General features: G+C 38.8%; 8 protein-coding genes across 13 annotated transcripts in view; 3 read left to right on the top strand and 5 right to left on the bottom strand.

Annotated features, from left to right (window-relative positions):
- The window catches only part of rhag (Rh associated glycoprotein), an 11,406-nt gene extending 3,843 nt beyond the window's left edge, over positions 1-7,563 (top strand). The window contains exons 2-11 of the mRNA XM_067481539.1: positions 254-437; positions 711-861; positions 991-1,138; positions 1,379-1,545; positions 1,658-1,795; positions 2,306-2,427; positions 2,531-2,604; positions 2,725-2,798; positions 3,024-7,008; positions 7,496-7,563. Of these exons, the coding sequence (XP_067337640.1) occupies positions 254-437; positions 711-861; positions 991-1,138; positions 1,379-1,545; positions 1,658-1,795; positions 2,306-2,427; positions 2,531-2,604; positions 2,725-2,798; positions 3,024-3,098 (1,133 nt within the window). The 3' untranslated portion in view covers positions 3,099-7,008; positions 7,496-7,563. The remainder of the gene's footprint in view (positions 1-253; positions 438-710; positions 862-990; positions 1,139-1,378; positions 1,546-1,657; positions 1,796-2,305; positions 2,428-2,530; positions 2,605-2,724; positions 2,799-3,023; positions 7,009-7,495) is intronic.
- A 3,105-nt stretch (positions 7,564-10,668) lies between these two features.
- On the bottom strand, positions 10,669-15,170 carry rd3 (retinal degeneration 3, GUCY2D regulator). 2 transcript variants are annotated; one of them, XM_067481541.1, is made up of 3 exons: positions 14,933-15,170; positions 13,001-13,314; positions 10,669-11,421 (listed from the first exon to the last, which is right to left on the bottom strand). In XM_067481541.1, the coding sequence occupies exons 2-3, from the start codon at positions 13,288-13,290 to the stop codon at positions 11,055-11,057; spliced, it is 657 nt and encodes a 218-aa protein (XP_067337642.1). In that variant the 5' UTR covers positions 13,291-13,314; positions 14,933-15,170; the 3' UTR covers positions 10,669-11,054. The 2 variants fall into 2 exon arrangements, with proteins under 2 accessions (XP_067337642.1, XP_067337641.1); XM_067481540.1 differs by lacking the exon at positions 14,933-15,170 and adding an exon at positions 13,643-14,898.
- A 13,983-nt stretch (positions 15,171-29,153) lies between these two features.
- slc30a1a (solute carrier family 30 member 1a) lies at positions 29,154-34,098 on the bottom strand. The gene is made up of 2 exons (XM_067482424.1): positions 33,149-34,098; positions 29,154-31,673 (listed from the first exon to the last, which is right to left on the bottom strand). The coding sequence occupies exons 1-2, from the start codon at positions 33,720-33,722 to the stop codon at positions 30,769-30,771; spliced, it is 1,479 nt and encodes a 492-aa protein (XP_067338525.1). The 5' UTR covers positions 33,723-34,098; the 3' UTR covers positions 29,154-30,768.
- An 842-nt stretch (positions 34,099-34,940) lies between these two features.
- On the bottom strand, positions 34,941-39,368 carry nek2 (NIMA-related kinase 2). The gene is made up of 9 exons (XM_067483020.1): positions 39,041-39,368; positions 38,134-38,351; positions 37,740-37,980; positions 37,203-37,285; positions 36,994-37,120; positions 36,643-36,877; positions 36,153-36,207; positions 35,957-36,033; positions 34,941-35,672 (listed from the first exon to the last, which is right to left on the bottom strand). The coding sequence occupies exons 1-9, from the start codon at positions 39,134-39,136 to the stop codon at positions 35,467-35,469; spliced, it is 1,338 nt and encodes a 445-aa protein (XP_067339121.1). The 5' UTR covers positions 39,137-39,368; the 3' UTR covers positions 34,941-35,466.
- Positions 39,369-48,142: 8,774 nt separating this feature from the next.
- lpgat1 (lysophosphatidylglycerol acyltransferase 1) lies at positions 48,143-88,205 on the bottom strand. 3 transcript variants are annotated; one of them, XM_067482130.1, is made up of 8 exons: positions 87,594-88,204; positions 86,696-86,948; positions 75,681-75,799; positions 73,219-73,314; positions 69,932-70,211; positions 63,959-64,085; positions 51,451-51,557; positions 48,143-50,872 (listed from the first exon to the last, which is right to left on the bottom strand). In XM_067482130.1, the coding sequence occupies exons 1-8, from the start codon at positions 87,606-87,608 to the stop codon at positions 50,721-50,723; spliced, it is 1,149 nt and encodes a 382-aa protein (XP_067338231.1). In that variant the 5' UTR covers positions 87,609-88,204; the 3' UTR covers positions 48,143-50,720. The 3 variants fall into 3 exon arrangements, with proteins under 3 accessions (XP_067338231.1, XP_067338232.1, XP_067338233.1); XM_067482131.1 differs by lacking the exon at positions 87,594-88,204 and adding an exon at positions 87,023-87,373; XM_067482132.1 differs by lacking the exons at positions 48,143-50,872; positions 51,451-51,557 and adding an exon at positions 58,088-59,232 and having other exon boundaries at positions 87,594-88,205.
- Positions 88,206-90,620: 2,415 nt separating this feature from the next.
- Positions 90,621-98,883, bottom strand: ints7 (integrator complex subunit 7). Its single transcript, XM_067481430.1, has 20 exons — positions 98,555-98,883; positions 98,284-98,413; positions 97,746-97,892; positions 97,460-97,597; positions 97,323-97,369; positions 96,636-96,835; positions 96,411-96,533; positions 96,209-96,326; positions 95,969-96,103; positions 95,745-95,842; positions 95,108-95,347; positions 94,838-94,975; positions 94,339-94,545; positions 93,892-94,086; positions 93,473-93,576; positions 93,283-93,351; positions 92,784-92,916; positions 92,491-92,589; positions 91,345-91,530; positions 90,621-91,178 (listed from the first exon to the last, which is right to left on the bottom strand). Exons 1-20 carry the CDS (start codon positions 98,646-98,648, stop codon positions 90,897-90,899), a joined length of 2,883 nt encoding a protein of 960 aa, XP_067337531.1. The 5' UTR covers positions 98,649-98,883; the 3' UTR covers positions 90,621-90,896.
- A 165-nt stretch (positions 98,884-99,048) lies between these two features.
- Positions 99,049-105,595, top strand: dtl (denticleless E3 ubiquitin protein ligase homolog (Drosophila)). Its single transcript, XM_067481431.1, has 15 exons — positions 99,049-99,259; positions 100,120-100,257; positions 100,362-100,454; positions 100,530-100,591; positions 100,749-100,869; positions 101,210-101,275; positions 101,353-101,468; positions 101,551-101,624; positions 101,734-101,840; positions 101,934-102,038; positions 102,382-102,494; positions 102,604-102,693; positions 102,872-102,995; positions 103,265-103,911; positions 104,411-105,595. Exons 1-15 carry the CDS (start codon positions 99,208-99,210, stop codon positions 104,474-104,476), a joined length of 1,974 nt encoding a protein of 657 aa, XP_067337532.1. The 5' UTR covers positions 99,049-99,207; the 3' UTR covers positions 104,477-105,595.
- A 2,024-nt stretch (positions 105,596-107,619) lies between these two features.
- ppp2r5a (protein phosphatase 2, regulatory subunit B', alpha isoform) lies at positions 107,620-141,427 on the top strand. Of its 3 annotated transcripts, none has more exons than XM_067481433.1 (14): positions 107,620-107,817; positions 108,490-108,682; positions 123,307-123,503; positions 129,563-129,664; positions 129,791-129,883; positions 134,156-134,286; positions 135,348-135,407; positions 136,158-136,266; positions 136,646-136,699; positions 136,879-136,929; positions 137,030-137,149; positions 138,050-138,177; positions 138,696-138,797; positions 139,226-141,427. In XM_067481433.1, exons 2-14 carry the CDS (start codon positions 108,535-108,537, stop codon positions 139,467-139,469), a joined length of 1,539 nt encoding a protein of 512 aa, XP_067337534.1. In that variant the 5' UTR covers positions 107,620-107,817; positions 108,490-108,534; the 3' UTR covers positions 139,470-141,427. The 3 variants fall into 3 exon arrangements, with proteins under 3 accessions (XP_067337534.1, XP_067337535.1, XP_067337533.1); XM_067481434.1 differs by having other exon boundaries at positions 107,620-108,451; positions 108,563-108,682; XM_067481432.1 differs by having other exon boundaries at positions 107,620-108,682.
- The last annotated feature ends 2,752 nt before the right edge of the window (positions 141,428-144,179 follow it).

Genomic DNA, 144,179 nt, shown 5'->3' with positions numbered 1-144,179 from the left:
TCTCTTGTCTAACGACTGTGTATAAAATAATGGTTTGACAGATGTCCCTTTCCCGAGTTTTCATAAGTTTGAAGTTATCAAGACCATCTGAACTTAAACGCAACTTTTCAGAGTGTGATTGAATTGCTTTTACAGCTAAGCAATCAAGGCAGACAGTACAGTTCCATGATTGGCTAATGAGGATTTCTCATTTCATGGCAGAGCCCCGTCTCTGAAACATCAGCATAACTAACCTCCTTCCTCATTTCTGCAGTGTTCCAGGATGTCCACGTCATGATCTTCATTGGCTTTGGGTTCTTGATGACCTTCCTCAAGAGATACGGGTTCAGCAGCGTGGGCATCAACTTACTCCTGGCGGCTTTTGGCCTGCAGTGGGGTCTCCTCATGCAGGGCATCTGGCATTTGGATGATGGAAAGATCAAAATCAACATCTTCAAGTAAAATTAAGTCTTCTTTGCATGTGCTAGTTTTGAGTAACATCTGCAATAGCGTTAATTCAGTTTATTATGTATTAACACTTATATGTAGTAGCTGCTATGACAATGACTTGTCCTGGTGGCTGCTGAATCTCTCTGAAAAGCACTTTAGGAAACGTGTACAGTATGTTGAACTCCGCTAATCTGGAGAGTTTTTGTTTTCTACTTCTGCTCATTATCCCAAAAGTGATTTTTTCTTTTTCTTAAACATATGTTTTCTCCCCTTTGCTGCAGAATAATTAATGCAGATTTCAGCACAGCTACAGTCCTGATCTCCTTTGGAGCTGTTCTGGGTAAAACCAGTCCTGTGCAGCTTCTCATTATGACCATACTGGAGATTAGCATCTTCTCTATCAATGAACATCTGGTAGCTAATGTACTGGAAGTGAGTACACAATGGCACATGTTGATAAAACACCCCACAAATTCCTGTATTACATTCACTATGTGAATTGAATTTTACAAAACACAATGTGGCATCATTATATTATTATGGACCACTTTTCCCTTACAGGCTAATGATGTTGGAGCGTCCATGATCATTCATGCTTTTGGTGCCTACTTTGGCCTGGCGGTGGCCCGAGTTCTTTACCGACCGGGTTTAAAAAATGGACATGAAAATGATGGATCTGTTTATCACTCTGATATGTTTGCTATGATTGGTAAGAGCCAGTTACACTGTAAAAAACTGTAATTAGATATCTTAATAACATGTTTTATGTAGCTGTGATCCCCTCTCCCTGGTTCATTACTTGCTTCTTGGACGTGTATTATTTATGCCACCTAGTGGACACAAATAAATATGAAGCATGTTCAATGATGATGTGAGCAAGTATCAAACTTCCAGAGTGAGCTGAATGAGCCTGATACAAATTCGCTTTGTTTGCCACCCTTTTCTACAGGGACGGTCTTCCTTTGGATGTTCTGGCCCAGTTTTAACTCCGCCATTGCTGAGACGGGCTTTGTCCAGCTCACTGCAGTGATCAATACCTACCTCTCCCTGGCTGCCTGTGTGCTCTCTGCTTATGCCCTTTCCAGCCTCGTGGAGCACAAAGGAAAACTGGACATGGTCAAATAATTCTTCTCTTATATACACAGCTATTAAAACCTACTATAATACAATAATACAACAATAACTTAAAAGTGATTCACTTTTTCAATTTTATTTTATACTGTTATAGGTGCACATTCAGAACGCCACCTTGGCTGGTGGTGTTGCTGTAGGAACTTGCGCTGACATGAACATCCAGCCATTCGGAGCCATGTTGATTGGATTAGTAGCTGGCATCATCTCTACCCTTGGCTTCAAGTTCCTAACTGTGAGTTTCCAGTAAAAGCTGTAAAATTAATATGCATAAGTTGTGATTTTTAATTTTAGTTTATGTCGATGATTAATTGTAACTTTCTCAAGTACAATTTCTTTTTTGACAAATTATAGTGTAGTGTAAAATCCTTTAGAAGAACCTCTGCAGAAACTACTTTTTAAACAGGTGTTTAAGTAATTTCTAAGAAGCAATTAAAAACACTGCTCTTTAAATGTGATGATTTTCTTGTAATATTGAATGTTATATTTTCAGTCCCTCATGGAAAATACAATGTTTTACAACCTTTTTCTTTTTCATGAAAATACAAAAATCCAATATTTTACACTGCAGCGATCACAAAAAAGTTCACGAAATCCTAATAAGACCGTATTTTCTACTATGATATTAAATGTAATATATTTGAGCTCTGGGAGGTTATGATGACAATTTTTTAAACAATTTCTTATTTTATAGATTAATTCACTATTGAAAAAGACACTCAAGGCTTTTCTCAATCCTCTGTAGCCCATCCTGGCATCCAGTCTGGGCATCCAGGATACTTGTGGTGTCCACAATCTGCATGGCATGCCTGGCATCCTGGGCGGGTTGGCTGGTATTGTGGCTGTTGCTTTGGGCAAGACAACAAAGTAAGGGCCATATTACCCACTACAGGTGTTACACCGTATGGGAGTCTAATAGAGTAAACACTATTTACATATCATGTACACTCACGCAGCTGTTTCTCTTTAGAGGTACTCCTGCCATGCAAGCTGCTGCCTTGGCTTCATCCCTTGGGTTTGCTTTGGTTGGAGGTCTTCTTACAGGTGGGTTAAGATTAAAAAGAGATCATAAATGTAACACCGAACAGTTAAATATCTCTGGTTCCAGTAATTGCTCCAAAGGGCAACATATGAGTGATCGAACAATACATTTTATCCTTCAAGGTTTTATAATGAAGTTGCCGATCTGGGGACAACCTCCAGACCAGAACTGCTACGATGACTCTATTTACTGGGAGGTAAGGAATCCCATTGCTCATTAATACTCAACTTTCTGACCGTCAAACATTAAAAGTCACAGTGGCTTGATGTGTTTTCCAGTAGAAGACAGGATCCCAAAAAACACATTCATAAATATTTCAACATTCTGGATTTAGTGCATATAAGGCAGCTGTCTATATACCATTAACACTTATATAATCTTCATGTTACTGACAAATAATTTTGGCTGCATTTGTTTCCAGGTCCCTGCAGAGGAAGAGGAGCATGAGGAGAGCTTGGCTCATGGTGATCATTCAAAGAACAAAGCAGAGGCTTAATCATCTGCTCGGAGTTTACAAAACTCAAACTTAAGAAGTAAAGAAGCCTTAATTAGCAACATAATGACCCCTTATATTAATGTGATTTAAAAAGGGGGGTGATTGGATGAGGAGAATTGAAGTTACTCACCAACTTTAGTGAATTTTGTAAAATTTCGAAAAGTAAGGAAAGAAAACTTTATGTAGGATATATTTTTTAATTATTTTAATTTCAAAAAAGGGTAGTAATAGGATACACTATACAGATTTTTAAAATTAAAAAAGTTATGTTATTCTGACAGTTCATAATGAAGTTACATTCTGCTTAAATAGTTTTAATATGCAAAAGTTTAATAACCAATTTTAAATCTTAAAGGACAACTTCACTAATTTTCAACTTGCCTTTTATGGCTTTAGTTAGGGCTGTAAATGTTAATGCTTTACTTTCCTCTGACTTCATTATACTATAATTTTTCAGCTTCAAGCTGAAAAACTCCTCCAGATGAAATCATCCAGAGAAGGTTTTCATCCTTAGGAGTTTAGATAATCTCATCTGGGTGAGTCCTGGAAAAGTAGGTTGACCAAGATTACCAAAGGCTCCTACCAAAGTGATGTGATCTGGAGACATTTATTCAGTAGAAGTAGGAAGATGTTTTAATGTAGCGAAGTCAGAGGGAAGTTTAATGGCATTTTTCTACAGGTACTACCCAAACTAGAACCAAAAGAAGCAAGTTAAAAATCAGTGAAGGCCTTTATGGGTTTGATATTTTTTAAGTATCAAAGAAAAACATCTATGAGCCAGCACAGAAATGCAGCATAGTTTCACTGATGATACACAGATACTTGTATAAGCTTTTCTTTATGTCAATATACATTATAAAAAGCATGTTTTAAGATATTAGTATATTGTGTATTTTTTTTTCATAAATCCTTTTATATTAACATACACCTCATAAATAATTTTGCTGAGGCGTGGGTCAAAGAAGGAAGTAGAGCTTTATTTTAATCATCTTCCTCACGTTACCTCGGTGGAGCACAGTCAAGGAGTCAGACTGTGGGAAACTAGCAGACTGTCTCTGACACGCACAGGGATAGTCATACAATATTCTTGTAATAATTGTACTTGCTAATACTTCCAAGCGTTTCCTGGGCAGCTGTACTGCTGCTTTAAGGTCCCATTCACACAGTCATAATCATGATCAGAGCTGTGCATTTAACATTAGACTTAGAGGTTTGTTTTTCTGTTTAAGTCAAATGTGTTCCTACAATACATGTACCGACAGTTTAGTTCTTAGATAGTTTGACAAGTTCAGTTTCATCAGGGCCCTGCAATGTCAAAACACCAACTGGTACTGAGCATTTCCGATATCTTCAAAGAAATGCAGCATGAACTCGCACATTGTCCAAAGGGTCTGCATTTCATTTTAATTCAACTTTATTTATACACCCACCTGCCACTTTATTAGGTACAAATTGTTGGTAATGGGTTGGTAATTATAGATTCTAGTCCATATTGACATGATACAATCATGGAGTTGCTGCAGAGAGTTATCCTGCTGGATGTAGCCATCAGTAGATGGCTACACTGTGGTCAAAGGGGGATGGACGTGGTTAGCACCAATACTCAGGTACAGTAGGCTCTGGCATTTAAAAGATGCTGACTTGATTCTAAAGGGTTCAAAGTGTGCCAAGAAAATATTCCCCACTCATTGCACCACCACCACATCCACCAGCTTGAACCATTACATATACAAGAAACAAGTAAGAATGGATCCATGCTTCCTGATGTTTTCACAAGCTCTGAATCTACCATCCAAATGCTGAAGCAGAAATCAAGATTCATCAGACCAAGCAACCTTTTTCCAATCTTCCATTGTCTATTTTTGGTGAGCCCTTGCAAATTGTAGCCTCACAGTTGCTCCCCTGCACACCTCAGTTATAACGAGTGGTTAGTTGGAATACTGTTCCCTTTCTATCAGCTCAAACCAGCCTGGCCATTCTCCTCTGATCTCTGATATCAACAAGGTATTTTTTGCACAAAGAACTGCAGCTGTTTTTTAGATCCTTCTCCGTAAACATTATGGTTGTGCTTGACAATTTTGTTACATCAATAGTTTCTGAAAAACTTGAACCCCCCTGTCTCCCACTAGCGGCCATGCCACATTTAAATTCATATAAATCACCATCATTCTGATGCTCAGTTGGAACTTCAGTACGTCGCCTTCACAATGTCTACATCTGTAAATCCATTGAATTGCTGCAATGTGATTGGATGATTAGATACAGTATTTGTAAGCAGTTGAACAGGGGTACTTAATAAAGTGGCCAGCGAGTGTATTGGACCAATTCACAACAAAATCGTCTCAAGGCACATTACAAAACAAGTCAAGACTCTGCAGGTTTATTGACAAAAGCCAACAAAATTAATTTGTGCATGCGGAGGAAAAACAAATCCCTTTACTGGAAGAAACCTCTGACATAACAAGGTTCTGTCAGAGATACAGATCAGTTGCAGACTTGATAAGGAAAACCTAAGTTTTACCCATGTATTATTATGCATTCATTGGTCTATTTTCAGTTGCTTTGTTTTTCTGTAATAGAGTTATTGTTTGGTTTTTGCTATTGTGGTGGGTCAACTGCAACGAACTCTCATGTGTACATGCGGATCAGCACGCCCGTTTCTGTCTCAAAAAAGTTAGGGACATTAAACAGTAGGACTGCAGGGTTACATAAAACTGAATACTTTTAGAGTTATCAATATTTTGTTTTTTCAAATGACTTATGATGCCCAACACTAAAACACAAAGATGTAGAATTTTTGTTTACAGTGTTCACTGGGTATATGGTCTGATTTGTATACTAATACTGTCATAATAAATGTTTTTGTACAATAGTTAGTTTTTTATGTGTTTTTTTTTTTGTGTGTGTGGAAGTATCTGAATTGCCATTTCCCACTACGCACGCAGTGATTTCAGATATAGAAGAAGAAGAAAAATTAGCCTAACACGCACTCAGACTAAGACAGTACGAGCATGGGGAGAAATTCCACACAGATAGGAGTTTGTCAATCTGGGTCGATCAGAACTGAGAATCGTGGGTGGTTCTAGAAAATCCAGGGCTCTGTGCTGTCACATTGATCTAACATAACATTAAGTTATCATGTTTTGTATATGTATAAAACATGTTAGCCCAAAACCTACGCATCTGTGACCGTCGCCACATTATTTTTATTATTAGGTTAACTGTTTTTCCACTTATAGCCTGGCACCACCATGCTCACCAAATCTTGCTGTAATCATTGCTCTTGTTGGTGCAGACTAAGTAAAGATTTATTATGGGGCACTTTTAACAAAGGTGAGAGGGGCGAACATCCACAATTTCTGTTTTGAGTCACTAACAACTAATATTTTCAGGAAGAAAGGAGGCAATGAACCCCACTTCTACAGTTTAACTAGAGGAGCAATAGTGTCTTAATTTGGTCTAGAGCCTTAGCTCACCTGATGAACACGTGATCCTACAAACAGCAGCACCTCCACACTATTTGGACGATAGATCCCAAAGCTTGTGAGTGAATAGGGGCAGTTGGTAAAACCTACAAGTTCAGGGTTACCATCATGAAATACGCATCGTTACTGTTAGGGTTGAATGTTAAATTAACATTAAGGCAACGGCAAATATATCAGTGGGAAAACAGACCTCATTTTAGCCCGAATGTCTTGCCAAGTTTTGGCATCTAACACTAATCGTCGTTGCTCTCATAGTTTTTGATCAAGCCAGACAGGCAGCGTTGCATTATGGGATACAAAATGTCTACCATGAAGGCTAGCTAATGCTAGTTTACGTCAGATACTTGCATGCAAATGTTGCTGTTTTTGGTGGTTGTAATGTCAGTATATAATTAATATATTAATTGTTTTCTGCAGTCACAATGGTGAGTATATGGCTGCCTATTTCACTCGCATCGGTATTTTTATTCAGTCTGCTAAAGCTTTTTACCTTTAGCAGTTACTTAGCTAGCATCATAGAAAGGAAATAGTTTTCTAGCAAACCATAGCTTTAGGTACCGAAGTGCATGTTTTACCTGGTTATATGTGTCTTAAGTGGGAATTATCTTTTGTCAAGTTAATTTTAATATAGCTAGGCTATATAGCCCAGCATCACCAATGTGCCGCAAGTGACCTTTACAATATGTACATTCGACAATACGAAACCGTCTGTCCGTAAACCCCTGATATCAATAACAGCTCAATGGAGAGAAACTGAAGAGGGACCTCGCTTCCAGGAAGAAAAGCATACACGTTTGTCGTTATCTTGTACCAGGAGCACACGTCGATTTTTCAATGTAAAACCGGCTGTGTGTCATATCACAGACTGGACATTTTATATATCTCACTTTAACATGTCCTTTATGTTGCCAGTCAACGAGAGAAGAGTGCAAAGTCTCCAGCTCCAGAACAGATGAAAGGAGGAGATCACAGAGCAGAGGTACAGTAAACACACTCACATACAGTCTGCAGTCCTTTTCTTGTTTCTAAATGTATACAGAGTACTGCTTGTATGCCCATGGAGGATGAATATATTTGTATACATGAAACATGAACAAAAATATTATCCATCCATTATTTTTAGCCACTGTGTGGGTCGCAGGAGCCAATCCCAGTTACCATTAGGCGAGAGGAGGGTTACACCCAGGATGGGTCACCGCTCTATCTCAGGGCCAGAGAGAGGCATACACAGACAGACACCCATTCTCACACCTAAGAACAATTAACCAGTTAACCAAACATGCATATGTATATACGGAGTACCCATGGAAGCACGGGGAAAACATGCAAACTCCACCCAGAAAGGCCACGGTCAGCTGGGGCTCGAACCCCCCACGTTGTAGCTGTGAGGCGGCAGTGCTAACCACACCACCACTGCTCCCAAAAAATCAGCCATTGTATAATTATCTTTGTATTTTGGTTTATATGTCCACTACTTTTTTGTTGTTTGTTTCTTCAGGACAAGAAAAAAGGACACGGAAACGCAGCCGTAGTAGATCTTCCTCATCATCTTCCTCCAGTTCGTCATCTTCATCTTCTTCCTCAGACTCATCATCCTCTTCTTCATCAGGTTCATCACACTCCTCCAGCCGCAGTGGGAGTAGCTCCAGTAGTAGCGGTAAGAGACAAGTGTCTTTGGCTGGCAAATATTGTTTTGCTTTTAACTTCAATAGAACGTTTTTCTCCATAGTCTAATAGTATTTATAAATGAGGCTCTTGTGGCAGTTTTTTCTAAATGTGTGCATTTTTATCATCATAACTGTAATAATATCTATAATTTCATTCAGTTTATTGTTTTTAATTTTTTTTAGACGACCGCAGTAAATATAGAAAGCCATCTAAGAAAAGGAAAAAGGAGAAACAACACAAGAAAGTAATCGTGTGTATTCTATTTAACATATTTAAAGTTTTGACCTATTGATTTCATAGGCCTCCTACTAAATCCTAAATATTTTGTTTTAAGAAGCAGAAAGTGAAGAAAGAGAAAAGGCCTAAACGTAAAAAGGACAAGAAAACCAAAGGAGGAGAAGAAAATTCTGGACCTGTACAAATCTCCAAGGTATCTGCCCATTAAGTTCCAATTAGGAAAAATAGTTATTCTAATGAGTACAGTATATAAAAACGCTATTTCCTGTCAATCTTTATAAAAATGTGACCATGAATTTCCAGTCATCCCTCACATCCCACAAAACATTCAGGTCCACAAGAGAATATGTGAAGTTACATGCCATTCCAGGTTAGGTGTGCACTCAGCCTGCTCCAGTGGCTACAATGGGATATCTGCGTTCCTTTCTGATTGGCTAAAAAGTTCCTTAGACTCTGCTTACTCCACTCACCAACAGAAAGACAGGGGGACCCTCACAAAAAATTGAACTCTTGGCAACTTCACATTTACCATGTTATTATACCTACACCACAGTAGCTATAGTAGCAGTAACAAGATAGAGGGTAGATATACATTTATTAGTCAGCAACTTCCTTTGCTATTTTCCACTGCCAGTGCAAGCTGTTTTTACTCCGCTCCTCTTCATAGTGTTTCACACATGTAACACACAACGGGAGATCTCCCAAGTGTCCTCACATGGGACATTTCACCTTATTACGGTGTTCGAACAGGAGGCACAGGAAAACAGTATTTTATTTACGTCCCCTCAGGAGAATGTCAGCATTCGAGCACATGCGTAAAAGAGGCTTTTCTCTAGCTTTCACAGGTTGACTGTGCAGTTTTGGTTTGTATTCTTGCCCCCTTAAACTGTGCTTTCCTCTGTCAGTACTTGAAGGAGAGAAAAAGGGGCAAATACAGCATGATTTCAGGGAAGAAGATCAAGATGAAAGTAAAGAAGTCAAAGAAAGACAAACAGGTAATTTCACCATTTTGTTGTGACTAGGTGTGGTTTTGTATTTTTTGAATTAATTATTTGACTTTGCTTACATCTGCCTTTCTCTTTTTCATTCCAGCGGGATAAAAATCGAGCAGAACTTCTTGACTTCTTAAACTCTACCCTGTAATGACTCTGTGCTCAGGCTCAAACATGTCAGCAGAACTCAGGAATTAACACCTCAGCTTTGCGAGAGAACACAACAAATGAGCTTTGAGGAACAGATGATGAATAGCACACAGGAACTGCATGAAGCTGGATAGTGAAATAGCCACAGCAAAGAAAAATGTGTTAGATTATATAAAGTTAATCTAATCTAACACATTTAGCGTTTAGACCACCAACATTTGTACTGTGTCTAATGGTCCGATAGCCAGTTCTTCATTTTAGTCTGATGGTGTAAATAAGCTGTGTCATCTGAAAGAACTCTATTAAATAGTTTCTCAAATGTGCTTATAAGTAAAACAGGTTTCTCTGATAATATTGATGAACAAAATTGATAGAATGGAGCCAGAGATATTTTCCAAGACAAGGTACCTGTCAACTACAATGCAACTAAACCACCAACAGTTTAGCCAGGTTAGAAATGTTTGTACCTGCTGACTGTGTCAGTCATTCATTTAGGATTACCATTACATATATTCTAGGTTTGTTTTTTGTTTCTTTTGCGTTAAGTTTTTTGGTTGGCTAGAACACCAGGTGTTATGTTTCTACAGTAAAACCCTTCTGTGGGAACCAGTGTTATCAGTGTGTACTGATATTAAAGTTTTTCTATTGTATGTTTTATTAATAACATTCATTCCCATAAATTCTGTTGCTTGTGTCATGAATCATGTTTCCACAGTCAATCAGTCATCCTACTAAATTGTAACCTAAAGCTCCTTTATCACTTTTAATACCCTTATAGCAGTTCTTCATGATGGAGTAAACCCATTGTGTAGTGTTGAATTTTGCTGTGTAAAAACAGTAAAACAGCAATAAATTGCTGGAAAGACTTTACTTTGAAATGTTTTACTCAATAAAATTCAGTAACATTAATCATTTCTTTTTTAAGGCCCTCTTGCAAAGGAGAAACACAGAAGGAATGCTTTCAGTTTGCAGAGCTGGGACTGTAAATCATTGTGCAGAGTAGAGTGACCATGATTCACTCATTGAATGACGTTAATGTGAACATTGATTATAGCTTTTTATTTTTTTTGGACTGTGAGTAACATCTGTACAGAAATGTCACACAAAACATTCAGCCTTAAATAATCGTTCCCACAAAGGCCATTTGTGTGGTCTAACAACCACTCTCTCCGGCAACATTAAAGGCTTACACAGTATAAATATCTCTATTTAGCTAGAATAAACAGTGCCTAAGACTTGGATGACACATCTCTATAAAATATAGGGGTGGTAATCTCATAGAAACTTGAAACTGCTGCAAGTGTTATGCAGGAGAAGGATGATGATGGGATGCATCCTCACTCGCCTTGTGCAAAGAGGATGTACTGTATTTGAGCCCTAGACCTCAGCATCTGTCCCACTATCACGCCTCATTAGCGCCCGTCTCAGACAACCTTGCTGCTGTTTGTCCCTTTGTATCTGAAGTCAGGCGTGCTCCACACCCTCTGTGACCTCTCTTCGCTCTCCATCCCTCTCTCCACATCCTCTGACACAGTTTTGAGGTCGCTCAGCCCCGCCTCGTTGGCCACAGAGGAGGTCCGGCCCACCGTGCTTCCAAAAGGTTTGATCTTGATCCGGGACCTGAAGTTCACGAGGGACATGCTCATGGCACGTTTGTTGTTCCACTGACGGGTGAGACGTTGCACCTCCTGCTCCTCCTTTAAATGGTCCAGAGCATCCAGGAGGACGGAACGGAACAAGCCGTACACCTCCTGAACCTCAGGCTCATTGGCCTGCATGACCTCTCTGAACCTGTGCAAAGCAAAGACAAACACAGGTGAGTCGGTCAAAGAGGAAGGATACAGAAACAACGTGGTCGCAACATCAATTATTTTCATCCATATTATTATTATTATTATTAACTGTATTAAAAATGATCTAAAGGTAAAGTGCTTTATTTGTCATTATACATATAAGGTGTTCAACATAATTGTGTCAGATGATCAGATGAAGAGTGAGACACTGAGCGCCCCGACACTATGGGCCAGCCTGACCTGGTCCCTAACGTGTTTTTAGGGGAAGGGGAACCCGATACAAGCACAGGGAAATCATGAAAACTCCACACAGAACGGCCCATCTGGTCCGGGAATTGAAGCGTCTTGCTGTGAGGCAAGTTTAAACGACACCTTCTCTGATTTTAAACGTGCTGCTTCTGGTTCTAGTTTGGGTCGTTCATGTTCATAAATGCCTTTAAATTTGACTATATCAAAATATCTCTCTACTTCTAGCTGAAAAATGCCTCCATATGACATCACTTGGAGGAACCTTCAGTTCAGATCATGTTACATCCTTGCTCATACCATGAAGTTTGTAATCATGGTCAACCTGCTTTTTCAGGGCCCCTGCAGATGACATCTTGAGGAGTTTTTCAGCTACAAGCAGAGAAATATTTTAAAATTTTAAGTCAGATGGAAGATTTATAACATGAATATACATTTGCTTCCTAAACTAAAGCCATAGAAAATAAGTTTTAAGTAGGAGCAAACCTTTACCAAAGTCATAATTTATTTTACTTTAATAATTCATTACACAGTGTATAATATTGGGTGGAAAGAAGTTTAACTGTCACTTTGTGGAAATTAATTGGATTAATGAAGAAGGGTGCATTTGAGAAACCCCCAGAATTATCTTCCCCTTATTCTGCTTCACTGCTGACTATTAATTCAGGACCCCTTTTTCATGCAGCTAATTAAAATCCTCCAAACACGCACAGCTTAGTCCCTGTTTGTGTGTGTGTGTGTGTGTGTGTGTGTGTGAGAGAGAGAGAGAGAGAGAGAGAGGGAGAGAGAGGGAGACATTCTGTTTAGTGCCTCACTTCTCCCCTTTAACACCTCCCAAAAAGCTGTCAAACTGAAATGAGACACTTGAGACACCAGCAGCCTTCTGTGAACAGATGCTCGAACAAGCTCAGGTCATCTCTGCAGGTTAAGAGATATAAAAGACTAAAGTGTTTGTGTGTGGTTAAGTTTTGACAGCTGAACAGTTTCCTGATTAAATCTCCTTTTGTGTGTGAGGAATAAATTTTAAATTTGTGAAGCTAAAAACATGTAACATGATTGCCCGAAAAAAACAACTGGATGTTGAGTCACGTCAACTGGACTTGATTATTTTTCTTTGTAGCTGGAAACATTTCATTGTGGTATTCAAATGGTTACGTAGTAAAAAGAACTGCGGCTGCAACAGGAGTTTTTCAGTCTTCTTGAGTACAAATAAATAGTAACCGTTGAATAGATGGAGCAGAAATATAAAAGTAGAAGTACTGTAAATGAGTACTGTGAAGATAACATATACAGTCTGTGATCTTTTTTGTGGCAGCTCACTGTCTCCTTACTTGAGAATAACCAGCCCACAGCACGATGGCGGCACCTTGGAGCAGAGGTCCTCCAGGCCGAGTCTCTCCCCGGTGCTGATGTTGTAGGAGGAGCGAGGCGTGCTGGCCAGCCAGCTGTAGTCCACTCCAGTCTTGAGACGCCGGTACTCATTTTCTCTCTCTTTTTGCTGCTTCTCCGCCTCTTTCAGCTGCCAGCTGAACTCCAGCATCAGGGTGTCGGTGACCACGTCAGCCGGGTCCCTCCGGGGGCTTCGGTAATAAGGCTCATTCCAGCTGAACCAGGAGGCCATGGCCCTGCTGTCTTCCACAGCCCCCTGATATGGGAGGGACAATGAGAGCGTGTCACTGGATTGAAACAATTAAATGTGACCTTGAATTAAACTACAGCACAAAATATAACTACCAAGCAACTGAATTATTTCTTTAAGGCTGCGAATGGCTGGAGAGTAAAAGGAGAATGCATACTGCCTTAACATTTATGACTTTTCAAATTTGGCAGGCGTACCGCTGCTAGTTTTTTCCCTTCAAGACTCTCTGTAAACAGCTGTGCAGAAAACACTATGTTCTTTTAGGTTTTGGCACTTTGTAAAGCAACATAGACAACACGTACATGTTTCCATCACTGGCATCTGTGTTTCTTACACTAAATCCGCTCAGCATCTGGACACATTCCCAAAACAGACGGCCCACCGGTCTATCCATCTGAGGGCTCTTTGTTCCACTCTCTGTTCCATGCGGCTCAGTTAAATTGAGCCGTCTCTGTTTGGCTTGCTTTTCTTTTTGTGATGACATTAAAAACAGAACAGAAAAAGCCACTGATGGAGGTATGAAAAGACAAAGTTATTGTTGTCACCTCCTGTAACTGTTAAGATTAGAGTTGAGATCAGTAAATAATTAGATAAAGAACATCCAGCAGCAATTCAGATGTTTCTGAATCTCTACAGTATCTTTAAGCATAATTATCTCACATTCTCTGGTTCCAGCTTTTAAAGTGTGAATATTTTCTTTTGCGGTCTGTAATCACAAACTGAATTACAGCTGAAATTGAAAAAGCTTCAAAAGCACAGCTTTTTAAAACATTACATTTCCTTATTTTATTTTATTTTCTCTGGGTTATTTAATTTATATGCTGATGTTGCCTCAGCTGTTGTACATGTTTCACTCCGCCCTGTTCTGTACTCTTAATGATTACCAACGTGTGCCGAGAACAGCTAGGATAACAAAGTGACAGAGTAAGATTAGTCGCCGACCTGCTTTCACCCCGCACCCAACAGTTAAACTCTGAGCCTTCAAAATGGAGTCAGACACAGGCTGCCAATACAATGTTCCATAAATTCACAGTGCTCACACCAGTAGCCTTTTATTGCATCTATTAAACATGAACTTGAATGTTTGGCATAAAATGTATGGGGACTTTAACAGATGTAATAAAATGTAGAATAATGTAATAGTTAAGTATGTGGTTGCAACAAATGATGATTTTCTTTTGTGATTATTCTGCAAAGTATTTTGAGGTATTACACTAATTAGGCTTTACAGAAGTGAGTTGTAGCATCTGACCAACAGTCAAAACCCTCAATGTGTATTCAATTTGCTATAAGATAGAAAGGAAAGAAAAGGCCAAGATAAGCAACAAATTCCCACATTGGAGAAGCAGTTAACATTAAATGTGTGATATTTTTGCTTTTAAAATAACAAAATGGTTTATTTTTAATTTTCTGCCAATTTATTCATCCCTGCAGTTTTAAAAAGAAGACCTTGTCCATGTTGCCCAGCTTCTTGGGGACTAATCCAAACTATTTTTCATGGATAGCCAATAATTATTTGCTGGAAGAAAAACTTCTGACAAACACAAATACAGCTTTGACTATTTTTAAACTCACCGCTCATAAGCACTTGCTCTGTTCACTTTAAAAAGAAGACTTTTCTTACCTGTTCTTCTGCTTCTTTTTCTTAAGTTTGTCTACACAACATACAAAATCACTGGAAAGCCTAATTGGAAAAGGCCTCAGAAAGCAGATCAGTAGTTGGATACTAAAGAGATAAGACAGGCTGAATGAGAAGCAGAGAGGAAAGGGAAATGGTCTCTCTCTCGCTCTTTCTGCTCTTACATCCTCTCACAGTCCCACAGTATTATCTCCACCTCCCTCTCCATCTCTCCCCTCCTCCTGGGAGCCTCTCCGGGCTGCTATTACTTGTTGCAGGAGGCTGGGGGCACCATCTCCAAAGGGAGCCATTGGATCACGGCCCTTGATGAAGTGCCTATGTAGCTTTTTACGATTCGCTGTTGCCATAGTGATGCTCCTAAGCCTATTTGTCCACAATAAGCTCCATCAGCTGAAAGGGAGCTAGAGGGAGATGAAGAGGCAGATAAAAAGGACGGAGTGGGTTGAACAGTGAGATAGAAAGAGAGACATAAATCAAAGGATGTTGTTTTGAGGACAGAGCTAGTGTGGTGTGCGTTCGCCGTGCTTTGACGACCGCGTAGTTAGGTGGTGAGTGGCACAACATCTGCAAGAAGTCAGCCTGTGTAAATTACCTACCACAGATAATGAGTCTCTCTGACCCAGAACAGTCAGGCACAAATTATAGGAGGGTTGGAAAAGTGTTAATTGAAGGAGGAAATGTTTGTTTATGTGTGTGTGAGTGGATGATGGAGAAGAAGTGGCAGAAATAGTCCATTTTGAATGTTCAGTCATTGTGTAGGTGGATTTCAAGGTTTGTTGGTTTGTTCTGTGTGTAGGTGTGAGCAGCTAACCTCACACGTTTTTTTTCCCTCAGCACATATTCACAGCAACCTTAAAATCCGCGTCACATCTCCAGCACTGCACCCACCTGCTCCACCGCCTCCTCCTCCGCCTGAGTGCTACTGCTGTTAAATAGAATGCTAGGTGAACTATGAACTCCATTTAGTCACTGCTGAAACGCCTGCATCCATCAGTATGATTTTATCTTTGCAGAATAAAAGAATAACACAAAAAGGATTAAGTCATTTATATAAACTGAACCACATTTTCATAACAGAAAAGCAAAACCTCATGTTGTCGTACAGAATAAATGTTGGGGTTTTGATGCATCACTGGGCCCAAAACAGTGAGTCTGGTTCTTCCCTCATAAATGTGTAGGAACCCATGACAGGTAACATCACTCTCTCTCTCTAACCCATTATAATTTGACCAGAGCTATTAACCCAGGCAAAGGTGACTATTTGATGGCTTGATGGTCTATATGTTGTGTGTTTGTGTGTGTGTGTAGGCTCAGCTACTCAGACCAGCCCCTCAGTTTGATAGGCAGTTTTGTCTGAAGGCTGAACTCACTAGTCCAGTCATTTTGCCTATTTATCCAGCTCCACTGGTCCTTTTAGCAGTTTCCAGTCATGTGTGACACGGAGCATGTGCTGCTCAACTGATCAAACGGCCACGTAGTCATCCTCAGCTGCTTCATCTTAGCTGCTAACCAGCCAGCCACGTTTTTCACCTCCTGCTTTAAGCGGGACTCGTCATAGCTCAGTTACCAGTGAAAAACATTTGTCTGCCAACAAAACCACTACGGCCAAGCTCCACTGGGCAGACCTGTGGTTTCCAACCGCTTTTCCTCCCACAGCCCAGTTCATCCCATGCACTGTCGACCCCATGGAATACACTTAAAGTACTGCTGGCCTGCTCAACGCTGCCTGTTACCAGAATGTTTCACCCTCATGAACAAGCTAAATCCCATCCCATCTACTTACTCTGACACACAGAAGCAATGAAGGGTTAAGAGCAGATATCTAAACTGTGTGATGAAGATGTTTAAAAAAGGGTGGGGGTACTTTCTAATCTATTCTGTAATGTGTCCTGAAGTTATAGTGTGCTGCGCTGTGATATGATGCAATATCTTTTTATCCAGCCTCTTTGCTTCACCATTAGAACTTTTAACTTTTTTTTCAAGGTGCTTCTTTATGTGTGGGAGGCTTTGTTCATTCGTTGCACTTTACACAGCTTAAAACCAGTTGCACTTTACTATCTCATCTATTTGTTCTTGTTGTGTACATTTCTGCAGTAAGGAAATTAAAAGTCTATCATTTGCACCTTGTTTGACCATTTCCTTCTGTAATATATATTTTTAAGGGGTAATCAAGCTATCAGTTACGACATTCCTGACCTTCTCTCTCTCTGATCCAATTCCGTACTACATGCAATGCTTATATACAGTTCACAAAGTGAGTGAGTCAAAATGCAAAATGAACACAAGCACAAATCTGCTCCTGATCAGGGACAAAGTGTCATGTTTTTAATCTGTCTGAATGAATAACCATCCACACAGTGAGACTGAGTTCTCCTCCATGTTAAGGCAGTGTGTCTACCTTGGGCATGAAGGGGACAGATGGGCAGGTAAGCTCTTGCTGTAATCCAAACGGATGACAGTGCTAATCCTCTAAAGTGATTCCCTCCCTCAGATGCATATTCGCCTCACTCAGTGAGCAGCCACAGGGCTTTGTCAGTGTGTCACTGGGCAATGATGTCGTTTGAGAGATGGCAAAGAGACACTTGTGTGTTTTGATGCAGGACAAGAGCTTTTACATTTCCACCTCACATCAGCTAAAGTGTCATATACATATGGAGTCCTGGGCATAGAGAATAGTGGCCATACAGTGGGGTCATTGTATGTTTGTGTGTTTGGAATGGGGTAGAGTTACTGCATTTGGTGACATAATCCACACATTTTATCCTGAGCCCACATAAAATAGCAGGTTTGCGGCAGGAAAAAAAAACATGTCAAATCAACGTGCGGAACACGTTCCTCTGTGGAGACCCCTGAAGGGACAAGCCGAAGGCTGGTGATCCACCTTGATTGCTGGACATGCAGGATGCAAATCATTATTTTCTGTTGTAAAAGTATATAATCTAAGTACTTAACACCCCATTAATATTTGACACGTTTGCATTTTGACCAAAAGAATTTGAAAATTAAACAGTACTGAAGCTCTTCATGTTTCATACAGATATATATAGAGATAAAGATATGATTCAGATGTAATTTAGAAATATATATAGCTACATGCAGATTTGTGGGGCAGAAAAAAAGGCTTCTTGGACACATCTGTCATATTGTATGAACCAAGTAATTTTAAAGTAGTTTCACCCTGAGCAGCTACAACAGTACAATGTTAAATGTTTGTCTCAGCATCAGTGTCAACAGTCAGATAAGACCATGTATGAACATTTATCAGTAAAAGGAAATATTTTCTATAGAATGATGACTTAAAGTTTCCTACTTCCTAATTTTATTCAAGTAGGATTTAAATGCTAGAATCAGACTCTGCTCTACCTGGTCCTCCCTCAGCGTACGCCGCTCAGGCCCCCTGAGAGAATACATAAGAAATTGTCCAAAACTTTATATTCAAACAGAAATTATTGGAATTCTGTGATCTGTGGTCAGAATGGCGAGTCTCACTCACCTTAAGAAACCAATATTCAGTGAATGTCAGGATTCCCTGCTTTTCTGTTTATGCACACAAGCTGATCCTGATAAATAACCCTTATAATCTGTTTTAATGTTGTTTGAATGCATTCAAAATAAGTATATTTGCATGGCCTTTTCACATTCATATTATCTCTGTATATACAACATATATTTAGTAAAACCAAAACAAACTAAACTAAATAAAAAACATAATTAATGATTTTATATATATAAAACATGCTGTATTTATGAAGTTAATGTCAGCAATTAAATTCACCACTAGAGGGTAGATTTTCACCATTTTAGCTGCTGAGCGGCTTCGTAGGAGCTGACACTATTTTTTATCTCTGCTGGAACATCTCTGTGTGTGTGTGTGTGTGTGTGTGTGTGTGTGTGTGTGTGTGTGTGTGTGTGTGTGTGTCTGTGTGTGTGTGTGTGTGTGTGTGTGTGTGTGTGTGTGTGTGTGTCTGTGTGTGTGTGTGTGTGTGTGTGTGTGTGTGTGTGTGTGTGTGTGTGTGTGTGTGTGTGTCTGTGTGTGTGTGTGTGTGTGTGGTGGTCGTCACAGGTGGTTAAACTGGTTTGGGGTGGCAAAAAGGATCCTGGGTGTGGAAGGGGGAATCATCTTGTTTGATTTGGGAGCTGACATTTCACATCAAAAGCCTAAAATGCCTTATTTAGAAAGAAAAGCGCCGCAGGGGCTTCTGACAAATTGTTTTTTAGTCAAGTTGATGAAGTTTTACAGTGTAGTGTAAACTGAATTAACACTATATTTAAACCCACATAAACATTCACAGCCTGTTGTTCAGAACACTAACAGACAGTCGAGTCTTTTTACTCCTCCAAGAATGAAACAAGCAGTGATGTGTTGTGGACAGACACTAACTGAGATGAATGTGAGCTTTGTTTGATTGTCAGGCTGCCTCACATAGAGACTCTGTGCACATGTGTCAGACTCTGTGCACTCCACTCTGAAGGGCGATAAGATGCAGTCATATGATGGGCTGAGAGCCACTTCGTGAAAACATGTTTTTCTATATTTTTGCATGTTTTCTGTTTGTCTTTGTCTTGTGGAAACTAATACAAATCAAGATCAAAATACATTGTTCAATATGGCAAAAATGTGAATTTATGACCCTTCATGATGTTTGATGTAATGTGCAATTTAGTCAGTACTGTAATATCTAATGTATTGTTGTGACAGTGTTAGGTACTAGTTGGACTCGGGCATCTCTTTGTTTAAGAGTCAAAGAAATGAAATTCTGCAATATTTCACAAGAAACTAAACTAGAAAAAGACAGAACATTCGTTCTTTCCCATTAGTATCTTTAGCCCCTCTAGATTAAATTTGTGACACTTTTCAGGAACATGATTCAAGTATAGTAAAAGACTGTAAGTAGTTAAAACTAGTTTCAAACTTAAATTAGAACTTTAACATTAACTTTAACAACTGGGTTGCAAGGTCGCTGTATATTGATATATCAGTCACAAGCCTAGTTCTCCTGCAAGACAAGTACTTTGACCGATACATTTTGCTGATATTAATAACAATAATAATGACCTTTACTTTATGTACTTACCTCAACTTGCCATTACTTGTGACTGAGCACTGATGCTTTTCGACAGTATTCATATATTGTTGTATTGGTGCTTTTAGTGCTTCTTCCAGGTTTTTGTATTTGATTTTTAATTAGCTTGTAATACTTCTGGACTTTTTGAGTTCTTTTGATGTGTTGTACATTTGTTGTACATGTGAACAGTTGCATACGTAATGTTCCTGGAAACAACAAATGAAAAGAGAAAAATTACGATTTCAAAATCATATATAGAAATTCATATAGATATATCATATATTTGGTACAATTCTACAACTTATTCTTCTAATTCTACAAAGTACCCAGCTTCCTCCTTATCTGTCCCAATGAGCAGCCGGCATTGCTCAAACTTCATTATGTAATCCCCAACACACATGTTCTATAACGCCTAACTGGAACTGAAGTTGCCTCAGGTGCAAAGAGCTAAGCTGCCCTCTTGTGTGACTGTAAGCAAGGAAGTTCAGGAGGATCACATGAGGGCAGTGACCAAACTTTGCTGACATCCCCTTTTTCATTGGCCCTTGTTCAGCGTCCTGTTTCAATAGATAAAGCCCCTGTGGACTGTGGACTAGGATCAGTGAACCGGGTGGTGAATAGTCTCATAGCTCATCATGGTCTGAAGCATAAAGAATGAAACTCAATAACACCACATAAAGGCCTGAACGTGTAGCTTCCAAAGTCATTTTCTACCATGTATAACTGTTTACGTGAGGTTTTTTTAACGGCACTTATGCCACATTTATGGATTAAAAGATGGATGCTAGAGATCAATACCACTCTCATGTCTGCTGCTGTAATGGTGAAGCAGGAGCTGGGATTTCATCATGTTACTCCTCTTTAAGGAACAACAGTTTTTTTCTGTTTGACCGGCTCTGTCTACACCTCAGAGTGAAACCAAAGATGTGTCATTTTCATTTCGTAGAGTTTCTGCACAGTATTTAATTTTTTTAAGATGTGTGAGATACTTAGAAATGCTGTTTTTTTTCTTCTTTCTTTATGCCAAGCTATTGTAAATGGTGCCCTATATTCACCTGTCACTAACCATGTGTGTCTTTTGGGAGGTAACATAAAACTGACTTTTAACCGCTGCCTGATGCTGGAAGCTGGAAAAGCTGGAAGCTGGAAAAGATGCTGGTGAAACCACTAATAAACCACTGAAGTTGCATTCATGAAATCAAAACATGAACAGGAAAAACTTCATGTTTAAAGCGAATGATGACATACTTTACATATACATATGTATATATACATATATGTGTGTATATATATATATATATATATATATATATATATATATATATATATATATATATATATATATATATATATATATATATATATATATATATATATATATATATATATATACACACACAGTTTCTCCTGCTCACCCATCTGAGAAGAGATCAGCGTGTTAGCTCGCACTCCGCGTGGCAGAGACAGCCCGAGGCCTGATTCTCGGCCTGCCATGCAGCCGTATTGCATTGCCAGATGGCTGGAGATTGAATGAAGTTAAAGAGTAAGTTCCTCCGCAGAGTTCACTTTCTGGGCAGAATGTTGTCTCTTAAGCCTGGGAATTGCGAAATTATTGACTCATTTATTTATTCTTAGAAAACAATACAAACATCGTCAGTTTGACCTATCTGCCGTGCGAGTCAGTGCTGGCTGTGCAGTTGGGTGAGGATCACTGCTCTGTTCCACAAACACTGAGATAATATGATGACCTCCTGACGTGTTGGCTCTTTCTTATAAATCAGGGAGGAATAAACAGGACCCAAAGTCCTAAACACAACATATTTTAAAATATTTTGCACAAAAGGTGAACATCATTTATTGTTAAGTGATTCATCCTCAGGCAAAGCTCAATACTTTTATTTCTTTTAGACTGTTCTGAAGTTTTCTACAGTATCTTCTGGTAAATTCAACCACACTTCCTTCAGCACTTCTCAGAGTTCTACTTTAAATGCAGGTACTTTTATGTCTGTCTCTGTCCAGGTGATCCCACACAACCTCTGCGGTTTTCAAGTTTGGACTCTTTGGAGGCCTGTCCATGACTGTTTGTGTGTTACAGGTACTTTTTTCTTTCACAGGATTAACAGTGTGATTAGTATCTTGGAAAAATAAAACTGTTGATATATTCTCAACAATTGGAACTGAAAATGTAAAACCTCAGTTTATCAGTCCATAATACTCCATCACTCCATCGCTTCAATAGTCCTGAGTTTTCAGCTTTTTCACCCTGTTCCCCTTCTTAAAAACGGGTTTCTTGGCTGCTATCTTCCCACAGTGGCCATTCTTGATATAGCTTGTTTGGACTGTTGCAGGATCAACTTACTGTCCAGATAAAGCTGCCAGATCCTGAGCCAGGTCCTTGCTGGACTACTTCTGGCCTCTAAAACAAGAACCTCTGAGAAATGTCTCATCATCAGATTTTGACAGTCTTCTTGGTCTTCCACTGCAAGAGGGGGTCACACTAAGTACTTGCAGCCAGTTGTAGCTGTTTACTTTCTAACATTTCTGTCTTTTTTCTTATATTTTGATAGCATTGAATTTTGCACCAAACCTCATATGAAATAGAGATTGAACTAATGATTAATTTTAATACTAAAAAATCATTTTTTTCAATTAATCAGTGTTTGCCCTTCATCATGTCAGAAAACAGCTGCCTCCTTTTCAGACTTTAAATAGTAAACAGACAAAATGAAAAAAATATATATTCATCAGGGGAGATGTTTTTTTTTCTGTGTGATATTTGATGGAGTTTACCAGAGTTTCAAACATTTCCAACACATGAAAGTCAAAAAAGGTGTGAAGTGAATGTAAATCTACCACATGTGCACTCTGACAGACACCTTGTCTCCCACCCAATGCATGCTGGGACAGCAGCTGCAGAAACCAGAGCAAGTGAATTTAAAATATGCTTTGAAAATGAGCGGAATAACAATAAAATAAAATAAAATAAAAGACAATGTTCATGTTGCCTTTAAGCTCCACACCTTAAATACAGAAGTGTGCAAACATGTTGGAAAAATACGGAGACAGTGTTTCCAGTCTGTGCATGAATGTTAAAATAAACCCATTGCTGACATCCAGCTGGTAAACTCCCAGGTGCTGTGGGGATTTTGTCCAGAGAGACGCCGCCTTTTATGAAAACAACGGACTCCCCAAACTAAGTAGAAGATTTTCATCCTGACATTGACTCGGACTTCACCCTATTAATATGAGTTAACATTAACAAACAAAAACAAGTTGTCCTGATGTTCTAGATAAATATCTTTATTTTTTTAGGTTTAGAGTCTGAAGATTGCTGAGCGTTTATTGATAATCCATGTGCTCAGAATGACTGAATAAACACAGAAGTGACCATAAGCACATTTGGGTATTTCCATTTTCTGTTACTTCGTACTTCGACTTCACTACACTTCATATTTGTAAAGGCTGATTATAGTTACTAATTACGTTTTAGAATTTTGATTAATAGTACAAATACAATTTAATTGATTCCTAATGTGAAATGTATACGATTCAAAACATATAATCATCATAATTGTGTAGATGTTCAATAAAGTAAATTTCATTATGCATCATGAACACAGTAATCTGTTAATAATCAAGTCAGTCGTTCAGTGTAAATTGTATATATATCTCTTATTTAAATAAGTTTTGGGTTTTAAGAAACATTTTGAATGCAGGACGTTTACCTGTAACAGAGTATTCAACACTGAGGTATTGCTGTTTTTACTTACGTAAATGATATGAGTAACTTTATCCACTACTGCCCATTACAGCCCCTTCAGTGGATGACATGAACGTGTGTAGCAAATTTCATGTGTGTGTGTTTAGTACATCTGTGTAGCAGAGCACAATATCCCCACCCCCACACCCCCATCGTCAGCTATCACACACATCCTCGTGATAATGTGTGTGAGTAATGAGTGTGCGTGTTGGGGGGGGGGCAGATAAGGGAAGCAGAGTTTGACTGTGTGTTAGTTTCCAAAGACAAATCTGAGCCTGAAAAAGGTTCGAGCTGGAGAAGCAGCAAATACATAACCGGAGTCAATGATCTTTCATTAAATGAAGCAATAACCCTTTTTCTTTATAGTATACCATAATTAGTGATACCTCATGACGAAACATTTTAAGAAATAAAACAAATTTGATAAATACTATAAATTTGAATTATTGATGAACTTGTATAGGAGATAAACAAATAGAGTTGTTAATTAAGCTTCACATACTGTATAACTGACTCTATTGTACTTTTATTTCTCCGACTTCTCTTCTGTATGTGTGTAAAAAAACAAAACTATATTTTTTCAATCCTGAAATGTTGTGCAAGATTTTTCATAATAGAATTTTTTTCATACTAAAAGAAATTCCTCTATTCTTTTTCATCAAGAAAACAATAAAGTACATTGAAATACATACTTAGTGTGACAATAGTGTTAAGGCACTTTACTTGCGTGTGGTCATTTTATGCTACTTCATCACTTTGGGACGGGATACACTGGAATTTATTTGCCAGTTGCTAAATGTTGCTGTATTACTATTATTGTGGATTAATCACGTGGCAGCGCATAGTCACAATGAGCTCCAGCTTTACCGGCAACATTATTGATGTTTACAAATGCAGCGATACTTATAATTCCAAAATTATCAATTCTGCATATCGAGCATTTTTACTTCTTGTACTTTATATATTTTAGAATGTTTAAATGCTAAAACATTTGTTCTTACAACAGTAACGTTTTAAGTGCTGAGCCTCTATTACACTGTGCTAATGATGATTCTACTTAAGGAGAAGAACTGATTACATTGAACTCTGTCCTTGCATCATTTGTGATGTGATGAGTTGCTGCTGTGCTCACACTGTAACAGTAGTTAAAAGGTGACGTTTATCTTTACTATATGCAGATTGCATATAGTTGTATAAGAGGAGAGAGCAGGAGAGAGTTTGGAGATGTTGGTTCTTCTGCTGGTTGTTAGTACTCACTTTATCACTGAGGAATTACTTTTTGCTGGTTGAACTCACTCAACTCTGCTGATCAAAGTCTGAGAGTCGGGTGTGTGATAAGGTACAGTATGATCAATCAGTGAAACATTAACCAAAAGTCTTTTCCCTCACACCTCACAGTTCCTTTGTCACCTGATTTTTATCATGTCACAAGAATTCAAAACACCGGGACAAATTGTGCACTCAGAGCACAAAGTCACCTCCTCCCCTTTTTAGCCAGATTCTTATAAGAAATAAGAATCTTTGTCATCATCAGCAGTAAACTTTGAGCTGCTCGTACTTTAGCTAAATATTCAGTAATTGAAGAATTCATTTTCCATGCTCCATTCATTTCTAGTTCATCAGCTGTAGCTTCGTCTTTAATAGTCTACTGTCCATTAAACACGATGTACGGTCATAAAAATCCAAAGGAAGTTTGTCTGGAAAGTTAAAGTTAGGTGTGTCCACCACTGCAGGCAGCAGACCAAACTAATGTAAGGAAAGGTAAAAGCAAATGACTAAATAATAATGTCCTACACACACACAATAAATAGATAGATACACAACTACACACTGAAAAAGGGCTGAAAGAGAAGAACTCCAGGACGTGTCCACAATTCATTCTCAAATCTAACAAATCATGTGGCCATTTTGTTGTTTTAGGGATGAGAGGAAATGACCTTGACAATGCAGAGGTGAGCTGTAAGATGCAGGAAGCCTTTCTTGCTGAGAATTACAGTAGATGAGAGGATGATTAAACTTTTTTTTTTTTCAAATGCTTTCATCGTTTGTAGAGGGGAAGTAATCGTTCACATGATGGAAATCCCCCACACGGGGGATTCATGTTTCTCATACTGTGTAGAAGCAACAGCTAATTTGACTTATTATTTTCAGTTTTGATATTTGAGCACATTTTGACACTATGACTAGAGTAGCCGGTGGATAGTCAGTGGATTTCCTCCACTCCTCTTCATCGGGATCATCATCATCATCATCATGATCAACATAGGCCTGGTAAACATTCCTGCCCTCCTAACCCCCCTCTAAGGTGGACAGCTCTGTTTTAGGGTACAGATTAAACGTTTCTGTAGTAAAATCCAGAGCTTATTAAGTGATTGTCTCTATTTTCAGTCTCTGAGTTGAACATTTACACCTTCCTCTTCACATTATCAGCTGCTTTAGTCATTGTCTCCTTTAAGAAGTGAGGCTGAGGCTGATGGAAATGTCAGAAGCTTCATCACAGTATTGGATGAATCACATTTTTTAAACAGATGGTCCACTTTGTCAGTAGGTTTCATCTTTTTACTGCAGCTTTAATCCATTCAGTAGTAGCTGGGATATTACTGCTGTGATGGATAGAGATGTCTGTGGATGGTTAGAGCCAATAAAACAACGAATTAGTAAGAAAACTATAAATAAAAGGAATTTTAAACAGGTACTGTGCAGCTGTAAAGGCATAAAGACGATAAAGAAAATGAAAGTGTATTTGAGAAAGTGCAGAACAGAGGAAATGAAACAACCTTAAATCCATCAACATCTGAGTAATCAGTTCTGCTCCGCAGTCTACGCGCTGACTGACGTACACAAAACTAAGCTCTTCAGTTGCATTTTAATGACATTAAGATAAACGTTCTGCTTTTTGGTAACATCAAGGTTTCACTTCAGTATTTCTGTATTTGTTTAGCTCATAGAAAGTCGGAAACTGGGCAGCCAGCGTTTCACCAAACTCACTGTCACATGTTCATCTTACTGATGGAAAAAATGTATTTAATTGTATTCCACAAACAATTAAGCAAATATGGCACATGAAACAAGCTCTCTCTCTCTCTCTATATATATATATATATATATATATATATAAAAAATATGTTTGAGTTGCTCAGGTATATAAAGCAAAATTCTACTTCTTCAACTAAAAATGTATAATTACTAAACCTGGAAATAAAGTAGAAATCACGTCATTAAAATAAATGTCCCTCTGTGTGATGTGATGGATGGTAATACTTCATGTATATTAGCATATTAGTTATAGCGATGTACTTTGTATTGTGGCTGATGTCTTTAAAGCAATCACTGGAGGCTCCGTTGTTCTCTTGATAAAAGAAAGGTGAGCTGATTGATACAGACGACACAGGAAGCCTGGCTCTGTCCACAGGGAACAAAAAATCTGCCTGGCAGCACTTCTGCATCTCACTAGAGAAAACGTTATACCTCACAACCTTGTTTCAACGATCACTGAGTAACACACACGATACACACACACACACACACACACACCATATATCACCCAACATCGTCAGTTATATTAGTTTTATACCATTGTGGAGGAAAATCTGTTAAATCGTCAGAGCAAATGGAAGGCAACACTTCTTACCTTTGTACTTTAAATATGAAGCTTTAATAGGCAGCCAGAAGAAGCTGCTGCAGGGATGACGGTCAGTGATTCTCCCATCAGTCCGACCTCACAGTGAAAACGGTAAACAGCTTCCTGCTTGGAGTTTGTTCCAACATTAAACATGACTTTGTTAATACTTTAGTTGCTATAAGAGGATACTAGAAGTTTAAATATTTTGGAGAAAACCAAATGAAATACGATATCAGTGAATACTTTATGTACCATTGTACACGTGTACTACATGTACCACATTGTATGTACCAATATGTTAATGTTTCTTCTTTCCGATCATGCAGCATATTAGAGCTACAAACTGTGAGATATCCCAATGCACTCTGACCCATTTTGCTGTTGCATACACTGAGCTGAAGGAAAGGTGCAAAAAAATAAAAAAACACCTGACGTTCACAAAGAGCACAAACACAGAGCTGCTTTATGCATGAGTGTTTCTCTGTCCACATGAAAAGGGGACAGAGAGCAGCACTGAGGAATGCTGGGTAGAACTCCCGTGCTGTTTGCCTTTGGAATTCCCCCCCGGGGCCTCTTACACAAGTCCCAATGGGCTGACAGCTGCTCCATCAGCCGCACCAGTCCTCTAGGGAAACTCAGCCACTGTCTGCTTCTTCACACCACAGAAACGGGTTGTAAATAACTGCAATTATGGGCTTATGTTGCAGCAGCACAACGCTCCACAACTTACTAGCATTTAGATTTACTTCCCACCATTATTACTGTTTATATGAGTCTGCGGTTTTGTGCCAGGACAGAAGATGTGAGCTGCAAAATCCTGTTGGTTTTAAAGATTAGGCCAACATGACCGTCGAGATTTTCAAATCTCTGCCTAAAACTCACATTCCTCTTTTAAGTATGGTTCCTACCAGCATTACAAGCTGGTGGAACATTTATCAGATTTCTATTGCACTTTTTGAATGTGAAATGACTATTGTTGAAACCTGCCATAGGTTTATTTCTCAAAGAAGAGCACAACAGGTCTTTTGCAAAGCTGATGTGTGCTGTCGCAGAGAAAGCCACACATCTTTATTCCACCTGGAGTGAAAACTAAATATGACAAAGTTATGCCGACCTGTGCACAACCCCTGCTTCTTCAAACCTAAAGCTCCTTTAATCTCCTTCACACTTCTGTGGTTCAAGTGGATTTAATAGGCAAAAGTCAAAAACAGATCAAAGTCAGGACTGACGCTGATCATACCTGGTTTTAAGTCATTTAGGACTACAGATAAGCTATGCTGTCTGAATTTCCCACCATCGGTTACTTGGCATTGTTAGGGATTGACCCAAAAAAAATAAATAAAATAAATTAAACTCTACTCGACATACAGGGCATTATTTGTACATTAGAAACCTCATATACAGTTTTAAAAAAAAAAAGCTAAAGATACATTTGTTTTGACTAACATTTAAAAAGCCCTGCTGTTTATAATAGATAATCCATGATTGTGTATCCAGTTTAATAAAAAGACCAAATAAACTACTTATTATGTAGCTGATACTACAAATACCCTAGGTGTGGACCACCCACCCCACCCTACCCTTAAATAGGAACTGAGTCATGTTTGTGATCAATCAATGTAAATCTCTTGATTTCTATTGTGAAAATTGCTTCATAAAAATTGTTTTCTTGGTTGCTAAGTACTCCACATGAATGATTTTTTTTAAATATTCAAGTTACAAATGTTTCAACAAATAATGAATAAGTCAAAACAACAATTTTGGGTTGATCAGCTGTACCAAACACCCATTTCTTTTATCCATTTCACAAGGACACACTGGACAGGTACTATTTGCATGTATATAGATATATATCAAAAACACATCAACTGACATGTCATATTTAAAAAAAAAAAAAAAACACAACACTTCTGTTTTCTATTTGCACACAGAGTTCAAATCTCAGGAGACTACAAGTGAGCAAAAGGAACATGTCAAAATACATTTCCCAGCACACATTTCTATATTGCATACACATTTAATTGGGAGTGGAGATATGAAAAGTACTGATGGCTCACCTTTACATGATTTCTGTGGTAATAAGGGAAAATTCTGAGAATTTCAAAGGCCACCATATGGACTTTAATTCAGCAAAAACAGCCTGCTCACCTGCACAAAGCAGAGGACAGACAAGGTATGTAGTGAGTCATTCCCTACCCAGCTATGTTGGAGGATACCAGCTGGTACAGGTAAGCAGCAACCGGAGATCTTAATGGAGCTCAAACTTTCGAACACCAGGTCTTGGTTTGGTTATGCAAACTTAGCAAAATGTCCAGGAAATATAGAAACTTCCTCCGCGTGGATTGTGACAAGGTGCCGAACACATTCATAAAAACTTTAAGCAAATTTGTCAGAAAGCTTTCCAGTTCAGATTCACACAAGAGGATAATATTTCACCAGTGGCATACAGTGCTTACTTCTTCACAAAAGACCTAACCCTATTTGATGTTAAGGCATCCAAAATTATGACTTAACATTTAAAAAGGAGGTGACTGGGCCATTGAATTTCACTTAAAACTGTATACTATACCTAGTGCTATATCACAGCAGGTTTGAACTTAAAAACCAAAGTGAGACAGAAGTTCAGGCTGAAAATAAGATTATAAAACATCACATTTGTTAATTAACTACAGTCGGTCAAATAAAAAAAATATTATTACAGAAACTTACAAGTCTATCATCCATTTGACATATTTAGTATAGTTCAAACAGCACCTACAGAGAGCAATAGATCATTTCTAATAACTTAAATACTTAAATTATTATGTGATAAAATACTCTTCTGTTTGGAACCTAAAAGTAAGGAAATGTCAAAAATAAAAGGCAGACTCAATGACAACATGTCCATAGGCTAAACAAAATAACCTAATGATGTGTGCTCTGACTTTCAAGTTGTGTGCATGACCTTTTGGAGGAGATGGCGTCTCTCCGATCCCTTCAGTCCTGCTGGGAGAAGCTTTGGCACAGAAATACAGGGCAAAATGACGCATTACAACACAGTGCTAATGAGGGACACTCATGCAGGCCTCGCTCCAGTCCTGGAGGAGATTAGGTCAGTGAACCCCAACATGCATCGCCACCATACTGCCAGGGCAACGGACAATATAGACGGCAAAATGGCCGAGAAAATGCTGGGAGGGACAGGACAGATTGAAAGAGAGTAGGAATGATTGAAGGATTTTTCAGCCATAAAAAAAGGTGGCAACAAAAGAATAAAAGGCTAAGGCAAATTCATGAAGGGGTCAAAAACATAAGTGTCCAGCAAATGACAAAGATGATTTTGCCTGAAGTGGTAGTTTTCCAGCTTTTCCTCTGGGTTTCTCTGCTCCCTGCATCACAGAGACGACTCCACTTCTGTAGTGATGGCAACCTCAGGTTCTGACCGAGGGCCAACCTGAACAACTGCAGCCTGCTCTGAATTCTCACTGATCACCTCCAGAACTGAAGCACCGGCAGCCCTGCAGTCACTGCTCGCCTTCTTGTCAGAACCCGCGTTCTGTTTGTCCGCCGAACCACAGCACAGCTTGGGAGCACACTGAGTCCGACAGGAGAGCTCGCAGAGGGAGTCTCGTGACTCTGAGGTGAACGTAACAAACTCAGGCTGGATGGTGGTGGCGTGGATGCCCTCATTGTGGAAGAAGTCCTTAATGCGTTTGGCCACGTCCATGTAAGATGTGGGGTCATGGCACTTGATGTGAGCTGTGGCGATTATGCGGCTGCCGGCCAGCTGCCAGATATGCAGCTCATGGATGGCCAGCACACCATCCAGACTTAACAGCCGCTCATTGAGACGGTGCATGTTGATCTGCTTGGGCACGGTCTGCAGCAGAATGAGGGCTGACTCTTTAAGCAGCGGGTAGGTAGTATACAGCAGGATTCCCACCATGATGATGCAGAGAGTTGGATCCAGGTAGAGGACCCAGCAGGGACCAGCAAACGAGATAGCTGGCACAGTTGGATCCTCGAGGTTTACTAGCGTGTGATTTGAATGATGATGGTCCGTGCTATGGCTGTTAATACAGGGGTTCAAGCAAATCTCATCAGCTTTGCAGGGCTGCCACACAAAGGTAAAGATGACAGCAGTAAGAACCACGATGACGGAGCCCAGGGCATCACCCAACACGTGCAGGAAAACCCCGCGCATGTTGAGCTGGGACGCCGAGTCGTGGTCATGGTCCATGTCCTCAAAGTAGGTGTTGCCATTCATCTGCACCTCTGTGCTGTCTTTACAGCTGATTTCTGAAGATAAAATTAGGGAGATCGGTTTAATTTACTGGACCATGAAGTAAGTGTAAAATAATCAAATGGACTTTGACACAGAGATACTTATGTAATTTTTAAAACAGAAGCATAGGTGGCACCTTGACTGTAACTACAACTGAAATGCACGGAGAAAAAAAATACAACAGCCACAGGTCAACTGTTGTGTGAAACCAATGCTCTCAAATAAATAAATATTTTTAAAAAAAAATCATTCCAGAGGATGGATAATGCTATCAGTAGCAGTCCTGTAAGGTTATCAGCTCTAATTTGAACTGAGTGTCTTTATTCAAAGTGAAGAGACTATTATGTTTACATATTTTTGATTCTTTCTTTGGAACAATATTGTAGCTTTGCAGTGGAAAACTGCAACTCATACTTGTGACTGGGTTGTACAATTACATAACTGCTTGAGGCTGCAAAGTGAGGAAACACATCAGACCATTCTGGTGGATTATATGAGCAAAAAGTCATAGCATGCCAATCAACACCTTTCGCCTCGTCCCTTCAGGAGTCGCCACAGTAGTTTTAATGGCGCATGCCCTTCGTGCCACAACCCTCCTATTTTATCAGGGCTCCAGACCAGCACCAAGGTGGCCCTTGATGGCTGGCCGGGGCCACGCCTGGTGGGTCGGGATTCAAACCCACGGCCTTCTGCTTCCCAACCCAATTATCGACCAATGATCTACCAGGTCCCAGAAAAGTAATTCCATGTGAAAAAAACACTAAACACAACTACTCAAAAATAATTTGTATTCAGCAAATTGAATCAGTAATTGCAGGCAGCTAGGCAGTGAACATCTTACTGGTGAAAATGCACCAATGGCTGCTCTCTTCCATCCTGGAACATGACTGGGTCATTCATTTACAGATAAAGGTGTGTCAGGGGCTGTGGACTTCTTGGTTACATTGATGTATGACCCACTAAGTGGTCATTGCACAAAGAAATGGGGAGCACAGCCTCCATTAACTGAAACCGACAGAGTTTGGGAGAAAGTGTGTAGGACAAAATGGTTTGCGCTGTGTGTTTAACCCCTCAGTGAGAATGGATGTCGGATGGTAGGACATTAGTCAGACAGAAGGTTCCGTGCACACACCTGACAGCGGTTAATCTTTATAAAGCCTGAAACCTGAGGCGTCATCTTTTATGTCACCGGTGACCACGTTTCCATGGATAGAATAACCAAACAAGTATCTAAAAACACGCACAGTTGTCTGAATTCCACAGCAAAAGGAGAAAACAATAGGGGTTGAATCAGTCTACACCTGAGATAAAAGGTTTGTACTCTTGTTACCAAAAGAGATGTGAGGTCTGGCACGTGGTGGATTTGTAGTGCTTGGACACTTTATACTGGCCTGGCGTGTGCTCTTTGACAGAAAGTTACAAAATAAGATATGTTCTAAAAACACAATGAGTACAATACAGTGAAGATGTCCAAGTTATCCATACTTACCATTTATCGGTTTCACATCACCAGGGCTGTTGTGACTCCCCACCAAGTTGTTAGTCTCTTCCCCTGAGGACCCATTCCCAGCCTTCTGACACTTGCCAGGTTTACCCCTCTTGTTCTTATTCCCATGAGAGTGACCTCCGTGGGAATGTCCGTGGCCAGAACCGGCGTGCCCGTGAAACAAGCACAGCCCGAGCAAGTTAACCAGCAGCCCGGCGGCACCGACCACGGCTACCACCACTGGCCTTTCGATCTCGTGGGGCTCGGTGAACCGCTCGATCGCCTCCAGGACGATGGTGAAGCACAACGCCGTGAGGAAGACTGCGTTGACAAGAGCGCCCATCACCTCTGCCCGGATCCAGCCGAAGGTGTTTTTGTTGGTCGCGTGAGTTTTCTCAGCGAATCGCACAGCGACCAGAGCGACCACCAGCGCAATGACGTCCGACAGCATATGAAAGGAGTCCGACAGCATTGATAGGGATGCGGTCATCCGGCTGACCACCACTTCCACAACGAAAAACACAAAAGTCAATGAGAGCATACATAGTAGCCGGACACGATTAGGCTCGCAAGCCATTTTCCCGTCCCTCGCGGTCCTTCGAGTTTCTTGTAAAAAGTTAAATCACGTTTGAACGTGCGATCACTCCTACATCAGCTAGGCTAGCTTGTTCTCCGGCTCAACTCGGAGCTACCGACTTAACTACGTTAAGCTAGCTGGTACCCGGGACACAATACGATCACTGCTAAGAGCTTCTTCATTCGCCGTCGTTATCCAGCGGTGCTAGCATCTCACGCGGCTAGGTCAGACGACAGTCACGAGCTAAATGAATCCGAAAATTTAGTCAGGAAACCGTTTAAGTACACGCCGTTCTTTACCAACCTGTTCTAGACACGCTTGCCGACGAGCTCTGGTTTGCAGACGGCTGAAACTTTGCACCCGAGCCGGTAAACTTTCCACACGGAACACGGCACTAAAAAAAAAAAAAAAAAAACGCCCCCGAGGATTCCTATTGGCGGAGTGGTTACGAAGCAGAATCTGATTGGCAAGTTTTGCAATTCTAACCACTAAGTGGAGCATAAAAGCTAGACAACAGCGGTTGCTAAGCACGCCAACAGCAGCTGTAACCTCGCGATAAAGCTGGACAATATAAAACTATGCTTTATCCATAGAAAACATGTAAGTCGTAAACATATACGTTTTTGTGAATAGAGAAACACTTTAATCACGTTTTCACTAAAACTTGACCTTACTGAAGGACATGCCATAAAAAACAAAGGTGTCTCAGAATTTATAACTGACACGTTAGTTATTGCATTACATTTTAAAAAACGGGATTTGGTGTGTCGTAACAATCCTTCATACTTATGTCATTTCATTGTATAACATATTTACTTTACTGATGATAAACAGTCTTTATTTCAGTCTGTGTTTAATTTCTTTAAATGTTTTTAACTGAATTGACAGTTGAAAAACTACTACATAAATAATGGTTTATTTAAGACTTATTTAGCACTTTGCTTCATTTTAAAGTCCAAGTCTACTTAATTTGACAAAACTCTGACTTGACAGGTGTCCCCGCTACTTCCTCTAAATGTATTAATAAGACATTTAAGGTGTGAGTGGGCTTTTGCTACAATCTCTGGTTAAACTGGTTTCAAAGCACAGGCTGACTTTCATAGGCAGTGATGACCCCTTGTGGGAAGTTTTGGCGTCACTGTAACTGTGATTTATTTGTGATACAAGTGATGAAAAGCACTTAATCTATGTTGAGTGATTGCTTCGATAAACAACCAATTTATGAAACTGAAACTAACATTGGGATATTTTTATTCTCTAGTGTGATTTTTCTTTACATAAAAAGTCTAATCATTTTATATATATATAGCTAATACCTGTACATAGTTACATACATGTAGTTTTTCTCTACATTTCTAACTTCTATGAACAGTTTTATAGAAGTAAATAAATTCACAATCACTGATTCCACAAAGTTGTCATTTTTACTGTCACAGGCTCAGAAGTGTTTATAGTATTATCTTTCTCGATAAAATGAAAAATAATCCGATATCTTTTGCCTACTGCTATGCAGTTTGTGAATAAAAAAACGAAACAAATATATAGCAATAAAAATTGCAGTGCATTACTATCACAATAGCTGCCTATAACAAGAACACATCCACATCAAACTGCTAAACTAAATATCTGTCTGACACCACAAAGGTTGCTCACACATATGGAGCTTAGTTTACATCCAGTTATTTTGACTCATAGCTTTCATTGGCTTTTACACTAGGTCACAGGTTGGTATCATCTGTATTGATCAGCGGATGCCGAGTATCTGCCTGCTCTTGAACTGACAGGCCTTTTCCACCTCATTCAGTGTTTGGGCACGCAGATTGGCCGCATGCAACCTCCTCAGCATCAGCTCCTGGGAAGTCGCACTCTGACAATTATCAGGTAACTGGTTCTCTTTGCTCTCTTTAGCAAAGTGGACCTTCTTCTTGCCAGGGGAGAGGTTCTCCACATCTAGGACCAGACAGTAAGCAATCACTGATTAGCTGAGATCACCAGGCAACCCAAACATTAGTCTTTGCAATCCAACATACATTTTAGATTGTCATGAGTGTTATTTAAAATATTTCTAAAAATGTAGACTTTAATTTATTGGCATATAAACACATTATTTACATGATTCAGGAATTGTTATAAAACTTCATTAAAAACATCCACATTGCAAACAGAAATTATAAACACAGTTCAGTTCTTGTCTCAGTTCATTAAGTCCAGAGGCCTTCTTCCAATTCCCATACCTATGTCTTTGCTGTAGAATGGTGCCAGGTCCCTCTGTTGCTGGAGAGGGTTGTAATTCTTCAGTAAACTCTGAGCTCTATAAAACAAAATTAGCATTAACTGATTGTAATAATCGGTTAACAAGATAGATATAGTACAAAAACTAAAAGTGGTTAAATAAATATGAGATTGTGTCATTAATGTCTCCAGTGTTACCTTGCAAGCCTCTCATTTGAGAGCCGTTCGCGAACACAGAGTTCCTGCTCCCTTTCTGCCATGAAATGTAGAAGAATAGCCTAAGCATTGGGATTGGTAGCACTTATGGGTCAAGCATGATTAACAGTTTCTTAATTGCATGCACTTTAGATATTTTTTAGAACATATTTACTTTTCAAAACAATCTTCACGGTAGGTGTTGTAGCCATCCAACGTAAGTCAACATTTGATTGTACTTGAACACTCACGTTACGGGCAACATGTCCAAACCTGCACCAGTGGCAAAATGTTCACCAACACTAACACTGTAATCCATGTTTTTAGTTTTCTTATTACAGGCATATTGCATTGTATAGTTATTTCATTACTCAGCAATGCTAATCTGTTATCACTCTCTTCAAAATTAAGTTTATCCTAGGCGTGAAATGCCCTGAGCCCCGCTGCAGATCAGCCGGTCTGCAAGTAAGAAGAGTAGGAATAAAACTCTTACTCTCTAGCCTCTCTTCACGCTCTTTTAGTGCCTTTTCTCTCTCTCGCAGTGCTTGTTCCCTGAGTCTGAGTTCTCCAGCACATGTGGGGGCCTGTTCAGCCACCCTTTGAAGGGCACAATCAGAGTCCGCCGACCTCCTTCGAAGCCGCAACCCTGCCCTCCTCTGCTCCTCAGAAACCACATCAGCCAACAGACTGCTCTGAAGGATAGATTCCACAGATGGCCTGAGATAGTCCTGAAAAGTGTCAAAACAATGTGTCCTTAATCAAAACACAGAAAGGTGCCGGTATACTCTCCTTCAAAATTAACGTTCATCTTAAGGATACGGTTATTAAATAATAAATTTCCCACCTTTAAATTAAGCATTTTGCTGAGTAAAGTGTTCAGTTTCTCAGAGTATCGATATGGGATTCTTCTGAACTTTCCCTCTCTGATCTTTTCTGCCAGTTCTTTTTGATTATAAGCAGTAAATGGAGGCCTAAAAAGGAATAAAAAACATGTTTAGCTTTGCAGTTACTGTAACAAAACCAGCTGCTGGACACATCAGTCAGGAAACTTACGATAATGCACAGAGTTCATACAGCAAACATCCAAGTGACCAAATATCTGACTTCTCATTGTATGACATCCGGTTTATTTGTTCCTGAAAGAAAATCTTGACATTGAGTGCAGTGTTCTCTTTAAAAAAAAAAAAAGGAGAGTTAAGAGATCAGGAAAATGCTTCTAATATTACATAACAAGTTCCAAGAAAATTAAAGCTACAGTATATAACCTTTGGGAAACGAGCTAGCTGAACCATGAGAATCTAATATGCACTGGAAGAGACGCTCCTAAGGTTGTTGTGAGAATGCTTCTGACTCTGACAATTGCCTGTTGTGCATTACGTGTGAAAACAAAACTTCAGACAATGTTCTGAGCCGATTTCTGTTCATATTTCAAGTTCATATTTGAAAGAGGCTATAGATTGCACAAGGTACCCTTTCACATCAGCATGTGACACATGGGAGGTTATCTCTGCACTACTGCCAGTGCTGTTGTGAGAGTCTGTGTCTACAAATTAATAAATAAAAGTTAATACTGTAGCTTTAAAAACTCACTGGAGACATGTAGTAAGGTGTCCCAACAAAAGTCTTGGCAAAACTGGTGTCATGATTCAAGATCCTTGCCAGACCGAAATCACCAAGCTTCACATTCTGTCTGATGTCGAGGAAGATGTTTGCTGGTTTCAGGTCTCGATGAAGAACCGTGGCTCTGCCATCGCTACGTCTGTGGCACTCTTTGAGTGCCAACATAAGCTGTGCCATGACTCGCAGGATAAACTGCTCTTCCAAATAGCGTCTGTCACAGTTAAACAAAAATATATACATATTAAAAAAAATGAAAACATGACAAATTACATATGCCTTTTTATACACAATCAAAGTTTTCCTGTATATCTTGGCCAAATGCAGGCCCAAACAATTTGAATTTCCAGAAGGTTGAAAGGTTCACCTTTCCTTGATGCAGTGGCTGATGAGACTGGCAAGGTCCCCACCCTCGCAATACTCCATCACAATGTACAGCGTGGTGTTAGTCCGGTCTATGATGCGGTCATAATATCTCACTATGTTTGGATGCTTGAGTTCCCTCAGGAGGTTAACCTCTGACACAAGCATCTGTTTCTCACTTTCTCCCATGGTGCCATAGTCCAGCTCCTTCCACACAAGAATCTACAATAACACTAGTTTAATTAACCAGAGGAGCAGATTTAAAAAATGAAAGAACTCATCCCTTAGAGAGGGCTGAAGTCATCAATCAGGAGATAGTGGACATCCAGTGGAAAAATCAAGACAGTAATTCACATCAGATTCCAGAGACCACTGGGAAACTGGTACTGGGATGACAAGACAGAAGCCTCTGAGATGCAACTGAAAGCTCTTGGAAAGACCCACAGACCGTCATGAATTCCATGTTCAAAGGGTGACTTCACCAATTTTCAACTTGCTTCCATGGCCTTAGTTCGGGGTGTAAATGTACATGAATGCTTTTAAACTTCCCCCTGACTTCCCTTTATTAAACTACTTCTCTTAAGCAGCAGCAGAACAATAGACCTCACTCATTGTGAACCATTTTTCTGTTGTCACTAGTTACACTAGTGTGACCATAACGAACGTGGGTTTAAATTATACATCAAAACACGTGTTTGCATAAATATTCCAAATGATTTTTACAGGTGCTACTATATAATGTGAAGCAGCAAAACCAAATAATTACCAGATTAAATTATTACTGTGGGCATATTAGTTATAAGTTACCTGGTCACTAGCGCGGCAGCTAACTTTTATACTAACGTCATTGTTAGAAGGTTAAAGTACACTGACAGATCAGACAATATGCAAGTTAGGTGAAGGTTACTCACTTTCCCGTCCGATTTCCGTTTTATTTTTTGGCACTTTCCATAGGAACCTGAGCCTATAGTGAAAAGCACCTCGTAGTCTTCAACACGGGACGGCATCTTGTTTTCAAGCGAGTGTAACGTTAGAAATCAGCTGACGTTTGACTGATAGACCAACTAGCCGACTAGTCAACGTTAAATTTAAAATAAAAATTTCGGTTTACTCCTTTCACAAGGACACATGCCTATAAAGATGCTTAAATGACCAAATATTTGTTTGGTCTCACTGCTCGTTTTCCCAGGTGTGTTGCAGTTAACAAAACAGAAAGCGCTTCCTCTCGGTTTAAATTGGTGCCGATATGCTCGAACGTGATTGGCCCGCTGTCCTCACACACTGACTTCTGTTTGGTTAATGTGGAGATGCACGTCGGGAAGTTGCTAAGCGCTTAAAAAACCGCGAGAGTTGAGCGGGTCGATGACGAGTTGCTCCACCGTCCACACAGTGGCGCTAAAACACACAGAACAATCCTCTGTGTTTGGATAAGTTTGATCCCATATTGCATTTATTACAGTGAAAGGACAAAAAATGAGACATTATAACAGATTATACATAACAAACAGCATCAATGCAGAACACCTAAATTCAAAATAGTTTTCAGAAACAACAAAGAAGAGTCTACATCATAGCAACATTAAAGTGACAGAATAAAGAAAAACATGCAAATTAATGCTAAAGATTCTCTCCATTTATGGTTGATAAATACAGTTGTTGAGTTTCTCAAAAGTAAGGGAAAACAATGTCACAAATAACTTGCAAAGAGTAGTAAACAGATAAAATGATAAATCACCCTTTTTTGCTGTCTTTAAAACAGCACTAATACTCTTTAGCCCACTTACACACAGTTTTTCAAAGACCTTTGTAGTTCTAGTCATCTTGGAGAATTTGCTATAATAAATCTCTGAATTTAGGGCTGTCTTAGTGTCTACTGTCTCTTCATGGAACCCCACACTAACTCTGGCTCTGATCACGGGTATTAGGGCTCTCTGGGAGGGGGACCATCTGTTTTGGGATTCCCTGTTCTTCTTGCTGATGAAGATAGTTCTTTCTGCCTGTGGCTGTATTTTTAGGGTCATTGTCATGGTGCAGATAAATTTAGGACCAAACAGATAGTGGCATTGTGTAATCTAAATGCATACATAAAGTGCACAATTTTTTAATGGTTGATCAGTGGCATGTTCAGAATTTATCTAAATTCTGCAAAAGCACACAATTGATGAACAATTTCTCTTAATAAATACAGCAATCATTCCTCAGCACACAGGCCAGATTATGACTTTCGACATTTGTCTCATGGCACAGGTAAAGTAAACACCTAAATATAGTGGAATCATAACACACTGCGAAAAAAATGCAATATGATTATAAAGCCTGGACAATCTGAAATCTCATAAACACTTATTCTAATAAGCTCTAAAGATGATTTTCTAATGCTCTAGTGGAATGTGATGTTGATAAAAAACACTGAGGTTTGGACCTGTCCGGCTTCAGTCTGTTCTGAGTGTTGCCAATAATGTTTAAAGTTCCCAGAATTTATAAGAAACCACCTTCATCAAAGTTGCAATGAAAAAAAACGAAACTTTATGCTGTAACAATCTATATAAAAAAAAACAGGCACAGACTTTTCTCTGTTACAGACTTTACAGAGAAGCCTGAAAAACAAAAATTATTGTAAACGTGCTGAACGCCACCTATTGTATGCATAATTTTAAGGGCCGAAGGATCCCAATAAACTGATGGTGTCTGTGATAGTTTGATATTTTTCATCGCTTAGTCATATACATTTTACACAATGATCATTGGTCAGAAAAGGCAGTTGATCTTCTTAAAATAAAAATTGCGCTGAGATGTAAAGTGTGATGCACATTAATGGGAGCACTTGGGATCCAGCTCTTCAAACAAACCTTGCTGCTCCTTTGATATTCAAAAGCAGTTGGAGTGCATTTACAGAGGTGGAAAAAGTGAGAAACAGCTTTCTCTAGGCAACGCACCCAGACCAAAATGCTTCTCAAGAAAGAGTACAAAAGAGAAGCTGAATAAAGCTAAGGCAAGAATAGCTCACTAAAAATACCCTGGTAAGTTTTGAGCATAAATCATAAATCATCTAAATTAGCACACTGCTCAAGCTCGAAACAGTTCTTGCAAACCCTTGGATGAGTCAGGAAACTAGAAGAAAAAAATTGTCTCATAAGAACTGAAGCAGACATATATAATACAAGGCAGTGCTAAACTAAACAGAATTGTTTTATTTTGTGCTTGCTGACAGTAACTGGTTCCACAGGGCTTTGTTCACCTTAGTGTGTAATCCCCTAGTTACTCCTTAATACACAAAAAGGTCGCAGCCTGTCATTGGGGCAGTTTCCATGGCTGCGTGCATAAGACATGAAGGAGGCTGATGCTTGTTTTATTGTCGCTGGTCATATGGTTTGAGCAGCAGGACCACTTGAAGACTTGCCATCTGAGAGCAGCGACGTGCTGCGACCTCTCACTCTGATCCTCTTTCTGGGTATCACATATGTCATCACCATAAACAGTCTGTCCGATATGGAAATTTAATATTGTATAGTGTGCAGGACATTGCAGATTTGGTTGAAATTAAAATTAACCCCTAACAATTTTCTGAATCAATAAATAATAAAAGCAATAAAAATTGTGATTTTTGTAATTTTCAAATAGCTTCTTTTGGTTTTACTTTTCTGGACTATACAGTACTTTGGTACTGCTCTTTGGTTGACCAATTACCAAATATTAAAGAACTGTGAAAAAGATATTATTTTTCATTAGAATGTGTGATTCCTGCCTGAGATAACTGCAGTTTCAGTCAATAATTGTTCCTGTGAGTGGGACAGATGTGGGGTTCAGATGATCCTTTCAGGCCTCTCTGCTCCCAGCACCACACACCACTAAGAGAGCGGGCGTCCGAGCCGGTCTGTCAGTCTACCTCTGCAAAGGTCACTTCTACAAAGAGCTGGAGGAGTTTGGACATCAGCCAGGAACAGTCAGGGGGGCCAAGCGGAAAACTGACAGCTAGAAACAACGGAGACAGTCGGCTGCCCGAGGCCACGCTGACGTCAGATGCCCTGTTAAATGGCCAGGAGTTGAGAAGGAGAGACAGACGGCTACATCCCATATTAACCCTCTCCCCTGTGCTGGGGTGACAGTGGTGCTGTAATGGGAGTCACAGGAGGCTTATGGTTCTCATGTCACCTCTGACTCCCATTTCTGTTGGCGCAGTTTTAGTCAAACACCATTTTTCAAGCAGGACACACACATAAGAGTGAGATAAGCGATTTCATCACACACCTGAAGTTTTTTCTTCATGACATTAAATGAGTAACTGAAATATCAAAATAAGAGTTGGACATTTTTGGGGAAAAGGTTTTTTTTTTCTCTCTTTCCGTTTGACTGTTGGCTCCTCCTGCGGTAAGCGTCTTGTGTCACTTCCTGTTTCTGCCGAAGGACTGTTCACTGACCAATCGTGCTCTTGCTTTACTTAAGTAAGTGATTCCTTTACAGAAGAATTACGCTTGTGTTACACAAGCACCCGCTCTCCTCCTTCTCTCTTGCCACCGGTCTAGCGTAGCCCCTGTTAGCTGAGCGCCCGGCACTTCCCGAGCACACGGGAAGCCAGTGACGAAGCCTGGGTGACGCTTCGTGAGAGATCTAAACCGAAACAGACGCCCGAGGTTCATCAACAGTCGGCTCACGTTTCAAATCGATTTTCCCCCCACTCAGCGACACACCCGCCGCGAAACCAACTCTGGTAATTGGCAGCTCTATAGTCAGCATCCAGCGGACCTGGCCAAATGTCATCCCGGGGCCTGAACGTTGAATCGTCTTTGAAACTCAGTAAGATTGTTATTCACACGGGAGTTAATGACGCGCAGATACGCAAACAGCAGGTCACTAAAATTAATGTTGGATCGGTTTGTATCTTTGCTAAAACAATATCGGACTCCGTAGTTTTTTCTGGGCCCCTGCCAAATCTGACCAGTCCACTGGCCGTCTAGGTGGTGTCCAGCAAACGATGTGGGCTATGAAGATGATTGGAAACCTTCTTGGGGAAAACCTGGGCTAATCAGGAGAGACGGCGTCCACATCCTATTTTAGATGGTGCAGCTGTCTTACCCAGAAATATGTCTGGTTTTATTAGAAATCGAGAAGTATGACAATCCAGAGTCTAGGATTCGGGGATAAATTACATAAACTAAAAAAAAAAATAAGATGAGGAGTTAATCATGATAACCAAATAAAAGTTAAGACAACTGATCTTATAGAACAAAACTCTTAAAACAATTAAACGTGGAATATTAAATATCAGCTCTCTCTCATCACAATCTCTATAATAAGCGATCATCAATTCGATTTATTTGGTCTTAACTGAAACTTGGTTACGGCGGGAAAAAAATGTCAGTTTAAATGAGTCAACCTCCCCAAGTCATATTAATTATCATGGTCCTAGAAGCACAGGCCGAGGTGGAGGAGTAGCAAACATACATAGACTCATAGAACTCGTTTGAGAGCCTTACTCTTAGCCTTTCACACACAAACTCCAAAACCACTATTATTTGTTATTGTGTACCGTCCTCCAGTTTCTTATTCAGTTTTTGACAGAATTTTCAGATTTTCATTTAAAGTCATCATAGTGTGTGACTTTAACATTCATGCAGATGTTGACAGTAACTGCCTCAACACTATTTAATTCATTACTGGATTCAATTAGTTTTTCCCAAAATGTAAATAAACCCACTCACTGTTTTAGTCACACCCTAGACCTTGTCCTTACATACAGCATTGAAACTGATAATGTAACAATATTTCTTTTATTTCTTCATAATTCATATATATGAATATATTATCATAATTCTCTTCTGTCTTACCAGTTTCTAATAACATTTCAATTTAAAATAATGGACTATACAGCAGTTAGAAATGTCTTCCACTACAGCAGTTGCTTAAGTGAAAATGCTGTGAATGAATTTAAAGAAGTTATTCTTTCATCATTTGCTTCAACATGTTTCCATACAATGGAGAGTAGCAACCTTAAATGTACAATACTCAACCTCACTATGTACAATACTCAATACTGTTACCCCTCTGAAAAAGAAGCCAGTAAACCAGAAGAGGTGAACTTCATGGTATAGCTCACAAACCCGCAACTTAAAGCAGGAAACACAAAAGCTAGAAAGGAAGTGGTGTTCGACTTATTTAGAAGAATCCCATTAAGCCTGGAAAGCAGTTCAAAAATGCACAAAAAAAAAAGCCCACTGTGATGCCAGAACAGCATATTATTCATCATTAATAGAGGAAAACAAGAACAACCCCCAGTTTCTTTTGACTAAGAGCCATAGTTCTGTTAAGCCAAGTATTCCCTTGACTCTGAGCAGCAATGACACCATGACTTTCTTTATGAATAAACTTGTAGGTATTAGAGAAAGCATTCGCCATATCCTCCCCCCAAATATTACAGATAGATCTTCATGTACAACAGTGGTAGAATCATCAATAAGGCCCAAATCCTTCTTAGACTGCTTTTTACCCATAGATCTCACTGAGCCAACTTCAATCAATTATTGCCTCATCTAAACTAACAACCTGTCTGCTAGACCCTATTCCAACTAGACTGCTCAAGGAAACACATTTATATTAGATATCATTAATCTATCTTTAGAAACAGGCTATGTACCACAGGCCTATAAAGTAGCTGTTATCAAACCACTACCTAAAAAACCCCGTCTTGACCCTGGTGTTTTAGACAATTACAGACCAATATCCGCTCTCCTACTTCTCAGGACAATCTGTAACATGGGATGTGAGAAATGTTTTTCTGATTTGTGTGAATTTGCGCTCTTGTGATTTGTTTTATTCATGCATCCAATTCATCCTTTTTCCTCCTTTCTATGTGTGACTAAGTATTTGCATGTGCGCCTGAGCATTTGACCAGCTGTCACTGTCACACCCATCATGCTCTCTCATGTCAGCAGGAACATAAGAGACTGCGATGCCAGCGGCTGCCGCAGTGACATTCAACCTGGCTCGATTCTCTCCAGAGCTGCATGTTTTAGTGCTTGCTGACTCAAGGGAAGCTGCTATCACTGTGGCATTCGCGAGGTAGCAGGCATCAAAGCATGACATTGAGGACCTTGGGGAGCAGTGCCCGTGAAGGAGTTCATTACAGGTATTCAAGGTGGCACACTGGTGCGTCTGTAGAGGACAGACACGTTCCTCTGGACACCTATGTGACTGTAGACTGTGGTTGACCATAGAAGGAGAATTCGAGCTTGTCCTGAGAAGTAGGATTTGCAGGGTGATACACCACCTATTTTAATCTGGTCACTGCATTCAGCATTAGCCACTATAGCTCAGGCCTTTTGGTAAGATGGTGGGGCACATTTTAGCCCCATTTTCCAGCTCCATTGCTGCCACTTTTGTTATTCACATTGGCTGCCTGCCTGAGGTTGTACCAGCCTTCCACACACCAATCCAACTGATACAGAAAAGCAGACGCTGGCACATAATGCTGGCTTTAGTTTCCAGTTGATCCTCTGGATCTTTTAGAATATTTTTTTAAAAGTCAAATTAGTGGTTTCCATGTTTTTTTGCTAGGGCCTCACAGACTCACACCTGATTCATGGCATCGATGGAAACACCTGACTCCAATTTAGCCTTCAAATTAACTGACAATCCTAGAGGTTCACATACTTTTGCCATACACAATTAACGTATCATAGATTGGATCACTTACACAATGAATAGGTAAGCTAGATTTAGGATTTTAGGAAAATCTGATCACATTTATCAAGTCTGGTCATATTTAAGCAGAAATTAAGAAAATCTAAAAGGGTTGACAAACTCTGAAGCACCACTACACAGTCCACGGCTTTCGGCTTGTCCCTTCAGTGGTCGTCACAGCAGAACATGTTCCGCAAATTGCCGTGTTTTTTTTTTCTTCTCCAAGCTGGATGCACTTCCTGCCGCAACCCTTCCTTTTTATCAAGGCTCGGGACTGGCACCACAGTGGAGTGGTGGGGCCACACCTGGTGGGGTGGGATTTTATCCCGCGGCCTTCTGGACCCCGACCCGATGCTCCACCCATTGAGCCACCAGGCGCCCACCACTACCGCTCAAGAGTTTTTTTTAATGCAGGACTTCTTTTAGCATTTAAACGTATATTGTTGTTCTGATTGTGTTTGTAAAACATCTAAAATACTTTTTCCACTTTAGCCTCTTTCCAAGGTAACTGCGATTCACACAATCAACAGCTCACCACTGTCAGGGCTGAAATTAGACCTCTGTTATAAAAAACAGTGACTTTCAACAGCAGTTACTCACACTACAGTTAAACAACAGCTTCAGCAATAAGCAAACACAAGATGCAGTCACCTGGGGAGAGAAGAGAAAAGTTGACATTTGCACTTGTAGATAAGAAAGGAACCCTGTAGTAAAGTGCAACTTAAAAGCAGTGTGGATGGAGGATTTTTGCAGGATAAATTTAGAAATAAATTCCGCCAGATACACATGGTCTTCCCTGAATTTCTTTTCCCTGAATTAATTTGTCTTACCTGATAGGTGGAGGTGCAAAAGGTATTCAGACCTTTTACTTTAGTAACATATGTACATAATATTCGACTTTTGGGTGAAATTCATAGAAAATGTAAAAAGTTGCTGCAGTGATATTATATCATGGAAGTAGAGCATTTAAGTAGAAACATGCAATGGTAATTTTTTTCAGCTCAAAGTAAACAAAAGTTAACAACAGTGGTGGGTGTCAAATACCCCTAACTTTTTGTAAGTGGTGTATGCTTGAAGTACCAAAAGTGCAGCTCAATAGATTTTTTTAAAATATAAATTATTTCACAGTTAAGCATGAATTTTTTTGTTTCAGTCAAAAGGTTCATTTAGCAACTGATGTTACTATAAGATCGTAATTATCGTGGTTAAGTTTCTTTCTGAATCTGGTGGGTGAGTGTAATTATGATTCAAAGTTAGGTACATTGGGGGATATGAGATTGGACTAAAGAGATTTGCTGAAAGATAATGTATGTACAGCTATATGTAAAGCTCAGTTATAGAATTGGTGACTTGACATTAAAAAGAAAGAAGGGTGACTATAGAACAAGACAGGGTTTTTGCTTAATGTGTGTACATTGTTCTTTAACTCTGGGTTTGGTGAAGCATTTTTAAATACATGAAAGCATTAACATTGATCAGTTTTTAGGGAATCTATGTTTGCCCAAAGTAAATGGTGATAAGACCGTAACAAAACTGTGTACCTGTGTCCTCAAAGAGTTTCACTTTGTCTTCTATTGCCCTTTATATTGGGAAATACTTTCAACTTTGTACCATATTGAAAACAAAATCTGATTTTATTTATATGGCCCATGCACAAAGACATGGCTGTTTACATATGAAATAATTGAGTTTCCCAGTTATTAGATTTAACATAAATCTGTAAATGTTATTATTTAGATAGACAGATGAAAATGAGATGTTTTGACCTTCTATTCATTGTTTAGCCATTTGTCTAAAGAGGTTTAAAATAAAAAAACATTATTTCTGGTAAATCAACATGTAATTGTTTGTGTGGTCCCTTAATCTCCACTTGTGTAATTGAGTAGAAGCGTTTGAAATAATAAAGAGCTGCTGCATAAAATCAATTAGCCAACAGAAAATGTGGAAAGCAAAGGTAAAAGAAAAGTTATTAATTTACGTAACATTTCATAACAAATATGCTTAACTAAAGGAAGATTATAATGTTAATAAATTATTGACTGAAATTACTAAAAAGGTAAAACTTGTTAATCGGGAACAAAAAGTAATTCTAACAGGAGAAAGAAGTGGAAACGCATGTAAACCTATCTGATTCCTTTGTACAGTGCATCACCATTTAGCAATACTGTTTGCTTGGAGTGGAGTGTAAATGTATATGGAAGAGACAGTGCACTGTTTAGGATCTTAAGAGTTTAGGATGTTTTATTCCAGCACAATTTTTGTGTTTTAAAATGGCTGTGTAGCTAGGAATTAAAGGAGAAGTACAAAATGGAAAATTACAGACAGTTCTAGTAAAATTTGTTTAAATCGCTATTGCGTTTATTTCCTAAAACCACACCTAGGAAAACATTATTTCCCCACCTTCTTTGGAAATATGGTCCAAAAAAAAGAAAGAAAAAAAAATTATATATAGATATATATAAAAAAGATGATTCTTCTTTTAAAGTCACTCTCACAATGGAGGGGAATCTGAAAGGGCCACTGAATGAAACATTTACAGACAGATTTAAAATATTTTCACCTACCCGGTCAGGCAGCCCTTTTTTAAATGTCACGCACAGGTTTCACCAACAGTGATACACAAGGAGGCCAGTAACTACTAAAATGCACCTTTTATGCATCAGTTAGGACAACGATAAATGCTGCTCCTCTATAATTTCCCTAATTAAAGCAGGCTAAGCAAATTACATGTAATTTACCTCAAAACCACAACACAACAGAGCGAAAGAGAGAGAAAGAGAAAGAGAACAGCTGCATCATTGCAGGGCCCTGCCAGTTTCCCTCTTAATTGAAGAGTGATCCCTTCCTCACTGGCCCGGTTTTAGATTGGCTCCTTGAACATCTTGACTGTTTAAATGGGTTTTTGAGGAATGTGGTCTACCAGGACATCAGGTTAAGGGCTTGATGATTTAGGTTTACCTCCAAATCCTGATTATTTAAAATGTAAAATTTTACTTGATTGAAACTGGGGCCATCGGTCAATGTGCGAGCAGCATGTCAGCAGTCGCATAATAGCTCTGATTTCTTTTGAGCTAAAAAGACCTTTATGCTCAGGAGCTAAAAAACATAAAATAAAATGCAGGGCAACACTGAGACATGAAAAGATAATCCTTGTCTTAAAAAAAACAAAACAAAAAAACATTTGATAACTTATAATTTTCAAAAATTATTAAAGATCAAAAAAAAAAAAGAAAAAAAAAAAGATACGATTCTGTCATTTCCAACAATAACCCCTCCTTCACTTTTTATGTACAAGATTTAAACATATGATGACGACAGTTGAAATGTAATTTAAAATGAAATTAAATTTGACCACTTGTGGTGAAATTGCTGTCACACTCCGACATCACAGGGCAACACAACATGAATCGTATATATAAAAATGGGGGGGGGGGGGGGGGGAGACCACACACTTGGGCAGGTTATGCTGTAAATTTACAGTAATGACACCTATACTTCTGTAAGCCAAAATCTCTATTTTAGAATGCTGAACATTAGGGTAGCTTTTTATAAAAAATCCCCCCCCCCGCCCCATTTCTTTTCCCCACCCTGTCGACACTAAGCATATGGCTTAAATATTTGTAAAACTATGTAGTCCAATATGGGAGTAAGAGTCTCTGCCTATTCAGCCTGGCGTACCAAGATGATCCTCAGACATACGCTGCTGCTGATTAGCTGCACATGGCTTTGTGTGCGCATGTGTATTTGTGTCTGTGTTGTGTGTGTGTGTGCATGTTGGAGAGCGAAAGGTGAACAGGTTAATCCACAAAGAGGGAGTTGCTAGTTAGGTGATCAGACTGCAATTCCGGCTGAGCCAGCCACCAATAAGTTTTTCCTTTTTAAAAATCCGTGTTGCTGCACTGTCTCCTCTTCGTCCCCTTCATGTGTGAAACAGAAATCCAGGGGGGGATCATAGCCACCATTCCTTTAGGATTTCAGCAGAACCACCAGTGTAAACATAAACCCTCTTTGTCAGCGAGCTCAGAATACTGCCTTGACCAACAGGTGGACATGAGAGAAAAAAGAAGAAGAAAAAAAATCCCACAGGTCAAAAAAAGCGGAGGGAAAAAAACTAAAGAAAAAACACAACAACAAAAAATTCAATGGCTGTTGTTGTGGAGATATGCAAGTTAATGGAAAGAAAAGTTATGACATTAAAAAAAACTGACAGCTACTATTCAGGAGTATTTCCTGGGGCAGGGAGCATGTAGGGCAGTATGAATGTTTAGTGCAATGAAGACCAGAGGAGCTGCTGGTCGCCAGCATCAATGTCCAGCCACTCGCTCTGGAAGGTGTAGCCAGCCAGCTAGTCAGCAGGCTGAAAGAGGGGTCCAATGGGCTTCATCAGCTCTCACCAGGTAGAAGAACAGGAGCAGACATTATGCTTTTAGTCAGACATAATCAATCACATGTCCGTACATACTTTATACTCTGTAAAACTAGTAGGGCTAAAGCCTGGGAAGGGAAGAGAGGGGAAGAGAGTCTGGTCCAGAACATCTTCTGGAGGAGTCCTGAGCCTCATTACGTTAACTCTGAATAAAAAGTTACGTGTGAACGTCTACGTGTTTGCGGAGGTGTAAACATCAAAATGTGAGTCGTGATGAGTGCGAGATTATTCTGCTAGGCCAGTAGAGCGAGTGTGTCGAGTTTGGGATGTGTGCGAGTTAACACTGTGTAAGATCAGTTTTATATAATATGGGGTTTTGTAGTGTGTTTGTGTAATTTGTCTTCATGTTTTTTCTTTGTTTCCTGTTTAAGTCTTCTCTGTTGAAAATGTACATTCATCCATCGTAGGGGGCATCGTGGGCAACACACACCAACGGATCCTGAGGCTTTTCCAGTGGTCCAATAAAGACTCTTGCCTAATCTACACACTCAAAATAAACAGCAGTAGAGGTACTGGAGAATGTTGTACCACAGGTAGCCGGAGGCGAAAGCAAACGACTGAATGACACACAGCCACACAGGGTCGAGGGTCATCTGTCGGGAAACTGCCTCCTTCTGTCCTTCTGGAGGTGGGAATGATCCTGGTGGAAGATATAAAGACTCAGCACATGTCCTGACTCTAAATAGGAGGTTAAAAGTCTACTTGTTGCTTTAAGAAAATCAGGTAATTTGCAGTGACCACAAATTGATCCACGAAAAAGTAAACAACAAGCTGCCATTTTTTGGTGAACAGACCCTTCCAACATTTAGCATAATTCTGGTGTCACATTTTAGAATCAGCAGATTAGCAGTTCAGCTGTGAGATCACTCATGTGGTAAATTTAAAAGTAAGGAGCAAAAAATATGGGATACAATAAATATCACTGCAAACAGCTGTCTAAAGTTTCTAAGCAACTACAACATTCACGTGTTAAGTTATTTCTGCACTGTGCAGCAATATAGTGGTAACAAGAGTAGTAACCCGCCAAACGGAACTGAGAAAGTAAATGAGGTGCTTTACCTGAATAAGCAGCCATTAAAAGAACAAGAAGGAAAGTTAAGCTCATCTGAATTGTATGCTGGGTGATGCAGTATAACAAACACTACTTCCTATAAACCTTAGAGGTCTGATCGCTAATGTCATAGCTTGTCAGAGGAAAAATAACACTGCAAGACAAACCTGTGTCATAGAAGTGGGTCAGCAAATCTTCCTTCTCCACAAACCTCTGATAAAGCCAGTCAGTCAGGGGCTCCATCTCCAGAGGAACCTCCTTTATTGGGTACATCCTGAAAGAAAAGAGAGAGAAAGAGAGAAAACACAAACAAGCATTACTTGAGTTTCTCTCAGCAGAAATTGTCTGCATTGATCCACTGTGGAAGGTCCAAAGCCAGGGTGTCAGCTACAGTCCCTGAGCAGAGTCTATTTCCAACCAGAGTCTATTAGAGGCGTCTGTGCGTTTGCTGTAGCTTAAGCTTGTTTTGGGGATTCATTAGTTGGCAGATTCAGAGTGTCACGGGGAGAGAGAAGTGCTGAGGGGGGTCCTGGCAGGAGACAGACAGGCCATGCAGTTCCACAAACCTGCTCTGTTAATGTGAGTGGGAAGAGGCAGGTGGATAATAGATAAATGAAACTAAAAGAGTTCAGAGAACATAGATAAAAGACTAGTTTGGAAAAACAAGCGCTGACCATGGAGAGCAAACACTTCATTCATGTAACCACAGATTGTCCTTCAATGCTTTGGAAGGTGTAGTAGTAGTAGCGAATCATTATTGCATTAGCTAATTTTTTTGGTTGTTTTTTTTTTTTTTTTTGGTTGTTTTTTTGCAATATCAAATAAGCTATTAATTTTCAGGTCTTTTAAATGTTTGCAAATAAAATTACTTATTGTGAGTTCCAGAGATCACAATGTTCAACCTTTTCACTTATTAATGGACTAATAGTGATTTACCAGACTTCTGGGCTGCAACTAATGATTATTTTTATTATTATCATCATATTTATATTGATTTTATTTGGATTATTCTATTTGGTCCTAAAAGGTTTTGAAAAAAGTTTTTAACAACTAAGCCAAAGTAATAAGTACATTGAGACTGCTTGCTTTGTCCAAACATTGGTTCAAAACTCCAAAATATTGTATTTACAAAGCTTGAACTAACAAGCGTTTGAAATTTTTGCTTAATAAATGAAAAAAAAAAAAAAAAAACTCAACGATTAACTGTCATACATAGTTGACAGTAAATTTTGGGTTATGTTACACAAAAGAATGCCAGTTTGCCATTTTCTAGAAAAAAAAATATTAAATGGAAAATAACCTGTATGTATGTATGTATGTATTTGTCTTTTCCTAACATCCAACCCTACAGTAGCTATTTATTTCTAAACAGCATTTCAATTTCTAGCTGCCAAATCAATTGTTTCAATGACAAAAACCCCATGACTCCTGTACCGGCTGCAGAAACAGTATGTTGCTTATAAAAAGGGTCACTTTTGGAAGCTATGGAGAGAAGAGATGAAATTTAGTTTCTAGCCAGAAGGGGTCCCTAGTAAGCTACACTCTCACACACACACACACAAACCAGCTCCATGGTCACCTTCAAATAGAGGTTACCGTCTCCTCCCTGAGACAAGCACTTCCTCTGCACTCAATACTCCTGACCACAGAAGAGCACATCTGTGCCGATAAGAAAAGCCTCAGTAAGAGGAAAGCAATAAATGATACAGAATTGATTACTAGAGCTAACAAACAATATTACAGGCAATCTAAGTAAAGGCTAAACAGTTCTGTCAGCGTGACACCGTTTCTTGTAGAAGAAGCTTTGCTCTGAAACAACATGTTGCAGGTACGACCCTATGATGGTAATGACATTGTCTGCAGCTACAAGAGTCAGTATTCACAGAATCCACTAAAAATAAATTTTAAAAAAGTAATAACATGACACTAGAAAATAGTCAGGGATGTTTTTTTTAATGCGTTTAGGTTAGGTATTGTAAATGTGATTTTACTCTATTAATGACCTAAAACTGTGCTGAAAAGACTCGTTTTATCATTTAATACTCCTGTTATGAAGTTATTGTTCATCAAGTCTCTTAAGCAGAAAAACAAAAACAGTTCTTGATTTCAGCTTCTCAAATATGTGGATTTGCTGTTTTTCCTTTCATATTAGATGTCAATTGGAATATCTTTGGTTTTTGAATAAAACAAGGCTGGGAGAATATCTAGTCATTTTCTGACATTTTATTGACAAATTAACTAATATTAAAAAAAAAAATCTCCAGAGGAAAGTGTTCTTAAAAAGAAGTAAAAAAAAAAAACAAAAACAAAAAACTTTCTGGTGCGTCAAACATAAGTGTCTGCTGATTTCGCTGATATGTGTGATAGTAAACCAAAACGTTTTGCGTAATGGAAACCGTAACATAATACACATTGAATGACTACATTTTATATTAATCAGGAAAAAAATCTGCAAATCAAGTAATAAAAATAATTAGTTGCAGCTAATTTCTAAAGTATTCACATTTTCTCCTAAAAATAAAACTAATTGCAAAAAGCGCTCACTGAGCAAATTGATATTTGTTTAGCACATTTACAAAACCATCTGAAAATGGAATCTTTTCTTGGAAGAAGCCAGTGGCATCACTTCTATTTGAGCTGAGCCGATATTTTTATTTTAGTTGTTGTAAAAAGCTCAGAGTAAGTGTAGTTACTGTCAGAAAGCACATTAGCACAGATGGACGCTTCCTACAGTAAAACTTGGTCTTTGAACTGAAGCAGACTGTGTGACCAAATCAGGAAAAGGCTTGGCCTGCTTGTTCAACAGATCAGAAGGGCAGTTGCTGATGATTCACTCCAGACTTTTGGTTGATAAAAGTGCATGTCTATGGAAACTTCTTATTATCCAACAGTTCACAGCGTGGGTGTTGCTCTGTGGCAAGTCTGAACAAGGTCCTGTTCAAGTACGGGATCTTTTATGTCACATAGCATGATGTGCCTGTTAAATTCAAGAATATAAAGCTACTAAAATCCACAACTTTCATTTATCAAAAGGTTCTAATAATGCTGAACTTTGGGTCCAGGACATTTAAAACAGCTTTTTGACAAACAGCCCGGCGGAGCGGCTCAGGCTTCACTAAACTGGAGCTAAGCTGCAACAGCCACCTGATAGGGTGATTAGACGCCAAAGTAAGATATTCCACGAAGCCTCTCCTAAATGTATGTGGATATCAGGTGTGTCTTATGTTACTGATGTGCCACAGAAACCAACCACTGGAAGTGGTGCTTACTCAAGGCACTAGCAAAATAAGCAAAGTGACAAACAGGCTGAGAAGAACAGACACATCGCCCTTTAATGGGAAGACTCACACGATAAAATTTCTACGCAAAGTAACGATTAAATGCAAATGATGAATCTAGCAAGTCACCACTACAGGAATAAAACCCGTGTTTTAAGAGTAACTGCCTTATATTTGTTGGGATGGGTTAATTTTATTTTTTATTTTGTTTGATCGACATGTTGCCTCCACTTAGTGCATTTTGTGCTGGAGTGTTTTTCAGAGCAGTGCATGGTGATGCCATTTGCCTTGTCCAATACAAGTAAATGAATGATTAAATGTATGATCTAATTAATGTAACAAATGCATGATTCACACCTGCTTCAGTACAGGATGCCTTTTGGAGACCCCGTCTCCTCCAGAATGCAAACCAATGTCTCTGTAATCCCAGCAGAGGAAAATATGAGCTAGCTTGTGCCACTTGATTAAAAAAAATAATAATAATTTAGGGCCTTGGGTAGCAGACGGCTGGAACAGTGCTTTCCTGTGGCTGAAATATTCATGGAGAAATCAGGATCTCTCGGCGTCTACTGCAGCTGCACACACTGCTGAGAGCAGCTGAGGTTTAGGAAAGGTGCTGCTGAATCAGGTGCACAGAAAATAAGCAAGACATGCTTAGATAGCATACAGTATCTTCCCCCTCTTAGCTGCTTTCACTGGTTTATCAGCCAGGTTGGTTTTGGGAAGTGGGCCTGTAGATCGGAAAAATTGGTTTCACACTAACCACTGGCAACCAATATCAAACAGTGTGTGGGAAGTTCACAAGGTTCATTTCCTTTTCCAAATTACATCTGCATTTCAGGACACTGTCAAGTGTTTTGGAAACATTAGCTTCTAGAACAAATTCTGTATTTGTCATTCTTTTCTCAAAAGGTTGATTTGTTTTATGCCTAAAAGGAGTGACACATTGGTCATATTTGTGACATTTTTTAATACATAATCAATTTATGCAAAACTGAATGCAATGAATGCGAGACAATCTTGATAAACAAATTTTAAAACAGAAATGCTCCCCATTTAAAATAATTTGCAATTTATCAAGCCCCAACTGCACAGCTGCTTTGAAACTTAGACCCAAACATAACCAACTCAATATGCAAATAATGTAACACTTAAAATAAAACCAAATGTGCAGACCATACCTAAAGTAAGTTTGTCTCACCTCATCTGATGGACTTAACTTCAGATGTAATGCATCAATAATTCCCTTGTTTCTCTTGTATTAATCCTCTTAACACGGTTTTAAAGACCATCAAGGCAGACAAAAACTGAATTTATGAGTATTGTTGATGCAATTGAAATTTAATAGACAACAGAACAAAAATGAAACATTAGCAAGAGTCCACCATTTCAGCATGTGCCGATACCCTAGAGAGGTGATAGAAGTTTTAGTTAAAACAGTGTTGTTCTGCTCATAAAATAAACTATATTGTGATACAGTGAGCACTTGAGGCATCGTAGATGTTGTAGGAACGGACGGGGCAGCACAATGACTTTAGTTTTCCAGTTTGATGTCAAACACAAACTCAAGAAGGAGGAAGGTAGACAGAGTAATAACATGCCAGTGGCACTGTGTGGGTGCAGGAAGAAGTCCGCCATAACTTGTGGAAAAAACAAAAACAAAATACCAAATAAACACCACTGTGTATGGGGATACAGTATTTTTGCATTTAAGGTGGATTATCATAGACAAGTGATGGAGAACCTAAGACTCAGAACATAAACTTATCCGAGCACCTTAAAGACAGGCCTCTAGATCTGCACACAGGATTCAAGAAAACCCTTTGCAGGCTGTGGCCTAAAGAGAAACGTATGGCAAAACCAGCTCGGTTATATTTCCAAGTATATATTAGCGACATTGTCGACAACACTGCCAAAACGTTCAGTGTTTTTCTTGACGTGTTTGAAATATATTTCAATGTATTTTACTGTAGTATCAAATTTGACAGATTTTCAGTATTGTGACATCCACACTTCTCATTTGAAAGTATGGCAGTGTTTGTTGTGCTGAGCTGCAGCCGGATGTGAAACAGCGTACAGTAGTGATGGTAAGGAACTGGTGGTGATGTGTTGGCATGTGGCCACAGCAGCGCTCTCATTTCCAATCTAACCCACTTGGCAGCGGCCGGCTTGTTAACCTGACACCCTGGCGTTCAGACAGGCAGATGGGGGAGAGCTGCAGTTTCCCTTGTCAATAACCTTCAGCATCAGACTCACCACGTGTTGACCCAAGTTATGTGAAATAGATGGTTTATATACATAAAGAAACTTTCATGTCTTTAATTTCCTGTAGGTTTGCAAAGCACATGAGAAACACATAAACGTAATGTGTTACTTCCCCCCGAAAAGTTATGATGGTATTTATTCAATAGATAAGACGGTACGGTACTTTACGGTAATAAACAGTGCAAATAATTAACCTAATAACCTTGTTTGAACCCTTCCGGCTGTGTATAGCTCTTATTCTTGAGATGTCGTTTCCTTTCCAAACTACAGTAGATTGAGAAGCTAATTAAATCTGGACGGTGGCTGGAAAAGTCTGTCCACCAGCTTCTTTGGACAACAGCCAGTCATTGTTTTGGGACTCTATACAGTCCTAAATCTCTTACAAAGGTGCTGTGTGAGGTCTGCTCTCAGACACAAAGTCGCACATGGTGAACATTGAGATTAGCAGCAGTGGCTGGGGACCAAATGTCTCCTCCTGTGCTGCCTGTTTCTGCTTAAGATGGGGGTCCTCATCTATGTGTGATAAAAAACCCTGCATAGTTCCTTCTCTTGATTTTCCCACTGGCATGCCAGCTAATGTAGTGATCAAACAAAGAATAAGTTAAATATAATGAAGTTTAGATGCAGCCTTATTTTCTTTGTGCTTTATTGGAACATTGAGATTTCCCTGTATAATTTTACTTTTGTGGTCAGTGGGGATCGTTAAGTAAACCACAAACTCCACATGACTCCCAAGCAACCTCCCTTGCAGAATGCCAAGTAGTGCTTATCTGCAATCAGGCATAAGTTGGGGGACAGTGGGAGTCCACTTGTTAATTGCTCCATTTAGCCTTTAATGTGCTTCCTCTGTGGCTTGAGGCGGTCTGTGTTTCAGGAAATGGTATGGTGTAGATGTAAAAAGGTCTCAGGGAGAAAAGTCGATAAAACGTCCAGCACTAGTTTTTGTTCAGATAAATAAATAAATTAAATGAACAAATGAATGAATGCATAGATTTATTTCCAGCCTATTCCAACAAAGTTTGTTACTGTAAAAGCTTCATCACATCACAGTGTTACTGATGTGTTGATGATAAAATTTTGGTTATAAAATTCTAAACATAAAAAGAACTATTGTACTTTGATTAAACAAGTGAACAACATTTGGGAACTGGTTCAATAAAAGGCTACCAAACCCCATTAGATGCAGAATATTATCAAACCCAGGTCATATTGCATTCTGACCATTATTTATTATTTTTTTAAAAATCAACTATAGATCTTTTTCAAATATTTTATTCCATTATGGAACCATATTGCATACGACCCAGATTAAAATTTGGGATATCTGTGATACCAGTCTCATCAGGCTGCTAGCTATAATGTATTAAAATTGCAGACTAACCAATGGATGGTGAACTTCCAAACAAGCTTTAAGGGTGATTTATCTTAAAGTAGACAGATCACAGGATGTTAAATACAAAAGCTCATCTTTAATCAAATTAACTGTTAAAGTTGCAAAAAGCAAATTTAACTAGAGAAAGCATGAAACTCAATATGAATCCACTCTGCTCTCTCGGCTTGTCTATGCTCTTCCACTGAATGTTACACCACGCCCCACTTCGCACAGCCCAAGTATTAGTCATTATCAAATTACAATATGAGAATACTGCAAAACTTTATAAAGGAAGCTGGAGATGTTGAAATTCTCTGACCAGCTGCAAAGAGTGAGAAATACTCAATAACTTGAGCTCTTACTGTTTAATGTGTATGACTTAACAGGAGAAGTTTTGAAACGTGTTAATACTAAGATATTTAAAAACGTTCCCTATTGCTCTATATGCTTTTTGTATTGAGATTATACAACATTGTCCAGTGTCTGTCCATTTACCACCACTTATGATACACAGCGTCAAGTTGCAATGTGCACCAACAAAGTTCACAATCTGTTTTTTTTAAGCTCTTTATGACACCAGAGTACAAATACATATAACGAGATGCAGTAAAATGCGGTTAGTCCCTGGAATTTGCCTTCCCTAATTACCTACGGTCACAAATGATAACAGTAATCTCTCATTGTAATACGTTGTTACTTTCTAAAAATTCGGAGTGAACACGAATTGAGAAAAATGCAGCATTGTGCATTTTTTCAAATTATTTGTCTAGTATGTATGCACCAAAGTACAGGTTAGTAAAAAACCTAAAAATTGGTTTTGGACTTGATCTTGAGTAACCGGCCAACATTCCCGTGCTTTTGTTCACCTTTATCCTCATATTGATCTTTGCGTCTACGTGGCAGGAGCACTGATCACCGTGACCATACGCCTCTGTGAGCGTGCAGTTGTCGTCATTTCAGGGCACAAGAAACCGGTAGGCGATGTAGGAGAAGCAGTTCAGAGGTTAGCAACAGCCGAGATTGGGAAAACCGACCTGTTATCAGTAGAAAGGTCAGAAGATGGACTATAAAACTGCTGTAACAGGTTGATAAGCATTACACGCCCTGAAATGCTTAAACTGCTGTTTATGTTTATGTTTGAACTCAATTTAACAGGAAAGAAAACTTCTTCCAAATAAAGTATATAAAATAGGAACAAATCCACAAATAAATATTTGGTCTTCTGCATTTTTGTTTTTAGCCTTATTCAACTCCACTGCAATACATTCGGAATTACTAACGTCAAAACATCTGAGTTACTGGCTATTTAATATCTTATGATTCAATACATGTTGCACTGTTTAGTGACAATTATATCCCACTTGTTATTTTTGTCTCAAGGGGAGTCTTCAAACTTTTTTATTGAATGACAAGAAACCACATTTGAAGTGGATTAGCTGTGACCAATACGCAATCAATACTCAATTTTGTATTGTACTGTATTAATGTTCATGAATGAATTTACACTAGTCTGTTTTAGTTATTGGTATGTTAATATCAAAATGATATGATAATGATTATGATAATGATTTGATAATTATATTATTATTAAGCACAGAATGCTCATGGTGTCTTATCAGCCCAGTCAAAGGATGCTTATAGGTCTTTTATTGTTGTTCCGTTAAGTATTAAGTATATTTTGTTGATAACATTTATAATCAACACCATAATGAAGCGCTTTCACGTTAACTAATTAATAATTTACCAAAGCACAGTATCTGAAAGCCTCTTCAATCATTGCTGATGAACTCTGAACTCTGACACATCCTGAGAAGGCCAATGATGGCTGTGAAGGTGGTTGGTGACTCCTATAATGAGTTTCTGTGGTAACAGACTGGTCTAATGACCCTAAGCTTTAAAAGAAATATTGTTAGATATTTAACCTGGATGAGTTGTTAGAGGGGGACCTCAAACAGAAAATTTGTTAAGTTGGACATTTACGGTGTGATTTACATACAAGTATATACTTTGCAGCTTTTTGAACAAAGATCTTAGGGAAGAAAATAATCTGCCTCAGATATCTTAAGAAGGCAATATGGCTGCGAGCTCAACAAAATCTTTGTGTGCTTCTTTTCTAAGAGAAAGCCAGGTGTGCAGTCCGAAAGCATCCATGTGTTGACCAGGCAGACTCTGACTCTATAAATCATGTCACCCTTCAGATATTTTCAAACAGCAGCTTTCAGAAATGCACACAGCAGCGAAAAAAAAAAAAAAAAAAAAAAAAAAAACACACGGGAAAAAAAGAGAGAGGAGAAGGTGCACTCGTAAGAAAAGGATTTCAACGTATTTAACACCCACTGCTGCCCTCGCTCGGCCTCTGTACACCCACCTAGCTTTCCCATCTGTCATTCACAGAGGGCTTATGATGCTGCAATCTGGGAGGCTGAGATTATATGGGGAGAGGGCAGGAGACACAGTAAGGGAGGGTAGAGCTAAGGGGTGAGGATGGAGACAGAGGGCAGAGGTAGGTAGAAGGATTTTTTTAATTTTTTTTAAGTGCAGAGTGCTCAACATGGATTCATTTAAAATATTACTTAATACTCAGCTGTTTTTTTGCAGCAAAGGATCAGGCACAGTAGTCATTTATACAGCCCTGTAAATTGTTAGCACAGCTCAAGGTCAATTCACATAAAAACTGTGAGGCTGAGAATGTCAAATATAGGGCTGCAACATCACAAGGTGACTGCAAAGAATGAACATCTTGTGCTTAATCAAATCACAAAGATTACAGTGTGCATCTTGCTGATAAACACACCTTCTGTGTCTACAAGGGGGGAAAGAACTATTACGGAATTTGTACTTTTAATTACATAGCGAGGCAAAATAAGATCATAAGACCAAGTATAAAAACAAGTAAGCCAACAATTTCTATGCCAATATCCTGCTAAATGGTCTTTTCCGCCTCTGTAGGACAAGCAAAGAAGAGGTGGATGCAAAAATAGGTAGACACCACACTAAATGGGTAAAACCACTGTTTCGCTCAGCTGAGCAGCCAGTCACAGAGTTCTCTCCCCCAAACTACCTCCACCACAGATTCAACATGCTAAATCGCCACTAAAATCCAACATCGGACATTTTTAAGGTATGATAACGTTCTAAAAATATAAAGATACAGTTTGAAACACACAAGAAAACATGGTTTCACCCATTTTTTTTCCAAAATCAGAAGCATTTTTATAAATGTTTTACTGTTACTGAGAATAAAACCGCTGCCCTTCACACTGTCTGAAATAACCAGTTTTTGTCTTTTTGTGGCACTGAAAAACACAAATGTTGTGTCTGATATTTACTCTTAACACTTGTTATGATTTTTGTTGACTTGTATAATAATGGTGTGAATAGATGAACCTGGTGAACTGATTCTTATATGCTTGTTCTCTTATTAGTAATTCTCTAAAGATCCATAATCTCTGCTTATATATCACAGTTTATTGTTCACTGTAAAACAGACCACTCTATGATGATAAACTTTAGTACCAATATTGATCATTATTGACAAAAATGCTACGATTTCCATATTAGCATAAGGTACTTAATGTGGATTAATCAATGATTTTTAATTTTGGCTGTCGATCTATTAACTTATGAATACCCGATTTTAACAACTTGCAATCTATGCTAAAATTCATACTCCTGATGGTGAAAAAAAAATTTTTTTGCTTGTCACAAACTAAGTAATGAGAGCTATCGCATTTTCTAACCTGTTGCTCTTTGGAGTCAGCAGGTCTGTCGATGAGGTGTTTTTGCCGAGTTGTGCCTGTTGGCTACTTAAAACATCTTTTACAGATGGGCTTTGTGCTGTCCATTGGCTTGCGCTGACTTTCAGCTCCATGAGCAAAATAATAACACATTTCACTTCATGTGTCTGCATAGTTTACAAGCCAAGTCAAATCACGACGAGCTCGTGCCTGCATCAGTGCCTCGTATTCACCGTGAGAGTTGCCTGCCTGCAGCCTGCAGATGACAGACATCCCCAATATGCCTGCAGACAGGCAGTGGAAAGAGAGAGTTTCTCTCTCTCTCTCTCTCTCTCTCACACACACACACACACACACACACACACACACACACACACACACACACACACACCTGAGCTGTAGCACATCAACGTACTCGGGAGAAATGACTGATTAAAGCACTGTCATTCATAAAAGTACTGATGGTAATAAAATTTGGTATAGTACATATTAAATAGTGGGTTATAGAAATATCTTGCTAGTATCAGTATATTACAACTACCAAAGGACTTGCATCAGGACAATGCCAGTGAACAAATACTGTTATTGTAGAAAGCATCCAAAACTGACAGCAAAGATGTAGGGTGGCATACTTGTCTAGCTGCCTCACTAAAGGGCTTCATGTTGTCCACCCCCCATGTCCCTTTGATCAGCAGGCAGATTAATCCACTTGTTGACTCTGCAACTATACCACCATGGGCCTAACTTCTCTATGATCAGTGGCTTCTACGCAGTTAGAAGTGCCTGGGCACACGTAACAGGAACAGCTGTGTCTTTAGCTTGGTTGGGTGCTTCCCTGTTCATCCTCAGGCTGCAAAGCTGCTGACCGAGCAAGGGAAGCTGATTGGGTTGATGGCTGATTAGAGTCCCCAGGGTGGAGGGGGACTAGTGCATCTACTGCTCGTCTAATTAGACTTAATGAGTCCTCAGATTTCATCCACGTGGGGGGGGGGTTGTCTCTCATGACAAAGGCTGACAAGCCAGGGTTCATAAATCACATTTTACTTTGCCCTGTCCCACCCTTCAAACAAGATGTACAATCTCTGCATCTTTAACTAAGCCTGCAGAAAATCTAATCCTGGCCACCTCTGTCATATCACAAAGGGGAAGGGTTGAAAACTAAGAGCAGTCTGGGGGGCTGTAAGAGCAGTATAGCATGGAGGGACAAGTGCACTTTTTGCATAGCAGCAGCAGCTGCATTTTTAGTTGCAGAATACTGTATGTAATTGTGAATACAACTACCTAATGCTACAATTTGCATAAGGCTTGCAAATGAATCCATTCTCCTCCACCCGTCCCTCCTTCTCCCTGCTCCACTAAACTCTACTACAATGTGCTATGCTCTACCACACTCTGCATAGCCCTTAATGTATTAGTCATTATTACATTTTAAAAAATGACGCAAAGTAGAAATTGTTGCAAGTCCTGATTGGTTAAAAAATTAAATAAATAATAAAAAAAAGACCTCCCCCATTTCAAAAGACAAATAAAACAACAAAAAAAGGTTAGAAGCAAATAAAGCCAACACTACCAATGCTGTTCTGTGAGTCGGTCAAGATAGCTGTCGACAACACCACCACCTTTTCACAGTAAGATACGTGTAACCTTTTAATGCATATTGATACTAAAAGAATTGAAAAGTCGCATACGGTATTTTTAGTTTCTATTCCATCTTCCTTTTACTTTTCCTTTGTCGTGTATGCAGTACGTTTTCTGATAACAGAACATTTTCTTTTTTTTAATCATCATAGTTATGTAACAAAAGCTATAATTGCAGAAATCAAAGATTGCTTTAAGCATGGTCACATGATAACCCTTTAATTTAAGGAGTTTTCTGATAATTCATCAAGTATGCAAGGTGGATTTTGCTGCATCGAACTTGTGTTATCAAGGGTTAACGTTTATTCCATATGTGAATGCTGTCTAGAAGCCTCTGTACTGTTAGGTGTATGAAGAGGTAAATGCAATTAAAAAAAACCTTTACCTATAATGAACGTGTGTGACTGTAGGCGGCCTGTAGCCAAAGATCCAGGTCTGAATGTCCATGGGTCTTGCTTTAGGGTATGCTATGGTCACATCTATTACCCACTGCAAGCCTTTACGCTTGTTACCTGCCAAGAAAGAAACACAAACAGAAAGTGAGTTGGGAGGACCGGATGACACAGGCAGGGATAATTAGCTCAAACATGCTCCCGCTTCAACAAGTATTTGAGGTATGCTAAAGCTAAATAAACCCCCACAGCAAATCCTGATGTTCATCTCCAACCAAAGAAACACAGCAGACCTGCAGTTTGTAAAGACTGAATGACATTTTAGTAGTTCAGATGCTTGCCACCACCCTGGTTCTCCATCTTAAGCATAGTGTCTGTAACTGGTAGCTAGATTTTTATATTATAGCACCCAAATAGGGGTTGGTTACTTGCCAAAGTGACTGGTAGAATACCAGCTGAGGTCCCAACTTGATGGAATTTGGCTGGCAGCTCTGTTTATGACTCACACTAAAACATTTCTACCTCAAAAGCTCATGCGTCACATACCATAATGTTATGTTACCAACAAATTAGCACAAAACTACTTTTCTAAGCCTTATAGAAAGAGGATGGAAAAGGAGAGAAAAGGGTGACAGGTAAGCAAGGGATTTTAAATGGGAATGATGCATACTTAAAATGTGGTTGTTGGCTGCAGGTTGTGTGTGTGATTATGGAGCAATAATGCAGGATCAGATCCAGCACATACATATGACAAATCTAAAGATGGGTATGATATTGCTGATGAATCTTCTCTATAAGAAATAATTTGCTTAGTATTAATTGGGCAACTAAATTAACTCAAACATGGTGCATGTGTGAAGTCTAATGTGATAATAAACACATTCTACAGCAAGTTAGTGTATGTCACTTTGGGAAGTGGCGAATGTTGAGAAACGCACAGCATTTTGACAGAAGTAACACATTTCTCCATGCATTTAGCAGTAGAGCGAAGGTAAACTATAATATGCCCCAGAGCTGTCTCTTTCCAGAACGCACAGAGTGCTAACAGCCTTAACATCTCACGATGTGTTCTGACAGCAAACAAGCACATTAACTAAATGCTGAAGTGTTCTTTAAAAAGGTGACTCCGCTGTTCAAGCTTATCAAATGTAAACGAGACAACACCAGCATCCTCAGTCAGCACAGCGTAGAATTTCACTGCTTGAGTCACAGCCCATACTGTCTGTGGCTACTGTGCAGCAATCACTTCCCTCTGTGAGCACACTGGCTTCTTTATAGCGAGTCAAATATGCCATGCCTGTATGACAAATTGAAGCCACGCTGAACAACTGATTGGCCAAGTTATGCTGCACAGCATGTGTTAGTAACTAAATGTTGGTAATTAAAAGTATTTTCAACCTTTAAATCTGGATAAATACAGAAAACATGGGTGTCAAAAAGGCAGCTTTTAGAGTTTATACTCACACGTGTTGCACTGTGGGAACAGTCTGCTTGAGGATCTCTGAACAACAGAAAGTGTGGATGTTTTTACATGCCAACTTAAAACCCATATTTTTAGCCTGGCTTTTAATTAAAATATTTTATGTGCACTGTTCATTTGGTTTTCTTTTGCTTCCCCCTTTCCTATAGTTTCTATCTTTATCCTTGTTTTATTTTAATCTAAACATAATTTGTTTTAATCTTGTTTCAAAGATTCCAATTTTTATTTTTTAGACCTTTACTCTTCTATTTGTGTCTATCAGTGTAAGTGTCTTGGGCTTATTGCCCCCATTTGGTATCTCTTGTTCTCTATTATATTCAGTTTTGTTTTATTGTCCGTGTTTGCTATGCCTTTCCGTCAACTTTTCAGTCATCTCTCAAGCACTTTGAATTGCATTAACCTGCACGAAAGGTGCTATGTAAATAAAGTTGAATGATTTGAGCGTACACTAGGAACATTATGCTCATGCAGCATTAGTGCAGTTGACACTTGTTGGTTATTATGCATTGTTTGAATAAGGGAAGTCAAAATACTTTGAAAATGGAGTGGGGAACCTGCAAAACATAGGTTATGGGGAAAATATAACCATGTGTCATAACAGATCTTTCGATGCCGTTTATAATGCAATGGTTGTCTTTCATTGCTCAAGGTGTATTAAGTGTATATCACATCAGTGAGCAGGATTCCTTTATAAAACTGTTTATTTTCACACAATTGTTGCATCAACTCGTTAAAGTACCTTGATTGAGAAAAGTTTCCTAGACTTGGTACATTAATTATTTTCTTTTGTGAAGCTAGAGAGGTAGCTAGATAAGTAATATCTACTCCATTTATAACTTTTACAGTAAGGAGAAAATGCAACGTATGATAAATATTGGTAATGATATCTACAAAATATTCATTCAGATTCTACAAACAGGCATATTTTAATTCCACCTTGAATGCGTTTGAATACCCAAGACCTATAAGAATACACACCTCTGTTTAATTAGTGCACATTGTTTGACCAAATAAATGAGGCGACAAAAAGCAGCTGAGGCACCAGCTTCAGGCTCATTTATTCCAATTTACTGTGACTTGATAGGCACACTTGGTATTGCTAGGAATGGCTAACATCACAGCTATCTGTGTGGGTAATTGGACCCAGAGCTCTGTCCAAATGTGCTGAAAGGCAGCCATAGTCTCAGGTGATAGGCCAGCCAAAGAATGGGGCCCTGAGCCAAGGTATTGCCGTTGCCCTATACGCTGTGACAAACAATACTGTAATAACAGCAGCTGTGGTAATTTAAAATGACTTCAGAGAAGCCCTGCCCTTGTGTAAACAGCAAGAGGAAGCAAATACACCGGTGAATATCTGGCTCTTTCTCAGGCCACCCTGAAGGCCAATTACAACACTTGAAGCCTGAGCCTGTCCCTCCTATAGACTAAATAGTGGATAAAATTTCCTCTGATTGGTCAGCATTACCTGCAGGCCACTCCCAGCATAAATAACTCATAGGTGTGACCTCTGCTTACCTGCCAACTGTTAAGGGCAGTTTTATAGCATGTAAACTTCATTTGTCTCAACTGCACACATGGCTTTTCTGCAGGCTGTGAACTACATTGGCAGCCAGTGACCCATGTGCTTTGTATCTGCACTGAGCAGTGTATTTAGCCTGGGTGACATTGCATGGCTGATACACAGTGGCACACACATTTATATCAAATCCTATTTTCTCCAAGTGGCCCATTTGTCTCTGAGTGAGTCAGCAAGCTCTGGGCACCTCTGCAGCACACACCAGGGAGGGTCAGAGGGAGACAGAGCTGTGTCTTTGATCAGCATTTCACACACACACACACACACACACACACACACACACACACACGATAGTTAGGGACATAGTGCTTGATATGTGTTTTCTTTCCTCCTTGCCCTAGGTTTTAATGCCATTAGCTAGACTCAAACAGAAGGGCAAACCCTACTGCAGCAACCGGCCCCTCCTCCTGAGCTACTTGAAGGGAGAAGAGGACACACAGAGATAAAGTATGAACTGGGATATGAACTGGAACCTCTGAATACAGAGCAGGGGAAAAAATACAGTAATGCAAGTAGTCTTCAATAAGGTGACCTATGACACAGCCAAATAACCTCTTCTCGCCACTTATAAAAAACCTCTGCTGACAGTCACTATTTGTTGACACTAATGAGAAAATTTTGAGGCAAATTAGCAGAAAAGCCAAAACACAAAAACTGCACATACAGCACATACTTAAGCACATAAACAGCACCGTTTGTCTTTCTCTAAATTTACGACAGCTGATTGAGACGCTTTGTTGGTTTGACAGTTCGTCCTGCCGGGGGACAAACAGCAACGGCATCTTGCAGTTAGTGCTGAGGCTGTAGGACACAGAGCCGTGTTCGCAAACTAAAGGAGGGCTAAAGTCTATGAACCACAATCTCCATAGTACAGTCACAAAGTCTGTCTGCGTTACGATTAACGCAGCACACCCTTAAAACAGATTCTGAACCTAAGCCAGGAGAGTCCACTGGGTAAGCAGAGTGTGCAGTGTGTGCAGGCATGGGGGCCTTATTGCATCTCTGTGTTTATAGCTGTTTTAACTCTGTGGTTTTGGTGAGGCTGATTCCAAGAAGCAGGTCTACTACGATATCTTAACAATGTTGTAGAGAATAAAACATTATACACACAATCTAGTTTTAAGGTGTACCAACCTCCCCAAAAACAACTTTTACATCACAAAATCGGGGTTGGGGGGGGATTTAAATGACACTTGTTAATTGCAGTGTTATCTTCCTGCTCATTGGCTGTAATTAGGGCTGGTCTCTAGACAGAAAAATTACTCTTCTGCATGTCACCACTGGGGTTTCAAGGACCTTGATGCAATTTCTGGCAGTTCTGTGCATGTTATGACTTTCCTCTTCTGGCATTCTTCACCAACACTTGCCTTTCATATAAAACAGGCCTCAAGGTAACCACAGAACATATAGAGGTGATTTAATGCTTTGTGTTAGAAGCAGGCATAGACATTTCACAGTACAGCTACTTTTTTAAAGATTTACAACCTCCGTATAAAAAAAAAAAAATCTGCAAGTTTAAAAAAAAAAAACAACACAAATGAACACAGTGTCACTCTCCACGTTTTCCCCGACTCCTCTAAATCTGAAAGTGTTTAAAGCACAGCAGTAAAATATTAAATGAGTTCAGCTTCTTTTTAACTCTCATGTTTGCCAGCTTGCAGGTTTGTTTCATTTTAAATGTCATGTGACCCAGGAGAGCTGCATAAAATTGAAACTTGAGAAGGAGACATTCTGAATTGACCTCAGGCGAGATTCATGTCCAATTTCAGATGAAGGAATAACAAAAACTTTTGAATTATGCATCTTGGATTTAGTTATAAATATTGTGCTGATATCCTCTAGTTTGCCCTGCAGTAGTTTTTAATCCATCCACAGTTGGGGCAGAAGGTCAAACCAGGCCTTTTTTAATCTATCCCTGAGTTTACATATCCACTTTTTCTTTGTTTTGTTTGACATTCTACTTCACCACATACACTTCTTTCATTGTAGTTTATCACATTTAATATATTTAACCTTCACCTTCATGAAGTTACAAACAATAAAAAAACACTGAAAGAAACAAAAGCTTATAAAAATAAATAAAATAAAAATAAAATCCTTTTTGTAAATAGTTGAGTTGCATTTATCCTTATGACATACTCAAACCTTGAATTAGGCAGAGACAGTTATTGTAAATTAGACAGGTACCAAAGGTAACAGGCCTGAAAAGAAATTGGCCTCTCTTTAGTCTTTGTAGTCCTGGTTGATTTTGGCACAATTTGACCGATTTGAAATCTTTACGCATTTCTTTTTGTCTGTGTTAAGCATCTTTCAAACTGGCTGTAAGTACATATGACGTTCCATTTTTTTTCTTAAGAGCACAGGGGCATAAAACATATTAAAAAAACATATGCCAAAAGAAATTTAGTCACAATTACTTATTTGAATTGAGAATTTAAAAATGTTTTTGTTATGACGGGCTGGCATCAGTTTGACATTATACCCACAGTAAAATTCTTTACGTAAGACCAATGACTGAAATGGCTAATAAGGCAACGTTGAAATCAATGAAAGTATGCAACAACAACACTCAAACAATTCAGCCATAATAAAATCACAAAGCTGTACAACAGCATAAATGTTTTTTTAAAAATGGAGCAAATGACACAGTCAACAAAAAAAAAAAAAAAAAAACGATCCTCTCTGTAAACTTTCCAATCCGTGTACAATTTACCAAACAACAAACGCTTTCAAAGATGTCAACTGAAGACACCAACTTTCAGAGGAATAAACATATTCAAAATCAAAATCAAAATACACAAATACAAATTAAATATTTCTGTAAAAGGATTGGGGAAAATATGCAATACCCATTAGATAGGGTTAAAAATGAGTTCTGTTTGTCTGTTAGCGTATGTCTGTGAGTGTTACCTGTCTGGTTAGCGGTGCCAGTCTCGCTGCCCACGCTGCCATTCTCCAGGGGGGTGGACAGGGTTTTAAGGATAAGGTGGGTGGCCCCAAGTCGAGGCAATGTGACATGGGTCAGGTGAGGGAGAGAATTCTTCTTGGCAAACAACTGGCTTGTTTCCCGCCGCTTGCGCAGGAAGCCACCCTCAGGGAACAGCACTATCCACTTCCTGTCACGGCTGTAGTAGCATTTGTCTAGGTGATCTTTCAGGTAGACCAGCTGTTTGTCTCGATGAGCTTTACCCTGAAGAACCAACCAAAAAATATACAATAAATGGTTTATAGTTTAACGAGTAATTTACTCATACTCATTTACTCGTAGCCTACTGTCAAGATACCATTATTCTAGAAATGTAAAAGAAAACTGCATTGAAAACAAGTTCAGTCCTGTGTTTGTTGGGTAATGAACTGCCTAAAGCAAACAAAACAATTGAGGATAATTGTTAAATTCATTAACGTGATAAGCTGATTGCTTTTTGTCAGCATACAAATAAGCAAACAACTGAAAACAACCCAACACAAATCGGATAGTTGTAGTGCCACTGTGGAGCATTCACAGCAACATTAATGGCACTGCTCAAATGGATGCAAAACATGATGGCCTTGAAAACATTAGGAACATTAGCAGTGACTGGATGAGGAGTAGCATTGATTTTTAGTTAGGCCTGGTCAAAAGCTATTTTAAATGCATTAGCATTGCTGGGACGGACTCCGTGTGCGCGCGCGCGGTGTGTTTTTCCCTATGCAGCTGTATGAAGTAAAACTACATTTTGGCAAAAGTAATTGTGTGTGTTTTGGGGGGGGGGGGGGATTCAGTTTTGAGAATAAAATAATATTACTTTGTATTCACTCTTTGATTTTACTTTGACTGAATTATACGTTGATTAATAGCTGAAGGTCTGTGATATTAGGCACTGTCTCTCAAGTGAGAAACCTGCACCGTTTTGCTATGCTCCCACATGCTTTATTCAAACAAAACCAAGGATATACGCAGACATGACCAAAAATAATGCGTTGTATATGCAGTAGCCACTGGTCAGATAATCTCTCTTCCTCTAAGAAGAACCTATGCCTATTACTCATTAGTTAAACAGATTGATCACATGTCTACTTAGCAGCTGATAAAGAAAAGAATATAAAGCCACGTCAAAGATGATGTGATGGGGAGTATTGTATTCGAAACAAATCTAGTATCTATTGTTTTTGTACATCATTAAAAGGTTCATGTAGGTGTCTAATTTGAAGGTTCTAAATTTTGAGCGCTTATAGATAAGGGTGTCCAATCTGCATTGCCTATTATACAATATTTATTGTTGTTTTAAGGATGAGTGAGCTGACATTAAGTGTCGGCCATGGACACATCCGTGCACATTCACTGCACGTGCACACCGGGAGCTCACACAGCAAACATGGTTACCACAAGCTAGCCTAGCTGAGCTGCCTGAATATGCATGTTTAAAGTTGAAAATGAACAAACGGCATCAGATAAGAAAATTCAGACACCGCCGGCCTAACGATCGACATTGTTAGATTTTTTCCTCACTTCCATGGAATTGGTTTGACAAAGTGGATGCTGCCCAGAAGGCAGCAAAATTATGCAAACTATGTTGTAAATCGGTTGATGTAAAGACAGCTTTACAATGAATGTATTACACCATCTACAAACTAACCCTGGCACACTATGAAGAATATGCAAAGTCCGCAAGCTGCCCACAACAGGTGTAAACTAGCCAAAGCACCAGCAAAAAAAATACGCTCCGCAGACTTAGAAAGAATGATTCTGCATAACAGACCCAACAAATGAAAAGGTTTGACTTGTCTAACTAACTAAATAATAAGCATTATCATTAGTAACAAGATCCTATTAACTAGAGTAAATGAATACGGAAGAATTTTAATACATACTACTGATCATTTCTTGGCAACATTGCACAGAACTAATTAAAAATTGGTAACAATTGTGAATACATTACAGGAAGAAAATTCAATTAAAGTCCTGCACCACACGTAGTTGTGTTCCATCAAAGCATGCTGGGCCTAATGATGTTGAAGACATGTCTGCCGGCCTGAGTGGACAGCAAATGCATGGAAAACTGCAGGGCAGATTCCTGCTGTGCTGAGGGGATGTGTAAAGTAGTTTGGGAAAAGATGTCAAGAATACACACTAGTGGGCATCACAGAGAAGAGGATGGCAGAAACGCCTTCCAGACACATGGGCTGTCTGGCTGTTAGCACACTCAGGGTGCTTCATCCTCAACACAGAGCCTGATGTGAAATTCTGTGGCAAAGCATTTCCATGACTTTAAAAAAACAAAAAATTATAATAATAATTTTATTCCCTCTTGCCATCTTGTTTCTGTGGCTCTTAAAAGTGAGTGAGGATATGTTCCTTTTTCCATTTATTTCCCAAATAGAACAAACATTTTATTACGACACAAAAAGGCCATCAGTAATGATGTCAGTCAAAATGAAGCAACAGCGTTTTCAAATTTCCCTGTTGGAGCTGAAGCAAACACGTCCTCTTTAACTCCACTGAGAATTATGACCATTAGGCAAACCGATCAGCTCTATTTCAATACCTAAGGGACCAAATGTAAAAAAAGAATTATTTAATAATTTTTAAAAATAAAAAGGACAGATTTTATTTTTAGGCTATAATCATACAAATGAGATACCCCGATATCCCTTCTTCTAGGTGAATCCACCAATGAACACTGTCTCAATTTTAATTAGGATTTGATATAAAACATTTTCATGGTATTGCAAGAATTTGCGACCAGTGGGCACCTTGTGTAGACCACTGCCCGCTACAATAAGGGGTCATCCCTCCCTATTCAAAGGATCCAATTTGCTGTAGGAAGCCTGCAAATATATCTGCTGCCCAGCTGGGATAAACAGATGGGTAGCAACTCCACTTTTGCAGATCGCAGTAAAAACAGGCCAGCAGTAGCTGGAAGGATGAAATTTGGGTAATGACCTAAAGGTCTGTGTTTTAATCATCAGACCTACAGGGGAAAAATCAAGGTGTTGACAAATGAGAGACAATAGTCTCATCTCATAGTGACAACCGGTGCAATAGCCTTGAGGCTAATATGTCAACTGACAGAACCTGCTGGGCAGCATGTAGGATCTAAACATGTGCAGTGTTAAAGCTGTGAAGTAGAATGTGTTATTGCTGATTTTATCATGGCCAAGTAAAGGCTGGGATGACAAAAAACAAACTTACTAAGGCCTTTGGCATCAAATCTTACCTGTCTGATGAAAAAATCCCCGTGAATCAGGGACACTAGGCCAAAGTTGGTGTATTTGAACACATGGTCCATTAACCACATCATTTTTCGTACCACCTGAAATAAAGAGGAGAAACACATTGGACATCTGTAACAGACTCATTAATTTTCCCATTAGCAATAGCATACAAGTTTGGTGCCAGTGGCCCATTCAGATACTGGCCCCCTCTGAGCAGTTCCACCCCCATGACCTGCACCACTGCAGCTTTGGTTTACTGTCCTTTCAGTGCTAAGAGGATAAACTGGGCCAGGGATGCAGTTGTTGAGGCAGATCATGTTATGTTTTTGCAGTGCTGCTCAGCTGCTCCAGTGCAGTGCCAGCCTTAGCCAAAAAAATAGAAACAAAAGTATCGTCACAGCTGTCTGCACTAGCACTAAAAAAATGTTAAAAAAAAAAACAAAAGACATAGCTAGTTTCCAGGATGATTTGTACAAGGCTGTAGAACATGGGGACAACATGTATTCTTTCAGTGGAAAAGTGACAGACTTGACTTTCAATGTTGACAGTTAATGCGAATTGGACATTTCCCTGCTGATATTCATGGATTCTTCACACAGTCGCACCACAGCTACAAACTGACACTACAGTCTGGAGCTGTACACTCAGTGGTACAATGATTTTTTTGTCTGAGGAAGAGGCTTCACTTCTGGGCCATTTACTTCCTAGTCCTGATCAAACTAGCACAAATAATTTCAAAAATCCCTCCATTATATCCTCATCATCACACAAAGTGAGTGCTTTCCATTCCCAAATTGTTTATTACGATAGAGAAATTGAAAAAATCTGATAGTAGAGGCAACAAAGTACATAAAGCAGATGTGTCCGGTATGGTGGAAATTTTTCAAAACAAAATCCATTTTTCTTAGAATTCACTGCTGAAGTTCCCTCTGTGATCCTTAATTCTCAATGTCACTATTACCAATGTAGAAGTTGTCAATGATCTGTTTATTTATGTTGGCAACATATGTGAGAACTCCACAGGTGTACATTGCATCTTTTTCTATATTTTTCTAAGTCTTTTTAGAAAAATTAACAAGTACTGACAATGAGAGGACAGAATTTTTGCACTCATTTTGCGCTTCCCTGCCTATTTATATTTAAAAAAAAAAAAAAAAAAGCCCCGACCAACTCTTCATCAAAAAATTAAGTAATCAAATTCAGATTTTGTAATGTGAATGTACAAAATTGTAGAGGTGCTTTGTGCTGCTGGACTGCCTCTACTGACTTGACAGCTATGTGAAATGGAGTTTTAAAAAAACTAAACTAAACTAAAAATCACTTTGTTCTGGCAATTTTTACGCTGGATGCCCTTCGTAACGCAACCCTCCCCAATTATTTCCGGGCTCGGACCACCACTGCACAGCTGGGGAGGGGTATGGGCTGTTAGGGGTTCAGTGTCTTGCGTAGAGACACTTCGACTTATAGCCAGGGCCGGGGATCGAACCACTCACCCTGTGGTCCGTGGTCGACTGCCTTTACCAACTGAGCTACAGCCAAATGTGCAAAATAAAATGAATTAATGACAATAAAATAATAAAGAATTAATGAATAAAATGACATTTAATTTAGCCTCAGATTTGGTCACTTCTTCTTGCATACCACATAGTACATTGTCACTCTGGGATTAGGGGTGGACAGTGTCTCCCCAGCCTTCCTCTGGCACCACCCACCACCCACCACCCACCACCCACCACCCACCTCTCTCAGCAAACACACTCTGCTTTCTAAAAATTTGGCTTTCAAAGTTAAAACAATTGATCTCCCCGTCTCCTATATGCCTACAGAGTTTTATTAAGACCTTAAGCAGCACAATGGTAAACATGCATGTCAAAGCCTTTGAGACTTGTTACTGGCATCAAAATGAGCAAATGCTTGTCAAAAAACAAAGACATTTCTTTGTTTCAACATCTGATATGTAGTCTTTGTACTACTTAAAAATACAAAATCTTTTACATTTTACTCAACTTTCTAACCTTCCTGGAAATGGGGTTTGTAAATGGAACATCAGATTTGATAAGACTGTATGATCATTCAGGTTGGACTTTTTTTGCCTTTAATTGGACCTTGTTCTCATTAACACTTTGCTTCCTGCTGTTTTCATGTGGCTAAATAAACCAACAACAAAGACACCATCTAAAATGTAACATGCTTAAAAATATATATCTTAGGTTGACAGAGACTTTTCAGTCCAGTCTGTGCAAGTCTACAGGAATCCTTTATTTGCAGTGACAAAGATACACAAACATGTGTAGACTGCTGCCTATCCAGCAAAACACACAGTGCCCAAATCACCCTGTGGGTTCAAAAGCTTTGCATGACTTTTTTTTTTACACTGTCATCACCTCACTCGACCTTAACGCTGTTATATTCTGGGATTTCCTAAAGGGATACAGCAAGGCAACATGCATCTCTCTTTTCTTACCGTGCCCTTGTCTTGCAGGCACATCATGAGGGTGCACACATCTCCCGTGGATTGGTGGTTGACAATGACCATGGCTTCCTCTTCAGAGATGTGCCGTACATCGTCACCCCATTCTGTTACTGTAAGGCAAAGCATACATTTTGGTTGCTTGGTAAATAATCTCTCTGTCTCTCCACCTTGAAATCAAAATGCAACAATAAAGATTTTCTTTAAACTACAACAGAAGCTGTAATATTAAAACAATCAATCAGTTTAAACTCCTTGGCAGTCCTCAAATATGCTTTAAAGATCACAAAGCCCCATATTCAGTGTAACACCTCAATGTGGTGATGCTTGCAAACTAAGATTTACACACTGAAATTCATTTTGTCTCGAGTGAATGCTACGCTTAAAATTGATGAATCTGTCCCTTTGAGATACGGTTTCCAAAAATCACTTCTTTCTCATTTCAATCACTTTCAGAACTGACTGCTCTGAGCACAATAGAGGAAAAAGTGTCCAAGAAAAACAAAACATTTATATCATAGTACACAGAGTAAGAGTTTAAAATCTCTTGGATCTAAACTTTCATTCTTACACTTAACTGTCAAGGTGTTACATGCAGCACCAAACGGAATAAATCTCTCAAAACATCCATGATAAGGGGTTCAAGAAATGTAATGTATTCATATCTTTAAGAGCATCACAACTACATTTTCTTCTAACAAATGTATTATTTTAATCACTCTGGCAAAGTTATTTGCAACATTCATTTCTAATGCTAATTGCTGCATTCTAGAGTCCAGCAATTCTATTTTCCTGACAATTAGTATATGTAGTTCTATTTTAAAAAGGTAAAAAAAATATTAGAATATTTTTTCCACTTAGTATCTGAAGTTGCACCTGTCCACCCTTTACTTTTTTTAGGTTGCAGAAATGTATTTTTAGTAATGGACACAGCCGGCAAAGCTGTTTTCTTGATAAAGAAAACATCCTCAGTTTAAAGACATACTGTACCATCATGCTTTGTGTCAACGCACCAATGTACAACACACAACATCAATGGGCCTGATGGTATAGGAGCTCCCTGACTAAAATAACACATTTTATTTGGCTGAAGGTTAGGCTGACACCCGGCTACAACAGGAGAGCAGCCTCATTTGCATGTCTGCAATCCATAAAAAATGCTTCCCTCTTCTGTGAAAACACATATCGAATAAATGCTGAAAACAGAACCAGGGCTTTGTTTGCTGTCAAAATGATAAAAATAATAAAAGCAAAATATAGCTGCAGTTCTTTGGGCCAAATACAGACACATCAAGCAGGGTACACTGCACACAGGTACATCGAGGTCTTATCTGCCCACAGAACAATTTTGATCATGATCCGACAAAATGTGGTGGAGATATGACTCATTCACTGTTTCTGGGACAATCGGCTTCATTCAAATGCCAGAAATTTTAGTTCATTAAAATACATCACTAAAATTATTGATGTACACGCAATCAAATTCACAAGAATTGAAAGGTATGTGTCCACATCATACAACAGGAAGTGTAACGTGTCATGACTGGTGTGTGTGTGTGCGACCTGTTATGATTAAAAAAAATAAATAAATAATGCTGACACCTCCAAGAGGTGCTGTGTGTGCTTTATAACCGGTCTAGGATCACAGTTTCACATGAAAGCATACTGACATAAAATTTAAATGAGTTCACATAAAAATCACACAAACACAGAATGAATTCATACAGTGTGATTTGCAAGAGCATAAAAAAAAAATTATATCCAGCCACACTTTCTCTCTTAAGTCATTACAACATGGCCACATTTGAGTGCAAACAAAAAGTTTTCACCACAGCAAATTAGTAAGCTAGATATTAGCTTTTTTCCCCCTTGGTTTAGGTTTGGCTTTTGTTTCCACTGACCTCAGCCTGTTTGTGGACTTTTCAATTAGCACTTAAAGGCTCTACCAATGACACTCCTCAAGGCTCAAGCAGTATGTTCACACACACACACACACACACACACACACACACACACACACACACACACACACACACACACACACACTCAATTTTAGCTTTGTTGAGTTAATAAATAAAGCCTAGCCTAAGCAATAATATTAAAAAGTATGAATAAAGAGAGAAACATACGTAATAATTACAACAACATGGTCTTCTTTAGCTCTGTACTATGTACTAAATCACGTGTTTGTTTGGATGTTTGTACACCAAATGCCCTTTCTGACACAACCCTCCTCAACTTCTACCGGGCTTGGGAGCGGCACTGCAAGGATGGGGATGGGCTGTTGGGGGTTCAGCCTCTTGCCCAGGGACACTTCGACATGTGGTCGGGAGGTGCGGGGTGCGAACCTTTTACATTTTGTCATGCGGCCACTCTACCACCCGAGCCACTGACCCCCCTAAGTCAGTTAACTCCAACAACTGTATATAATAGTAACTGAAACTGTGTTAAATGTTTTTTGAACGCAACCAGTTTCTGACAGCAAGTGAGTTGATCCCTACCCCTGTGCTCTATTCCATGCTTTACACCACAAGTCTGTATTCTACTGAGAATATACACGCTACTTCACTAACCATTCACTGTATCAGATCGATACACACGGGGGCTACAACAAAAGAGGTAACTGCGCATGTGAAATGAGGGATGACAACAATAGCTCTGCTGGAGGAAGAAAATGAGCCTCCGAGGCAACGGAAACAAACTCTTGCTAAAGATCTCTGCATATTAACAGAAAACCAAGAAGGTGATAGATTCAGCTGGGCTGCAGTCGTGTTCTGGGAATCCCCACTGTTCTAAGATACGGCTCCAATTGTGTATAATGCAAATGTTGCATCAGTTAGGGTGAGTGAGTGTTTCCGCTCTGTGGGGAGTCAATGTTAGGATTTCAGGCAGTTAAAGTTACGTCAGAACCGTTTTTAAACACCAGGGTAAAGTTTTAATTAAACAAGAACAGGACACTAATGCAATACATGACAGCTAAAAGAGACGGCACTGACATATCTGGTGCATGACAAAATGTTAAAAAAGGACCTAAACTAAATCTGGCACACGATCATATAGGAGGCAAACATTTTGTTTTCCTCCTCTAAATACAAAATAGTTTTAGTTTCTGTTTGACCTTAAGAAACAATAATATAATATGATGTGTTATCGATCTTTAAATATATAGTGCTTTAAAAACAACCAGGAGTGGACCAAAGGAAAAACTGAATATCTAAGCAAGCAATTACAAAAACATAAATGCATAAAAGAAAGAAAAGAGATATGATTAAAATAATTTATAAAAAAAAAAAAAAAAGTAAAAAAAAAACAGGAAAAAAAAAGGGTTTTTTGATGGGAGATGAGAAATGTCAGGTTTTGGCCTTTGTTCCGCACAATCAGCAAGTAAGCAAGTCAAACCAAAAACCAAGGCATAGTTGAAGCTCAATGTGAGAAGTTCTGTACTGACAGCACCACCAACAAGATCACAATGCAAAACAGCTAATAATTCAGTTGAAGGAAGAGGAGGAAATCTCCTTTCCTACGTATTTAAGCATCTCTTTCATGGTCTGCTTCATCGTTATACACAAGCTCTCAAGGTCACACAAACACACTGTCTGGTTATCAAAGACTCATTCTCAAAAATGTAGAAAGTCATTACACAAACAGCAACCTCTCACAAGCAGCAGCAGAAAATTCAAACAGTACATTACAAAACTCATCTAAGCAATGATTCAATTTCTTTAAGGGGAGATTCTTTGGCACAATTAATGAAAGAACAACATGTGTCCAATTGAACAGTAGTTCAAAGTACCACATGGTTACAGCGATAAGCAGGGTTTGAAGTTCATCTTCAAAATGGCTTAAAGCAGCAAAAGAGTGATAAAAACAAATAATAAAAATAAAAACCACAGGTGTGCCGTGACTCCCTTCATCATGGTCATGGGTAACAATAAAAAAATTAAATAAAAAAAAGAAGGGACAGAAGTGACTTAGAGTTTTGCTGCCTTGTACCTCTCTTGTAAGTCGCTTTGGATAAAGGAGTCTGTTAAATGACTAAATGGAAATGTAAGTGACAGAAAGCTGTCGCATTAACAGATCAACGCCTGCAATTTTACATACCCCAATGGGTAGAGAATCAAGTTGGGTTGTAGAAGGCCACAGGATCAAATCCTGCCCCACCAGGTGTGGCCCCACCCTTTCTGCTGCAAAGTGTTAGTGTTAAACCCCCGCAGTGAGATTTCTATCACTGATCTTGGCTCTCGGCTCTCTCGGGAAAGCTGATTTCTTAAGTGTCAGGTATACAGGAAAGCTGGTTTCTGAAATCGGGGCAGGAGATCAGGGAAACCTGGTTTCCCCAAATAGATTTGTTGAAGAACTTTCATTACTCTGCCATGTATATACGTAACAAGGTTTCTAATAGGCTTTGTCCAACTGCGCATGTGCATTACCAAAGACCGTAGGACAGAATGAATGAGAGATCGTTAATGTGTTAACAGGGTGATGCCGCCTCATTTTTAAAACAGTCTATGTAACGTCCGACAGAAAACGTAATTTACACAAAGTGTCTCCAAAGTCTAACTAAGTCTCTTTCCTCCTTGGATTAAAAAAAATTCTGTGGGTCTTTCACAGAAAGATGCACACAGAGAGAGAAAAGTCAAAAAGAAGCGTTTTCCGTCAATATACAATTCAAATCTGTGAGCCCAGCTACTAAAATAAGTCAGAGGTGGATGAGAAATAAGGTTACTCTTCTGTTGCATGTATATGCGGATTTCACATAACCGGGTTACTTAAGTGCATGTAAACCCAGTCATTGTCTCATCTACAGTAATTTCTCAGTTTTTTGGATAAACTCTGGACACTGAACAAAAAGTTTACTCAGCACCAGATAACAAACTGCTGCTAAGAGATGTGACCTCAACTACATTTTCAAGGAAGACTGTCAACCATTTGATCAACAGGAAGTCAAACTGTTCTCAGTTGCCAAGTCATTTGAGGCCTGCATTTCCAGGCTCAATTTACTCAAGCAAATAGGAGATGCCATGCATTTGTTTATCATGTCAACTATACAGTACAGCACCAGGGCAGATATCCAAATGCAATGAGCCTTTCAATGTTAAAGGCTAAGCAATTACACATTATATAACTGCAGACTCCACTGGATGAGCAGCATGTCAAATTAAACATTTGTGAATGACTCATTGTAAAAAGCCAAGTTATTTCCCTGTCAGGAGTTTCAGAGGAACAGCTAAGACAACCACTTAAACTCTTGAGTTTGTGAATGTCAAAAAGACAGAAAGGAAACGGGTACTTTTTTAATCCTATATTCTTGGATTAACTTTTTGAAACATTTTCTGTGCTGCAGTCTGGAGTTAATGTGTTACTCAATATTCACACATTCTTTGGAGGTTAAAAAAGTGATTTTAGTGACAAACCCAGAAGTTATTAAGTTCAACTTAGAATTTTGTTTCACTTCCTCTTCTCTAGAGAATAAGATCAATCTCATAGCAGAGGAATCCAGAGCATACGAATGACACATCTGTGGCAGTTGGACATGGGTGTCTGGTGTGCACGTACCCTGAAGGCAAGTCATTTCATGAGAAGCATACCTTGCTGCTTGAAGTCTCCATTTCTGCAGGAGATGAGCGTAAATAATATCACAGAGATGGGTCATCTGTCAGTTGGAATACATTAGGGAAATTGTCTTTGAGAGATGACACATTTAGCACAGCAGGATGACAGCCATGCTCCAGGCACAGTGTTTAATCTGGTATCAGTGGTCAGCTAAACGGTGGACTGCTGACCTTGTTGTCCATTGCTACACTTTCTTCTTCTTTACAGGTTAACTGGCAAGGTATCACAGCAGCTCCTTTACAAACAAGGCTGTCCTTGCCAAAGTGTGGCCAAATTAAAGTCCCATATGACCACTAAAGACTTGTCTGGCAAACCAAAGGACATGAAACAGTGAAACATTTTGTTTATATATTTTCTGTATATTCAGCTGCTGTTCAGACACTGGCATCCAAAAGTTGGTATAAAAATAATACTTATTACATTCAGACGTCTGGCAGACACTTATATCCAAAGCTACGTACAAGTGAGGGACACACACAAACCAAGCACAACTTGGAGTTGAGTGTTTTGCCCAAGGACAAGTGGCATGTGGGCTGGAATAGACAGATGTTGAACCATTGACCTTAAGATTAGTGGACAACCAGCTCTTCCTCCTCAGCCCAACCACTACAATAATTCAAGCTATACTGTTCAGATTTCTGTATGAACTTATTGCAGATATACGGTTGCCTGCTAATAAATATAAAAAAAACGCTAAAACTCAAAACTCTACACCAACCGACCACAACCAATACCAACGACACCTGCAGGGTAATCTCACCACCAGTTGTCAAACTTTTAACTCTAAACGATCAAAAGCATTGAGGTGGCACCAAGGGTTTGTCCTCTAAGAATCATTGTAGTATGTGCAAAATGTAATGCCAATCCATTATTAGTTATACAGATAGTGTTATAATAACTGTATTGAAACAAAAAAATTAATGATAGTTGTGTCCTTCAGTCATAGTTACCAATTGTCTCGAAAAACAAACAAAAAAAAAAGTGTGAGCTGGGACAAAAGGGCAAACAGGTTACATTTATGTGTGAAGATCTACCAGGTTTAATCCAGTTATTAAAACACATCCAAGTAGTTTCCTTGTTGGTTCAACAGAAGCAGCAAGCTGTGGATGTTCATTTCTCCTCCTCATTAAAGATAAAAGCTAATTTGACCTCATCCACTGCATCTAAAACTATGTTTCTCAATTACATCAACAACATGCAAATATGAATTGACCATATAATGTGTTAATTATCCACATCAATACCCCTCTTTCTGTGTACCTATATTTATGCAAACATGTTTCAGAGCTTCAACACACAAATGATGTTAATTTCCCTAATGTTATTGCCCTCTCAACTGACCCCAAGCTGCAGGGCTGTTATTCCACACTGGTATGCCTCCTTCACTTGTTCTACAAGTCATGAGTTTACGACTCTCAACCCATAACATTTTCCCATGCACTATACACAAACATTTATCAAAAGTCTGCTGGCAAAGCACCAAAAGTATCATTCCTGTAAATAACAGCTTGTGCACACTACTAGATCCCCCCCCCCCCAAACTGTAGGCATGTTTGTATCTTCTTTCTACATTTTTAAAAAAAATAAAATAAAAATTGTAATCACTACAGCCATACTATACAGAAAATTTTTTTTAAAGACCACTAGACGTAATGTGATCAAGATGTAGCACACAATTCTCTCCCTTAAAAAGGTGCGACAAAGTATGACAATCAAATCAAAATGTCAAAGAACATCGGTAAACACCGACAGGGCCCAGACAAGGAGTGTAATCAAATTTTATAAGAAAAAAGAACCTTTGTCTTGAGTCATGACATATCTTTTCCTAAAAAACAACAACAAAAAACTTGTTTACTCGTTTATATAATCTCAGAAACTGGAGAAAAAAAAAAAAAAAAAAAAAAAGTATCAGACACAAAGCCACCAAGATAATGTTATATACATATACAAAGGAAGATACATAACCAGGTTACTGTGTGATTCATGTAAACATTGCATTCATAATATGAGTGTGGGGTGTCTACATTCTTTTCCAGTCACCACCTTTGATTTCTGTGCAAGTCCAACAGACCAGTCAGTCACTCACGAAACATGCAAACAATTCTTAATCCTGATGGCTTTAGTGCACCTGTTTGTGCCCACCGTTTCGTGACAGTCGGATTGCAACTCACACAGTTGCACTGTTTTTGCAGACAAATGGGGGTAAAGGTGAAGTACAATGCAAAAAAAAGTAAACACATACCGCAGCACCCTGCTGGTAAAGGAGAAGCATAGGAACGCAAAAATCCTGGTCTCATGCTTGATAGTATGGTAATTTGACAGGGACACATGGTTTATTACATACACTAAGCTAAAATTAATTTACTCCAATAGAACAGTGCTGCAATTACCTCTCTCTTCATGAAGGTTTGGCTATTTTTTTTTTGGTTCAACTGTTGAGTCATTTGAGGCATCACCAAGATGTTTCAGAATTTGTCCAAGCTTCTTTAAGTATGAGTCCCTTTGAAGCCACAGTAACTTCACATTAGTACAGACATATTGTGTTCCATCAGCTAAGTAATAGAAAGAAACTATATTTACGGTGTGAGTTTTAAAACTTTAATTAGTATTTAAATTCAGACCAACCAGGTTTAATCCACTATTTAAAGCAAGTGATCCACATTCCTCATCACTGAGCTGCAAACTCCAAATGCAGAGGTGGGACAAACAGCGTAATTTAAGTCTGAATCAGAATTAGAAGCATTTCTGTTTCTGATTTTGTAGTGCTTGGCTTAATTATACGGTCTCAAATTTCAGCGAGATGTCACACCTGGCAGTTTGCCAGGTGTAATAAATATGCTTGCCCCTGAGGCAGGAATTTCAGAATTTTAAAAAACCTGAAAACACTGCAAATAATATATTTTTACACTGCAGAAGGCCCCCACTATTTTCCTAAAGCAAGTCCATGCTCATTATAACACTTTTTCAAAATATTAGTGCTTTAAAGTCGATTTGCATTGTGCAATGATGTAATGGCTGGACTGCATGTCTACATTAAGTTCCTTTCACAACTTTCCCTTGTGGAGTTGCTAGCAGCATTGTGAGTCTGAGGAGCTCAACAGGAGGCACAAAACTGCAAAGCCAGGTTTCATTCACAACTGCAGCTGTCGACATCTCCACTTTTTGAACCTTAACAGCCTGAAACAGGGGCATAGCCCTATATAATGCGGCACAGATAAAGAGCAACAAAAACTTCAGCCTCCAAAATCACCACACAGTTGAATCAACGACTCTAAAACAGAAAAAAAAAAAAAAAAAAAAAAAAAAAAAAAAAAAAAAAAAAACTGAGCATCATCACTTCCATAGAGAGGATTTATTGAAGGACTGTTATTTTAGACTGCCTCAGATTTTGCGTGGTGTTACTAATGAACTGCCAGCTGGGTGTAGCTTTCCACTTTTAAATTACTGCCTTAATGACATGCAAGTATCTGATGCTAGCTGACATTACGATTAGCTTATATAATTGAATAAAAATACAGAGGGGCTTGGGTGGGGGTTTATGACTCGCTGCTAAAGGAAGAAGATGAGCTAGCAATAAAACAGTATTAGTTTTGATAAACTCTGCCTGTTGTTCACTGAAAGAAAAATGCATTTACTATATGTATTTAGCTTCTTTTGAAAGGAAGGAAACTTTTCTTTTACTGTAAATATGACAGAAAAGCTGTCACAAAGTTAAATGTTTTTTCACACAGGCCGGTGGTTATGTTACTCCCGTGTGACGGAAAGGTAAAAGGGTTAATTGACCCCATCTTTGTCCCAATGTCCTTGAAAACAAATGCTCTCTGACTTCTGACTTTTAATAAAACTGGTTATATAAGCATGTTTGTATTCCAGTATGTTGTTTTGTACAAATTTACTGCTCTGAATTCTTTTCACACTGTTTTTGTCATATGACTGTTTTCTCACCAAGATTACATCAGTTCAAATCTGCTTTGTGTCAAAATAAGATGCACATATGGGACAAACCACAATCTAAGTACTAAAAATGCTAGAATTTTTGGTTTACATTGTAATAAAAACAGTACTGTGTCACACATGCAGTTAAAAAAAAGGGGGGGGGGTTTAAATTTATATTTACTTTTTCAATGTATTCTAATATTCACATGTATATTCACAAGCATATACATTAATTACTACATCTGATTCTAAATTACAGTTTAGTCTACATGTAAATGTTACAGCCACTTGATATCTCACTTGCAGATGTTAATCAAACTGTGACACATATTGCTCAAAGATAATGATAACACCAGGTATTCCATAGGCTGAAAGCTCTGCATTATTCATCAGTGCCTTGTTGCCTACAATGTTCACCACTTAGCAATTTGTAAGCATTTTGCTCACAGCTCTCTGAAACCAAACATCAGTGGCTGCCAAAATATCTTCCAAGGTATTCAACCAGGCAGCTGAGAGGAATCAACAAACGCTTATGAAATCCCGCTACTTTTCTACCATGTGTCTACCATGTGCCGACTCCATACTACCAAAACCCATCCCTGTCACCTGATTAGCAAATCACATAATTAAAGCTGCAATTAATCATTCAATTCTATTGCCAAGCAACTTTATATAACCAGTTGGAGGGAAAATCTGAAAAACTTGTTTCAGATTTCCTAGCTTGGTTAAGTAATCAAAGGTCCAAAACCAAAGGGGAATTGATACCCTAACACATGACACAGTACATCACTGTAATTAGCTTTTCTCTCATTTCTTTTATCAAAACAGTTGCTGCATATAATTAATAAGCAACTTTTAATCTTTACATGTAATACTTGTCAGGGAAACAGAACCATTTTACTACAAATGCTAACATAATTATATACATGTCTCAACAGATTAAGTTATGCATTTCGAGCTTGCAGGTTTTGCCAGCAGCATTGTTGTAGAAGTAAGTTATCTTGATCATGTGGAAATCCTGTATTCAAAGTGGAGCAAAGAGCAGCTGTGCCACTTCAGATTCAAAATATAGACAAGCATCTTTATTCATTACCCCCTCCACTATTGCATTTTTCTTTCTCATTTTACCCTGCCCCTATTTCTGACTTATTTCCAATCTAGAGGAAAACACTGGCTGACAGAGAGCAGGGGGGACACCAGCTCCACATTAGTGTTCATGTTTACACAGTGGTCAGCAGATAATCTAAGTAGACAGGAAAGACACGCTGGCTTATTTTAAACAACTAACTAAAAATATGATAATATTTTGGTTAACACTGTGTATAGTAAATAAAGACATGTACTTGTCTTTGTGTGTGGCCTTTTTTCCTACTGTGTAAGAAACATTTTTTTCTTTTCTGGATAGTTAGAAGTTCACACATGGAACACTGGGAATATGCATGAATGATAAACCTTCTTACCTGTGTAACCTGCAACCCAGCCCCATGAAGCTACCATGGCCAGCAGCCATTTGAACATGATTCCTTCAATGTGCCAAAAAGTAGAGCTATCCCATAGTCTCAGTGGCTGGAGAAGCAGCAGGTATAAGCAGTAGGATGGGATGGCAACACAGTTGTTGAGAAACATAAACACAAAACGAAGCACAGACTTGAGCAGAACCCAGCCCAGTTTGCCGGCCCCGTCCAAAAGCTGTGCCATCCTGATTCCCACCGTCTGCAACAGAGACACAGGAGCAGTTAGCATTTACATTTGTCTTACTGGACAATAAATAGAGTCGCCACTCTTACTGTAAACAAACTGGATGCTCTGAACAGGACACAAATCCGCAAGATTGCCAAATCTTACACCACAGACTGTGAAACCAAAAAAAGAAAAAAAAAGAAAAAAAAAAGAGGGCGCCTGAAGCCACAATGTGCAGGGTGAGGCTATTTCACGGAATTTAAACGTTACACATGTAGCGGACGCGGTCTTCGGCTTTTTAATCAAGAGGATCTGGACTACAATACACTGTGTTATTCGGGGTTACATGCTAGCTACCTGCCTAGCCCTAACACTAATGCACGTAAAGACGGGACCATAAAAGGACCAGCAGCACGGGACGTGGTCGAGTAGTTTATGGTATGCTAGTTAGCCGTAGACTGAGTTAGCATAGCGGAAACAGATGCTGAAAAAACGTGTGGACTGCAACAATATTGTGAAATACACTTGTAGGCACAGCATGAGACAATCCCAAACGCTATATCAGACAGTGTGTGTGGGGGGCGGCTGGCCCAAAGCGCAGTGCCCGTGTGCCTTATCGAGAATATAGTCAGTTCCTATAATTAAGTAACGTTAAGCCTGGTAGTCCATGGTACTCACCCAATTAATCAGCATCCAAGCGCGGCCAGAGAAAGAGCAACGAGCAGCTAATTGCTGGAGCGAGATCAAGTGGGTCACGTGTAGCTAACCCAAACGGTTAAGTTAGCAATTTTTGCTAGTTGGCATGGTCCGCCTCTAGCAAACATGGGAACATAGGTGGAAACGTCCGAGTGCCTTAACGTTGTGAACAAACCCTGCGCGATAAAACTGCTGCAGCCATTTAGCTAACGTTATCCAGGGCTGCTCGGGCACAGTGGCTCCCAGCGGGCACCGTTAGCTCGCTAGCTAGCTAGCTAGCAAGCAAGTCCACTTGAGTGTCGCTGGCTCCATCTCAGTCAGAGACACCGGGATTATTCCTCTGATGCATCATCATTATCATCAAGGCAGCTAGCTACAGAGCTCCCATCGGCGAGCAAAGGGAGCGGAGAGGCGGGTCCGGCCTGGGATAAACGCTGCGGCTAACGCAATCACCACACAGGCTGTAAATATGCAAAGCAAATACGAAGAACATCGATTTTTCGTTGATAGACTCACGGGACCCGTTATCTGCCTCCAGACACCGATTTCACAGCGCATCAGTGTTCACAAAAGATCAACACCGTCAGAACGGAAACAGGCTCTCATACCTCCAAAATAAAAGCACTGGTCCCCGCATAATGGCAGAGCAACAACAACCTTTTTTGTCATTTAGCACCTATACATATTGGACATACATGTTACGATGCTCTGAGTGTCTCGGTCAGGGACACACCTGGTGGTAATAGATCCCAAACCCAAACTCCTGATGCTCTACTTAATACATCCCAAATATAGAGATAGGCTGATTAGATTCTGCTTGACTTTCCAAAAGTTAAGGAACTTATCCATCAACAATACGATCAAACAACACATACCCGACTGTATATTTACTATATATATATATATATGAAGACAAGGAGAATATATATATATATATATATATATATATATATATATATATATATATATATATATATATATATAATTCCCCACTCCCCCCTTTTTTGGAGTGGTCTTATTCCTTCCTTCAAGCTTATGTCCTCTACCAGAGGCCTGGGAGCTTGGGGGTCCTGTGCAGTATCTTAGCTGTTCCTAGGACTACACACTTCTGGACAGAGATCTCAGATGCTGTTCCTGGAATCGGCTGGTGCCACTCTTCCAGTGTGGAGGTCACAGCCTCCAGTGTTCCAATTACCATGGGTACCGCTTGGGCCTTGACCATCCACATCTTTTCTAACTCCTCTTTTAGCCCTTGGTATTTCTCGAGCTTCTCGTGTTCCTTCTTCCTGATGTTGCTATCTCTTGGGATTGCTACATCTACCACCATAGCCTTGTTCCTCTGTTTTTCCAAAACTACTATGTCGGGTTGGTTGCCCATTACCAGTTTGTCAGTCTGTATCTGGAAGTCCCATAAGATCTCAGTTCTGTAATTCTCAACCACCTTTGGAGGTGTGTCCCATTTTGACTTGGGGAGTTGCAGCCCGCACTCGGCACAGATGTTTTGGTGCACTATGCCAGCCACTTGGTTATGGGGTTCCATGTATGCCCTGCCTGCTAGCATCTTTCATCCCGCTGCACCTGAAGTCCTGCCTAGTATGGTAGACCCCGGCCTCTGTTGACCTTGTACTTAGAGCCTGATCGCGTGCTGGTAGGATTAGTGCCTCTTTGCTGTCTTTCAGTCCAGCTTTGTCCAGCCACTGGCAGGATTTTTTGATATCAGACACTTCCTCTATGTGACGGTTACCATGCAGGGATTTGGCTTTCCATTAGGTTTCCTATTCTTTTTTCCCTTGCTCCTCTGGTTTCTGCTGCCTGAGATATTCACTAAGCACCTCATCACATGGGCCATCTTCCTGATCTATTCATGGATCTTGGTTGTTTCATCGTGTATAGTGGCCCTGATGCTCACTAATCAACGGCTTCCTTCCTTATGCTTAGTGTACAGTCTCAGTATGCTGGATTTGGGGTCAAACCCTCCATGCCATGTAAGTTGTTTCCTTGTCTTGATGTCTGTGGCCTCTGTCTCTTGTGGGGTACCTGATGATGTGGTGGTGTGTCAGAAAGTATCCCTCATTATAGTGCCTAAAATATTTACACAGTAAAACAATTTTATTTTGGGGTCCCCATGGACCTCCACATAGATTTAGTTAAGAACTAGTAGGCACTGCTTCTAATAGAATGTAGTGTAATACGTGTGTATTTGATCATTATTTATTTGTTTTAGACCACTATTCTTAATTTATTATTTCACTACCTAACGTGTTGCTATTGACATCCAGTATCTCTATCAGTGATTGAATATCAGTGAGTGTATTTCTAGCAGATCCAAAATCAAATTAGTAAAATACATTTCATGTGGAAATTCATGTTTTTTACGGTTTGTGATTAGTTTTAAGAAGTGACGGCTTTAATAAAACTAAAAGTCAACACTGTAGTCAGCGACTACCCTTATTTTGAAAAAACAGGGCGGAAACTGAACATTTGTTCCCTCTCATTTGACACCAGCTTCCAGCAACAAAGATTCTGATGTCAGGAGCTGATGGTTTTAGTATTCGACAATGAACAGTTTCCAGTTTTGTGAACAAATCTTTTGATTTCACGTTAAGTCTTCACCACATTAGTGCGGGTACATGAGTTCACTGATAAAATCCCTTTACTGCCTTACTTCATATTTAATAAATAACAGCGGGCTGCTTGAGTTTGCATCATTAATTGTCCTTAAATGTAAAACGAATGCGTGCTACACGGTGCCATATCTGGAAACACTGTAGGAATAACAAAATACAATATGGTCTTTATAGTCCAAATGCGTCAACTTTAACATGAATCAGATAACTCTGGACTTGACATCAGATTTCAGTGCTCTTCGGATACCTGTGTTCACCTATTGACGGTTGTCTGACCCCTGCTGGCTCTCTTTGTTATTACGCTGTATGCAGAACTCATGACAGGGCAAATCCGAGGAAGTTCAATACTAAATTGTCCTAGAAAGTACTGCATGAAATAAGATTAAAATAACAACATTCACATTTAATTTAAAGCGATGTTACAGTCTCTGGTAAACAACTACTGGCCAATATTTATGTATCAATTTAGAAACACAAAAATAATGAAATCAATGCTTGTCCTTTATACTTTCTGTGATGTTTTGCAAAGATTACACGAGGTTCAGCATCTAAACAACAATTGATCTTCGCAACGTCAATCTTTTCAATCAATGTTAATAAGATGTACATGTTCACAAAAGTGTTTTTGATAGTGAAGAAATAATCAAGGGCACATGTATTAGAAGCGGTTGTAAGCGCCCCTCTGCAGGGCAGGCTGGGCTCCACCCTGCTGCAGCTGCTGGCGGAGCTGTTGGGAGTATGGATCCTCCAGGGATTTCACTGACACTGTCATCTTGGGTCCAGTTTTCCACTCTATGCCACTCTCATCCACGACAGAGGCTTCCACTGTGACAGTGTGAGTACCCAGGATAGAGAAATTCAGCAAGAACTGGTTGCTAAAGTAGTCGTTGTGGGGTTCTACTCGCTGCTCAATCTCATTCGTTTTAGAATCTAGAGGAATCTGAATGGTTGAAAAAACAAAATGATATGTAGCTGTGGTCAACGGGCTTATATACAGTAGATTATGACTTTTAAATTTTAGCTTTAGTAAATGAAACAAAGAATAATTTCTAAATATATGTATGCAAACCATCTGAACATAATAAGAAAAAGATGATGGCTTATACCTTGTAGTCAGGCACAGTCTTGCTCTGGAGAACTGAAGTGACATTAAGACAGACAGACTGGATCTTCCTGAAGAGTCCTGGTGTTGAGCCATGCTGCACCACCCCCTCCACCTTTAAAGTCAGCTGTTGAGTGTTCTGCACTGGGATCGGCTCACTTGGTGTTCGAGGGGATGGAGAGAGGGCCAGCTGGCAGAAATAAAACACAAACTATAACCCCAATCCAAACACAGTTGGAAAGATGCGTCAAATGTAAATGAAAAACGGAATGAAATGTGTTCACATATGGCTTTGTCTTTGTATGATACAGCTCCTTTGTGGATTGCACAGTGAAACAATGTTCACAGACAGTGAAAACTGTGATTTCTGCAAGTGTTCCTGAGCCCTTGCAATGATGTCCAGTACAGAATCACGCCTGTTTTTAATGCAGTGCTGCCTGAGGGCCACACGCATGGATGATCACACGCATCCAGTTTTGACCTTCGGCTTTGTCCCTTGCTCACAGAGATTCCTCCTGATTCTCTGACTCTTTTGATGATATTATAGACTGTGGGATCTTCAAAGTCTTCACAATTTTATGTTTTTCTGAAATTGTTCCACAATTTTTAGATGGTTAGTCTCAGATTGGTAAACCTCTGCCCATCTCTAGATTCGAGAGCCTCTGCCTCTCTGATGCTCCTTTTATTTATTTTTTTATTAACATTTACACATTGCCCCTAACTTTTTGAATTGGGGTTGTATTATGAGAACTAATTAATACTATTTACAGTTGTACGTGCTGCACTGTCTGCCATGTTAAACTGATAACAGAATGTATAAATAATATGTTTTGTCCATCATTATTTTTGAACTGTATGTGAGCTTTTGTTATTAGTTAATGTGAGCTTGCAAAACAGTGCACTGTGGCACTTATGTCACTGAAAATCTTGTCCCTGTAGTGAGCTAGTGCATTAAAAGGAATAGTTGGACATTTTAGAAAATGTCCATTTTCACTTTCTTGCTGAGAGATGAAAAGATTTCCACCACTGTCAGTTCACTGAGTGTGGAAACCAGTATATGTAGCCAAGAAACAGTCACACACCCATAAATTCACAGCATGTTGTTGTAATACTTTGGTTTTTGGACAGCAGTAGTTCCATAATGAATTACCTTTATGCTTGTTGACTGAAGCTTTTGGAAGAAGTACCTCTGGTAAGACAGTGGGACTTTGAGCAAAGCTATGACAGCATCACAAAGACAACTTGTGTGCTGGAAAATAAAACAAAGCAAAAAAAACAACAGATTCACAGAAGTGGCCACGAATGATATCAGCAGAACAAGCTTAACTTAGCAAATATTGTGCAGTGTTTATATAACAATACATAAAATAGAATTTTTATAACCATTGTGTTTTGTAAAGCTCAACTGTAAACATATGCAAACTTGATGATCACCAGATTTACCAGATGGGAAACAGGAGGGTGTTTCTTGGTGAGGCCCTCTACTTCCTCTAGTACGCGGCTGAAGACTGACACCATCCGTCGCTCATATTCACTTTCTGTTTGCAGTGAACCCAGTGTGCCATACTCCTGAAAACTAGATCACGGAATATGAGGACAATATGTTTCAGTCAAATGTAGTCATGGGATGTGTGTTGTGGCAAAACACTTAAATAAAAACAATAAAAACCTCACATACAAAGAACTGTGAAAATATAAGTTATATAAGTTACAATTATTCCTATTATAGTGACACGTTTCTTGAAAAACACCTAGTACACATCTTCAATTTGCCCCAATGAAAGAATGAAGCTGTTTTACTGTATAACATTTTCTCATATGTTCAGAAACATAAAATAGAATACAGTTAATCCTAAAATAGATTACATTACCACATCTCCAAAAAACAAACAAAAGCAAAACAGCAACAACAAAAAACACCAGATCAAATCCATTCTCTCACCTGGCTGCCTGTGGATCCAGTATCAGTGCCTCAATTACGTAGGAGACAAGCAAACAGCTTTGCTGTTGTCTGGACAGACAGTTAAAGGAAGAATGACCAACTTTAAAGACAGAAGGACCTGAAGCAGAGAAATCTCAGTTGTCTCATGAATACTATTAGAATAATGTCTCTAGGGCATGTTAAAGGATACAGCTCAACGTTGCGAAGAGTGGCATAGTCAGCATCAAACGAAGACTGGTGTAAATCAGCGTAGCGAGCAGCAAGACGTCGAAACTCATCCATGCAAACCTTCATCTGGAAAAAAAAAACAATTAGAGCAGCAGTTACGACAGTGTGAGGACAATTATTCTTTTTAGATAAACAAAACTGGGACAGTTAAAGTTTTACCCGGTGCCGCTAGCTGCCGGATTTTGCGCTACACCTGGGGATTTTACCATGCATTTACAATTTCCTTCAGGGCATTTGAAACAATCCACCTTGCAGCCAAAATCAGTTTACAATTTAATGCCCCAATGTTCACTTAGGCCCCGGTAAGTATTTGTCTTAGGGCACTAATACTGTTAGTCTGCAGCCTGGCTGTCCTGTATACACAGAAGTTTAGCATTTTACCTGCATGGAAATGCGGCCACAACGCTGCAACTCATTGCCCGAGGTGAGGGCGATACTGGTGGCGATGGCAGGAGGAGGGCTGGTTTTCAGGCTGTTGCAGGTGCAAATAAGCTGTGACAGAGCTTGCAGTGTGTCGATCCGCAGCTTAATGAATTCACACTGGAATGTAAGCGGGCTCTGAGGAGTGCTAGCAGCCTGGAGGGAAGGGTTAATCAGATAAATGAGCTTAAAAATCACAACTAAATTAAAACTGAAGTATTGTTGGGTTGACCTAACAAGATACAGTCAGTCATATTAAATAAGATGATTAATTAGCAATCTCTAATTCTGTGAAATTAGCTTCAGTAGGAATTCTCTCTCAATCAGCAGCTTTATGCATCCTGTCACTAGTGTAAGAGGAGCTGTGTTAATGTTTTTTGACAAGCAGACGCCTGGCAGTTAACTGACTGTGAGAGAGGCGATGCCCTTTTGGTAGGAGCGCAGTCCCTCTGCAATGGCGCTCATGGCTCCACTGTAGTCTTTATCCTCCACGTGATTCAGGCACTGCTCTGCCTGGGAAAACTCCTTCAGGCTGTTCAACCAGGAGTAAAAGTGCTCTGATGCCACACGGGTCCGCAGGCTTTGGTACAGCTCGCTGGAGAACTCATGGCATCCCTACAGATTAATAGTAATTATTAGTGACAATGATTAATAACAATGTTTCCACTCTAATGAATAGATGCTTGTGCCTAGGTGAACCTATACCCGTTCTAACACTCTTGATGGCTAAACAGTCCTAAAGCACAGATCTAGGTTTTCATTTTTGTGGTTCAAACCAAACTAGTTTAGCTAGTTTAGGTCAGAGATCAAAGACATAACATAAATTTATTTTGATCCTATGATAAATTGATAAATTGTACAGATTGATGTTTGGTAGTGTGGGTCACGAACAAGTAGTTGCTAATACCATGCGTGAAGCTTGGCGTGCGATGCGGTAGACTGTCCAGCCATTAGCACCATTCTCCAGCTGCTGTTTGATTACAGTCTTCACTTCAGCTGACAGAGACGACTGGCTAGCAACAAAAATCACTGTTGCCAGGGAAACCTACATCATCCCACCCGTGGGAGAGACAGGTGTTACAATCCAAAAATCACAGATAAAAAGGCAATAATATGAGTGAGTGCAATGTCGGCTGTGAGCAGTCAGAGCTGTTCTGATTCATGCACAATTGCTTACCAGAAGCTCTTGCTGCTTGTCAGTAGAGGAGCTAGTGACCACTCTGTAGAGGTCCATCAGATCTCCCAGCATACCATCACCCAGTACTGGCAGGCGGGTGGTGATGGATGCAAGAGCGTGGCACATTAGAACACGAGAGGGGTCGCAGGATAAATGGAGCTGGCCAAGCAGGAACTCCACAACTGACTGACTGAGATGGGGTCGACTTTTAAGCAGCCTAACCAATGAGGTGAGGACTGTCTAGGGTTGAATAAAAAGGAAGTAAGAAAGTTATTACTGTGTTATAACACTCATAGAAATCATTATTACACCCAGGGGGTGGATGGCTGCAAAAGGAGATGTTTTTGGGTCAGTAGCTCAGTTGGTTGAGTGGCCGCCCACTGATCATAGGGTCGGAGGTTCACGCCCCACTCACGCCCCACATGTCGAAGTGTCCCTGGGCAAAACACTGAACCCCCAACAGCCCATCCCAATTCCCAGGAACACAGTGCCAGTCCACAGCCCGGTAGAAAATGGGAAGGCATCCACCAGGAAGGGCATCGGGCATAAAAACTGTGCTAAATCAACATGCAGCGATTGGTAACAAAAGTATTGAGTATTGTCCTGATGTTTTCACCTTTTGGTTATGATGTCTTACCTTGAGTGTAGCCTGGGCACTGGGGCTGCTGTCCTGACTGCAAAGCATCAGAAGGGACTCCACGCCTATAACAGTGTCCTGCTCCAACTGTACAATATCTGGGAAAAGAAATTCACACAACAGCCCTTAGCTTTGCAACAACAGCAAACAATAGTGGGATGTAACCAATAAGCAATTTGCATATGAGGAATCCCTAAAATGGTGCATTACTAACAGCACCTAACCTTTTTCTGAACAGGAAATGGCAATGTTGGAAAGCACTATAACCCCATGAGCAGCCACTGCCAGGTTGCTGTGGTAACAGCATTCTTGTGCCAGTTTAACCAGGTCAGTGAGCCGTGGGGGAACAGAAGATCCACCTGAGAGAAATGATTTACAGAATACAGATCAGTTCAGCGTGTTTCCCATTCTTACAATATAAATAACACAACTGGCAACTTGAAACTGAAGCCTAAAGTTACTACCTGTTGGGTTACTAAAATACTGTTTGATTGCGATTGTTCCAGAAAGGGTGGAAAGTACAGCCAACATGCCCAGCTTCAAACTGTTGTAAGGGCTAGTCAGGGCACACTCACACAGGGTCTGCAGGTATAAACACATCAATATTAACTAAAGGTTTACAACCATCATGAAGAAAATCCTGCAGCGAACTTTAATAAACTCCACCTGAGTGTTTTCTCTGATCCAAAGATGAGGAGCCTTATAAGCCAAGAGCTTGAGGTCATTAATTGCAAGTCTCTTCACAGCTTTTCTTGGATCATCTTTGAGATACTGTAGGAGAAGCTGCAACTGTTTGAATAAGGAATACCAAAAAAGTTATCATCATTTTTGTTTACATGCTACAAAAGGTACAATAACCACAATAAGCTGTAACTCTGTCGTGGTCGCTACCTGCTTGGGGATATCAATGAGGGAAGAGGCAGCCAGCTGGGTAAAGGTGTGCAGGGTGACGATGACCATGGGGGTGGAGGGGTAAGAGTTGACCAATTGCTGTAGAAGCTCCCGGCTGCTGGAAGCTAAGCTCGCATCATGATGCATGTGCTGCAGCATAGGAATCAGCTTCAGTTTCAGATCCACAGGAGTGTCCAAACCTGAGGTTCGATTTACAGAGCAATAATATCATTTTGTGTAAAAGGCAAAATTAACATAACAACACCCACTTTTTGAAAACAAAGCTTTACTTGGCTACTGATGAGCAATTTAAGTGATTTCCATATTTTGTAAAATGCCTTACATTTTTACAGTGTACCACTTAGTGCTGACTTCAAATATCCAGATATTATTCCCTCACATGGCAATTCAATGGTTATTAGTTTGAAATGGGTTGTACTTATTTTGGTGAAATATAATGCTCATTTGTATTTAAAAAAAATATTATTTTTACACCATGTTATTTTAATCACCCATCTGAAACACAAATTCGTATTTTAATTTACAATAATTGCTGTAATAAATAATACAGTATTGCAAGCTTATTTACTTCAATGCTATTGATTAATGCTAATCACTAACATTTAAGGAGCTAAACTTGCATTATTTTGTACAGAAACTGCTTTCTATGCAAAGCAAAGATTTTACCTTGAATCATCTCGCTGACTTTGTTGCAAATCCCTGCTGCAAAATCTCTGAAAATTAGAAACAACATAAAAACTCCAAATGTTGCAACCGATCCCACATACTGCATTACAATTTTTGTTTAAGCAACAAATTCTCACTTTGACTGTGCAGAAAAGCTTGCAGCAGCAAATATGGCAGCTTCCACTTCTACATTGTCATGAGAGTCCAGACTTTGGCGAATACTGTGGTGGGCATTCTTCCTCTCGGGGATGATGGAGGCCAGACTACCCAGCATCCTGAACAGAGAGGACAGAAGCTGAATTATTTGTTGTAAGACACATAATTAGCATGTAGCTCATTAATTACCGACCTATCCAGTAGTACAGTATTATGACAGCCCAAACAAATTTATGAATTTGTTCCATTTTCATTACACATTATTACCTCAGTGTGATGGCTCTGGCCACAGGATCATTGCTATGAATGACAGAAAACACCCTTTTAACAAATTCATCCACATTGAGAATCTTCTCCAGGTGTTTCTCACTCTGTTGAGTTACTTTCAGCACACAAAGGCGTAGAAAGTTGTTCCTGAAAAGAGATAAGACGGGTTTCCATGACCAAAATGTTCTTTTGCCACAGTAAAACAAGTTTCACTGAACGTATGTCATATCTATGTTACTGATGCATATTTAGTTAAGTAATGGGATTGCTTTTATCGGAAATGAACACAGTTGTACACGGGGAACACAGTTGTGTTATGGATTGCTCCTTGGAAAAAACAAGTCATCTAAAGAAAGTTCTACATGACTTTTGAAAAATGTAAGGGGCATTTTCCCCATTTTCTAAAACTGCAGCCTTTAAACAGTCAATATTTAGTCCTTATTTTGTCCTGTTGTAGTCGGTGTAACAAACAAACAACATAGAAACAATAGTTATGACATTTATAATCAGCATAAAATTATAAAGCATGCATCCATACCCAAGTCTGAAGATGTCTGCTAATTTGAGAAATGCAGAGTTGATGAGGATGGGGAAAGGGTACTTCTGGAAAAGTTTGGGAAAGAGCACCACAGCCTCACACTGCTCACCCAGCTTCCCCGACCGCAACCCTGGAAATTAGGACATTTCACTTGTCACAACGAGTTCGGGACATGTCATCGGATCACCAAATCAGACAATACACGTTCACAAGCTCAGACTACAATCGCAGAGAACCGTATGCTAAGCCGTTAGCGGGCAAGCTAACACACCTTTGTCTAACTCCATTAGAGCGGAATTGGCGTCGAGTTCTTGTTCCCCATAGCAAGCTTCTGATAAGAATGTGCGCGCAGTCGAAAGAGACATGATTATTTCGTTTTTTCAACTGAAACAAAGTGATTTACATCATCTATTAGCTTTTTGGTATCTCAATGTATAGGCGACAACACACTCAAACCCGTCCATACAAAACTAATACTTCCGGGCTACGCGTTTGTTTTTCAAAATAAAGCATCTGCTATTACAGTATGTAAAGGAAAGAACATCTTCAGAGCTTCTTTGCTTTTTTGATAGCATATTGTGTATATGTTTCAATTCATAATTCCTAATGCCGGTACCCTTAACAATCTCTAAAGCTTCCTATACAAATACAGCTGTGGGAATATGTAATAATGTTGAATGTAAAGCGGCTGCGCGAAGGAGGCGGATGTGGGAACGTTGCCCGTGAGGAAGTCGCCGTTTCGACCAATGGTAGAGAGCAACGCAAGTTTAGCGGGGGATTCAGTCCCTGCGTGCAGCCGATCTGTTCGCGGGAAAGACAACCACTTGCAGCACGGAAACAAAGACCACCAGCCAACGATCTGACAAGCTTTTCGGCATTAATAAAACCATTTCAGATCTTCGGGTGTTCTGCTGCAGTGCAGGGATGCTTTTCCGCTCCATTGTTGACAGGGGAGTGGGCAAACGGAGGCAGAATGGTGAGTGTTATGGAGTGCTTTGAGTGGGGCATTGTGCTCAGCTAAGAATGGATTGAACAAGCTGACATGCACATCATTATAAAGGATCTGTTTTATGTCTGGAGGACAGCATTACACCTGGATGACACTGCTTGCATTACTCTACAGTTGGATCTTTGGTCGTATAATGTATCCGATGCTATGGCGGTAAAAACTTTGTTACGTTAACAAAGTACCGCGAGTTTGAAAAGGTTAGCTAACCCACTAATTGCTAGTGTTCTTGTTCCTCGTTGCTTATAGTTCCCCCCGTAAAGTCATAAAGAGTACTTTTCACTAAAAAGCATAGTAAAAAGTACTTTAATGGAACGTGATCAAATTCGGTAAACATAGTGCTCATATCTTTTACTGCATTGGAAAGTACTATTGCCACACCACACATTACAAATATTTGACTTAAAAGTGCAAAACCATTAGCATATTTGATTTCACTTATGCATCAATGCTTTTTTAAATATTTCTTCTCAATTATAGTTGTTTATACAGAATATTTTTAAGTACTTATTTGCTCTTGTAGCCTATAGCTTAATCTACAACAATGCATCTTTTTCAGTGAATTGTGAAACTGGAAGGGTATGAATAATCTGTAATGTCTTAGGTTCTATTATGTCTTATTTATACATTTCTACATAACAAGGTTCGTTATGTGCTATAATATTATAACATTGTCCTAATAATAAGTAACTACATAAGGTTAATACAGTAAAACAGAATAATACCACCTGTTAACACAGTTGAGTAGACTTCAACAGAATGGAATATCTGAGTTGAGTACTCAGATATTATAGTACAGGATGTTATTAAATCTCCCACTTTCTGCACAGCTCTCCCTGCAGATACTCTGCCCAGGTACCCTCTGAACTCGTTGCTGCAAGGTTACCAGTGTGTCCGCCATGACGAACACATTTCCTATGGGAACATGGGTGACTCAGTGCCACCATTTGGTCTGGCTTTCTCCTCTGGTAAGCCACCTGCATTTTAATGTCAGATCATATGCATCAAAGCATTTGGCCGCTGTTATTTATCTGACTAAATGGCATGTACCTCCTCTCTCATCTGTCTTCAGCCAAGGACCTGCGAAATGTCCTAGCAGCAGCTAATGAGGAAGGGATTGTTAGGATCTATAACACTGAGAATCGAGACAACCCGGTTCTTAAAGGTTTGTGTAGAGACCATTTTCATTCACTTGTCCTGACCATCACAAAAAATGACTAATGGTCTGTAAACTTTGCAGAATGGCTGGCTCATGAGAATGCTGTCTTTGATATAGCCTGGGTACCAGGAGAGCTTCAATTGGTGCGTACAAAGTCACTCCATTGTCAATCAGGTTTTCACTCCCTATTATTTAGTTTTGTTTTAAAGTGCTACTGATGGTATGCTTCCTCGTAAATTTTCATTATTATTATTTTGCTTCACATAAAATACACTTTGCGCTCTTGATGTATCATCTCAGGTGACTGCTGCTGGTGATCAGATGGCGAGGCTCTGGGATGTAAAGTCAGGAGACATGCTGGGTAGCTTCAAGGGCCACCTCTGCAGTCTCAAATCTGTTTCATTCATGCCAGAGGAGAATGGTATATCATATACAGTACATGAGCAAATAAATTTAAGTTTTCTGTTGTCTCATAAAGGTCATTAGAAAATATTGTGGCAATAGTGTCAAACTTACATCATTCAATATATTGAAACTGGATGAAGGTACTTTTTTTTTATCCACTAAATGTTCAGTATAACATGCATAAATCCTATTTAATTGTCATAGAAAATTACAAGAATAGAAACTTTACCATTTCATTACTACTAAGTTTTGAAATAGTACTAGATTTTAAATTGGCGTGTGCATACAAGGTGAGATTCTTTATTTGAATAGCATATCCAACATCTTAATTCATTATTTTGTCCTATTTTCAATAGCCGTGTTCTGCACTGGAGCCAGAGATGGAAATATTATGGTCTGGGACACCAGGTGTAGCAAAAAAGGTATTTCTTAGTTTGCATTTACAGTGTGAAGCTTTCTTCTTGTTATTCCTCTTAATCATACTGTGTTTTCTTCTAAGATGGTTTCTACAGACAAGTAAAACAGATCAGTGGAGCTCATAATAAAGCAGAGACAAACCCTCCCTCTAAAACCAAGAAGAGACGGGGCAGCACGCGTGGGATGGCTCCCAGTGTGGTGAGTTTCCTTAGTAGCTGAACCTGCTTATTTAAATAAAGACTAAAGTTGCAGAGACATGGTTAATTGATCTCTTTTGCAGGATACCCAGCAGAGCGTCACAGTGGTATTGTTTCGGGACCAACACACCCTTATATCCTCAGGGGCTGTTGATGGGTAAGAAACCACTGGTATTTGTTACTAACATGCAGCCAGTCATTGTGAAATCACTGTTGGTGTGACCAGATTGGGATCATTGCCTTTCTTTATCATTCATGCTCATCAGAGTAATCAAGATGTGGGATCTAAGAAAGAACTACACTGCACACCATCAGGATCCCGTTCCACTGCAGACGTATGCATACCCGGGTTCTTGTATGCGCATGCGACTGGGTTAGTTCTACACTCTATTTGGAATCTCATATTTTCCTGCAGTTAAATGCCAATGATAACAAAATAAGCTGAATATTGATTTGTTTGTTACAGGGTATTCTGGACTTGTCCTGGACTCCACAAGATCCAATGTCATGTGTAATTGCACTGATGATAATATCTACATGTTTAATGTCAGTGGAATAAAAACATCTCCAGGTAAATAAAAGCTCAGAGTACACATTTTGTGTGTCTGGGCCATTTTAAGCATTTTCTAGCTTATCTTTAAGTGTTATTACCATTGTTTGTCACTAGATGGCGCAGCAAACTATGTCCTGTACTTAACTATTGTAGGGTGGAGAGAGTGAAGCAACAGAGTCATGTTAGGTACATGGGGAAACATGGCTATGCGTTTCGTACTTGTACAAATTTCTTTTAATATCTAATAACTATTGCAAAGTGGGGTTCATGGGGACTGTTAGACTACACCGGTAACCCACTGAACTGTACCTGAATGCATCACACACATCGTCATAATGATGATGTACGTTTTCTTCCACAGTGGCGGTTTTCAGTGGTCACCAGAACTCCTCATTTTATATTAAGTCCACAATTAGCCCTGATGATCAGTTCTTGGCCAGTGGCTCAAGTGATAATCACACATACATCTGGAAGGTAACATTGATATTTTATTTGGCCATAATATGAGAAATTTGTTTTGTTTATCTTTCAGTATGATTAGGAGTAGTGTGTTGAAGGTGTTTTTCTAATTGTTGGATTTTAGATCTCTAATCCTCAACAACCTCCCACGATGCTTCAAGGGCATAGTGAAGAAGTGACATCTGTTTCATGGTGCCCAACAGACTTCACTAAGGTAAAACAGCAAAGTTTAATAGTTTACCACTTCTGGAAAAACTCCAAGAATTTAAAACTACTTACAGCTAGCTGTGTGGTCTCCATCCTCTTCCCTGAGGCAGGCGTTTTTGTCTTTTGAGCACTTGTCCAGGAAAATTAATTTAATCTCTGCATAATGTCTACTGCTCTGTTGGCAGATTGCTTCCTGTTCGGATGATCACACTGTAAGGATCTGGAGGCTTCACCGTGAAATGGATAGTACAGAGTCTGCAGTGGGAGAAGCTAACCTTGTGGGCTGGGCACGTCCTAAGTCCCCCAGAAGTACATATTTTACCTACATTACCATGTTTGCTCCTAGTAAACTGACATAAACTCCCATTTTTCTAACTTGTTTTTCTGCCATTTCTATTTTTGCCAGAAAAACTAACAGCAACTTTTTTTTGTCTCTTTTTTTTGTTATGCATCCTAACTATCTAAAAATATATAAGCTACTTCATACCTCTCTGATCTCTTACACTTGAATACAAAAAATTGTCAAAATACTAATTATGTTAAATCCAAACTAACAAAGGTTTGCTTCATTTGTTAAGAGACTACAGTCAGAGCTGAGACAACACCTGCTAAAACCCAGAGGACCGAGAGTCTTGGAGGCCTGACCTCACCCCGGCTAGCTGTCTGTGCTCCCAGTGGAGCTGCCCTACCTCTGCCCTCCAGCACTACATCACCTATCCAGTCTCAGGATGCAAATGCTGCTGCAGTTCGCCAGAGAACACCATCTTCAATCAAGCAGTGGCTATCACCAAGCCAAGGATCTCCTGGTCAGATCACCCCTCCTCTCCGCAGGGTACTGAGCCTGTGTCCCCAGGCCCTGAAAAGCAGCACCTCTCCCCCAGAACGACGGGTTAAACGCAGGCTGGAAACTTGTGATGATGCATCTGCAGTATGTGAGGGTGCAGAGCAGTGTGACTGTGTTACTGAAATTTACCCTGTGGCAAAGCGAAGCCGGGGCCTATCTGGCATCTGCTGTCCTGTTCAGGAGAGCCAGGTACAAAGTGAATGTCACACAGAGGACAAGCAAGCCTCATCTACACATACTGGCAAGGAGAATTTCTCCCCTAGAAGAATGGACTGGTTGTCTGTGATGGGCCAAAAAATGAGAAAAGGTCAAGGAAGCCCAAGTACACCAAGAAGTCCCAGTTCCTCTAAGAAACAAGAGGGCAAGGCACCAGTTTCACCAGTAAGTACAGGACTTCCTACATTCATAAGTGAAGTCACTCGAACAATGAAGCTGTTTTAGATCATTGCTTTTGGCATTTTGGGAAATATGCAACTCTCATATCGACAATGCAGCAGCTATGGTTAGCTTCCCTTAGACCACTAACATATAACACATTTAATTCCTTAAAATTGTCCTATATTTGGATAGACATTCACTTAATGTTGAACTTTTTAGGTGCATCGGTAGCATTTGCTTATTTGACAGTAGAGCTAGAGAAATAATTGTATTGTGCCTGTGCAGTGTTATTAAGGCTGTGCTTTATTTTCAATTACACAGAATGTTGCAGGCCTACAAAATCTGGATCACTATTGTATCTTCATTCAAAGTCACTGAATGAGAAAAACAGATAATTTTTAATTAAGGTGTATCACTCCTCATCAGTACTAATGTTTAAAGTTATGCTTTATATCTATTGAGACAAATATGGCAGTTTACCTTTTTTGTTGTTGTTTTTCAGACAGTGCACTCACCACAAACCTTGAAGAAAATCTCCATGTATTTCACCAGAAGGCCTCTGGAGTGACCTACTTAACCAGTGACTCTGTGGAAAATACTTGTGCAAAATGTTTTATTTTGGCTTTTTAAGGGCGACCCAAAGCCTCTAAGAGCACATGTTTATGTCCAGATTACATGAACCTGAACTGCACAGAGACAGACAAATAACTGTCCTTTGATTAGTTATTGCCGGAGTTTTCACATCTAAAGTCGGAAGTCACTGGCTTTCGGATTGTACCTTCAGGGGTAGCCACAGCGGAACATGTTCCGCACATTGATTTGGCATGTTTTTTTGTTGTTGTTTTGTTTTTTTGGTTTTCCCTCAATACGCCAGATGCCCTTCCTGCTGCAACCCTCCCATTTTTTTTTAAACTGTGGTTGGGGAACCACACCTGGGCGGGGCCACACCTGGTGGGGTGGGATTCAAACCCATGGCCTTCTGCATCCCAACCCAGTGCTCTACCACTAAGCCACCAGGCCCCCTTCACATCTAAAGAGGCTGCTTTTAATTAGCTCTGGCTTTTTTAGAGGTACAATACTGCTAACACAATATACTGGTGCTGTACAGAATGCTGAGAAATTATATTGCATGTTGATGAGTAAATATTTAATTTTACTCAAATTTGACAACTCTAGGAGATTCATTAATGTTGAATATAAGAGCACACATTTAAAAAAGTTATGTTATTCAGGAGATTGACCAGGTATTAATCCTTAAAGTGCAGAATTGTTTTTTTTTTTTTAATTTTAAAAAACATCAGGAAAAAAATTGTTCAGTTCAAATGTGATTCTTTTTATGAACTTTTCTAATATCAAAATTTAAGCTGGTCACAGAAGATCACGATACATTTATATCTTCATCTATTTTCATGCATCAGTTTGGTCTTTTCTTTATGCTTTAACCAAACATCTTGGAAAAAGTGTTTGTTTTTTTTTTCTTTCTTTTTCTTGAGCAAAGTTGTGTATATGTACAAAAAAACCAATGAACGCTTGGCTTATTTGTATTTAATTGACCTAAATTTGCGGCTGCTAAATTTTATTAAATTTAAAATTGCTTTCAGTGTGTGTGGAATATAATCAACTCCACATTATCAGTGTTATCCCTGTGTTAGTTTGGTTATTGTGACAGCAATGTAATTACTTTAATCATATACTGTAGTGATAGTATTGGTAGGGGAGAGCGTAGCCAGACAACACAGGATGGTGGTGTGTAAAATGACTCTGGTCGAGAGGAAGATGAAGAGGACTAAGGCAGAGCAGAGGACAAAGTGGTGGAAGTTAAGAAAGGAAGTATGTTGTGTTGCTTTCAGGGAGGAGCTTAGACAGACTCTGGGGGTCAGGAGGTGCTTCCAGATGACTAGACAACTATGTTGTGGTCAGTGGTCAGCTGGGAGGGTACTTGGTGTGTCATCAGGAAAGAGGAAAGTGAACAAGGAGTCTTGGTGGTGGAATGAGAAAGTTCAGGAGTGTATGCAGAGAAAGAGGTTGGCTAAGGAGAAGTGGGACACTAAGAGGACCGAAGAGTACAGGTAGATGCAGCATACGGTGAACAAAGAGCATGAGGACTTGTATGCTATGTATAGAAAGAGAGGTGGATTTGTCCAGGTTGTTGAGGCAGAGAGATGGGAAGGATGTGCAGCAGGTTAGCGTTATTAAACATAAGGATGGGAATGTATTGACAGGTGTCAGAAGTGTGATGGGAAGATGGAAGGAGAACTTTGAAGAGTACAATAGATGCAGTATTTGCTTTGAGGATGCTGATGGAGAAGTACAGACAGAGTCATAGGGAGTTGCATTGTGTCTTCGTAGATTTAAAGAAAACATAAGAGGAGCATAAGTGCCGAGACAGGAGCTGTGGTATTGTATGAGGAAGTCTGGAGTGGCAGAGAAGTATGTTAGAGTGGTGCAGGACATGTGTGAGAGCTGTAAGACAGTGGTGAGGTGTACTGTAGGTGAGATGGAGTAGTTCAAGGTGGAGGTGGGTCTGCATCAAGGATCGGCTCTGAGCCCCTATTGTTTGCTATAGTGATGGACAGGCTGACAGATGAGGTTAGACTGGAATCTCCATGGACTATGATGTTTGCAGATCACATTGTGATCTGTAATGAGAGCAGGGAGCAGGTGAAGGAAAATCTAGAAAGGTCTGCTCTGGAAAACGGAGGAATGAAGGTTAGCAGCAGTAAGACAGAATGGACAGAGGTAAAGAAGGTGCAGGACTTTGCTCTGAAGCACTGTCAATGCTTCAGAGCAACAGAGCGTGGAAAAGAGATGAAAAGGCAGGTGCAAGCAGGCTGGAACGGGTGAAAAAAAGTGTCAGGTGTGTTGTGTGATAAAAGAGTATCAGTGAGAATGAAAGGAAAGGTGTTGAAGACGGTGGTGAGACCATGGATGTTGTTCGGCTTAGAGACAGTGGCACTGAAGGAAAAAACAGGAGGCAGAGCTGGAGGCAGCAGGGTACATCAGAGGGACAGCTCATGTTAGATTTTTGGAGATAAAGTCAGACAGGTTGGAGCTGCCAGGCAGGAGGTCTAGAGGAAGACCAAAGAGGAGATTTATGGATAAAGCAAAACAGAGAGGACATGAAGTTAGAGAGGACATGAAGTTAGTTGGTATGAGAGAAGAGGATGGAGATGACAGGGTTAGATGGAGGCACATGATATTCTGTAGCAACCACTCGAAGGGAACAGCTGAAAGGAAAAGAAGAAGATATGCAGTAGTGCTAGTAATCCCACCTTTTTGTTTGTTTGTTTGTTTGTTTTTTGTTTTTGTAATAAGTATTTAGAGATTTCAACAGAAAACACTAAGAAATTGCAAATCTACGTTTAATTTTGTATTGTTAAGTAATAAGATGTCATATCATCGGCAGGATAGTTTTTTCAAAATGTTATTTTTAGAGAAAGTCATCATTTAGATTACCGCTCCTTCTATGGCACCGAGGGTTTGATGTTTTGGGGCAACTGTAGTGACTTTCTCCGGTCATAAATACATACTACAGCTGCCACTCCTCACTCAACTGTACAACGTCACGTATTTGTTTTTACGTTTCACATGTTCAGGGCCCGCCTCCTGTGTGTCTTGATTAGTTGAAAAAGTTTTCAGGTTCGTAAATCTCCACCCGTGATTGGCCGTTATTAACGTCAATCAATGACGTACAGCTGTCAGGCTCTGCAGTCCACCGCAGTCAAGTCACAGACAACGACGAAGCGCCTGTAATAGGGAGTGTTTTATTGCTGCCTACTCAGCACCAGTTTGTAATGTTTAAGGCTACTCGGATTTTAGACGCGGTTAAAACTAAACTTCAGCTCTATATTTGGCAAGAAACGTGGCTGCGGCTTACTTTTCAGTGCTAAATGAAACCCAATCGTCAAGGTGAATTTAACTTGATCGACTGCGGACAGTTCTTCTGAGCATACAATGAGCGGAAGTTTTGCTAGGATTAAAACCGATGTTTGAAGACGTGGACCTGGCGTTTCAACGAAGAACTGCACGAATTTCCTGAGGCATTTGCCTTTTGTAACTTTCCTCAACAGCGGTGCAAACTGCTGTCGCAGTAGCATAACGTTTCATTAGCGTCAGCTAATTTTAGCTAGCTAGCTAGGCAACTAACGTTAGCTGACAGGCTACAGTAACGTTCCATTAACTTAGGTCGCGCCTTAACTAGTAACTCGGGCTACTTTTTCAGGACGATGCCTTTGGTGTGTTTTTGCAACAGGTAGATACATTGAAAAAACGACGAAGAAGCGGCAAACATATCTGGCATTTACAAACTTAACGGATATTAATCTTAGTTTTAAAGCCGTTGTGTAGGCAATGTCATAAGTTGTGGCTTGGCTTTTGAGTCTGCGTTTTAAACATTTTCCTGGTGTTTCAGAAAACAAGTTACCCAAATGTTGCAATTTGTGGACACACTCTAACCCCAATACCGAACAACAATGGTGGATCATACAGAGTAACCAAGACTTGGACATTACACGAGCTTCAAGTCGTACGGTTTGCTGATGAGGTAGAAACAGAAGAATAAATCTTTTTCATATGACCTAGGGATACAATATCTTGTCTGAAGTCTTCGTCAGCGTATGAATCAAAATGTCATCCATCTCTGCATCCGAAAAAGTGGATGGCTTCACGAGGAAGTCCATGAGGAAAGCCCAGAAACAGAGACGATCCCAGGGCTCTTCACAATACCGCATTCAGAGCGCTCCAGTTGAGCTTTCAACGCTGCCGCAGCTCAAAGGTACGTAAGAGGATGAGGGGGTCTGTCGCCTAAAATAGGCTCTGAGACCAATGTGTTCCGTGTACTGTTAGATCTGCAAATCGTACATACGCTACACAAACTATTAACACGAATCCAGTTGTCAAAGTGAAACAAACACAGCTGGTCATGAGTAACAATGTTTACGGGAAACCACTGGTCAAACGAGTTGTGAACCTTTCGCCAAATATTTTCTCCGTCACTTGTGTGTCTTTTTAGGAAAGCGGTTTTGAAGAGTTAACGACAAGCCATTTAGAAACAAACACGCTTGGAAACTGCGCTTTGCATCAGTTTTGTTTTATGAGTGACTTTTGTCAATTTTTTTTTTTTTTGACTTTTTCTGGAATTAATTGCAAGGTATTTTACAAAAATACAGAATAATCCAACTGCAGCATCTGGATCCGAATTGACTTGATGAGATCTAGAGACAAGTGTTGAGGATGGGTTGTACTTTTGTCAAAGTGTTGTGGAGCGGAATCTCTGACAGAGATGTCTCCGGACTGCAGTGACTGCAAAGGTACAATGTGTAGCACCTGAGATTGGTCAGATTAAGCCACGGATTGATTCTGCTGGAGGTGGAGAGAAAAACAACATTGACAGTGTTTAAGAAAAGCTGGCTCTTTAGCCAGACACGTTTTGCATTTTGTGACATTGCCAGACTAGTTCAAGTGTAAACAGGCAAGTAAAACTGAAGTGCTTTGCCAAAGACAGAATTTCTGCAACACCTTAACAAGTAAGCATGACGGTAGCTTAAGTCATTCTTCTTCATTCCCATAAAAGATAGACATTCATCTCAACAAAGCGTCCACAGGCCCATGATCCTGATACCCTTGTTATAATACTACAGTTTTATTGCACAACATTTCATAAGATTGAGTGGTACCTGGAAGTGTTGCTGCCGAGGAAATAGCCTGTGGAACACTGGGTAATTTTGTTTTTTGTCTGATCGCTTTAACAGTGCTGTGCACTGAGCTTTGGGATAATGCAACAGAGAATACAGGACAGAAAAATGGCAAAGCCTGATACTATGTGGGATTAAAGTAATGGCAAGACTTTAGAATGATTGTGTTTTGAGCTGGTAAAGTGCTCTGTTGTACTGTAAGTGGAGAAGGGCATTTAAAGGCCGAAGTCTTGTAAGAGTCTTTATATTACCTGATCAAAGAGTTTGTTCCTTTCCTACTTTAACTGCGCTTCCTAAAGTGCCTTACTTATTTGTTGCCATGTATTGATTCTCTTTTGGTTTTTGTAAGGACAAATGGCATATAACTATTTTAATATTTATGTAAATTAAAGACTTGTTTTGAAGTTTCTGCACATTTATAAGGCTTGAAGTACATATTTTTTATTTTTTTTAAGTTGGCAGTTTGTTTTGTTTTTCCAACATTTATACCAAAGTCTAACCTGTCAAATCCCCCTCATGTAACATATTCCAACATACACACTATGATTAGTAGGACCTTGCATACCATTTTTAATGGATACAATTACCTCTGGTTATTGCACTTTGTTTTGATACTTGGCAACAGTTAAACATGTTCAGAAACCGCTTCTGCCTGTCTCATGCATCTGTTTATAGATTTTAAAAAGTTAGATCCAATCTCCCCAAATGTTTCACTATTAAACATATCACACATAAAATAATCTAATTTCAGAAACTCAAAACATGACAAATCATGACTATCTTCCCTTACCATTTGATTATATCTTACTCTGCTGTGCCTGCTAGCAACCATGTTAATAATCTGACAACACTGTGGGCTTTAGTAGTGCAGGCCTTGACCACAATCTCAAATTATCTCACCGCATGGCAGCATACATTTTGCGTCATTGTAATTTAAGATAGCTTAATACATAGCTGTAGAATTATAAAATTGGGGTTGAACTTTGTCTTCAATATAGAGTATATCCGAGATATAATAGTATATAAAAAGTGATATGTAAAATCGGGTATTCCTTGCAGATTGGTGTAAAGTCAGAGCTGTTTTAATGCTGGATGAAATGTTAAATGTTAAGATGCTCTGTACAAAATTATAAGTTGGTGACTACGCTACATCAACTTAATCATGAATCATATTCCCTTGTTTTTCCTAAATGGCTTTGTTAAATCTAATGACTTTCAATTGCAATTTGCTAACACTGACTAATGAAGATAAGCCTCAACAGCTCCTCAGCAGAGTATTTATCTTGGTGGGAAGAGAAGGGCTGAAGTACGAAAGGCTTGTCTGGTCAGGTAGTTGGAACTTTTCAACATGATGCAACTTTTCAAATGCTGAACTGGTATTAACCATGTCTTCTATTCTTGTAGAAAATGTAGCCTTTTCATATTTTATCATTCATTTTACATGATCTATATGAGAGCAGATGCTAAAAAGAGGTAGTTAATTTTTTATCAGGAATTTGCACCGTTTGGTATGATCTTTCCCAAAAAGGACTGCACAACAACATCCATAATTGACTTGCCTTGGTGCCAGGCTTAAATGCAACTGCCAAATTATCCTTGTGTCTTCCGCTAAAAGCTTAAAGATGATTTGTGTCTTGCCTTGGTGAAGGGTGCTGGTATAGAATCAAAGAAATCTGTGTTTCAGTCTTTTTTTTTTTTTTTTTTCTCTCTATTTGAATATTTTCACCTAATCGTTCTGTGGGTTCTGTGCAGCCCATCCCAGCACATTTCTGACATTATGTATAGCGCATTCAGTTGTTCTAAATTCTAAAGTACTAGCTAACAAAATAATGAAGTACATCCTGTTTTTTAATGCATTTGACTTTTTTATTCAAGTACAATATAACTTATGTTGATATGTACTAACAGTGTTTTGCAGCACTAATACAGTCACACATAACATTTATGATAGAATTGTTTAACACGTTCTGCATTAAATTATCCTCAGAGTTGGAAAGCTTTTACTGTGAAGGGATGTCAGCACATGATGTACATATAGTGCCAGAGGGCTACTTTTCATTAAAGTTTTGACTTGTTCTCATTTATTGACCAATTTGTGTGTAGATCAGTTTGAAATACTGCATGGCAGCTGGTACACGACTAGCAACACAACATGACTAACGGGAGAGGACCATTTAGAGCATACAAATGATGATTGGATACAGAAGTATAGTCATAAGCAAATGTTACCGTGACATTATGTAATCAAATGTAGGGAAAATCCAAGGCTTAAAAACACAGTTGTCAAAATTTTAATTGTAATGTCAACAGTTATGCATGGCTTTCAAACTAGGGCATCAGTTAATGTAGATGGTTATCTGTGATGTTGTATTTGTTCAAAAACATGTTCAAACTATTCAAAAATTTACTCTTGTGTATTACATCAACAAGAGAACCACAAGAGATATCAATTGTTATTAATTAGGTTACAGTTTGTGGAATGGGCACTCAGCTTTCCAAGTAAGCTGTACTGTTATAAACCTAAAACAACAATGAACTTTTTCTTGATGTAAAACTGGAAATAATTAAACTGTTATATTTAAAGATGTGCCCTTAGAAAGCAGGGTTCTTAATCTCGAGGTCCTATGGTTTTACTATCTACTAACTAAATTCTAAAATATTTCCAAATTCTGCTTTTTCAGTTACTTGCTCTGCAGCCAGGTTGTATTGTGAAATCTGCGATCATTACCATGCAGTTGCTTTGGGGATTGGTTGTTATTCAAGTGATGAGTTGTGACAAAACTGTCTGTGCATTGTCTATATTCACAAATTTACGGTAGCATAAGCTGAAACAACAGTTTGTCATGGAATTGTGCATGCTCAATATTTCCCTTTTTCTGAGATCTTTCAGAATTTCTCACTAACTAACCCATAGTTTCCTTAAGGACATTACAAAATTGGTTGGTCTTCTTAAGATCTGTTGCTTCAACAGCTGTCATCTAGTAGCACTCTGTTGTATAAATCATGGTTCATATAGGCTCCATTGATAGACATAGTCATGCATATTTTATGTATGCTAAGGTGATAATGTTACAACAATGTTTAGATGTTGATATCACTACACAATGAGGATTAAACAATCTACCACACCAAAAGTACAGGAATTGTAGTACTTTGGATACATACAACAAAACGGTGGTGGAATTGTGCTGTTCGGTTGGTTAAAAGCAAAATCTGATACAGTACAGTGTATCAGTACATGTTACATTCAACTTTGTTCTCCAATACATAGAATGCTTGGTTTACACAAAAAGAGCTGACAAAGGTTCCCAAAATGGACAGCAGACTTACTTGGCCTATAGAAACTGAATTACATTGCTGGTTTTATCAGCAATATTCTTGGTTCCTAGATTAACACCACAGAGAAAACAAAATATCTGCAGCCAGCATATTTCAGGTGCTAAAAGGTGGTAGCATGCAAAGATGCTTCTTCTCTCCTACACTGGAGAGTTTGGAGCATTCTACCTCCTGTTGTGTGATAGACATTGAAAGGATGAGTCACTCAGAGACCAACATTGTTGTCATGACAACTGGAAGCCTTGAGAGCAAGCCAGGGAGATGTTTTACTTTCCAAATAAAGACGACTTCATTAAGGTTGGTATTTCTGTCACTGGAGTGAAATTTTCAGCTGAGCAATGATTTGTTACTAGAGCTAAACTTACATTTGAGTAGTGTGGTGGTTATTGGCAATAACCTAAATACAGTTCAGTCACAGCATCATTCGAAAAGGGGATCGACTTGGTTTTCCTTGACTTTCTCCCACACAGAAATCAAGGCTAGCACTTCAATCTTGTTTTCCTGCTTTTCTTTCAAAGATCTGTTTATTTTTAGGAATCTGTTGACTGAGATCTATTGTATTTATCCTGTCTTTTTTTGTTTTTTTTTCACATCTGTTATAAGTGCACTCTATATATTTAGCATGTCACTTCTTTTATGGGACTCCCCATTACAGCTTCGGCTAATCGTTTTATTATCGTATCTTCTCTTGATTATTTTATACAATATATAATTCAGTAATAATATACAGTGACATCAATCCACCCAATTAGCCAAACCCTCTCTCTTTGCTGTGTAATGGCTCTGCTGGCTGATAAAGCTTCCATACGTTCTACACAACCCTTTATGTAGTAATCATATTTTAGCTTTTATGAACAAATCTTAAAAGTTGTGTGGAAAAAATCCATTTGTTAGGGTTTAGCTATAGTTGCTATTAAGTTGTGCAGCAAAATCAGTGATAATATTTCTTTATTCCACATCTTCTTTGTCAAAGGCACTTATTTTACCTTCAAATATACTTGGCCACAGACAGTTTTGCATATGTTCTGCTCGTAGCTGCTAATGTAGCCAAACCACTAGCAGAAATGTTTAGTGGGTTTCCAAAGCTCTTGTAAGATTCTGTCTTTCTAATTCAGTACCCCCTTGGTTTTATGTTTTGTTTTTTGTTTTTTCCTACTTTTAGTTTTCAGATTTAGAATACATTGCATCAACATGGATGTTATGGAGCATGGTAGGAATGATACCTAGAACTGGAAATCGGTTAGCATTTTTGCTAAATGATTTAGGAAAGGCCTTGCCATCACAACACCATCACACTGGTTCTTTGGTTCTGTCATAGATACTCTTGTTGTCCTTTGTAAGCAGACTTTTGCATGTTAAGTCTGTCCCTTTAACCTATCCTTTTGGCTGATTTACATTCATGCATGTAGGCTCCATTCCATCTAAACCTGTCAGGCACAAAAAACATCAACTCTGCTATACAATATGTTGGTTGCTTTGTATGTGTTTTGTAACTCGTTACATCAAACAAATTAGGCATTTAGTTAATCACATAGTTTCTAGCAAAAATGTCTCACTATGGTCCCAGCTTTTCTAACTGAGATGGACATTTTCACTTTATGCAAACCTAGACTTAATTATTGAACACCTGAGATTTAGCCAGTTATTTTATTCACCGTCTTTTGGCCTTGGCTCATCTGGTCATGAAAAGCGCACACACAATCAACATTGGCCTATTGATTGATGAAGTGTTTCCGTCATGTCTGCCAGCTGATCAATACATAATTGAAAACTGAATGCAACTCCTGTGTTGGACTGTGATGAGGTTTGTGCCATTTTTCTGTCCCTGTCGGTGGCATAATTTTGGCCCCTTTGTATTTGCTTGTGCAGCCTCAGTTTTATATTGCATTGGCTGTCTTCTGGCTCAAGACGTGGTTTGAATAACTGTGCTCCCATAATGACTAACTGCAACTAGGGCTGGGTGCTGTTACAGTAAACACATATACCACAATGTATAATTTCACCTTCTTAAAGTGAATGTGTGATTTTTAACTTAATGTGCTGCACCCTTATTTTAGACCATAAGTACCTAAAATGACCCACCAAAATTGAAATGGCTTTATCTCTTTTAAAAATGTCATATTAATTTAGTTTGTTATATATTGCCAGTGATTTGCATGTTACTAAATCTTTTTCTGTAACACTACAAAGTTATTAAGATGAAGTCAACCCCAAGTCTAAAACTCCAGATACACAGTTTACTTTAGAAAAACAGTGGATTTATTCTTAAATGATCAAACTTGGATCCATCAACACATTTGGCATTTTCCTATAAAATTATTAATCAAAATCCATAAAAATAAAATTATGTCTTTCAGTTATAGATTAATCTTTACTGCTCTACTGATAGAATGTATTTGTTGACTGCCACTTCCCATCAAGCAGTAGTCCTTTACAGCTCTAAAGCTTTGGCATCAAATCCTGTTGCTTCTGTTTTGAAGTCAGCTTCCTTGTTTTCCTTTTGATAAGAGTAATGTACACAATGAGCTTTGCACATCCAAAAAGTAGCACATGTCATTTGTGCTGTGTTCATCCTAGGCAGTGCCTACTTTTCACTCACCTTGTGGCTGCTCCTTGTTATAAAGTTTACTGGTTAAGTAACCACTGGCAAATTGAAAACAGGAATACTGTGCACTGTCTGTCCTACGTAAGTCCATGACCTCGACTTGTTGAAATCTACTAGCTGACACAGAAATGGGACTGTGCTGGGCATCCGGCCTGCCACTTTTGTTCACCCTTTTCCTATGCACAGTTGTCGGGACCTCTCTTGGTCAGCTAGTGGAACATTAAACCTTCTCAGGGCGTGCTGCAATCAAGTTTAACAGTGAGTGAAACAGAACTAGAAGTTTCTTCACGAGAGGGTGGATCCTAGTACAGTAACAAATAATCTAAAATGGTTTAAAGCACCTACAACAGTGTGAAAGATTTTTTTTCTCTTTCATGTTTAGAACATATTTGGGGGAAAAAGGCCTGTCTTTATAAGCTGTTACTTATTTGCATTCTACTGATGACAGCAGCACTATTTTGTCTGAATTGCGTGCCTTTCTTATCTCCTGTCCTCTTTTTTCTTTGATTGCACTTGTTTGGAGTTTACTATTCAAGCATGTGTATAGAGAGGCAACAGTGATGTGATGATTATAGACAGCCAGGGGCAAAATAAGTGGCACAAGTTTGTATCTAGCACCTTACCATGTAATTCTTCCAGTATCATGCCAGACAGGAGGACATATGACATTCAAATGACTTCTTCATTTAAACCACAAATATTTTCCACTAGCAAAGCATGTTTTCACTTGTCTGTTCTAAATGGGCAGTTTTCGATATGTGGTTAAACAGCGTTGAAGAACAGATAAAAACCACATGTTGACCCCATGGCCTGTTGGACAGACACAAAAATTATACACACCTTTCTAGCAAACCTAAAAGAGAACGTTAATAAAGTGTTTATGTGGAAATGGCTTGTAAAAATATTAGTGTCAGACTCAGGCTTGAGATAACTGCAGACCTGCCATGTGTACTTCAGTGTTATTTCCACAAGTGTATTAATGGGTCATATTTACTTTAACGTTTTTTTTTTTTTTTTTTTTACTCTCTTAAAATATAAACTGTGTGGTGACTTGTGTTGACACAATACATTAAATCAGGCCTATTACAGTAAACACCGGAAACGTAGTCAGTCTGTATTACCTATTATATCTACTAACATAATACTGTGCTAATTTTGCTTTGCCCATAATATCATCTTTATCTCTCTGACTGTTTTAGAGATTCTTTAAACTGTTATTTGATTAGTGTTGTGATATTGTGTCACCATTATTTTAAAGTGCAGTATAAACACAACTAGGGACACATCTAATTAAGATTGAACATGTACCATCTTACCAGTTCAGCATCTGCAATCAACTCACATGTCTTTCAACTAATGTTTTTGTTGAAGTAATGTCCTTCTATTTCTTATGTCTTAGTTGTAAGGGTTGTATGACTTATTTTGTATTTTAACCTACCAATATTCTTTCAAAACGCATCACGGAAGAGGAGGATTGTGAAACCTGTCACAAATCATAGTAAAACAACCTAAATAATCATAAATATGCATGAGTAAAACATATTTTTAGCACTAACTCGGGGGACTACTTAAAGACTTTGCCCCATCTAGGCATCATACAGCACAATTCTCTCTTTGCTGTGTAGTTGGACACTAACCTGATGGTCCTTACTATAATACAAACATTTGATAACCTGAAGTGTTTGATTGCTTTACCTTGTTCTGACCATGGAAAGTGCTCTTTAAAAACCAGCTGTAATTTAAGAAACTATCATTCTAGATGTATGCAACTTTATGGAAGCACGGGTACATCAGTTAAATGGGTGTTGTCATGACAGAAAAACAGCTACAATAAGAATCCTCTTCCAACACTAATACTGTGGTTGTCTTTTTCTTTCTCGGAGTGTTTCTTACTCAAATCTGTGTTTACAGCAGCAGATGTTGACTTATAGGTCATTTGGGACTATAAACAAGTGGCAACATTTTTTATTTATATGTTTAAAAAAAATCTATTATCCTACTGGGTAACAAGTATGTGTAAATTGATTTTAACTCTTAAAATGCACTACTCACAAAAAGTTAGGGATGAAATTAGGGTGAAATTTCAGAATGCACCTAAAATGCACTACAACTTTTACAGGTGAGCTTAATTTGACCTTCTCTAAACTTTTGAACTGTTCATTGTTTCGGTATGTATAGCATAACACGCTGTTCTCTAACAAGGCAAACACAAAACTTACAACGTGATATTTACTAAAAGTTCTGGTTCAATGACAATTTGTGTTTAAACAATACCCTTATACAGTTTGGCATCATGAGACCAAGACAACACCTAACAATTGACAAGTTAGTGAGACACTGACATTGTTTGTTGTGGAACACCCACCACTGTTGTTAGCTTTTTTTTTCGGTAAATTGTTTGAGATAAAGAAATTACCATTGCATGCTACGACTTAATCATGATATAATAGCAATAACTATTTACCATAAATTTCACCCAATAACTAAAATATCCCTTACTTTCTGTGAGTAGTCTGTGTATCCCATGGGATACCTGCAGGACAATCTGTCACTCTTCAGAGGTCACCTGACCTGCATATTTTCCCTTGGCTTGTTTTGCCGTCTTTGTTTCAGCTGTGCGTCTGTGAAATGCTGACACCAAAGAGGCAAGTATTAGTGAAAAGCACTTTTAATGTGGTGAGCATTAGATTTAAATGTTTGCCATTTTAAGCTGTGAATATGTCAAGACCCCCAGTGTTTGTACTAACATGGTGATATGTGCTTATAGTTTTGAAAGCATTGGAGAGAAAGACCTTGTTGTGAGAACAATGAACAGATGAACCTGTTAAAATAACGTTTTAATACTGAGAATTTGTATGTTGCCAAATACCTTAGATTCCACATTGATGCTGGTTCCTTCTGTTTAAACACATATCGGAATGAAAAGAGATGCCAAGTGCTGTTGCTCCAGAACAGTGGTAATCAAAATGCAAATAGAGGTCAGGTTCTTTATCCAAGCTGCACAGCATAGTGCTAAAAAACCCATCTTAATTCGCATTTATCTGTATCTAATAAACTAGCATATGAGTAATAAAAACTGATATAAATACATAAAAAAATCTTCAAACTTAAATCTTTGTACTTGCCGTGTATTGTATTACGTTTTTATTATTTAAAAAAAATGCAGCCCACAGGCAATATGTTTGTTTTCTATGAAAATTGCCCTTTGCTGTATTCAAAAGCAGCAGCATGATATTCATCCAGGGCACAGCACGTCAGCAAACATCGATCGTGGCATGGTAAAATGGAAAATAGTTGCTTAACTGCAGTTGTTTTCAAATGCTGTTGCCATATTTAGGGTTGTGTTATTTTCACACGCAACACATATTTCAACAGCGTTGATGCAGATAGTATTTTCTGTTAAGACTGAGAAACCTGGTTGCAGCTTTGAATGGTTGATTACTACTTTTCCAGGTGTTCAGTAGTGTTTTAGTTAGAAATGTGTATGAGGCAAGCTGCTTGTCCTTTCGAGAATGCAAAAATTCTTACGTGGCACCAATTTGGTGAATGATCAACCCATGGAAAAAGCTTTACATTGTTTGTGGACTATAGCTTCAGATTAGCTGTTGAGCTAACCCATCTTCCTGTCTGTATCTGTCTATCTGTATGTTTATTTATCTAATAATTTAAGAATAATTATTTATATAGTTGTATTTATTTTGTTAAGGACCTACTGATTCCCCCTAGAGGCTGCACTATGTACATCTATACATTCTATGTAAATATAAACTGTTCAGCTGGAGGTGCCTAGTCTCTTGATAGGAAAAACTACTGTGTGTAATATTTTTAAGAACTTTTGTCTTTATAAATTACTGTGGGCATATAGCTATGCACTGATGTCTATGCTATCAGAGATGTCTACTTCATGGAGTATTGGACATTTTCAATCCATCACTAACTGTAATTTGAGCACTTTGATGCACTGCATAATTTTGTCTTTAGCTCCTTTCACTGTTGCTTTTTGCAATAGTGGTATTTGTTTTTATCCCTTTCTGCACACCTCAATATGGCTTAAAGTACACAAACCTCTTAGCAAAGGGTCTGAATTGCTACTTTTTGTACTCATTAGGGCATCTTCTGTGCTTTGTAGGGTTATATATAAAATTTTCTCCCTCATTTAATGTATTTTTGTTAACCCACCTGTATTTGGTTCTTTGAAAAGTAAAGTTGCAGTTGTACTTAAACCCTCTTCAAAGTGCTTTGGTTGTAGAACCAAAATCATATTTCCTGTTGTCGACAAATCAGATTTTTTTTTTTTTTTGTTCCACCACAAAATATGTTGTTAGAAATCACTGTGAATTATTCAGGCAAAACCTGAAGTGTTATGTTCTTTGAAAATTTGTCAGAAATTAAAGTTTAAAAAATTGAATTTAGCCATACTTTTTAAAATTGTCTTCTACAGCACAATAGATTGCAGTTTGTGTACAAACATTGCAACAATGTAGTTTCTGTTGAACAAAAAAAAGTTCCTTCCTATTGTTAGCATATAAATTGTTTCAAGACAGTTTTTTGAATATGCACTCATAAGATTAGGAAATAACAGCAGCATTGCACATTGTGCAGCTTGCCAAGCATGCTTTGTTCTGCTAGTAGTCGGTTAAGAAATCACAAACTAATAAAAAAAAAAACTTATGTCATACCAACAAGCAGATGTGTTATTTACCAATTTACAATAGGCGAGAAAATATGAACAACACTAAATGGAACTCTGCAAACATCAAGGCTTGTGCAACATTTGGTTTCTTCATAGCAGTGGTTGGCAAAAATTAGTGTCTGGATTTGGTAAATGCAGAGCAGATAGGATGGTGTGTTTCCTTAGTATCACGGATTACAAAAAGAAACTGCTTCAGTGTATTTTAGGAATCAGTGGACGCTGTGTAAATCTTGTGATTTGAATACAATCAGTGATTGTATTCCACTGACAGAGTTGTACAAAAAGCAAACATCTCTTTGTGTGTGTGTGTGTGTGTGTGTGTTTGGCAGAAAGGATTCTTCCTGTGTCTTTTGTTTTACGTCATTGTCACTTTTAAGGTATTCTAATAGCCGCTATTATCAGGTAAAACCTATAATCTGGGGCTCGTCTTTTTATAATGCCACAACAATCTCTATGTAGAGGAATTTATACTCAAAATACAGAAGTTCACCATGAAGGGATCAGCAGTGCCACAATTAAAGTGATTTGTGAATGGCAGTTTAGGTTTGTATCTATCATTTTAACCCTGCCACTTTCTTACTCATATCTGTTTGGGGTCATGAGATTGCATGATGTTATCTCCAGAAATGTCATAGAAAATGTGATCACTGAAGGTTTGTATAAGCAACAGCAAACAGAATATGTAGTACAGATGGCGCAACACATTTAACAAAGGTTATCTGTCTTACTTTCAATGTCAGCTACAACATGATTCCATTTTATGTGGGAGTGAAGGACTCCTATTTTCTTCTTGCAGATTAAAATGACCATTTATAACTCTGAAGCTAAATCCATTTAAATAGTTGACAACTTAATTTATTCGGAATTTTTATCTGACCTCTCACATTTTCTTCCTATCTTTGTTCTCATGCATGGCTTCATATTCCTGCTTGAAATATTTTTCTTCTTTGCAAGTACCCTGAGGAATTTGTGCTCTAATGCATCTGTATCTAAAAGGCAAAAATAGGTTTACTTTGGGAAAAGCATCTACATGTCAGACTGTCTCTAACAGGCCCAGCTATTGGTTCTCTCGGGAGGGAATAAAGACACTTCCCTGTAAAGTTATAAAAAGACACAGAGTTCACACAAAATACAGTGTGTGTGTGTTGTTTCCATGAATGGGATGCCTGAGTTTCCCATTTCATGCATGATCATGGCCCATCATGAAGAATTGTGGAGTAAAATATTTTATATATAAAAAGAGAAGACATTTAAAGTTTAGACTTACAGGTATAATTTGACATTTTGGTAGAAAAGAAGCTTATTTTTGTTCTTCGTGAGAGGTGGAGGAGATTTATACTACTGTCCTGTCTTTATATTGAATTAAGTGTTAAAGGCAGGAGACGATTTGCTTGGCTTATTAAAAAAAGGTTAAAAATACCTTCCTACATCCTAAATAATTACTACTTAAAACAAATAATTATTACTACTTCTTAAAAAGAATATGTGTTCATTGTTTAGAAATTTTTATGGAACCTGAAGTATACAAACCAATTTGGTACAAGGAAGGAAAAAGCCTGTTTCGGAGTTAGTTTCTCATTAACTGTATATTTACGAGAGGTGCAGCCGAACTGCTATGTTACTCTGTCTTAAAGGCTCAAATATGATTTGACTTTCTAGAAAACACTCGGGTTTTAAACATAGCATGTCCACCCAAAATAAGTACAGCCCCGGACACGTTTACCAGATACCGCTTAGAGGACAACCATGCCAGGTACCTGTGTGTCATGTTAGCAGAAACATTCAGGCTGCAGGGAAATCGTGGCCCTTTTTTCTTTTCCTGTTTTAGTTTGGTTCAGGCTGCCCTGTCAGCCTGGAACACGTTGAGATCTGAAACTTGGCAATAGGGCAAAGCAGTTCATTAACAAGTCAGCTTGCTGTTGTTAGACGCAGATGCTGAGTCCGTCAGAGCAGCAGCCAGTGGTCTGACCTGTAGAGTTCAGTTGCATAAGTACTTATCAGCTGTCAACACCACTGGAACATGCTCACTAGGTATGAAGCTCATTGTGGAACTTGCCTGCGCTGTGTCCTCAGCCACACCATTTTCTGGTGTAATGCCTGTGTAGTTACATAATATTGCTCAATGACAATCTGCATCATGACACTTGTCACCCTGACTTCTCTTCTCCTCTTGTTAAATGCACACTAGCAATGAAGTGTAAATTCACAAGTGTGTTTTTGTGTTCCAGGGCTGCAAGAAACAATTATTTTCATTATTGCATAATCGATTAACACCCTTGGCAGTTTCTCAGAGCATAGCTTCTTTTGTCCAACCAACAGTCTAAAACCTGCATAATTCATTTAATATCATATTAATCAACACAGCGTTTCATTAATAAATATATTACTGGAATGAATAAATCTTAATCTTTTTATGACTGTAACAATTATTCGATTGGCAAAAAAAACATTTGCAGGTATTTTGATAATCAGCTTCTCAGTAAGTTGAGTATTTGTATTGTTTAAGACAGTCATTCTTTAAAACGTATTATGTTAATTTAATTTATTTGGTCATTTAAAATTTTTTTTGTTCTTGAGGTGCTAATCAGACCTGTGGACACGTTTGTGTGTCCTCCTGTTTCCCTTACAAATCATCACTGTACAGTGTGTCACTGCATTGCTGGATAGCTGCCAAATGCTACTTATAGCTCAGCCAGGGTCAAGTTTGAAAGCTCTAATAACCCTGAATGCACTTAACATCTAATCCATAAAAGGCTTTACAATGAAAGCTGAGGATGTCTGGGCTGCCTCTGTGTGGCAGAATGTATTGTTGCATTGCGTTTGTCTGCCCGTTTGATTGGCTTTCCCTTTAGCTGGACATGCAATATACCAAATATTTATTTTGTTCTTTGATGTGAAATAGTCAAGCATATATTAACAAGCAAGTCAGACCAAATAGGGAAAAGCTGCAGTTGTCAATGCTAGTGCAGTAGTTCGGCGGCACCTCCATACTTTGTATCATACACAATATTTAGAACATTACATTTTACTTTGTCGTGCTCATAAGCAGTGAAACTTTTGTGTGCTTCCAGATGCTCCCTCAACAGAGCAGCCGGAACTGTTTACCCAGAAACTCCAGCAGTGCTGCATGATCTTCGACTTTCTGGACTCTGTGACAGACCTGAAGAGCAAGGAGATCAAGAGGGCCACACTAAACGAGCTTGTGGACTATGTTTCCACCAACAGAGGGGTGCTGGTGGAGTCTGCGTACCCAGAAATCGCTAATATGGTGAGGACATACACACAAGTAGTGCCGAAAATTTTATTCTGGTGCTTCTCTAAATTTCTGTGGCCTGATATAATTAAAAAAATCTACTTGGCAACCCAAAGACAGTGTAAAAGCTATATATTAATGGTTAAGTTGTGTGCTATTATAAAACGGCTTCCCACTGTGTAACTAAATAATAATAAATTCCTGCTACTGCAGGAATAAAAAAATAATAATAATAATAATAAAATAATAAAAAATGCTAATCATGCATCATGACAATGCAAGTAGGCAGGGCGTGTCGTGTCAGCAGCTTGTGTGAAACTTCTTTTCCTTTTTATAAAAAAGTCCTTGCTGTACTGTACACATTTTTTTTTCTTCTCGAATCTGAATTTATCTCCAAAACATGTTCAATTTTGAGAGTCATGTCTTGTTGTTTTATTTTGTTTAGTGCAAGCTGCTACCTTTTTATTATAATCATAGCAACAATACAGGGAAAATTTTGCCAACCTTTCATAGTATATACTGCAGTGACGCTACTGGTTTAATCTTATTTCCAACCAAGACAACTTGCAAGATAATGCCTGTGTCTATCACAAGATGTTTTGTAGTTATTTTAAAACTAATTTCTATTTCGTGAGTCCATGGTCGCCACAGCGGATCATTGTCCGCATGTTGATTTGGCAAAGTTTTTATGCCTTGCAACCCCCAATTTCTACACATCCCTACAATAGATTATCAGTCATTATTTCCATGACCGCATATATAAACGTAAATTTGCATCCAAGTTTTTATCTGGTCATCATCTGTTTGATTGTTATCATGCATCCGATAAATTTAAACGTACAGCTACACAGTTCTAAGCCAGTGAGAGCTGACCATTTGTCTAGATAATGGAAAGCCGCTATGTTTCAGCGCCACCTGCTGTGCACAACAGGTGAACCAGAACTCAGCTACACGACAGGGAATAGTTGACCAACACTTGTGTGCATTTTGGCTTTATTTTATAGGCTCCAAAGGTCCCCAGCCAGATTCAAACCTAAGATGCTGCAGTTATGTGGCATGCATAACTACATTTCTATCTGGTGGTGTATGTTCAACACGCTATGTAACGTGAGTTGGGTGGACAGAATAAAATAAAAACGACTTCTACAAATAATTTTCCACTATTTTGGTATCTGGCAACTGCCTGGTCAAAGCAAAGCCTATAAATAACACAACACACTCCCTTTACCAGAGCCCAGCTACAGCCGAAGAAATCTATTTGTATGTGTGAATTCCTCTAAGTGTTGCATGTGGGGATGTGCTAAAAATCCGTTCACTAGACTGTGTGGTAAGCTTAGCTCTTTTTCAGGAATTATGATCAGTAATTGAATGTTGTTGCAAGATGGTCTGTTGGACAAAAAAACCCAACACCCTATGTTCATATCAGCTGCCTTGAAGAGCAGTGTTTCCTCCCACAACACAATGACTTGTGTACAACATTTAGATCACAGTGGTCAGTGCTGCAATGAGTCACTCCATGCTGCCGATTATCATGATGGTCCAAGTGTGCACATTGTACAGCTGAGTCCTCAGATTATTGATGGACTGTAGGCAGTAATCCCTGTCATACCTAGCAAATGTTAATTAAGGATTAATTAGATATCTTCAGGTTTTAAAAAGGAAAAGGGTAGTAGATTGCATTCTGTTTGGTTTTAAAAAGGTCATAAACACAGTGATTACTATAGAAACCCCGATTCAATATGTCTTACTTCATTCTTTAAGGCTTTAAAGTTTAACCTAAATACTCCACACACTGGCCACAATATTAGGTACACCTGTATATTCTAATTCAATCCAATAAAGCCGCTCTGCCATGAATTCACATTTTACAAGGTTAGAATTTCTCAGTTTTTAAGTTGAAACCGTCATAAAGATGGTGATTTTACTGTGTTTTATTATTAAGGACCTTGTGGGTGGTACAGCTCTACTGGAATACATTATAGGGACATCCTGATGCCAATGTTTCGCAGACTTGGTACAAGTAAATGTACTTGCATTTTAGTACCATTTTACATACATTACATATTACCATTACAAGTATTAAACTTCTAGTATGAGTTGCTGAAAAGTAAAATCCTCTTCAATCCATAGCAGTTAAGCAAGTCCCGCAAGAACAGACATTCTTGCCCATTCTTCTGTCAGAACAAATATGAGCGGTTTTTAATAGACACAACAACTTCCACTGAAAAGAAAAAGGTAAAACACCAAGGATTTGTCATGAGATCTTGGTTTGAGAACTGTAGACAACATGGCCTTTAGAGTCTACACAAGAAATGATGATATTATAACTAAAAAAGCAAACTTCTGGTAACTTTCTAGTTACTGTGTAATAAGCCTTGTTGTTGCTGATGTCAGTCACAAATATTAAATGTTTTTTTTTTTTAAATATTCTTGAGAAACATAAATATGGCTGTAACTAGATCTTTAGACTTAGGCACAGCAGAGTTGACCGCCAAAAATGTGCATTTGCATTCTTTAAACTGATGCAGCATCTGTGGTTAATGCAAGATATGTATAGGAACATATATCCTATAATGATCATGCACATGAAAACGTGAATTCCAGCGTACAATTGAGAGTCTGTTCAGAGAATTGTGGCCGCTAATGACACAGTAATTTCAATAAATAAGAAATCTCTTCCTTAGCTTTGAAAAAAAGGACAAATTTTTTTTGTCCAAACAGCAATAGCAAGACAGTTGTGTTCCTGTCTGTTTTTTAATATAATGCTCATGCACAGTGTTATTAATACTATTGTTTTCCTGTCTGCACAGTAGTAGAGTGGATATGTTCTAAATACAAACAGTGGCCCTTGTGGGAAATGCTGGATGTTTATTGTTTGCAGTATGGCACGATAAACTCTTGAGTGTTAACCCCGGCATCAAAACACAGCAAAGAAGCCTTCAAGTCTTTAGTAATAACAGTAATTGGTTTGTTCACACTAATGCAATTACACTAATAAATCACACTTACCAGTAGCAAGAAATGCAGTTAATTTGTGGTTAATTTTGAAATGAAGTCTACAAATTAAATTAGATGTGTATATTCCACTAAGCAAAAAAAATGCTTTGATCTAAAGTTTTTGCGTTTACATATTGTCAGTTATGTGGGAGCAGACCAGCTAACAGTGTATACATGAAAGGGCCTAGTCAATTAAAAACACCACAATGCAATTAACTGGATTATCAAACTAAAATGCATTAACAATAGTTTAATCACAGCTAAATAAAAGCTGTAAATACTAATTTTATGCAAATCAATTCAGTTACATCTTGGTTTAAAGTTGTCTTCTTTGAAAAGTCATGATGGGAGCCAATAAGGTACCAAAACATTGCATGGTCCACAGATATTGTCAGTGTTCTGTCTTCATAGTCTCATTTATAGTTCATCTATACCTCTAAGGGTTGAGCTCAAGTGAGAGCCTGGTTCACAACCAAGTGTCTGCAGCACAGACGGTCTCCTGAATGAGGTTAGACAAATAGCAGCTATACTTTTTGGCTTGATAATAGCTCTCACAGATACTCTGTGCTTGGCATCAGATGATAATTGAGATGTGAGTGTTCAAAATGCAGCCCATTATTTTGCTGCAGCAAAGACTGCTGTAACCTCTGCGATTGTACAAATATCTAAGTTTATCAAATTTTAAAATGCTTTCTAAAACTACACTTCAAATCTTGCACTTCTCTGTGTCGCCCCTCCTCCTGTCACTTTTCTGTCTTACCTTGTGTGCTGCTAGGTGTTGGCTGCTACTACTATCAGCCTAAAACCGACCCCACACAAAGCTACATTGTCCCCTGTAATCAGCAAGCCTGCACAGGTTTCACTTACAGTACTGACCCTTAGGAAGTGGCCTTTTACAATCCTGCCATCTTATTTTCATTCACACTCAATCACAAATCCCTATTTCCTATTTACCTCCCAGTGAAATTTTCACACACGACTTCACACATTAAATTATGACTAAACTCAATAATTGAACCTTACTAGTAAAACCAGGCAATATGTGGTACAGATTATTCTGGCCCTATCACATTAATTTGCCATTATGAGTACTAAAGGCAAAATATGCAACACACTGAGGTGCAGTGCTGATCTGAGACATCTGACTTCAGCTCAGCCAAAGATGTGCCTTACACCAAGGTAAACAAATTAATATGCCACAGAGAGCTCATAGATTCATCTCCCTCATTATGTGCATCTGCATACTCTGCAGATGATGAATTGAAGTCATTACTGTGGTCCAGGATTGTGCTCAATTTTACCTAGGGATTTGAGCAACCGTTGTAATTGTTAATTGTTAACCTAATGGATGGATTTTTTTTTTTTTTACCACAACAGACAGGCTCCATAGTCCATGCCACATGCTTAGGAGATAGGATTGAAAACAGTGTAGACTTCAACCTTAAACAAGTGCATGAAGTGTTTACATGCACTTCAGTACATGCATCTTGTTACCTTTGGATTTTCCTTAGTGAGCTGTTTTTATTGGTTTGTTTTTTTCCCCAAAAGTGTAATGCAATTTAGAAACCTAGTTGGCATAACCTATGTTAGGATTTAGAAAACCCTGATTGTCCTGGGTACATTTGTGTTGGAGAACATTTTCATCCATCACTACATTTCTAAATGGCTTTTCAAACTTGGATAAACATGGCTGAATTAAAAGGTCTTTAGACCAAGTTTCCCCGAAATTGACTAAAATTGAAACCAACAAAAAGTGGCATCTTGGAGTCTACATAAATCGTTTGGCACTGCTGAGCATTTGAATATTTATTTAGATTTAGCAAGTTCACACTGTGAAAATGAGCTCTATCTCTCACTGTGCTAACTGGCAGTGCCAACACAAACAGCAAAAAAAAGAAAAGTCAGTAAGCAGTGTCCTTTGTACGTTTAAAATCTATGAACAATGCTTCAGAAACAAACGTATATTTGGAATGAAATTACATTTTCGTTGAGCTTTAATAATGTAATTATTATTATCTCTGGTTGTTCAGTCTTGTTCAGTTTTACCATTTCTATCTGTGGCAATTCTGCCAGCTAGTTGAGAAATTGTTTTCTGTGGCAGTTTTTCACCATGTCTTTTCCTGACCAGTTTTTGGGGGGACTGTCAGGTTTGTATATTCTATGCAGCCTTCCTCTCCCGTTAGTGTCATGGGGATTTTCCAGCTGGCAATGGGTAATTTGATGTTGTCTTCATCACTTCACCATGGGGCTGTGCATCCAATCATATAAGGCTAGCTTTTCCAGGTTCCCGCTGCTGTGTGTGTCAATCTCAAATTTACCCTGCTAAAAATAACAAGGTGGAATAGAGGTGGCAGTGACCTGTCTACAATGATTGTCTTTAGTACTGAATTATAATAGGGGGCTGCGGCACATTGTAACAGTATTAAACACTCAGTTAAATTAAACGTGGTAAGAAAGTGTCCAATTAAATTTGCTTTCCATTCCAATCGTCAAAGTGATTGGTGATATATAGGCACGTATGTTTGTTCAGCGTTGTACCACAGGTAGAGAATTCAGTAAAAAACAATTAATTTTGTGTGCATGTGGGAATCCAGCGAACGAACATGGCCGTTTAGACCTGGTATTATTTTATCTGTTAAATGCTGACATTGCCAAGTTGTACCAACATCTGTGTAATTTCTAGGAAACTAACAACAGCTGGTCTTTGAGCTTGCGGATTATAGTATCTGTTTGGTTCAGTGCTTCAGGTATAATTTCAGTGACTTTATCTTTGTTGTTTGGCATATATTCAAATGAACTGTAATCAAGTCCATTGAGAGGTTTGTCACACTACAAGACTACTGCACAACCCACTCCCACAATAAGGTTGATCAAGAATGTGGTTACAAATTAGTGTTGTCAGGTGCTTTTTTAAATTTTGAAATATTTGATCCTTTATATACCTGTGTTTCTACCAATGTGCAAAGATCACTTCTGTTGCAAGTTGTTGTATGTAAATAACTGTCACAATATTCTGTTTACTAACCATTTTTCTTCTCATGCTCTCTTGGAGTTTTAACTCTTCCTTTCTTCTCCAGATTACCACCAACATCTTCCGAACTCTTCCACCAAGTGAAAATCCTGATTTTGATCCAGAGGAGGACGAACCCACTCTGGAGGCTTCGTGGCCTCACATTCAAGTAAGATTTTTATACTTCAGTGCGTCTGACCCTATTATCCCCTTTACTTTACATAATGTGTTAAAAAGTTTGTTACAAAATAAATTTCTAGTTATTTCTTTTAATCGTTATCCTGTTATTTTCCAGCTGGTCTACGAGTTTCTTCTGCGCTTTCTCGAAAATCCAGACTTCCAGCCTAGCATTGCAAAGCGCTACATTGATCAGAAATTTGTTCTACAGGTGAGTATCTCCTTTGATGGACATTTTCCATGACTTAACTGTTCTAAGATAATGGTTTTGTTTTTGCTTGTGCAATTTCCCTTAATAAACTGCTTTTACTGCATCATATTATATTCATGCATTTTTATCGAAGGATCATGGTAGGAAAACACAGCCTTTAGAGAAAAGCATGAAGGCATCATATTGTTTAAATATTGGTATTTTCAGTTTATATGAGAAGACCATCATGGTTACTCTTATTTGTCTTTCTCACCTCCACATAACTGGCCACGGCATGAAGTGGGTGTGAATGCTGGACTGTAGGTTTTTAAAAGGTGTGAAGGGAAAAGGGTTTCCAAATACAAACGTCTCTGTAGTCGGCATACACCAATCAGCCTAAACATTAAATACACCTCTACAATCTCATACAATCAAATACAGCAGCTTTAAATTCAACTTTTACAAGGTTAGAATTTCTCAGTTTTAAGTTGACACTGTCAGAGTAATAATTCTATGTTTTTATTATTGAGATGAGATGACAGGAGTACACAGTGCTTTTGACCATTCCTTTTGGCTGTTGCAAATAGTTGGCCAATAATCAAAATCTAATTTATGATGAACACTAACTGTTGTTTTTCACACTGTGGTGTGTTTGGGAGTTCAACCTATCATATGCTTGCTGGATCAGTAAAGTCATGAATCCTGTACATGATAGCTTGTCTACATCTGTTGTAAGATGCTGCAGCTAACGGGGAACACAGATCCTGGAATGTTGGCTGGGCCACATCCGAGGTGCCTGGACCAACTTTCCATGATGTGAGTGTGCCATTGGGAAGATTTAAATAGCTGCTTGTTTACTGTTCAGGAGGAGAGAAGTGGACTGTGTTTGGTTTTCTCAAGAATGTTTTTACAAGGGCGGACACTCTTTGGTGACACGACTTCTTATTGGTTTCGATATTTTACTGTACATGTAGAGTATGTGTTAAGGTGATTCACGTATTGCTTTGTCTTGCACAATCGCCCTTGAATAATTTGGGTGACAATCTCGTTTACAATGACATTTTAGACAATTTAGCTTGGAGATGTTAATTGATTGATGCACTTCAGCTTACCTAAAAAGATGCTGAACCGCCAACTGAACTTTACACTTAAGACCTGGTGGTATATGCAAGTGGCTCACCCCTCAACTCTTTAGGACTAAGCTCCTGATCAGCTGCCATACTTACTGGTTAATGGTATAACATAGCTTTAAAACCTCGCTCTGGTGCTACTGGAGTAGATCGTGCTGAGCACAGCTACTGAGGAAAAGAGCCTTCAATACTGGGAAACAACCATATGTGGAGCTAAAAGCAGGACATGTGTTCAGGGTGTATTTTAGGCTTTTGCTTTTTTGTTTGTTTTTTAGTCAAGGAGCACTTTTAAAATGTAATGCAGTTTGTCTGATTCCATGAGGGATCTACATATTTAATCAGGCTTGGTCTTTCACTTTGTATGAGGCATGGAAAAAACGGTGTGATTAATTTGAGTTTTGCAGCATTCTCTCTGTATTTGGAAAATGTGTTTGCCTAAATATACTAATCAAGCAAAAGCTAATGAAATTCTCTTGATGGGTTAATAGCGTGAACCTTGTTTAAAAAAAAAGGTGTAGAAGCAAAGAAAATATCTTTTCACTGCTGCCAGCTATGTTCTGAGAGTCTGACTTTACTCACAGTGGGTGTTGACAGCAGATCTGCACAATACAATTAAAAAAAAAGCAAATTTTAAAATTGGGGGTTTGTCTGATTTGAACAGTTAATCAGTTGTCATTGTTTGCCCACTAATTTTCTGTCAATTAGCATTATTGATTAAGCTGTTGGGTTTAATGTTGCTAATATATGTAGTGAATGTATCATTGAACAGCAAGTATTGCTGATGAAATGTACATTAGGAGAATTTTCCATTTATCAGGGTTATGCCAAATATAGTTTGGCAGTATACCACTAATGGAGAAAGAAATAGCTTAGTGCGTTGGCTATTTATGGTTATGATAGTCAAGCAAAAAACTAGATGGCACAAGGGAGATGCTCATTTGCTACTGTGGTGCAAACTCATGCTGGCTCACACTTAACTACCAGGGTTTATTGGGCATGGCTGAATGAATATGAATTAGCACAATACATCATTTGTGCAGCATGATGCCCTTTTCCTTGATATATGCAGATTTAAATATAGACTGTCAGCTTTGTCACTGAGGTGCCGATTGCTTGCTAATGGAAGGTAGGTACCATAAGCTAAAAAAGACCCGACCTAGTGGCACTAGCTGTGGTTTGCTCAACAGTATTGTAATGACTTATCAGATGTTACTAAAAATAGCACTTTTATCCATGAGGCTTATCATCTGTTTACTACCCCAATTCAAAAAAAGCTGGGCCAATGTGTTAAATATAAATTAAAAACAGAATGTAATGATTTTCAAATATCAACCCATATTCTATTCACAATAGAACTTAAACAACATATCAGATGTTGTAACTGAGACATTTTACCATTTCATGGAAATTATTAGCTCGTTTTGAATTTGATGGCTGCAACACATCTTGAAGCAGGGTGATATTTAGATGCAGGCCATCAGAGATGCAGGGTTTGGAACTGACAGTTGATGGTCAAGCTGGATGGTCCCTCTCCTCTTTAGTCTTCAGGACACGATGTCCATGATTTCCAAAAAGAATTTCAAATTTTGATTCATCTGACCTTAGAACAGTTTTCCATTTTGCCTCAGGCCATTTTAAATGAGCTTTGGCTCAGATAGCACTGCTGTATTTCTGGATCGTGTTCACATATGGCTTCGTCTTTGCATGACACGGCTTTAACTAACATTTGTGGATTTCACAGTGAACTGTGTTCACAGACAGTGATTTCTGGAAGTGTTCCTGAGCCCATGCAGTTATGTCCAGTAGAGAATCACACCTGTATTTAATGCTGAGAGCCTGAAGATCATGTGGATCCAATGACAGTTGACAGTTTTGTCATGTTACTGACTTGTTGCCAATCAACCTAATTAGTTGTCAAATGCTCATCCATTAGTTTTTTATTTGAAGCAATTATTTTTCCAGCCTTTCTTTGCACCTCTTTCAACTTCTTTTAGATGTGTTGCTGACATCATTTTCAAAATGAGCTAATATTTTCCATGAAATGGTAAAATAACATCTGATCAACATCTGATATGTTGTTTATGTTTATTGTGAATAAAATATGGATTGATGAGATTAGCAAATCATTGCATTCCATCTTTATTTAACTTACACATTGTCCCAACATTATTTTGAATTGGTGTTGTACATCATAGACCTTACAGGCTAATTTTTACCGGCAAATGTATACCTGATGATAATAGCTGGAGGGACACGACATTACATTTGTTAATGCAGCTATAATATCTTTTTATAATAACTGTCTGTTGAATACAGTAAGTATATAATATTCTGCCATACTTTCATACAACTCAAACTCTAGCTGTTATTATTTAGTGACAGTTTGAATTATATTACCTGCACCTGGAAGAGCTACAGAACTTTGTTCATTGAGTCTGGAGCAGGGGTTTTCTAATCACCTAATAATCCTTTTTTTTACTTGTTGTATTTATAACACTGTAACATTAACAACAGTCTAAATCACAGCCTACTCTCTTTAACAAGGCAAAACACCATGCACACAAATTTAAAGAATTTAAATTTACAAAACCACAGGATGCTGTTTGCTGGTAAGCTAGATGGTCTAAGAGTCTGCTAACACCTGGAAGAGGCTCACTACATCCCTACAGTAGATTAGTAGTAGTAAAACAATATAACAAAAAAACAAGTTGAGGATGAAGACAGCAAAACCAGAGATGAACCAAAAGAACTGGTGCCTAAGAGAAGACCTTTATCGGCAGATGGCAGAGCTTTTTATTTTAAAACATCTGGAGCAGCTTGCAATGATGTTGAAAGAAATATTGCGTTCTGTGAAATGTATAATTGGGCTGATTGGGCTTGAAGGTGGAAGTATCACTACACCCCACATTGAAGGCTACACACTGAATATGTGAACAGGTTTTTATTATTTATTATAACCTCTTAAACTGACTTAGGTTAGTAGGTGATTGCTTGATAAATCCCCTCATTCACTGGCTTTTCTATAATTAATTAGTTTAGACTGTTTAGATTTTTTGTTTTTTGACTAAGACTGTAGTATAAATGTAGCCACTTTGTCAGCAATTCGGTGAGATCAGTAAGAAATGAAACTCAGCATGTTTTTGTCTTTTGTTTGTTGCTGTAGCTCCTTGAGCTGTTTGATACTGAGGATCCCAGGGAGAGGGACTTCTTAAAAACAATCCTGCATCGGATTTATGGGAAGTTCCTGGGGCTGCGAGCCTTCATCAGGAAGCAGATCAACAATATTTTTTTGCGGTGAGTAAAATGTTTGGTTTGGAACCAAAGTAGAAACTAAAATTGCTAAAGTCCAAAATAGTGTTAGCATTTGCAATTCTGTTTGATATATAAATGGTGTAATAGTATATGGTCTGCAACTGTTTCCAGGCTCTTATCCCCTTTTACATTTTTTGAATATTCAAGTAAAACTTCTCTCTGTATATTTTGTCAATTATCAACTAAGACATATATAACATACAACAACATACCAAAAAAACCTATTAGTGGGGAATTCTGTACAGTCCTAACATCCATCTTCATGATTTTGTTTACATTTGTAAATTCAAGGCATAACTTCTGTTTCAAAGAAACTGACAAATGCAACAGAACATGTCTTCTATTATAGAGATTGTGGTCATGGTTTTCAAGGTGCACGTGACATAATCGAATGTTCTAGCCTGCTATGAAATGGTCAGATTCACTCCACATGTGATAAACCAGAGAGGATGAAGAAAATGAGTGCAGTGCTCTAGAATGTATTTCCTGTTGCTGCATGATAATGGGCTTTGGTGATTGAAACAGGCTACAGTTGACGTCGTTTCCAACAGCCTAGTTGGCAAAACTGGTGCACCCAATTTGGCCATCTGCCACGGAGGATAAAAATAGTGCCACAGTTGTCAGACTCTGTGTACATACATGGGTGCGCAGAGATATGGAAATGGGTTATGAGAAATCATGTATGGACCATAACTCACATAATTACTGATCTATCTAAATGAAAGTTCTTGTCAATGAAAAATTTTCACTGATTTCAGGCATTTTACCACATGTCTGAGGTATAATGCCTGAAATCTGTAAATTGTGTCAGTGTTAGTCAAACTGATACTTTTTTGGGGGATCAAGTAAAACTCAATACACTCTAAAGGGTGTAATAGTGGTACAGTAGGATTCACAGAGCACCAGTGAAATTTTAATAAAACCTTGTTCCAATATCAGATTGACAGTTGAAAGCAGCATAGTGAAAAGGCACGATCAATGGTTCTGATCAATCTAAGCACCATCTGTTTTGTAACTTCTGTCGTTGATTGTTGCTGTTGCAGGTTCATCTATGAAACTGAGCATTTTAATGGAGTTGCAGAGCTGCTAGAAATCCTGGGAAGGTGAGTGATGACACTGTCTGGGGACAAAAAATTGGCCCTCATTTAGACTAGAGCTGGAACAATTGGTCGATTAATCAATCAACCACTGGATTTGATAATTGACCAAGTGTTTTAGTCATTCTTTAAGCCAGAACACTGATTGCTCTAGTTTCATCTTCGTCGGTATGAGGATTCAGTGTTTTCCTTTGTCTTATCTAAACTAAAAACTGATTTTACTTATGATGTATGACTCCGCGCTAGCCCCCCCATTCGCCACCCGGTCTGCTCTCAGAGTTGGATCAAAGAACAATTTGGACATTTTACTTTGTGAGCATTTGAGAAGATTTTGTAATGTTTTGACAACAAATTGAGTAAAAGATAATCAGACGCATCATCAGTTCTTCTTAAATTCTTTTGCTTGTACTGCTCAGCACTGATATTTCATATTATTTTTCACATGTTTTCATAAATGATTTTCTCAATTTGCGTGGAGGATTTATATTAATTAAAATGTCAGTACAATATAAGCCAGATTTTCTAAGATTTGTGTCACAGCTTGGCTACAGGCTGGTTTGATCTGGCTTGTCCACGTTACATTTTTCCATTGAATTTGAAGGACTATATTTATTTTTTAACTGTCCCCTGAGGTGATTTGATGCTTTCACTGCACTGAATTCTTACCATGTTTATTGATCTCTTTAGGAGATGATTATTAGAGCTCTCTGCAGCGGGTTGTTTGCTGACAGGTTTCTGTTGTTTCTCTGTTTACAGTATCATCAATGGGTTTGCTTTGCCTCTGAAGGCTGAGCACAAGCAGTTCTTGATGAAGGTGCTGATCCCCTTACACACAGCTAAAGGGCTGGCTCTTTTCCATGCACAGGTAGCCATGCCAATTTCTCACATTCATTCTGCCTGCCTGTCCTTTTTTATTCTTGAGATGTTTTTATTTAAACACAGTTTGATTTGTGCCATTCGAAAGAGAAGCTGCCAAAAGTGTCTCATATATTATTTATAACTGTTGAGGTTTTTCTCTCCAGGATTAGGGAGTGTAATGATGTGATCTCGGTGCTATAGCATCTTCTAGTGGCTTCGAAATAAAAATGCACTGGTTCACTGATTATCTTTGCTTTTCATCTCTCATTTGACATTTATCAACTGAAATCCACTCTGGGGTTCACTGTAATCAGATTACCAGGTTGCTGTTTGTCAATGTTTCAGGAGCAAAGAGTACATTCACTGTTTCTTCTGTAAATTCTCAGCTGGCCTACTGTGTGGTCCAGTTTCTGGAGAAGGATCCTACGCTCACAGAGCCGGTAATCTTCTCTTTTGTTTTTTAATCATTCCTCCCACTCAAAGCACAAAGCTCGATGCACTAAATTTGTCTACAATGCTGAGAAATTTTTAGCAGGTGCAACCACCCACTCAAAGAGACAGTAGAATTATTTATAACATGAAAGAGAAATTCTCAAGAAATTCTATGATTTCCTTGTAGGTGATTCGCGGGCTGCTCAAGTTTTGGCCTAAAACGTACAGTCAGAAAGAGGTATTCAGCAAGTCTAAAAATATGCTGTACACTTATAACTGTCTCTTTTCAGAGATGTTTTTATTTTCTGCATTTTAATCTCCACTTCTTGTTCAATTAGGTGATGTTCTTGGGTGAAATTGAAGAGATTCTGGATGTAATTGAGCCAACGCAATTCAAGAAAATCCAGGAGCCGTTGTTCAGACAGATTTCTAAATGTGTGGCCAATCCACATTTTCAGGTACATGTAAAACAAACATTCAGAAACAGACCCTATGTTACAAGCCGTCAAATCAATTCTACAGATTTCATCCTTATTCTCTTTATAGGTTCAAATACCTAAATCAAAGAAAAATGCATCTTGGCTCTGTCTCCTTCAGTTCAAGTCCATTTAACTACTCACCAAATTATTACCAATAGGTGTGAAAAGTAGTCAGCCACAGATTTCCCTTCTGTAGATCCCTCCCACATTTCCTCACGACACTTAGTTCAATAAGTTCCACATACATCAAGAAAACCATATATACATTCACAAAACTGTATCATTTTCATTTCAGACTTTACAGGTAAACAATTATTCTTATCATCAACTCTATTATTTAATGCACAATGACTTCTGTGTAAGTACAAGTTGTTTAAGAAAAGGAAACTTCAAATTTATTTAAATTAGTAACAGACATACTGTAGCATTTAACATGTGATCAAATAGGTTGTACTGCTTTTTCTTAACTTCCATTCTATCAGTATCATTAGTGACAGGTTAGATAACAAACTTCTGTGTATAATGCAATATGGTTCAACAGCAACAACCAAAATGTTCATAAAGTTTATTGATCTCCTCTATACAACAGTTTTCACAAAAATTAACCAGCATGAATGAAGGGCTGTTTACAGGAACGGCTTCATTTTAATTTTGATTTTAGCAGTGAGAGATTCCTCTTACAGGTATTATGTAAAACTGATGCAGCTATATACAGCAAAATTCATTTCTGCATGAATGCATTGGTTTTGTCTCTTATCTAAACATCGTCCTTCACAACTGAAGAGAATTCATGTCATGAATAAATAAATGGTCCTAGAATTCCTAAAAATGTTATTTTTGCTTTTTGACCACGGTCTACTTTCCGGTCCATCCTAACAGGTGGCAGAGCGGGCGCTGTACTTCTGGAATAACGAGTACATTCTAAGCCTCATCGAAGAGAACATCGACATGGTCCTTCCAATCATGTTTAGCAGCCTGTACAAAATCTCCAAAGAGCACTGGAACCCGTATGTACTCTCAGAAAACAGGGTTGTTTCAGCCAATCAGTGTGACTTAACAATCACAGACACACATGTTAAGCTACATTGCCAGCCTCTATCAGGATTACCTGATATATTAAGAAGAGAGGGGCTCAAAATCTAAAACATTTCCATTCAGAATTCCTGCTCCTGTAACTTATTCCCAGCACACACTGTACATCCTAAGGTGATTGTACTGTGGAGGTTTCTTGTAAAAGAACAAAACTTTTCTTCCTCATTAAATACTTGCAGAATATATATTTAAGTTTAAAACCTGATCAACTGTGTTTAAGAGCTTGATTTTCCTTTGCCTTTGTTGGAACATTAGTGTGTCATTGTGTACAGCCATGACAAAAAAAAAAAAATGCGCACACACACAGTGTTCCACAGAATTAATAGTGGTTACAGGGAACCTTTAAACCCTGAGGTCAGCTGTTAGGCTGCCTGAGTGTGTGTTATACTTTATAAGGTGTCCCTGATGTCAGTGGTTCTCTGCTGTGTTTCAGGACAATCGTAGCTCTGGTCTACAATGTTCTTAAGACATTGATGGAGATGAACTGCACGCTGTTTGATGAGTTGACTTCCTCCTATAAAGCCGATCGTCAGAAGTGAGTAACAGGATGAAAAACCAAGAATTAGCTCAACTCACATTCCTCTCATGTTGTAACCACAGCTTCCGGTAACATGTAAAATGTACACAAAAGCTGTTTACATTAAAGCTGTTTTCTCAAACATTAAAGCAAATAATTCTCAGTCTTGCTCTTTTGGATGCACTGGTCAGGTAGTTAAAGGCCTTAAGCTGCATTGCACTGCATGTTAAGTGATGTCTGATTAGATGAGTGGAATGAAAAATAAAATGTCCCTACTTAAAAAAATAAAATAAAAATCTCGAGTTCTTCTTGATTGTTCTAAAAACAAAAGAAAGCTGTATTTCACTTGAAATTAAAACCTGGACGGGAAGAAAAAAGATTTGCAAATATTTGGTTTGGTTTTGGTTGCAAATATACATATTATCATACGAATGTCGTCTTCCCAGGGAGAAAAAGAAAGAGCAGGAGAGAGATGAGCTGTGGAAGAAGCTGGAAGAGTTGAAGCTCAGCAACGCCACTGTGGTCCAGAACAACAGCCACAGGCTCATGAATGTCCAGAACAACAACAACAACAGTAATAATCATAACAACGACAACCAGGACAAGAGCATTACTGATGGTGCTGCCATCACCACAGGTCACAAAGATCCTGTCATTGTTGCTGGTGAGAGCACTGTATGTGCCAAATGACACTGGATTTCAGGGTTTGGTTTTGTTTTTTATTCCATATTGGTTTGACTTCACGTTCATGAACATCAGGGGACAATTAACAGGGATGGAAAAACACAAATTACACCTCAACAGTATATGAAATCTACTTAGAGTGACTTAGAGTGCCAGCATTTCTTTGGCTGCAATATATACAGTATATATATTTCAACTTGAGACTATTTTTGGATGTTATAGTCTGGCTGCAGTATATTGTTTGTCTGATCAAAGATTTATTCTTTCACATCTAGTTTCTTAACTGAAAATGTTTTGTTGTTTTGTTATATTCATTGTATGATACATCGGATAGGAGAAAATGACTTGAATTTAATGTTTCTGATTGTGCTGCACTTAGACAAGCTATTTAAAGATGTCTATTTTTAATGTGCTTTTCCTTGTTGCTGCCAACACTTGGGTTTAAAACCTCAAGGAAGTAGGGAACTGCAGATTTTGGGATGTTAGGGACAAATGGGACCAGACCCAATATTTGACATTTAGTGTTCATCCTATTACAGAGAAGGGCTGTTGTCAGGAGCAAAAGGAATAGAAGACAGTCACCTCCTGTGGGTGAAAAAGAGAATAGGAGGCACATGGCTAAAATAGATAAATCATGAAGAAAACAATTCTAAAATAAGTGACTATATAAGAATGGATTTAATATTTGTGAGAATATTTTCATGTTTCAGGTGTTTGTTTTTTTTATATATATCTGGATGAAAACATGAAGCTGATAGCTGTGACATAGCACCTGTGTTTATAAGATGATTTACACTAAAGTATTGAGAGATGGCTCTCAACAATTATTGGTTCTACAGCCTGACTGGAATTAAAGGAATAGTTTGATGTTTTGGATAAAACACTGATTTGCTTTCTTGCTGAGTGTAGTGAGGGGAGATGGCAACAGTAGCCTGGGTGGAGGCAACGGAATCCACATACCAGCACCTCTGAAGCTTGTTTGTTTTATAAAGTTTTAAAAATTCAATTCACTGTTTTACGGGGGGGACTATCATTATAGCCCCCTTAAACACCCCCCTTAAAGCAGCACAAGCAGCTTAAATGCTATTATAGAGGTAGAAGCTGCTGGGTGTAGTTGCTTATTTACTGTACAGATGTGAGAGTTTTGTATTGTTCTTTGCATCGAACTCTCATCAAGACAGCAAAAAAGTTTACCACGTGTCTAACTGTTCACTTAAACAACGTATTGGTAAAGTTAAATATATGAGACCTACAGTACTATATTTTTGAAAATATTTTTGAATGTTTCACTTTGCAGATAGATTATAATGTGCTTGAGCGAGTATTGGAGGAGTGTGTGTTAGTTAGGAGGCTACTTAAAAGGGAAATGCCACTCAGTTTAAGATTTAATGTTCATTACTCTGTTGCTGTGGTCAAAGAAAGTACAGTCTGTGCTTTTAGGAACTTAAATTTTTTTCTCTCAAAGCTGAAAGACACTTGTACCACATCACTGCTACTTTACAGTATACAGCAGGTTATTTTTGCTTATCCCTGAAATCCTAAAGAGTTTTTATGTCCTAACATGGGCCATTACGATGTCGTGATATGGAGAAAGGGAGCATTTTTGACTCCGTTTTCTTTGCCATCAATGCCTCTGTACTCTCTCGTTTCCACATTTGCTTTATTCTCCAGTTACTGATACAGTTGAGTGTGTAAGCTTGTGTTCATTAACCTAATCCAACTGCCACAGATCATACGAGCAACTGATGAGGGTTTTTAAATGGAAAGGTGTTCCTTCTGAACCTGGTTGTCTGCTTTTGTAAGTTCATGTAGGTCCAGTCTTTAATGATGCCTTTCTGTCAGTACATCATTCCGACCTCTGTGACATTATGGAATTGCGTGGGGAACCTATTTTGTAATTGCAGATCTTATTTAGGTTTCGCCATTAAATAAAGTATACTTTATCTTTCTACCCAAAGCATAAACACCTGTGTCCTTTTTATTTTACTCCTTTGTATGTTGAATTGCAGTACATCATGGAGGTCAACAGAGGGTGCAAGGTTGTTTCTGCTGCTTCTTGTCATTCTAGAGCTCCAGTGCAGAATAGGTACTGTTGACTTCTGTTCATGGTTGTCTGTCCATAATGTGTGCAGCCTTACGGATTTCCTTTACAGAAGATGAGAGAGAGGAAAAAACAAACACAGCAAACGCATCTTATAAACTGAAAATTAGAACTTTTTTATTCATTTTAGACATTTAATGTCTTCTGTTTATATGCTGCAAAGTCAGTTATGGTAGAAGAAGAAGGTTCTTAGTTTAGATTCAACAAAATAACAGTCCTTTTTTTTTTTTTTTAAATTGTCATTACTGTTATGCAGTGCATAGAGGTTAATCATTGGGACAGAGACTTTAAGGTTTTTATTTTAATCTGTGCGACTCCTGCTATGACACGTTAATATATACATAGTGAGAAAAAGGTGCATGCATCTCAATTAGGAAAATTATATGATATGATATTGTCATATCATGTCTTCGCTTTAGCCTTGCTGAAAAAAAATTATATTTTTTGTTATATTTTTGCTTTTTTTTTAGTTTAACCACTGTTTTTTTTTTTTGCAAATAAATCTGACTTTTCAGACTCTATTCTCAGTAAAGTAAAACAATACAGAGCTACACCCATACAGGTAGCATCCACCAAAGCCTCAGTTCAGTCTTACAGAACTAGCAGAATTTGACTTGACTCCTTCACTGCCTGACACAGTGAAGACTGATTAGAGAGGAAGACACAATTTTAAATAATCAGTGTGATGCTTCCTGATGGCAAAGTTTAATACATTATTGGGCTGCTCAAAATAGTTCTGTACACGGATATACATTAATTTTAAGCTATTTTTTCTGTTTTGTTTTAACATGACAGGAATTGGTGGTTAATATATATATTAACTTAATCCTTAAATGATATTCTGACAATGTGAAAGGGCCCCTCAGAATCTCATCACAAAAAGCCGTTGTCTTCCTTTGGCTCCATGGAGCAAACATCAGCCCAGTGTTTGAGTGGCCCAAAGAGTTTTTTTAAAAAAAATAATTAATTAAATCTTTCTCAATTGTGTTTTAATATATTTTAAATATTTTCCTTAATGAAAAATCAAATGCAAATTCAGATTATTTAATTCATTTTATTAACTTTTGAGTAATTTCACAGAAAACCATGTGTTCTATTGCATGAAAAAATGTCAAACTTTGAAGTGAGAAGATTAGAATTGACAGGAAAAATAAAAGTTCTTGGTCTGATTAAAATAAGCTATAATCAGACTAATAAAATAACTTATTAATTTATTTCAAATGTTGAATTTACTGTTTATTAAAGCACCCAGTGTTTGCTATACCAGCAGGCTGAAGCAGCAACAACACGTTTCCTTCTGAGTTAACTTTTTTTTTTTAATGTTGTGTTTTGGTGGTGGTTGTTTTTTTTTTTTTTATCTGAGCCGATGAGCTGAGCACCTGCTTTGTTACCATGGGGACGCACTCAGCCGTTTGAAATCAAAACGGTTGATTCACACCCTAAGCAATGCCGTTTGTTGCAGGACACTTGTGACACATCATGACATATGTGGGCCTTTCATCCTGTCTGCCTTCTGGTATTTTCTGTTTTACTTGAAACCAGTTTTAGGACCGGCGTTGATTAACCAGCAGTCACGTAGTGTGTGTTGGTAGAAAATGTGATACTTAGTCGCCTAAAACTAAATATTTCTACGTCTTGGAAATAGGAAGTGATGGTGAAGTTGACTCGTGTTTTTTTATAAAGAAAGGTATTTTCAGACGCTTACACATGCAGTTTTCCATTTTGCCCATCAGTAGTGTTAATGAATGCTGTAATTTTCAAGTTTTCTTTGATGCTCTGTAAGGTTTCAACAGTAAAAGACACAATTAGACTTCATATTACAAACAATTGAGAATGCAGCCTGGTATATTTAGTACAATATTTAAATTAAGGTTTCAGGCCAGAATTTATAATACAGCTTTGTTAAAATTGAACAGTGTCTACTTTCACAAGGTGTGTGAGGAAAGTCACTCACACAGGGAGCAGATCAGGCACCAAAGTCAGATAAAAAATGTGCAAATATTTAATGTGGACAATGCTGTGATTGTTTTAAAAACAGCAGGTAAACTGCACTGAAGGCTTAAGATGTGTTTGTATCAGTGTTATGTCACATACATTTACAATGTTAAATGTAAAAGCAAAGTCCTTCCATTCCTGTTCATTTAAAGCTGCACTCATCAATGCTTTTAGATTATGTGTTAATTATTAGATGTACAATGAAAGTTATTGCTCATCAGTCACAGACCAACAGGATGTTACCCCTGGACTCTCAGCTGTGTCAGCCGTTTGTTAAACTGAAGTGTCTGTGTGTGTGTGTGTGTGTGTGTGCGTGTGCCCATTTCAGCTCATTGTTCTTGTTTTAGGGTCTGCAAAGTAACTTGTTTCCATTTCGCTGCTGTATTCAGCAGCAGGCAGCTGTTTTCCACAGAAACAAGCTCAAAACGCCCCACCCCCACCCCCCACTTCGAACACATAGCCGGTGAATCCTTGGGAGGTAAAAGTAAGAGAATTATTTTCATCGCATAGCCAAAAACATGACTACAAATTTCTGACCACCGTTTGTAATGTGACATTATGTCAGTGTTGTGTTAACAGCTCCATTGCTCTTGGATGGACAGAAAATCTGTTAATGCTAC

This window comes from Channa argus, chromosome 17 (assembly GCF_033026475.1).
Source record: "Channa argus isolate prfri chromosome 17, Channa argus male v1.0, whole genome shotgun sequence".
NCBI classification, from domain to species: Eukaryota; Metazoa; Chordata; class Actinopteri; order Anabantiformes; family Channidae; genus Channa; species Channa argus.
This window is presented reverse-complemented; position numbering and strand designations above follow the sequence as displayed.

Excerpts from the sequence above, each read along its gene's own strand:
- ppp2r5a (XM_067481433.1), top strand. The coding sequence starts at position 108,535 with ATGTCATCCATCTCTGCATCCGAAAAAGTGGATGGCTTCACGAGGAAG. Across the intron at positions 134,287-135,347 it reads ATCAACAATATTTTTTTGCG|GTTCATCTATGAAACTGAGC; the intron begins GTGAGTAAAATG and ends TTGCTGTTGCAG. Across the intron at positions 137,150-138,049 it reads TGGCCAATCCACATTTTCAG|GTGGCAGAGCGGGCGCTGTA; the intron begins GTACATGTAAAA and ends CCATCCTAACAG.
- dtl (XM_067481431.1), top strand. The coding sequence starts at position 99,208 with ATGCTTTTCCGCTCCATTGTTGACAGGGGAGTGGGCAAACGGAGGCAG. Across the intron at positions 100,455-100,529 it reads AGACAACCCGGTTCTTAAAG|AATGGCTGGCTCATGAGAAT; the intron begins GTTTGTGTAGAG and ends TAAACTTTGCAG. Across the intron at positions 101,469-101,550 it reads GTGGGATGGCTCCCAGTGTG|GATACCCAGCAGAGCGTCAC; the intron begins GTGAGTTTCCTT and ends TCTCTTTTGCAG.
- slc30a1a (XM_067482424.1), bottom strand. The coding sequence starts at position 33,722 with ATGGCTTGCGAGCCTAATCGTGTCCGGCTACTATGTATGCTCTCATTG. Across the intron at positions 31,674-33,148 it reads TGATGTGAAACCGATAAATG|AAATCAGCTGTAAAGACAGC; the intron begins GTAAGTATGGAT and ends TTTTATCTTCAG.
- lpgat1 (XM_067482130.1), bottom strand. Across the intron at positions 73,315-75,680 it reads GCCTGCAAGACAAGGGCACG|GTGGTACGAAAAATGATGTG; the intron begins GTAAGAAAAGAG and ends TCTTTATTTCAG. Across the intron at positions 51,558-63,958 it reads GTCACACACGTTCATTATAG|GATGTACCCAATAAAGGAGG; the intron begins GTAAAGGTTTTT and ends CTTTTCTTTCAG.
- ints7 (XM_067481430.1), bottom strand. The coding sequence starts at position 98,648 with ATGTCTCTTTCGACTGCGCGCACATTCTTATCAGAAGCTTGCTATGGG. Across the intron at positions 96,327-96,410 it reads GGATCAGAGAAAACACTCAG|ACCCTGTGTGAGTGTGCCCT; the intron begins GTGGAGTTTATT and ends TTATACCTGCAG. Across the intron at positions 95,843-95,968 it reads CATTTCCTGTTCAGAAAAAG|ATATTGTACAGTTGGAGCAG; the intron begins GTTAGGTGCTGT and ends TTCTTTTCCCAG.
- nek2 (XM_067483020.1), bottom strand. The coding sequence starts at position 39,136 with ATGCCGTCCCGTGTTGAAGACTACGAGGTGCTTTTCACTATAGGCTCA. Across the intron at positions 37,981-38,133 it reads AGCCACTGCATCAAGGAAAG|ACGCTATTTGGAAGAGCAGT; the intron begins GTGAACCTTTCA and ends TAACTGTGACAG. Across the intron at positions 36,034-36,152 it reads TCAAATGAGAGGCTTGCAAG|AGCTCAGAGTTTACTGAAGA; the intron begins GTAACACTGGAG and ends TTTGTTTTATAG.
- rd3 (XM_067481540.1), bottom strand. The coding sequence starts at position 13,792 with ATGTCATCACAAAAAGAAAAGCAAGCCAAACAGAGACGGCTCAATTTA. Across the intron at positions 13,315-13,642 it reads AGATGCTGAGCGGATTTAGT|GGGGCTGTGGAAGACAGCAG; the intron begins GTAAGAAACACA and ends CTCCCATATCAG. Across the intron at positions 11,422-13,000 it reads TGTGGGCTGGTTATTCTCAA|GTTCAGAGAGGTCATGCAGG; the intron begins GTAAGGAGACAG and ends TGCTTTGCACAG.